Source organism: Melozone crissalis, unplaced genomic scaffold (genome assembly GCF_028551555.1).
Source record: "Melozone crissalis strain CALT ecotype California unplaced genomic scaffold, PUWL_Pcris_2 ptg000043l_1, whole genome shotgun sequence".
Taxonomy (NCBI): Eukaryota; Metazoa; Chordata; class Aves; order Passeriformes; family Passerellidae; genus Melozone; species Melozone crissalis.
The window spans coordinates 736,880-881,058 of record NW_026535821.1 but is presented as its reverse complement, the minus strand read 5'-3'; positions in this window follow the sequence as shown (position 1 = coordinate 881,058).

Here is a 144,179-nt window from a genome sequence, read left to right as displayed (position 1 = left end):
TTCCCTTTATCACATTGAAAATTATGGAGACTCGACTTGTTCAGCAAAGGCCTCCATGCTAAAGTAAGCAAATGTTGAAGTAGCTGTGATCCCATGAGAAGTTAAAACATTGAAAAAGGGAAGAGTGATGAGATCCTGTGCCTTCACAGGGAGAAGAAAAAGATCTCTGTTCTCAGAGATTAAGATGATTTCAGAAACAGATGAGGAGAACCTTTGCTCTTACACAGCTCATCTTTTAACTAATACCCCATAAGTTGGCATGGCCCATATACACAACTGTAAAAGATCTTTGAAAAACTGGGAGGGATGTCACAATTGCAGATTGTTCTGGGCAGTTGCTATTCATGGAAATTGAGCCACAAGAGAAGTGTTTCTTCTGGAGAAGTCTCCGTAGCATGAAAGAGAGATTCCTCTCCTTAAGTGAACTCAAGAAAGACTATTCTAGTTGGGTTAAACTGACTGAAAATTTTAGGTTTTTCTCTTTATATTGTCAGTAAGAAAGAAAAGGTTGCAGGGAGAGGAGAAGTGCTCTGAAAGTTTTGTTCTTATTACACTTTCTTTTAGTTGCTATTAATGAACTTTTCCTTATGCCCTCTTAAAGTTTTGAGCCTGCTTTGCCGTTCTCCTAATCTTATCACACAGGACGAAATGAGTAAGTATATTCTAGTGAGTGCACTGGTAATTAGCCAAGACTGAACCCACTACAATAATTGCTGCATTCACCAAGAAATCTCAAATTGGTGAACTAAATCCACTACAGAAATATTTCTGATGAACTGCATTAGAGCAGAGGGAAATCAAGGCAGAGCCATGGTTTGTCAGGATTTGCTTGATCCTAATGAGCCCCGTGGTGCATTTGAAGCTGAGCCCTGGAACTCCAGGGTCTGAGAGGAGATTACACAAACCTTTCCAGGAGTCAAAGTAAAAAGAAAACCCCAAAGTGTCTCGAATCATGGATGCACCCCACTGAGGTCCATCCCTTACACAGGCTCCTCATGGACTCATTGGAGGAGAGAATTGGAGGCCAGGATGGCACAAAAACTTCTCAGAGATTCACTGTGGAAAGGAAAAACCAGAGTACCTTAAAAATCTTCAGTATCTCAAAGTATTAATGACCCCCACTTAATGTCAGTACAAAGCTCTCCTGGGACTTGTTAAAGCAGATAATTAGGGCCATGATTGCAGAAACCTCTCACAGAGTCTGTATCAAAAGGGAAACACCAAGTACCTTAAAATAACTGAAGTAACTTGAAGCATTAATGAGCCCACTGAGTGTCATTTCTGATAAAGGCTCTCAAGGGACTAATTACAGCAGATAATTGTAGGCTGTGACTGCACAGTCTTTCTCACAGAGTCTGTATCAAAAGGGAAACACCAAGTACCTTAAAATAACTGAAGTACCTTGAAGCATTAAGGAGCCCCAGTGAGTGTTGTTACTGACAAAGCCTCTCCAGGGACTAATTACAGCAGGTAATTGGAGGCCATGATTGCACAAACGTCTCAGAGACTCCAAGGCAAAAGCAAAACCCAAAGTCCTTTGAAAAACTCTGAGAGCATTAAGGAGCCCCCAGGACAATTCCTGAGCAAGGCTCCCCAGCGACTCCTTCCAGCAGATCCTTAAGGCCACTGGGATGTGGGCTAGGAGGGAATGCTGAGGGCAGGACAAGGGGCTGACAGTGCCCAGCCTGGCTGGGGCTGTGCCAGGAGGCCCCAGTGCCTCAGGACAAGGTGTCTCCTCCCAGCCCTTGGTGGCACAGACCCTGCTGTGCCCCAGGGCACCAAGACTTGGATTCTCTTTGTCCCCACCTGTCATCACTGCCTGCAGTTCTCTGCTCTGCCTGGGGCCTGGGGACACTTTCTCAGTGGTGTTCCTCAGTGGGACCCATTAAAAGTCCAAGAAACTTTGGAGTTGGATTCTGCCTTGGAAGTCTGGAGAGGTTTCTTCAGCTCCCTCTCAGGGACTGATGTTCAGGGCCTGAGCACAAAGCCCCAGAGGCTCATTAATGTTCTTGTGCTGTGTCTGTGCTGCTGAGCTGGGCTTGGCTCCTTCCTAAAGAGCAAAGAAGAGCTTCAAAAGCACATTTCTCCTGATGACCGACTCTTCTGCCAGCCCAGCAGGGCTGGGGCACTGCCTGCAGCCATCCCAGGCACAGTACAGAGGCACAGAGAGCTTCAATCAGTCAGGGCTGGGAAGGTGCTGAGAAGTGCCTGGCGCAGAATCACTGCCAGCCCTTGGCACAGGAACCTCTGGCTGCAGGACAATGCAGCTGCAGCTCCTGGAGTGATCTCCTAAAGCTGGAACATTGCAATGCCTACAGACTCTGTGAGTACAACTCTTGAGTATTTGTGGTGCAGTGGAGGTGAAATGCTCATGAAGTTCTGACGTGCTGAGGTGTTCTGATCAGTTGTACAATATTACCAAGACAATGACTTTGATAAAAATGAGGAAATTTACAAAGACCAGGCATTCAGTTTCCAACTATTGGAGCATGGCAGGGAGGGAGGGATAAATATTAGTGGTTGATTTTTAATTAAGATTTTTCAAAAGTGCCTGAGAGATCTGAAACTGTTACTTTTAGTAATCAATAGGTTCACAGAAGATCCCTAATGTGCTTTCCGCCACTCTGCCCATGGACAGCACCAGCATCACCTTTGCTGGAGCCATCAGGCTCAGTCTCAGGCTGTCCTTTCTCCAAGCTGCAAACAGAACCTGCCTCCAGCCAGTGCCCTGCAAACAGGCACGATTCTGTCAGGCTAAAGGAGAGTGCACAGAGATTTGGGGTCTATGAGTGCTGGCACAGGGAGATCAGGCACAGGGAAACACCTGCAAGAGGGAAATCTCCAGGATACAGAGAGAAGATCAGGCACGGAGAGAAAACAAAACCCGGCAATGCTGTGGCAGGGAGAGTTTAGAGACATCCACAGGAGCCCCTCCAGTGCAGCCCCTCCCTCTAAACAAGCCCCCTCCCTCCTGTGCCCCAGCCCAGCCTCTGCCCTCAGGGCCGGGGCTCCAAGGCGTGCAGCCCCTCCTGTGCAGGCAGAGCTGCAGCAGAGCCATGGGGCAGCTCTGCAGCCCCGGGCCCAGTTCCCTCTGCAGTGCACAGGGCTGGGAGCAGCTGCCTGGCCCTGAGGGGCTCTGGCAGGGGGCCCAGCTGGCTCAGGGTGACACCGTCCCCAGTGCCCGGCTCTGGGCGATGCTGTCAGTGCAGCCAGGGAAGGAGCTGCATCTCCCTTCATCCAAAGCCATCATAAGGACACTTGGAAGTCTCCCTGAGATTTCAGTCCAGGCTGGGAGCTCCAATCCAGGATGCAAACCTGTCCTAGAGCACCTCTGAATTAGAAGAATGATGGGGAAAGGCAGATGTGTTCTGACACTGAAAATGCTGCTGGGTTGGTGAAATGAGCAATGTGAGTCCTTGGCTACAAATGTGGAGCTGGGCTGTTGTGGTAACATCCGCTCTCAGCAGTGCATGGGACTTTTTTAGGGGAAGCATGGGAAGGTGATCATCCTCCCCTTGAGAAAGTTTAAAACCCAGAAAAATTCTGAAGAGGTCAGAATGACAGACCACCTCCCCCCATTCTCCACTCATCACTTCACCTCAAAGAACTTGCTCTATTCTCTCTGAGGGAAGCAGAAATGTTGAGGATTTATAAACAAGAATACCAGGACAGTTGTGGGGGTGCTTATGAAGAACTCATGAAAACAAAAGACTGTCTGGTGTTACAGAAGAGGGTGTATGGGAAATGGCTGTGATTTTGGTTGCAGTTATCTCCTCTAAATCTGCACTGTCCTTAGACCATGAACAGGTCCCCATGGCCAGAGACAGGAAATGTCCAACAGCAGCACCATCAGCCACTTCCTCCTGCTGGCATTGGCAGACACGCGGCAGCTGCAGCTCCTGCACTTCTGCCTCTTGCTGGGCATCTCCCTGGCTGCCCTCCTGGGCAACGGCCTCATCATCAGCACTGTAGCCTGCAGCCACCACCTGCACACGCCCATGTTCTTCTTCCTGCTCAACCTGGCCCTAAGCGACCTGGGCTCCATCTGCACCACTGTCCCCAAAGCCATGCACAATTCCCTCTGGAGCACCAGGAACATCTCCTACAAAGGATGTGCTTCCCAAACATTTTTATTTGTTTTTCTATGCTACAACAGAGTATATCCTCCTGACCATCATGTGCTACAACCACTACGTGTCCATCTGCAAATCCCTGCACTACGGGACCCTCCTGGGCAGTAGAGCTTGTGCCCACATGGCAGCAGCTGCCTGGGCCAGTGCCTTTCTCTATTCAGTGCTGCACACAGCCAATACATTTTCCCTGCCCCTGTGCCATGGCAATGCCCCGGGTCAGTTCTTCTGTGAAATCCCACAGATCCTAAAACTCTCCTGCTCCAAATCCTACCTCAGGGAGCTTGGGCTCATTGCAGTTAGCGTCTGTTTGGTATTTTGTTGTTTTGTGTTCATTGTTTTCACCTATCTGCAGATCTTCAGGGCCGTGCTTAGGATCCCCTCTGAGCAGGGATGGCACAAAGCCTTTTCCACCTGCCTCCCTCACCTGACTGTTGTTTCCCTGTTTGTCAGCACTTCAGCATTTGCTCACCTGAAGCCCCCCTCCATGTCCTCCCCATCCCTTGATCTGGCAGTTTCAGTTTTGTACTTGGTAGTGCCTCCAGCCCTGAACCCCCTCATCTACAGCCTGAGGAACCAGGAGCTCAAGGCTGAAGAGTGGGGACTGATGACTGGATGGTTACAGAAACATTAAACTGTTGGTCAATTTCTGCAAATCACTTGTAATAAAACTCATTTTGTATACTTCTTGTTGGTTTCATTTTGGAGATCTGTTTTCTTTGTTTTAATTTTTTCATATTGTCAACAAAGTAAAACCATTCCTTGTGCCATTTTTCATTTTGTTTCTCTCCACCTTCCCTGTGGCCACAGACTGTGTCAATGAGGGGCTGCACTCTTGGTGGCTTTAAAGGAACTAAAGGATCTCCCAGCAAATTTTTCTGCAGAGATGCCCTTTTGTTGCCTTCTCTGGAGCTGCAGCAGCAATGGCTGTGTGCAGAGCTGGGGGCAGACCGGTGCTGGCCCAGCAGCTGTGCCCAGCAGCAGCAGCACTTGGTGTTCCAGTGCTGCTGCCGTGGCCCTGCCCCGGTGCCCTGGTGGCCCCGGTGTTTCTGTAGAGCCTGAGTGCTCTCGGGGCTGGGCACAGCCCTGGGGGTGGCAGTGCCGGGGCTGCAGCAGAGACAGGCCAAGTAATATAATTAATTTGTAATATAAATAATTTGTAATATAAATAATCTTTGATAGTTCTTTTGGCTTTGTTCTTTTTTTCCCCTATGTTTTAGTTTTTTAAATATGGTCCATAAAGTAAAACCATTGTTTTTCCGTTTCTTATTTAGTTTTTCTCCGCCTTCTCTGGAGCCACTTACTGTGTCAATGAGGACCTGCACTCTTGGTGGCTTTAATAGAACTAAAGGATGTCCCAGCAAAGTCTACTGCACAGATGCCCTTTTGTTGCCTTCTCTGCAGCTGCAACAGCAATGTCTGTGTGCAGAGCTGGGGGCAGATCAGTGTTGAGTACAGCAGCTCTGCTCCTGCTGGCCACACCATTCCTGATCCAGGCCAGGAGCCATTGGCCTTCTTGCTCACCTGGGCACACTGCTGCCTCATGTCCAGCCTGCTGTCCATCAGTCCCTGCAGGTCCCTTTCTGCCTGGCAGCTGTCCAGCCATTCTGTCCCCAGCCTGTAGTGCTGAAGGGGTTGTTGATGCCAAAGTGCAAGACCTGGCACTTGGACTTGTTAAATCTCACCTTGTTGGGTTTGGGCCCTGCATCCAGCCTGTCCAGGGCCCTGTGCAGAGCCCTCCTATTCTCACACAGATCAACACTCACATACAGCTTGGTGTCATCTTCAATGATGTCCTTGGTTCCATGGTTCCTCAGTGTTACAATGGCCTCTTGGTCACACCAGGCCCTGCACTGTCACACTAGTGTCCTTGGATCCATGAGACCATGCAGAGCAACAATGGTCTCCTTGGTTCCATGGGGGCCCATAATGTGATGATGGGCCACTTGTTTCCATGGAGCTTCACAGTGTCACAATGTTCTCATTGGTGCCACAGATTCACAGTGGCCCCTTGGTTCCATGGGGCCTCAGGGTGTCAGAATGGCCCCATGGTTACATGAGGTCCCACACTGTCACCATGGTGTCTGTGATTCCACAAGTCTCCTCAGCGTCACAATGGACTCCTTGTTTCCATGAGGCCACACAGTTTCACAATGTTCTTCCATATCCCTTGAGACCCCATCGTGTCACAGTGTTCCCTTGGTTACAGAGGATCCTGCAGTGTCACAATGTCCCCTTGGTTCCATGAGGCCCTGCAGTGTCAGAACGGCCCCTTGGTTCCACTGGGCCCTGGAGTCTCCCAATGGTCTCCTTGGTTTTGCAGTGTCAAAATGGTGAAACCCCTTGGCTACACAAGGCCATGCAGTGTCACAATGGCCTCTGCGGTTCCACGAGGACCCAGAGTTTCACGGTGCACTCCCTGGTTCCATTTGGCCCCACAGCACCACAGTGGATCCCTGGTTCTGTGGGGTTGCACGGCGTCACCATGGTCCTCTTAGTTCCACGAGGCCCTGCAGTGTCACAATGGCCCCAGAGTGTCCCAATCATCACAGAATTACAGAATCAAATAGGCTGGAAAAGATCTTTGGGATCATCAAGTCCAACCAATGCCCTAATACGGCCTTGTCACCCAGACCATGCCACTAAGTGCCACTGGAGAGGGACAGTGACTCTGCCTCCTCCCCCTGGCCAGCCCATTCCAATGCCCACTCACCCTTTCTGTGAAGAACCTCTTCCTATTGTCCAGCCTGAGCCTCCCCTGGTGCAGCTTAGGGCTGTGTCTTCTTGTCCTGCCCTCCAGCAGATCCACACTCACACCCAGCTTGGTGACATCTGCAATTTGTGAATGGTGGACTCGATCCCCTCAGCCAGATCATCAGTGAAGATATTAAACGGGACTGGGCCCAGCACAGATCCCTGGGGGACACCACCAGTACCTGGACACCAGCTGGATGCAGCACCATCCCCCCCACTCTCTGGGCCCAGCCTCCAGCCAGCTCTTAAATCTCCCAGCGAGGAGGGAACCTGCCCAAGCCGTGGGCTGCAGCTTTTCCAGGGAATTCTGTGGCTCATGGTTTTAAAGGCTTTGAAGTCCAGGAACACAATATCCCCAGACTGTCCTGCATCCACAGGTGAGTCACCAGGTCATAAAAGGAGACCAGGTTGGTCAGGCAGGACCTGCCACCCCTAAATCCTCATTGGCTGGCTCTGATCCATCGGCCATTCTGTGGGTGCCCTGTGATGGCACTCAAGGTGATCTGTTCCATAACCTTGCTGGGCACCCAGGTCAGGCTGACAGGCCTGGAGTTCCCCAGATCCTCCTTCCAGCCCTTCTTGGGGATGGGCTCACACTGGCACCTCCAGTCCTCTGGGACCTCCCTTGTGAGCCAGGACTGATGGCAAATGATGGAGAGCAGCTTGGGGAGCTCATCCACCAGCTCCCTCATCCCCCTGGGATGGATCCCATCTGATCCCATACACTTGTGAGCATCTGAGTGTCTCAGCAGGTCACCAGCTGCTTCCTTCTGGATTACAGGGGGGCTGTTCTGCTCCCTGTGCCCATCTACCAGCTCAGGAGAACACTTGTGCTGAGGAAAACCTGTCCTAATATTGAAAATAGAGACAAACAAGGTGTTAAGTATCTCCGCCTTTTCTTTATCTCTAGTTACTATATTCCCACTGCATCCAATAAAGAGGAGAGGTTCTCCTTATCCCATGTTTTGCTATTATCTTGTTTTATAGAAACATTTTCTATTTTTTTTGCAGAAGTGGCCAGGTTAATCTCTAAGTGATCTTTCACCTCTCTACTTTTCTTTCTGCATAACCAAACAACATCCTTAAACACTTCCTAAGTTGCTTGGCCTTCTGTCCAAAATTTATGCAGTCTTTTTTCCCCTGAGTTCCCACAAAAGCTCCATGGGCAGCCAGGCCAGTCATTCTCCTCACTAGCTCATCTTTTGCCATACTGGGACAGGCTGCTCTTTCCCCCTTAGGATTACTTTCTTGAAATGTGTCCATCCTTCCTGGACCCTTTTTTTTTAAGGCTGTTTCCCTTAAAACAATCAGGACCTGATTTGATACTCCCCAAATCTGCATCCTAAATAGGCCAAAGTCTGCCCTTCCTAATTCCAGTGCAGAAGTTTTGTTGCTGCCCCTCCTTCTTTCCCAGTACATTGAAAACTTGATTATTTCATGGTCACTGTGCCTCAGGCAGCCTCCAAGCCCCACATCTGCCACCAGCCCTTCTCTGTTTGTGAACAGCAGGAGACAGAGCTTTCCTTGGCAGTGGGAGTGTTACCAAAAATTCTGTAAAACAGAAAACTCCTTAACCCCAATGTAGCATTAAGAAGCAGCATTCTTAATTCAGCTGGATGCACAGGGGATAGCTCCTCCCAAAGCCATGCATGCTGAGTACAGGAAAGTTTCTGTTTATATTCTGTATTTTGCATACACATTCATTGATTGTCCTGGACTAAAAATACATATGATAACCATTTCCCCAAAATCATTAACATATTTCCTGTCCACTTTACTCATGTATTCTTCTGTCCTGGGGGTCTCTCTGGTGGTCCCTGGTGCTCATGGACGCCAATGTTCCAGTGGGCCTGGCTGAGCTGGCAGGACACTGAGGCTGGTGAACTTCCAGTTCCCTTCTCACACAATGGGCATTGTGTGGTTTCCATAGGCCTAGAATTTTGGAGAACAAGCTCCAGGTGTCAGCTCAGCTGGTGTAGACAATTTATCATCTGGTAACATGAGGTCACAGAGTGGGCTATGACATCATAGAGTGCCTCTGTGAAATCACAGAGCTGGCTGTGACATTGCAGGGCAGACGTCTGACATCATAGAGCAGACTATGACATCACAGAGCAGGCTGTGACATCCCAGAGGGGCTGTGTGACATCCCAGCAGGGCTGTCAGGTCTCTGGGTTGGTCACTCCACCCCAGCTCCCCCTCACAGTTTCTCCAAACAAGTCCAATGCTGTTCATGCCCAGCAGGGTCCCTGTCCCCCGGGATCCCCCTGGCCCACCTGGAGCCACAGCCTCCACCAAAGGATGTTCCACAAGATCCACCCCAGAGCCTGACAGGGGACAAGGGGCCAGGGCTGTGTGACCAGGACATCAAGGATGGGGATTATCCAGGTCACTGAGGCCTGGTTTGGGTTGCCCAGGGCAGAAAAGATGTCTGGCAGCTGGAGCAGGGTCTGGGAAGGGCCTCCAAGGTGGGGCTGGAGCCCCTGGGCTGTGAGCAGAGGCTGAGGGAGCTGGGCTGGTCCAGCCCGGAGCAGGGAAGGCGGAGGGGCTCCTCATGCCAGCCTGGCAGTGCCAGCAAGGAGAGGATGGAGAACACAGAGCCAGGCTCTTCACAGGGAGGCCTGGTGGGAGACAAGAGCCAATGGGTGGAAGGGGAAAGAGGGGAGATCAACCAGGGCATGAGGAGATGAAATGAGTCAGGCTGCTTTCAGCATTTCCTCAACACCAAAAGCAGCCTAACCTCCCTTCTCCATCTACCACTGACAGCTTTGCAAATCAGGAATTGTTGGAACTGTTTTTTCCCCACTCCAGGGCGAGCATCCTGATGCAAGAACTTAATTGTGTTTATATCTATCATAGAACCATGTTTGTCTGAAATTAATTTTAGTATGGAAATCACTTGTGGATGGTGGACTCACCAGATGCTGCTGGGACATAGCACATGGCTCAGAGAAGAGTGCGATTGTCATTAAATTGTGTCCTGTTCCACTGTGGTCTGTTGGCCACGAAGAGAAAGTTTCTGTGCCTCTGAGTCTCACCAATTCCTGACCCCCAAAGGACACAAACCTGATGAGTTGTGGTTCCCACTCCAGTGGTGGCACTTGGACCTCCCTCCACACCCAGAGCAGAGGTGCCTTATCCCAGAAAGTCCCTGGCAATGCAGGGATGAAGGAAACAGGACAGGCTGTGGGGATCAGGGGCAGGGCAAGGCCAGCGAGAAGAATGACTTATGCATTTGATGGAGCTGTGCCTTCCCTTGGCTTTGTTGGCTGACAAGAAATGAACATCCCTCTGTGTCTCGGGCAGCTCCTTCTCCAAGGAAAGCAGGTGGGAGTTGGAGCCAAGGAGCTGTAAGCTGCAGGTGCAGCCTGGGCTGGAGAGAGCTCAGATTTGCACAAGGCTGCTCTGAGTGCCAGGGCTTGGATGGGGGAAATGGTGGCGTGGGGTAGGGACAGCATCTGATTGATTGTCAGCCATTAAGGGTCTTGATTTTCATATCTATTCCAACTGCATGAGGAGGTATTTGGATTCAGTGTCAGTTGGAGACTGCATATATCAATAAATTAACAGGAAAAAAAACTAAACAGGACCTAAGAAATCTTTTCATGTTGTCTTTTTAAATATCATGTGTTCACTTTAAATACACTACTGAGATCTACGTAACTACAAATTATTTGGAAACTGAAATAAAATTATTCCATAGGCTTGGCTTGTTAGATGTTCTGAGTGTTAATGAGCCCTGGGACACTGAATTCCTGCACTGAAGAGCTGAAGGCTGAACAAGCCTCTGGAGCAGGAAAATTCAGCAGCAGCCTCCAAGGTGCTGAGGATGTCAGCAGCCTCCACTGAGGCCATCCCTGCCCGGAGACCGTGGGGGAATGGGCAGACAAGGAGAGTGTCCCTGGGGCTGGGGACACACAACTCAGAGGCACCAGCGGCTCCAGCTGGGAAATGGAGTGTGGAATGTGGCTGGGAAAGCCCTGCCTGGGCTGTGCCAAGCAGGACACACAAGCCCTGACTCCCATCCCCCAAACAACTCTCCCAAGGAGACATTTAAAAGGAGTTATAATTCTTTGTGTACTCTTGAGTTCGACTCACTGGAGAAATACCAGCAAGAGATTCTCAGGAGCTCAAAACAACAAAACGGCTTTTACTGGGAACTTTAGAAAATCAGAGAAACTTTGGCAAAAGATTTATTATGACACTGTAGTGGTTTTGGTTTGTTAATTCAAGATTTTTCTGATCTTGAGATTTCTTAATTAACATATTGATGAGTGTGGTGGGTTTTATTGTCAATTAATTATTTATGTATTTATTTTGTTGTGAGATAGGAGTGCGAGAAAGGTACAGTAGGCTTAAAATATTTAAAGGGTAGAAAGAAAATTTTATTAAAAGTAACTAAAAGGAAAAAGGTAGTAAGAATTAAAATAAACTCTTTAGAACACCTGTTTTTTACAAAGTTATTTTTACTGGCAATGTAAAGAAATGAAATCTAAAATTTCTAGTTATTTACTATTTTTAAAATAGTCTTGTTTTAGTTTACTTTGGGAGAGAAGTTTTTCTCTTTAAGGTTATGGAGATTCTTTAACAAGAGGAAAAAATAGCATTTTTGTGGTTATTAATTTTGTCACGGATAACTGGGGTCTGGGGGACTTTGTTATTGTTGTGATAAATAGGTATGATTCGTGCTGATAAAAATTGAAACAGTAATCAATATTGATACAGTAATTAATATCTGGGAATAATAAAACAGTTAAAAGTAGTAATGCCAAAGAAGAGGGGGAGAGGGGAGGCCCCACCATCCCCCCCTCCCAGCAGATGTTCACAAGGACAGGAGGAAAGAAGCTGAAGATACAATTGCTAAAAATGAACAGAAAGGAAGCAAAATCTGGTTGGGTCCCAGAAAATGCTAATTATAAGGGATTTATCGCCTTGATATGTAGATGCAGTGATATGTTAATCTTGGCTTACATTGTACTGGCTTGATGCGCATGTGTAATCCAAAGGTGAATTTTGTTTGGTTTGGTTGAAATGGAGGCTGGGGCTCTCTGCTTCTGTGTTGACTGGAAAAGAAAGAGGAGGTTCCAGGGCTTTTTCATCTTTAACATTTGTGTTTCACAGAGGCGTGTTCAGTGTCTTAGTGGTTTAACAGATTGTCAGTTACACAAAAAGTTTTGTATTACTTTTTAAAATTCTTCTCATGTCAAACAATGAAAGACATTCAGTCAACAAAAAACACTTCTAAAAGTGTTGACTTGGCCCATTCAACCTCACAAACTCTAAGTCTGTTCAATTTTAAGTTAATCAAAATTTGCAGGAGCACAGAAACAGAAGAAAAAGACATAGAAAGCAAGAAAGACAAAAAAGGTACAGAAAAGCACACACAGCTACCAACTCCTGCATTCCAGCAGTATTCAGATGGAAATTCCAAGAGGAGGTAGGATCAAGATGTGTGCTTGCCTTGTGGTAAGCCTTCAGTACCCCTTGGTCTCCCTGTGCCCTTCCCCCAGGTGGGACTTGGGCTCATTTGGTCCCTCAGGAGCTGGGCTGGGGCTGCAGAGGTGGCTGTGGAGCATTGCCTGTGCTGTGCCAGGGACTGGCAGACACTGCTGGGCTGGGATGGAGGCTCTGGGGGAATTGGGGCTACAGGGCAGGGCAAGGCTGGACCTGCCTTTTCATCCCCCACACATGAAATGTTTTGAGCCAACAGTCTCCTCCAGTCTCTCACAAAAGGCAATGTTGGAGGAGAAATCCCAATTCTGGCCATGGGTGCCTGGAGGAGAAGGACAGATCTTTTCCATAGCAAGGAAATCACATAGCCCCAGTGTTTCAGCAGCAGATGAGAAGAGACCCTCAACATGCCATGGTCAGGTGGACCAGTGAGGGGGCCGAGGAGGTCAAACCAGCCAGACCTGTTCTACGTTCCCTTAGTTTTTTGGTGCCCTATAGTGTCACAATGACACCTTGGTTCCATGAGGCCTTGCAGTGTCACAATGGTCTCTGTTGTGCCCCAGGCCCCACAATGTCATGCAGTTCCTCTGTTACATGAGGCCTGCAATGTCACAATGGACCTTTGGACTCTGGAGGTTTGCAGTGTCATAATGATCTCCTTTGGCTCCACAGTGTCACAATGGACCATTGATGACAGGAAGCCCCTCTGTGTCACAATGGACCTTTGGTTCCATGCAGTCCTGCAGTGTCACAAAGGCCTCTTGGTTTCACAAGGCCCCACAGTATCACAATGGTCCTATTGGTTCTGTGGGGATCTCCAGGGTCACAGTGGTCTCACTGGTTCCATGAGGCCTCACAGTGTCACAATGCTTTGCTTGTTCCATGGGGCCTCATAGTATCACAACAGTCTCCATGATTCAATGGTGCCCCTGTGTCACAATGGCCCCTTGGTTCCATGAGGCTGTGATGTATCTTAATAGTCTGTCCATGGTTCCATGAGGCCTTGCAATGTCACAATGGATGTTTGGCTCCATGGGGTCTCACAGTGTCACAATGGTCCCTTGGTTCCCTGACACCCCCAAATTGTCACAATGGTCTCCACAGTCCTCTGCAGCTCATCACAAACACTGTCTGCTCCAGGCACTGCTGCTGCCCAACCAGCTCCTGGCTTCTGTAGGAGCAGCTCTGGGAACTGTTTTTGTTCCCTCAGTGGCACAACATCCCTCTTCTCACACTGCCAAAGAAAGCTGTTGGTGCCAAGTGCGGCCAGGATGAACCATTGCTGGGACTGAAGCCCCTCTCTTGGGGCCCTGCACACAGCACTCCAAAAGGAGCCCTTGGAGCTCTCCTGGGCCAGCGACTCCCGCTGAGTGAGGCCTCTCCCAGCCAGGAACTCTCCCATTTGCTGCACTCGGGGATCCTGAACAACGACGGAGCCTGGGCTGATCCTCCCACTCCTCCAGGCTCAACCCTTCACCTGCTGGGGAGATGGCAAAGGATCCACAGGGAGCATTTCCTGCCCTCAGGGGAATTGCTCACAGGTGCCTTGCACTGACTCTTTGTGTCTGTGTGCACACAGGAGTGCCTGTGCTGGGGAAATGTGGCAGAAATGCTGCTCTCTGAGGGGTTGGAGTGCCTTGGATAGCTGAGTCAGTCAGGCTTTTAGGTAAGTTATATCACACGGTCTACGTGAAGATAAATGCTGCTAAGAGTTGTTCTTAGTTGCTGAGCTGTTACCTATAATATAAGTTAAGTATTGTAAAGTGTTATTTCTCTCTTAAATTGCAAAGTCATAGGTTTAAGTTAGGTTAAATGCTGTTATGCTATGCTCTTTTGCTAAATTGTCAAGTTGAAAGTATCAGTTAAGGTTAAGGTATCAGTTAAGTCCTGTTAAGTTTGAACTCTGTTAAGCTTTTAGGCTGTATTCCTTTGATCCTTGCCCTCACTGTCCTTGTGTCACACACACACACACACACACACAGGGACAGTTCTGGGTTAATTTCTGGTTTGATTGCCTGGATTCTATTTGCCTTTGTTGTTGCTTTGTTTCCCTGGTGTGCCTGAAGTGTCCAGTCAGGAGCAGAGTGACTCTTGCCAAGGAACTTTGTGCTGCTGTCCCTTAATATTCAACCTGGTTTTTGCTGCTCCCTTGCTGGGGATTTTTTCAGCGCCCTCAAGGTCTCGTTTGTAACAGGGTGAAGGAGCCCTGGCCCAGGCTCTGGCCCTGCGAGACACAGGGACGCTGCCGGGGGGTCCCTGTCCCCCTGTGCCACCCCCAGGGCCCCGGCCCCCTGTCCCCGTGTCAGGCTCTGGGGTCGATCTCGTGGAACATCCTCTGGGGGAGGCTGCGGGGCCGGGGGCAGGGGTACCTGGGGGGACAGGGGACCCCGCTGTGCACGAGCAGTGTTGGACTGCTCTGGGGGAAACTGTGAGGGGGGCTGGGGCAAAGTGACCTCCCCAGTGACCTCACACAGACCCTGTGATGTCACACAGCCCCCGTGATATCACAGAGCATCCTGTGATGTCATACAGCCTCCTGTGATTTCACACAGCCTTCCTGTGATGTCACACAGCCCCTGTGATGTCACAGAGCCAACTCTGAGATGCCACCCTCTGATGTGATACAGCTGCTCTGTGATTTCACAGAAGTCTCTGTGATGTCACAAAGTCACCTTATGATTTCGCAATCTCTACTGTGATTTCACCACCTGCTCTATGATGTTACTCAGTCACCCAGTGATGTCACAACCCAATCTCTCATGCCCCAGTTCCACACTCTATGATGGCAGAATTTGCTCTATGGCCTCATACCCTATTCTATGACATCACAGGCAGCTCTGTGCTGTCACAATCCCCTCAGTGATGTCACAAACCCTGTCTGTGATGTGATACTGCCACTCTATAATGTCACAGCACACACTCTGACCTCACAGACCCCTCTGTGATGTCATACAGGCATTCCATGATCTCACACCCTACTCTGTGCTGTCACACAGTTCCCTCTATGATGACATAGCTGCTCAATGACCTCACACAACAAACTCTGTGATGTCATAGCCCAATCTGTGACCTCACACAACAAACTCTGGCCTGTCACACAGCCCCTTGCTGACATCACAGCTGCTCTGTGCCTCTATGACACAGATCCAGAGAAGCTGCTGTGACCCGGACCCCTCTGGGACATCCCACAGCCCCTGCCAGTGCTGAGCCCCTGTGAGCTCTGTCTGTACCCTGCTGGTGTCCCTGAGGGGCCCTGGCAGTGCCCCAGTCCTGCTGGGCTGTGCACAGGAGCTGCTCCTGGCCAGAGCAGTCTCTCTGCAGCGCTGCCCTTGCCAGGAGCTGCCTCTGGGCCAGGAGCCCGGCCCAGCTCAGCAGCACAGACACAGCACAAGGACTTTAATGACCCTCTGGGGCTTTGGTGCTCTTTACATCAGACTCAGTCCCACAGAGTGTGCCAAAAAATTCTCAGGGAGTCAAAAGGGAGTGAAACTTAAGTTTCTAATACTTTAAATAGATCCATCTGAGGAACAGGCCTGGGAAAGTGTCCCCAGGTTCCAGGTACAGCAGAACACTGGTGGCAGGGATGACAGATGGGGACAAGCAAGGGAAAGGTGTCTCTGGTGCTGAGCAAAGCTGCGCCTCTGTCCCAGGCCAGCAGTGGCTGCCAGTCCCTGGCACAGCACAGGCAATGCTCCACAGCCACCTCTGCAGCCCACAGCCTAGCTCCTGAGGGACCAAATGAGCCCAAGTCCCACCTAGGGGAAGGGCCCAGGAAGACCAAGGGGAATTTGAGGCTGACCACAAGGCAAGCACACATCTTGACCCTACCTCCTCTTGGAATTTCCATTTGAACACTGCTGGAATCCAGGAGTTGGTAGCCGTGTGTGTGCTCCTCTGTATTTTCTTTTATTACTTTCTCTCTTTCTGTGTTTACTTTTCCTTCTTCTAATTCCCTCTTCTTGCCAATTTTGAGTAACTTAAAATTGAACACGCTTAGAGTTTGTGAAGGTGAAGGGGCCAAGTTAATGCTTTGAGAAGTGTTTTGTGTTGATTGAATGTCATAATTAACTTTTTGCCAAAGTTTCTCTGATTTTCCAAAGTTTCTAGTAAAAGTCTCTTTTGTTGTTTTGAGCTCCTAAGAATCTTTTGTTGGTATTTCTCCAGTGAGTCCTACTCAGAGTACACAAAGAATTGTAATTAATTTTAAATTGCGCCTTGAGAGAGTTGTTTAGTGGATGGGGGTCAGGGCCTGTCTCTCCTGCTTGGCACAGCCCAGGCAGGGCTTTCCCAGCCACATTCCACAATCCATTTCCCAGCTGGAGCTGCTGGTGCCTCTGAGTTGTGTGTCCCCAGTCCCAGGGACGCTCTCCTTGTCTGCCCATTCCCCCACGGTCTCTGGGCAGGGATGGCTTCAGTGGGGGCTGCTGACATCCTCAGCAACTTGGAGGCTGCTGCTGAATTTCACTGCTCCAGAGGCTTGTTCAGCCTTCAGCTTTTCAGTGCAGGAATTCAGTGTCCCAGGACTCATTAACATTCAGAACACCTTAACAACCAAAGCCTCTGGCAATAATTTGATTTAATTTTCCAAATCACTTGTTCAGCCTTCAGCTCTTCAGTTCAAGAATTCAGTGGCCCAGGGCTCAATGACATTCAGAACACCTTAACAAGCCAAGCCTCTGGGAATAATTTGATTTCAGTTTTCAAATCATCTGTGGTTAATTTGACCCATTTCAGTAGTGTGTTCAAACGGAATATATTCTATTTACAAAGATAATGAGAAAACTTTTTTTAGGTCCTGCTTAGGTTTTTTTTCCTGTTCATAAATCAATACTTGTGATCTCCAATTGACATTGAATCCAAGTACCTCCTCACCTCCTCATGCACTTTGAATAGAGATGAAAATCAAGTCCCTTCATGGCTGACAATCAATCAGACTCTGTCCCTACCCTCACCCCACCATTTCCCCCATCCAAGCCCTGGCACTCAGAGCAGCCTTGTGCAAATCTGAGCTCCCTCCAGCCCAGGCTGCACCTGCAGCTTACAGCTCCTTGGCTCCAACTCCCACCTGCTTTCCTTGGAGAAGGAGCTGCCTGAGCCACAGAGGGATCTTCATTTATTGTCAGCCAACAAAGCCAGGGGAAGGCACGGCTCTATCAAATGCAAAAGTCGTTCATCTGCTGGATATTAAATCCACTTTGCACAGCAGAAAGCCTCAGAACAATGGAAAGCACCTTCTGTGCCCAGCACAGATCCCAAGGTCCCCCCAAACCCTCCCTGCCCCAATTCTGCCCAGATTTGCTCTTTGCACACAAGAGTCACAGGCTGAAGTCAGGAGCTCCCTCCATGCCCAGAAGGAGGAAAAGAGAGAAAGGGGATGAAGAGCTCTCCTGTGCAGAGTCAAGGTCAAAGTGCCCCTGCAGTGGGAACCACAACTCAGCAGGTTTGTGTCCTTTGGGCTCAGGGACTGGTGCCACTCAGAGGCACAGAAAGGTTTCGTGCCAACAAACACAAATTGAATATTTGAACAGTTTAATAACCATCACAGCTCTTCTCTCAGCTCTCTGGAATGTCCCAGCAGCATCTGACATGTCCACCATCCCCAACAGATTTTTATGCAGGAACAGTTTTAGACATAGATATAAGAAAAGGTAATTCTGTGATAGATATAAAGACAATTAAGATGTCACCTTATGTGATATTTATTCAAATTTCAGAAAGTTTGGGCAACTCCCTGAAGCTCAAAGCATGAAACCAGTCAGTTATGAGGCACTTGAATGACCACAGAGCATCTGGTGAAGGAAATCTGGGACCAATGGGAAGAAGAAATATCCAGCTGGTCTGGTGAAGAGATGTCCTTAGACATGGCCATTTAACCAAGAGAGATGGAAGCACTTGATGGAAAATAGAGGGATTAAATAATAGACTGATTATTGGTGACACAAGTAGATGGGAAGATCAGTATTTCTTCTGCTGCCATCAGTACGCTTCCAGGAAACCCCCGTTTCTGGTGGGAAAAGGTTGCCATTCCTTAAGAGTACTCAAATTGCACAGATAATCAATATTTGCTTGTATATTATGGAACTAACAGATATTAAAACCTGAGCTCCTTTGCCGGCAGACATCAGTTGTGCGCCCATGAACAGGCAGTGCCACTTGTGCCCTGAGGTGCCCAGCTTCGATTGGATCACTCTGAGAGCACCTGAGGGAGAGCAGAACACCTTGCAAGCTGCAGGTCCCTGACAGCTCTGCAGGACTCCTGCAGTGTTGATGTCCCATCAACATCTGCTCTGCTCCAGTCTGAAACAGGGCCCAGCATGGTGCCGGGACCATCAGAGAGCTGAGATGTGTGCTGGAAATCAATGCCCTCCCCTCCCGCAGCAGCCCTGCATTTCCCTCCTGCAGCCTTGGTCTCCAGCAAAGCCATGGAGACTCTTTGGGCTCTGGACTGTTCCTGCAGCCCCCAGGGCAGCTGAGCTCTGCCTTTGGCACAGTCAGGCCTGGCCAGCGCAGGCCATGCTCAGCAATTGCTTGTGTGTGCCTGGCCTTGCTGTCAGCCCCGGCAGCAGCTGCGTGGCCCCTTTGTGGCCCTGTGCTGGCCCAGCCATGGTGGCCCAGCCCCTGTGCAGGCCCAGCCCAGGCCAGGAGCATTGCGGCTGGGAACGGCCCCTGTACCGTGGTGCCTACAGCAGCCTTGGGGCTCTGTGCCCCATGGCCTCCCTGCTGGGCAGCCTGGGCCGGCTCCTGCAGAGCCCGCGGCACCTGTGGGGCTGCACAGACAGCCCTGCCCCAGGCTCTGCCGGCCTCAGGGCCATCAGAGAGGCCAGCCAGGGCTGGCCATGGCCGGGAACAGGCCCTGGGCCACACAGGAGGATGGAGCTGGGCCACAGCCAAACTCAGCCGAGGCCAAAGCTGGGCTCAGCAGCCAGGGCTGCCAATGCATGGGCACAGAGGCTGGAGCTGACAAATGTCCTGGGCCCCCTCTCTGCTCTGTCCATGCCACCAAGGGCACAGAGTAGCCTCCTCTCTGGGCCACTTGCCTGTTTGCAATGCCTTGCACAGGCGCAGGCCCTGCCCCACAAGGCCTGGCCTGAGTCCTGCCCATGCACGCTCAGCCAGGCTGAGATGGACACTGATGGTTTCTGGGCCAGGCTCTCTGAGCCCAGCCCAGCTCCCTGCAAGCTCTGCCAGCTGCCCTGAGCTCTGGGCAGCACCAAGGGCCTCCCTCCAGTCCAGCCCAGCAGGCTCTGGCCCCACAGCTCTGCTCAGGCCAGGCTGCTCTGGCCACTGGCCCCATGGCCTCAGCCCCTGGCAAGGGCACAGCAGCAGCTGCAGCTGCCACAGGACTCAGCCCCAGCCATGGGGGAAGGTGCTTGGCCAAGGCCAAAGGAGGCTCCCTGGCTGCCCTGCTCCTCTCTGCCTGAGGTGCTGAGAGCTCTGTAGCCCTTGCTGCCATCCCATCTGCCCAGGGCAGCACAAGAGCCCTGGCCTTGGGACACTCAAGAGCTGCTCCTGCTCCAGGCCCAGGGCCCATGCCAAAGCTGGGGCAGCCAGAAAGCTGTGCCCATTTCTGTTCATTGCTGCTCTGATGGGGATGGATCCTCAACCCCTTGGAGTTTGTTGATGAATTTTATTACTCCACGGACCTCTTCTTTCTTGCATTCTTCAGTTCAGGAAATTCAGTGACAAATGCTCATAAATATTTGCTCAAAACACTCAAAAAAGACAAGCCCCTGGGAGTCATTCAAACTTTTAATTCTTCTGTGATTAATTAGATGAATTTCAGAATTGAATTCAAAATCAATATCCTCTATTGAAAACAATGAAGAGAGAATTGTTTGGTCCGGTTTTCTTCTCCTCATTATAGATTGATATCAGTAATGTCCAATTGCTATTGACCTTCAACACATCCTCATGCAGTTTTACTATATATTAAAATCAAGACCCTTCATGGCTGACAACCAATCAGACTTTGTCCCTTCCCCTCCCCACCATTTCCCTCATCCAACCCCTGGCACTCAGAGCAGCTGAGGAATGGATTCATATCCAGGGGTGTCTCCAGGGCTCAGGACTGGGGCCTGGTCAATTCAATCTCTTTAATGGTGATCTGGATGAGGCCATCGAGGGCACTCTCAGTCAGTTCCCAGGTGAGCCCAAGCTGGGTGGGAATGTGGCTGTGCTGGAGGGCAGGAAGCTCTGCAGAGGGATCTGGACAGGCTGGAACCGTGGGCCCAGGACAGCTGGATGAGGTTCACCAAGGTCAAGGGCTGGGACCTGCCCTGGGCTCACAACCACCCCAAATCCCTGGCTGTGCCCTGCCCCTGATCCCGTCAGCCTGTCCTGTTTCCTTCACTTCTTCATTGTCAGGGACTTTCTGGAACAAGGGAGCTCTGGGCTCGGGATGGAGGGAGGTGCAAGTGCCACCACTGGAGTGAAAACCACAACTCATCAGGTTTGTGTCCTTTGAGGGTCAGGAACTGGTGAGACAGAGGCACAGGAAGTCTCTCTTCATGGCCAACAGGCCATAGTTGAACAGGACGCAATTTAATAACAATCTCACTCTTCCCTGAGCCATGTGCTATGTCCCAGCAGCATCTGGTGAGTCCACCATCCACAAGTGATTTCCATACTAAAAGTAATTTTAGACAGGCATGGTTCTGTGATAGATATAAAAACAATTAAGTTGTTGTATCAGGATGCTCGTCCCGGAGTGGGGGCAAAACAGTCAGAACAATTCCTGATTTGCAAAGCTGTCAGTGGTGGATTGAGAAGGGAGGTCAGGCTGCTTTTGGTGTTGAGGAAATGCTGAAAGCAGCCTGACTCATTTTATCTCCTCATGTCCTGCCTGATCTCCCCTCTTTCCCCTTCCACCCATTGCCTTTTGTCTCCCATCAGGCCCCCAGTGAAGAGCCTGGCTCTGTGTTCTCCATCCCCTCCTCACTGGCACTGCCAGGCTGGGATGAGGAGCCCCTCAGCCTTCCCTGCTCCGGACTGGACAAGCCCAGCTCCCTCAGCCTCTGCTCACAGCCCAAGGGCTCCAGCCCCACCTTGGAGACCTTTCCCCAACCCTACTCCGGCTCCCAGACATCTTTCCTGCCGTGGGCAACCCAAACCAGGCCACAGTGACCTGGATAATCCCATGAACTAGGGGAGGTTCAGGCTGGACAATAGGAAGAAGTTCTTCACAGAAATGATGAGTGGGAACTGGAATGGGCTGGCCAGGGGGAAGTTGGCAGAGTCACTGTCCCTCTCCAGTGGCACTTAGTGGCATGGTCTGGGTGCTAAGGCAGTATTAAGGCATTGGTTGGACTTGATGATCCCAAAGATCTTTTCCAGCCTATTTGATTCTGTCATTCTGTGATGATTGGGACACTCTGGGGCCATTGTGAAACTGCAAGGCCTCGTGGAACCAAGGGGAGCATGATGACACCGTGCAGCCCCATAGAACCAGGGGTCCATGGTGGTGCTGTGGGGCCAAATGGAACCAGGGAGTGCCCCGTGACACTCTGGATCCTCATGGAACCACAGAGGCCATTGAGACACTGCAGGGCCTTGTGTAACCAAGGGGTTTCACCATTTTGACACTGCAAAACCAAGGAGACCATTGGGAGATTCCAGGGCCCAGTGGGACCAAGGGGCTGTTCTGACACTGTGGGGCCTCATGGAACCAAGGGGACATTGTGACACTGCAGGATCCTGTGCAACCAAGGGGCCACTGTGACACGATGACACAATGGGGACTCAAGGAATCTGGAAGAACGTTGTGACACTGCGGGGCCTCATGGAAACAAGGAGTCCATTGTGACACTGAGGTAACTTGTGGAACCACAGGGACCATGGTGACAGTGTGGGACCTCATATGACCATGGGGCCATTCTGACACTCTGAGGCCCCATGGAACCAGGGGGCCACTGTGAAACTGCAGCATCAATAAGAACATTGTGACACTGTGAAGCCCCATGGAACCAAGGAGACTAGTGTGACAGTGCAGGGCCTGGTGTAACCAAGAGGCCACTGTGACACTGAGGGGTCCCATGGAACCAAGGATATCTTTGCAGATGACACCAAGCTGGATGTGAGTGTTGATCTGTGGGAGCATAGAAGGGCTTTGCAGAGAGACCTGGACAGGCTGGACTGAGGGGCTGAATCCAGAAATTTTAGGTTTAACAAATCCAAGTACCAGGCCCTGCAATTTGGCCCCAGTGCTACAGGCTTGGGACAGAGTGGCTGGACAGCAGCCAGGCAGAAAGGGACCTGCAGGGACTGATAGACAGCAGGCTGGACATGAGGCAGCAGTGTGCCCAGGTGGCCAAGAAGGCCAATGGCTCCTGGCCTGGATCAGGAATAGTGTGGCCAGCAGGAGCAGGGCTGCTGGGCCAGCACTGATCTGCCCCAGCTCTGCACACAGACATTGCTGCTGCAGCTCCAGAGAAGGCAACAAAAGGGCGTCTCTGCAGAAAACTCTGCTGGGACATCCTTTAGTTCCTTAAAGCCACCAAGAGCACACCCCCTCCTTGACACAGTCTGTGGCCACAGGGAAGGTGGAGAGAAACAAAATTAGAAGTGCACAAACAATGACATTTATTTGTAGATATTATTAATAAAGCAAAACAAAGAAAAGGAACTTCAAAAATGAAACCAACAAGAAGTATCAAAGATGATTTTTATTACAAGTGATTTGCAGGAACTGGCCAGCAGTTTAATGTTCCTGAAAGCATCCAGTCATCAGTCTCCACACTGCAGCCTTGAGCTCCTTGTTCCTCAGGCTTTAGATGAGGGGGTTCAGGGCTGGAGTAATCACCGAGTACAGAACTGACAGGGCCAGATCCAGGGATGGGGAGGACATGGAGGGGGGCTTCTGATAGGCAACTGCTACAGTGCTGACAAACAGGGAAACAACAGCCAGGTGAGGGAGGCATGTGGAAAAGGCTTTGTGTCGTCCCTGCTCAGAGGGGATCCTCAGCACAGCCCTGAAGATCTGCACATAGGAGAAAACAATAAACACAAAACAGCCAAATAGAAAACAGACACTAACTGTAAGAAGCCCAAGTTCCCTGAGATAGGATTTGGAGCAGGAGAGCTTGAGGATCTGTGGGATTTCACAGAAGAACTGATCCAAGGCATTGCCATGGCACAGGGGCAGGGAAAATGTATTGGCTGTGTGCAGCACTGAATAGAGAAAGGCATTGGCCCAGGCAGCTGCTGCCATGTGGGCACAAGCTCTGCTGCCCAGGAGGGTCCCATAGTGCAGGGGTTTGCAGATGGACACGTAGCGGTCATAGCACATGATGGTCAGGAGATAAAACTCTGCTGAAATGAAGAACACACAAAAAAAGAGCTGTGTGGCACATCCTGTGTAGGAGATGTCCCTGGTGTCCCAGAGGGAATTGTGCATGGCTTTGGGGACAGTGGTGCAGATGGAGCCCAGGTCGCTGAGGGCCAGGTTGAGCAGGAAGAAGAACATGGGCGTGTGCAGGTGGTGGCCGCAGGCTACGGCGCTGATGATGAGGCCGTTGCCCAGGAGGGCAGCCAGGGAGATGCCCAGCAAGAGGCAGAAGTGCAGGAGCTGCAGCTGCCGCGTGTCTGCCAATGCCAGCAGGAGGAAGTGGCTGATGGTGCTGCTGTTGGACATTTCCTGTGGCTGGCCATAGGGACCTGTTCATGGATAAAAGGACAGTGAAGAATTAGAGGAGATAACTGTAATAAAAATCAATGCCATTTCCCATATACACTCCTGTGTTACACACAGACACAGGCTTCAGTGTTGAAGAGTTGTGAAGTTTTCTTTTTGAGCTCCCTCCATGTCTCTGCTGATATTTTTGCATATCAAACCCTCAGCATTTCTGCTGCCCTCAGGGAGAACAGAGTGAGTTCCCTGGGTCAAGATGATGAGTGGAGACTGAGGGGAGTTGGTCTTTCATTCTGACCTGTTCAGAGATTCATTGGGCTTTAATCTCTCCCCGGTGGAGGGTGATCACCTTCCCATGATTCCCCTAAAATGTCACCAGGTACTGCTTAGAGCAGATTGATCCAGTACAGCCAAGCTCCACATTTGTAGCCAAGGACTCGCGTGTCTAATTTCACTGATCATCTCTCTGCTTCCTGGAGATTTTCCTCCTGCAGGTGCTTCCCTGTGCCTGATCTCTCCCTGGCAGCACTGACAGACCCCAAATCTCTGTGCAGTCTCCTTAGCTGGACATAACCCTCCGTGTTTGCAGGGCACTGGCTGGGGGCAGGTTCTGTTTGCAGCTTGGAGAAAGGACAGCTCAGACTGAGCCTGATGGCTCCAGCAAAGGTGATGCTGGTGCTGTCCATGGGCGGTGTGGCTGAAAGCACATTAGGGATCTTCTGTGGACCTATTGATCAGTGAAAGGAACAGTTTGGATGTCTCAGGCATGGACAAAATAATAACTGATAATTTATACTACCTTTACTATATAACCCTCCCTTCCCGACATTCTCTACTAGTAGGAAACTGAATACAAAGTCTTAGAAAGTTTCCTTATATTTATCAAAATCCTTGATTCGGAAATATTCTATGACTGATCAGAACCCCTCAGCATGTCAGAGCTTCATGAGCATTTCAAGTCCCCTGCACCACAAATACTCAGAGTTGTACTCACAGAGTCTCTAGGCATTGGGATGTTCCAGCTTCAGGAGATCACCCCAGGAGCTGCAGCTGCATTGTCCTGCAGCCAGAGGTTCCTGTGCCAAGGGCTGGCAGTGATTCTGCGCCAGGCACTTCTCAGCACCTTCCCAGCCCTGACTGATTGAAGCTCTCTGTGCCTCTGTGCTGTGCCCGGGGTGGCTGCAGGCAGTGCCCCAGCCCTGCTGGGCTGGCAGAAGAGCTGCTCATCAGGAGAAATGTGCTTTTGAAGCTCTTCTTGGTTACCAGGAGCTGCCTCTGAGCCAGGAGCCCAGCCCAGCTCAGCAGCACAGACACAGCACAAGGACTTTAATGAGCCTCTGGGGCTTTGTGCTCAGGCCCTGAACATCAGTCCCTGAGAGGCAGCTGAAGAAACCTCTCCAGAACTGCAAGTCAGAATCCAACTCCAAAGTTTCTTGGACTTTTAATGGGTCCCAGTGAGGGACACGACTGAGAAAGTGTCCCCGGGCCCCAGGCAGAGCAGAGAACTGCAAGCAGTGATGACAGGTGGGGACAAAGAGAATCCAAGTCTTGGTGCCCTGGGGCACAGCAGGGTCTGTGCCACCAAGGGCTGGGAGGAGACACCTTGTCCTGAGGCCCTGGGGCCTCCTGGCACAGCCCCAGCCAGGCTGGGCGCTGTCAGCCCCTTGTCCTGCCCTCAGCATTCCCTCCTAGCCCACATCCCAGTGGCCTCAAGGATCTGCTGGAAGGAGTCCCTGGGGAGCCTTGCTCAGGAATGGCTCTGGGGGCTTCTTAATGCTTCCAGGAACTGAAGGTTTTTCAAAGGACTTTGGGTTTTGCTTTGGCCTTGAATTTCTGAGAGTTTTTTTCAATCATGCCCTCCAATTCTCTGCTGTAATTAGTCCCTGGAGAGGTTTTATCAGTAACAACACTCACTGGGGCTCATTACTACTTCAAGGTGATTCAGTTTTTTTAATTTTTTTTAATTTTAATTTCCATTTTGATACAGACTCTGTGAGAGGTTTCTGCAATCACAGCCCCAATTATCTGCTTTAACAAGTCCCTCGAGAGCTTTGTACTGACACTCAGTGGTGCCCATTAATGTCTTGAGATACTCAAGGTTTTTAAGGTACTTTATGGATTTAAGAATGCTTTTAGTTACTTTTAAGGTGTTTACTTCCCACACTGAGTCTCTGAGAGGTTTTTGTGCCATCCTGACCTCCAATTCTCTCCTGCAAGGAGTCCATGAGAAGCCTGTGTTGGGAATCTTCCTACTTTCTGTTTTACAACAAAGATGGAACTGAAAGAATTTTGTAAGATTTTCTAGAAGGATCCAAAAAAACATGGGACAATTAACAATACAATACAACAACAACTAAGAGAATTTATACTCCTGTTTCAGCTAGATATCATCCAACCCTTTAGTCCCTTGGATTGGAAGAGTTTATTGACTCAGTCTTTGTTTTCCACTTGAAGATTCTTCAACCCTTCAGTACCTGAATGCTGTTTTGGATTGACTCACTGTGGCTGAAGAGGTTCATACAATACATGCCCTCAGAGTGTAAACAGCCATGCTCATGTGCCCAGAGTAAAAACTCTATCGCTGTTCTGCAAGGTGGCATGTCTGATGGTCCCTATGTCTGAGAGCAGGCCACTCAATGTGAGGGACATAGCATTGGTTTGCTTACTTAACAGGCACCCAAGATGGTCTAGTTGTCCTAAAGCTTTAGCTGCAGCCACCCAAGGTCGTCCAAATTGAGGGTGCTACCATCCGATACCTGGATTAAAGCTTGCAAAGCCATCTCTTTGATATCATCCCATACTTCTCTGGGCATACCTGCTGCTTGATCATCTCCTAGGCTGTGTTGTCCTTCTCCAGCTAGATGGTTGATTGTCAATTCTGCCTTTGCCTCATTATTAGCATAGGTTGATATTAATTGATTTAGTAAACACTTCCATCCCCCTTCCCACAGGGTGTATTCTGTAGGTGACAGCAACATGGTCATAATGCATTTTAAATCATAGGAAGTTAAGATGTGCTGTAAACATGGCCCTCATTAGGCCATTAAAACAAAGTAAACCCTTCCTATGGTCTTTAGCTGCCCTACCAAAATACTTTTTTCCCGATTTCACTCCTTTTTTTCCCTTTGTTTCATAATTTTCCCATTTTCCTGTGTTTTTTCACCATTTTTCCTTGTGTTTTTATCAAATTTTCCCTGTTTTCACCCATTTCCCCCCCATTTTCCCTGGGTTTTTCCCGTTTTCCCCCCTTTTGTTTCCCGATTTCACTCATTTTCCCATTTTTTCCTCCTTTTTCCAAATTTCCTGGGACTTTGCCCCGTTCCAGGCTGCTGGACCCCGCCAGGCACGGGGACGGCCCCGGGGACTAGCGGAGTTTCCCGCTCGGCCTCATGCGCTTCTTCCTGCAGGCCGGGGAGGGGAAGTTGGGGGAAAAGCTGGGAATTTGGGCAATTTGGGGGAAATTCAGGGGATTTGGGAAATTTGGGGGGAAATCTGGGTAATTTTGGGGGTAAATTTGGTAGTTTGGGGGATTTGGGGGGGATTTAGATGTGAAATTCGGGGATTTTCAGGAGGGATTTGGGGATTTTTGGGGGCGATTTAGAGATGAAATTTGAGGATTTTGGGGCAAAATTTGGCAATGTTGGGAAGAAATTTGGGGAGGAAATTTGGAGATTTTTGGGGGAAAATCTGTGGAGTTTGGGGTAAAATTGTGGGATTTTTGGGAGGAATTTCAGGAGGGATTTGGGGGTAAAAATGTGGAAATTTTGGGGAGGGAAATTGCGGGATTTTTGGATAAAATTTGGAGATCTTGGGAGGGATTTTGGAGGGGAATCCTGGGGAGAATTTGGGCAAAAAATTGGAGATTTTGAGAGACTTAGAGAGGAAATTTGGGGATTTAGGGATCTTTTAGGGGAAAATTTCAGGGATTTTGGGGGAAAGTTTCAGGGATTTTAGGGAGAGAATTTGAGAATTCTGGGTGGAAATTTGGGGTTTTTTTGGGAGAGAATTTGGAAACTTTTAGGGGGAAATTCGGGGAGTTTGGGGTAAAATTCAGGTGGTACAATTCAGGGATTTTGGGGGGAATTTTGGGTGGAAATTTGGGGATTTGGGAGGGATTTTGGGGAGGAATTTGAGAATTTTTGAGGGTTTTTGATAGAATTTTGGCCAATTTTGGATGGAATTTTTTGGGAAATTCACTGGAATTCCAGAGATTTTTGGGAATTCAGTATTTTTGGGGCTTTTGACCCAAATTTTCCCAAATTTCCCTCTCCAGCTGGACGAACAGGCCGCATACCTGGGGGTTTTTAATGAAATTTTTTTGGTTTTTTTGATGGAATTTCGGCCAAATCTTAACAAAATTTTTGGGTGATAAGTTTGAAACTTCCTTTTTTTTTTTTAGGAAATTTGTATTTTTGGGATTTTAACCCAAATTTCCCTCTCCAGCTGGACAAACACGCCGCGTACCTGGTGGATTCACTGGTGGGGACTGCGCCGAGAGCCGCCAGTGGGACTGGAAAATGGCAACGAGGCTGTTACTGGGAACCTGTATGAGACTGGTTTATACTGGTTATACTGGTTATACTGGTTATACTGGTTATACTGGAATGGACTGGGACACGGCAACAAAGCTGTTACTGGGAACCAGTATGGGACTGGTTTCTACTGGGAATGGACTGGGTTATACCGGTTATACTGGGATGGACTGGGACACGGCAACAGGGCCAATACTGGAGACCAGTATGGGACTGGTTTCTACTGGTTATACTGGTTATACTGGGATGGACTGGGGACACAGCCACGGGGCTGTTACTGGGAACCAGTATGGGACTGGTTTCTACTGGGAAATGGACTGGGTTATACTGGGATGGACTGGGACACGGCAACAGGGCCGGTACTGGGAACCAGTATGGGACTGTTTCTACTGGTAATGGACTGAGTTATACTGGTTATACTGGTTATACTGGGATGGACTGGGACACGGCAACGGGGCTGTTACTGGGAACCAGTATGGGACTGGTTTCTACTGGTTATACTGGTTATACTGGTTATACTGGTTATAGTGGTTATACTGGATGGACTGGGGACACGGCAACGGAGCTGGTATTGGGAACCAGTATGGGACTGGTTTATACTGGGAATGGACTGGTTATACTGGTTATACTGGGATGGACTGGGACATGGCAACGGGGCCGTTACTGGGAACCAGTATGGGACTGGTTTCTACTGGGAATGGACTGGGATATACTGGTTACACTGGGATGGACTGGGACACGGCAACGGGGCCGTTACTGAGAACCAGTATGGGACTGGTTTCTACTGGGAATGGACTGGCTTGTAATGGTTATACTGGTTATACTGGGATGGACTGGGACACGGCAATGGGGCTGTTACTGGAACCAGTATGGAACTGGTTTCTTCTGGTTATACTGGTTATACTGGGATGGACTGGGACACGGCAACGGGGCTGTTACTGGGAACCAGTATGGGACTGGTCTCTACTGGGAATGGACTGGGTTATACCGGTTATACTGGGATGGATTGGGACACGGCAACGGGGCCGTTACTGGGAACCAGTAATGGGACTGGTTTCTACTGGGAATGGACTGGGATATACTGGTTACACTGGGATGGACTGGGACACGGCAACGGGGCCGTTACTGGGAACCAGTATGGGACTGGTTTCTACTGGGAATGGACTGGGTTGTAATGGTTATACTGGGTTATACTGGGATGGACAGGGACACGGCAATGGGGCTGTTACTGGGAACCAGTATGGAACTGGTTTCTTCTGGTTATACTGGTTATACTGGATGGACTGGGACACGGCAACGGGGCCGTTACTGGAGACCAGTATGGGACTGGTTTCTACTGGGAATGGACTGGGTTATACCGGTTATACTGGGATGGACTGGGACACGGCAACAGGGCCGTTACTGGAGACCAGTATGGGACTGGTTTCTACTGGGAATGGACTGGGTTATACTGCTTATACTGGTAATACTGGGATGGACTGGGCCACGGCAACAAAGCTGTAAACAGGAACCAGTATGGGACTGGTTTCTACTGGTTATACTGGTTATACTGGGATGGACTGGGACACGGCAACGGGGCTCTTACTGGGAACCAGTATGGGACTGGTTTATACTGGGAATGGACTGGGTTATACTGGTTATACTGGGATGGACTGGGACACGGCAACGGGGCTGTTACTGGGAACCAGTACGGGACAGGTTTCTACTGGGAATGGGACTGGTTTATACTGGTTATACTGGGATGGATTGGGACACGTCAACGGGGCCGTTACTGGGAACCAGTATGGGACTGGTTTCTACTGGGAATGGACTGGGTTATACCGGTTATACTGGGATGCACTGGGACACGGCAACAGGGCCGTTACTGGAGACCAGTATGGGACTGGGTTTCTACTGGGAATGGACTGGGTTATACTGCTTATACTGGTTATACTGGGATGGACTGGGACACCGGCAACAAAGCTGTTACTGGGAACCAGTATGGGACTGGTTTCTACTGGTTATACTGGTTCTACTGGTTATACTGGTTATACTGGGATGGACTGGGACACGGCAACGGGGCTGTTACTGGGAACCAGTACGGGACTGGTTTCTACTGGGAATGGACTGGGATATACTGCTTATAATGGGATGGATTGGGACACGGCAACGGGACCGTTACTGGGAACCAGTATGGGACTGGTTTCTACTGGGAATGGACTGGGTTATACTGGGATAAACTGGGACACGGCAACAGGGCCGTTACCCAGTATGGGACTGGTTTCTACTGGGAATGGACTGGGTTGTAATGGTTATACAGGTTATACTGGAATGGACTGGGACACGGCAACGGGGCTGTTACTGGGAACCAGTATGGGACTGGTTTATACTGGGAATGGACTGGGATATACTGGTTATACTGGGATGGACTGGGACATGGCAACGGGGCTGTTACTGGGAACCAGTATGGGACTGGTCTCTACTGGGAATGGACTGGGTTATACCGGTTATACTGGGATGGTTTGGGACACGGCAACGGGGCCGTTACTGGGAACCAGTATGGGACTGGTTTCTACTGGGAATGGACTGGGATATACTGGTTACACTGGGATGGACTGGGACACGGCAACGGGGCCGTTACTGGGAACCAGTATGGGACTGGTTTCTACTGGGAATGGACTGGGTTGTAATGGTTATACTGGTTATACTGGGATGGACAGGGACACGGCAATGGGGCTGTTACTGGGAACCAGTATGGAACTGGTTTCTTCTGGTTATACTGGTTATACTGGGATGGACTGGGACACGGCAACGGGGCCGTTACTGGAGACCAGTATGGGACTGGTTTCTACTGGGAATGGACTGGGTTATACCGGTTTATACTGGGATGGACTGGGACACGGCAACAGGGCCGTTACTGGAGACCAGTATGGGACTGGTTTCTACTGGGAATGGACTGGGTTATACTGCTTATACTGGTTATACTGGGATGGACTGGGCCACGGCAACAAAGCTGTAAACAGGAACCAGTATGGGACTGGTTCTACTGGTTATACTGGTTATACTGGGATGGACTGGGACACGGCAACGGGGCTCTTACTGGGAACCAGTATGGGACTGGTTTATACTGGGAATGGACTGGGTTATACTGGTTATACTGGGATGGACTGGGACACGGCAACGGGGCTGTTACTGGGAACCAGTACGGGACAGGTTTCTACTGGGAATGGACTGGTTTATACTGGTTATACTGGGATGGATTGGGACACGTCAACGGGGCCGTTACTGGGAACCAGTATGGGACTGGTTTCTACTGGGAATGGACTGGGTTATACCGGTTATACTGGGATGCACTGGGACACGGCAACAGGGCCGTTACTGGAGACCAGTATGGGACTGGTTTCTACTGGGAATGGACTGGGTTATACTGCTTATACTGGTTATACTGGGATGGACTGGGACACGGCAACAAAGCTGTTACTGGGAACCAGTATGGGACTGGTTTCTACTGGTTATACTGGTTCTACTGGTTATACTGGTTATACTGGGATGGACTGGGACACGGCAACGGGGCTGTTACTGGGAACCAGTACGGGACTGGTTTCTACTGGGAATGGACTGGGATATACTGCTTATAATGGGATGGATTGGGACACGGCAACGGGACCGTTACTGGGAACCAGTATGGGACTGGTTTCTACTGGGAATGGACTGGGTTATACTGGGATAAACTGGGACACGGCAACAGGGCCGTTACTGGGAACCAGTATGGGACTGGTTTCTACTGGGAATGGACTGGGTTGTAATGGTTATACAGGTTATACTGGAATGGACTGGGACACGGCAACGGGGCTGTTACTGGGAACCAGTATGGGACTGGTTTATACTGGGAATGGACTGGGATATACTGGTTATACTGGGATGGACTGGGACATGGCAACGGGGCTGTTACTGGAGACCAGTACGGGACTGGTTTCTACTGGGAATGGACTGGGATATACTGGTTATACTGGGATGGACTGGGACACGGCAACGGGGGCCGTTACTGGAGACCAGTATGGGACTGGTTTCTACTGGGAATGGACTGGGTTATACTGGTTATACTGGGATGGATTGGGACACGGCAACGGGGGCCGTTACTGGGAACCAGTATGGGACTGGTTTCTACTGGGAATGGACTGGGTTATACTGGTTATACTGGGATGGACTGGGACACGGCAACAGGGCCGTTACTGGAGACCAGTATGGGACTGGTTTCTACTGGGAATGGACTGGGTTATACTGCTTATACTGGTTATACTGGGATGGACTGGGACACGGCAACAAAGCTGTTACTGGGAACCAGTATGGGACTGGTTTCTACTGGTTATACTGGTTATACTGGGATGGACAGGGACACGGCAACGGGGCTGTTACTGGGAACCAGTACGGGACTGGTTTCTACTAGGAATGGACTGGGATATACTGGTTAAACTGGGATGGACTGGGACACGTCAACGGGGGCCGTTACTGGGAACCAGTATGGGACTGGTTTATAATGGGAATGGACTGGGTTATACTGGTTATACTGGGATGGACTGGGACATGGCAAGGGGGCCGTTACTGGGAACCAGTACAAGACTGGTTTCTACTGGGAATGGACTGGATATACTGGTTACACTGGGATGGACTGGGACACGGCAACGGGGCCGTTACTGGGAACCAGTATGGGACTGGTTTCTACTGGGAATGGACTGGCTTGTAATGGTTATACTGGTTATACTGGGATAGACTGGGACACGGCAATGGGGCTGTTACTGGGAACCAGTATGGAACTGGTTTCTTCTGGTTATACTGGTTATACTGGATGGACTGGGACACGGCAACGGGGCTGTTACTGGGAACCAGTATGGGACTGGTTTCTACTGGGAATGGACTGGGTTATACCGGTTATACTGGGATGGATTGGGACACGGCAACGGGGCCGTTACTGGGAAACAGTATGGGACTGGTTTCTACTGGGAATGGACTGGGATATACTGGTTACACTGGGATGGACTGGGACACGGCAACGGGGCCGTTACTGGGAACCAGTATGGGACTGGTTTCTACTGGGAATGGACTGGGTTGTAATGGTTATACTGGTTATACTGGGATGGACAGGGATACGGCAATGGGGCTGTTACTGGGAACCAGTATGGAACTGGTTTCTTCTGGTTATACTGGTTATACTGGGATGGACTGGGACATGGCAACGGGGGCCGTTACTGGAGACCAGTATGGGACTGGTTTCTACTGGGAATGGACTGGGTTATACCGGTTATACTGGGATGGATTGGGACACGGCAACGGGGCCGTTACTGGGAACCAGTATGGGACTGGTTTCTACTGGGAATGGACTGGGTTATACCGGTTATACTGGGATGGACTGGGACACGGCAACAGTGCCGTTACTGGAGACCAGTATGGACTGGTTTCTACTGGGAATGGACTGGGTTATACTGCTTATACTGGTTATACTGGGATAGACTGGGACACGGTAACAGGGCCGTTACTGGAGACCAGTATGGGACTGGTTTCTACTGGGAATGGACTGGGTTATACTGCTTATACTGGTTATACTGGGATGGACTGGGACACGGCAACAAAGCTGCTACTGGGAACCAGTATGGGACTGGTTTCTACTGGTTATACTGGTTATACTGGTATGGACTGGGACACGGCAACGGGGCTGTTACTGGGAACCAGTATGGGACTGGTTTATACTGGGAATGGACTGGGTTATACTGGTTATACTGGGATGGACTGGGACATGGCAACGGGGCTGTTACTGGGAACCAGTACGGGACTGGTTTCTACTGGGAATGGACTTGTTTATCCTGGTTATACTGGGATGGATTGGGACACGTCAACGGGGGCCGTTACTGGGAACCAGTATGGGACTGGTTTCTACTGGGAATGGACTGGGTTATACCGGTTATACTGGGATGGACTGGGACACGGCAACAGGGCCGTTACTGGAGACCAGTATGGGACTGGTTTCTACTGGGAATGGACTGGGTTATACTGCTTATACTGGTTATACTGGGATGGACTGGGACACGGCAACGAGGCTTTTACTGGGAACCAGTATGGGACTGGTTTCTACTGGTTATACTGGTTATACTGGTTATACTGGTTATACTGGGATGGACTGGGATATACTGCTTATAATGGGATTGATTGGGACACGGCAACGGGGCCGTTACTGGGAACCAGTATGGGACTGGTTTCTACTGGGAATGGACTGGGTTATACTGGGATGGACTGGGACACGGCAACAGGGCCGTTACTGGGAACCAGTATGGGACTGGTTTCTACTGGGAATGGACTGGGTTGTAATGGTTATACTGGTTATACTGGATGACTGGGACACGGCAATGGGGCTGTTACTGGGAACCAGTATGGAACTGGTTTCTACTGGTTATACTGGTTATACTGGGATGGACTAGGACACGGCAACGGGGCTGTTACTGGGAACCAGTATGGGACTGGTTTATACTGGGAATGGACTGGGTTATACTGGTTATACTGGGATGGACTGGGACATGGCAACGGGGCTGTTACTAGGAACCAGTACGGGACTGGTTTCTACTGGGAATGGACTGGGATATACTGGTTATACTGGGATGGACTGGGACACGGCAACGGGGGGCCGTTACTGGAGGCCAGTATGGGACTGGTTTCTACTGGGAATGGACTGGGTTATACTGGTTATACTGGGATGGATTGGGACACGGCAACGGGGCCGTTACTGGGAACCAGTATGGGACTGGTTTCTACAGGAATGGACTGGGTTATACCGGTTATACTGGGATGGACTGGGACACGGCAACAGGGCCGTTACTGGAGACCAGTATGGGACTGGTTTCTACTGGGAATGGACTGGGTTATACTGCTTATACTGGTTATACTGGGATGGACTGGGACACGGCAACAAAGCTGTTACTGGGAACCAGTATGGGACTGGTTTCTACTGGTTATACTGGTTATACTGGGATGGACAGGGACACGGCAACGGGGCTGTTACTGGGACCCAGTACGGGACTGGTTTCTACTGGGAATGGACTGGGATATACTGGTTATACTGGGATGGACTGGGACACGGCAACGGGGGCCGTTACTGGGAACCAGTATGGGACTGGTTTCTACTGGGAGTGGACTGGGATATACTGGGTTGGACTGGGACATGGCAACGGGGGCCGTTACTGGGAACCAGTATGGGACTGGTTTCTACTGGGAATGGACTGGGTTGTAATGGTTATACTGGTTATACTGGGATGGACTGGGACACGGCAATGGGGCTGTTACTGGGAACCAGTATGGAACTGGTGTCTACTGGTTATACTGGTTATACTGGGATGGACTGGGACACGGCAACAGGGCTTTTACTGGGAACCAGTATGGGACTGGTTTATACTGGGAATGGACTGGGTTATACTGGTTATACTGGGATGGACTGGGACACGGCAACGGGGCTGTTACTGGGAACCAGTACGGGACTGGTTTCTACTGGGAATGGACTGGGTTATACTGGTTACACTGGGATGGATTGGTACACGGCAACGGGGGCGTTACTGGGAACCAGTATGGGACTGGTTTCTACTGGGAATGGACTGGGTTATACCGGTTATACTGGGATGGACTGGGACACGGCAACAGGGCAGTTACTTGAGACCAGTATGGGACTGGTTTCTACTGGGAATGGACTGGGTTATACTGCTTATACTGGTTATACTGGGATGGACTTGGACACGGCAACAAAGCTGTTACTGGGATCCAGTATGGGACTGGTTTCTACTGGTTATACTGGTTATACTGGTTATAGTGGTTATACTGGTATGGACTGGGACACGGCAACGGGGCTGTTACTGGGAACCAGTACGGGACTGGTTTCTACTGGGAATGGACTGGGATATACTGCTTATACTGGGATGGATTGGGATACGGCAACGGGGCCGTTACTGGGAACCAGTATGGACTGGTTTCTACTGGGAATGGACTGGGTTATACCGGTTATACTGGGATGGACTGGGACACGGCCAACAGGGCCGTTACTGGAGACCAGTATGGGACTGGTTTCTACTGGGAATGGACTGGGTTATACTGCTTATACTGGTTATACTGGGATGGACTGGGACACGGCAACAAAGCTGTTACTGGGAACCAGTATGGGACTGTTTTCTACTGGTTATACTGGTTCTACTGGTTATACTGGTTATACTGACTGGGATGGACTGGGACACGGCAACGGGGCTGTTACTGGGAACCCAGGACGGGACTAGTTTCTACTGGGAATTGACTGGGATATACTGGTTATACTAGGATTGATTGGGACACGGCAACGGGGCCGTTACTGGAGACCAGTATGGGACTGGTTTCTACTGGGAATGGACTGGGTTATACTGCTTTATACTGGTTATACTGGTATGGACTGGGACACGGCAACGGGGCTGTTACTGGGAACCAGTATGGGACTGGTTTCTACTGGTTATACTGGTTATACTGGTTATACTGGTTATACTGGGATGGACAGGGACACGGCAACGGGGCTGTTACTGGGACCCAGTACGGGACTGGTTTCTACTGGGAATGGACGGGGATATACTGGTTATATTGGGATGGACTGGGACACGGCAACGGGGGCCGTTACTGGGAACCAGTATGGGACTGGTTTCTACTGGGAGTGGACTGGGTTATACTGGGATGGACTGGGACATGGCAACGGGGCCGTTACTGGGAACCAGTATGGGACTGGTTTCTACTGGGAATGGGACTGGGTTGTAATGGTTATACTGGTTATACTGGATGGACTGGGACACGGCAATGGGGGCTGTTACTGGGAACCAGTATGGAACTGGTGTCTACTGGTTATACTGGTTATACTGGGATGGACTGGGACACGGCAACAGGGCTTTTACTGGGAACCAGTATGGGACTGGTTTATACTGGGAATGGACTGGGTTATACTGGTTATACGGGGATGGACTGGGACACGGCAACGGGGCTGTTACTGGGAACCAGTACGGGACTGGTTTCTACTGGGAATGGACTGGGTTATACTGGTTATACTGGGATGGATTGGGGACACGGCAACGGGGCCGTTACTGGGAACCAGTATGGGACTGGTTTCTACTGGGAATGGACTGGGTTATACCGGTTATACTGGGATGGACTGGGACACGGCAACAGGGCCGTTACTGGAGACCAGTATGGGAGTGGTTTCTACTGGGAATGGACTGGGTTATACTGCTTATACTGGTTATACTGGGATGGACTGGGACACGGCAACAAAGCTGTTACTGTGAACCAGTATGGGACTGGTTTCTACTGGTTATACTGGTTATGCTGGTTATAGTGGTTATACTGGGATGGACTAGGACACGGCAACGGGGCTGTTACTGGGAACCAGTACGGGACTGGTTTCTACTTGGAATGGACTGGGATATTCTGCTTATACTGGGATGGATTGGGACACGGCAACGGGGCCGTTACTGGGAACCAGTATGGGACTGGTTTCTACTGGGAATGGACTAGGTTATACCGGTTATACTGGGATGGACTGGGACACGGCAACAGGGCCGTTACTGGAGACCAGTATGGGACTGGTTTCTACTGGGAATGGACTGGGTTATACTGCTTATACTGGTTATACTGGGATGGACTGGGACACAGCAACAAAGGTGTTACTGGGGAACCAGTATGGGACTGTTTTCTACTGGTTATACTGGTTCTACCGGTTATACTGGTTATACTGGGATGGACTGGGACACGGCAATGGTGCTGTTACTGGGAACCAGTATGGAACTGGTTTCTACTGGTTATACTGGTTATACTGGGATGGACTGGGACACGGCAACGGGGCTCTTACTGGGAACCAGTATGGGACTGGTTTATACTGGGAATGGACTGGGTTATACTGGTTATACTGGGATGGACTGGGACACCGGCAACGGGGCTGTTACTGGGAACCAGTACGGGACAGGTTTCTACTGGGAATGGACTGGTTTATACTGGTTATACTGGGATGGATTGGGACACGTCAACGGGGCCGTTACTGGGAACCAGTATGGGACTGGTTTCTACTGGGAATGGACTGGGTTATACCGGTTATACTGGGATGCACTGGGACACGGCAACAGGGCCGTTACTGGAGACCAGTATGGGACTGGTTTTCTACTGGGAATGGACTGGGTTATACTGCTTATACTGGTTATACTGGGATGGACTGGGACACGGCAACAAAGCTGTTACTGGGAACCAGTATGGGACTGGTTTCTACTGGTTATACTGGTTCTACTGGTTATACTGGTTATACTGGGATGGACTGGGACACGGCAACGGGGCTGTTACTGGGAACCAGTACGGGACTGGTTTCTACTGGGAATGGACTGGGATATACTGCTTATAATGGGATGGATTGGGACACGGCAACGGGACCGTTACTGGGAACCAGTATGGGACTGGTTTCTACTGGGAATGGACTGGGTTATACTGGGATAAACTGGGACACGGCAACAGGGCCGTTACTGGGAACCAGTATGGGACTGGTTTCTACTGGGAATGGACTGGGTTGTAATGGTTATACTGGTTATACTGGAATGGACTGGGACACGGCAACGGGGCTGTTACTGGGAACCAGTATGGGACTGGTTTATACTGGGAATGGACTGGGATATACTGGTTATACTGGGATGGACTGGGACATGGCAACGGGGCTGTTACTGGAGACCAGTACGGGACTGGTTTCTACTGGGAATGGACTGGGATATACTGGTTATACTGGGATGGACTGGGACACGGCAACGGGGCCGTTACTGGAGACCAGTATGGGACTGGTTTCTACTGGGAATGGACTGGGTTATACTGGTTATACTGGGATGGATTGGGACACGGCAACGGGGCCGTTACTGGGGAACCAGTATGGGACTGGTTTCTACTGGGAATGGACTGGGTTATACTGGTTATACTGGGATGGACTGGGACACGGCAACAGGGCCGTTACTGGAGACCAGTATGGGACTGGTTTCTACTGGGAATGGACTGGGTTATACTGCTTATACTGGTTATACTGGGATGGACTGGGACACGGCAACAAAGCTGTTACTGGGAACCAGTATGGGACTGGTTTCTACTGGTTATACTGGTTATACTGGGATGGACAGGGACACGGCAACGGGGCTGTTACTGGGAACCAGTACGGGACTGGTTTCTACTAGGAATGGACTGGGATATACTGGTTAAACTGGGATGGACTGGGACACGTCAACGGGGCCGTTACTGGGAACCAGTATGGGACTGGTTTATAATGGGAATGGACTGGGTTATACTGGTTATACTGGGATGGACTGGGACATGGCAAGGGGGCCGTTACTGGGAACCAGTACAAGACTGGTTTCTACTGGGAATGGACTGGGATATACTGGTTACACTGGGATGGACTGGGACACGGCAACGGGGCCGTTACTGGGAACCAGTATGGGACTGGTTTCTACTGGGAATGGACTGGCTTGTAATGGTTATACTGGTTATACTGGGATAGACTGGGACACGGCAATGGGGCTGTTACTGGGAACCAGTATGGAACTGGTTTCTTCTGGTTATACTGGTTATACTGGGATGGACTGGGACACGGCAACGGGGCTGTTACTGGGAACCAGTATGGGACTGGTTTCTACTGGGAATGGACTGGGTTATACCGGTTATACTGGGATGGATTGGGACACGGCAACGGGGCCGTTACTGGGAAACAGTATGGGACTGGTTTCTACTGGGAATGGACTGGGATATACTGGTTACACTGGGATGGACTGGGACACGGCAACGGGGCCGTTACTGGGAACCAGTATGGGACTGGTTTCTACTGGGAATGGACTGGGTTGTAATGGTTATACTGGTTATACTGGGATGGACAGGGATACGGCAATGGGGCTGTTACTGGGAACCAGTATGGAACTGGTTTCTTCTGGTTATACTGGTTATACTGGGATGGACTGGGACATGGCAACGGGGCCGTTACTGGAGACCAGTATGGGACTGGTTTCTACTGGGAATGGACTGGGTTATACCGGTTATACTGGGATGGATTGGGACACGGCAACGGGGCCGTTACTGGGAACCAGTATGGGACTGGTTTCTACTGGGAATGGACTGGGTTATACCGGTTATACTGGGATGGACTGGGACACGGCAACAGTGCCGTTACTGGAGACCAGTATGGGACTGGTTTCTACTGGGAATGGACTGGGTTATACTGCTTATACTGGTTATACTGGGATAGACTGGGACACGGCAACAGGGCCGTTACTGGAGACCAGTATGGGACTGGTTTCTACTGGGAATGGACTGGGTTATACTGCTTATACTGGTTATACTGGGATGGACTGGGACACGGCAACAAAGCTGCTACTGGGAACCAGTATGGGACTGGTTTCTACTGGTTATACTGGTTATACTGGTATGGACTGGGACACGGCAACGGGGCTGTTACTGGGAACCAGTATGGGACTGGTTTATACTGGGAATGGACTGGGTTATACTGGTTATACTGGGATGGACTGGGACATGGCAACGGGGCTGTTACTGGGAACCAGTACGGGACTGGTTTCTACTGGGAATGGACTTGTTTATCCTGGTTATACTGGGATGGATTGGGACACGTCAACGGGGCCGTTACTGGGAACCAGTATGGGACTGGTTTCTACTGGGAATGGACTGGGTTATACCGGTTATACTGGGATGGACTGGGACACGGCAACAGGGCCGTTACTGGAGACCAGTATGGGACTGGTTTCTACTGGGAATGGACTGGGTTATACTGCTTATACTGGTTATACTGGGATGGACTGGGACACGGCAACGGGGCTTTTACTGGGAACCAGTATGGGACTGGTTTCTACTGGTTATACTGGTTATACTGGTTATACTGGTTATACTGGGATGGACTGGGATATACTGCTTATAATGGGATTGATTGGGACACGGCAACGGGGCCGTTACTGGGAACCAGTATGGGACTGGTTTCTACTGGGAATGGACTGGGTTATACTGGGATGGACTGGGACACGGCAACAGGGCCGTTACTGGGAACCAGTATGGGACTGGTTTCTACTGGGAATGGACTGGGTTGTAATGGTTATACTGGTTATACTGGGATGGACTGGGACACGGCAATGGGGCTGTTACTGGGAACCAGTATGGAACTGGTTTCTACTGGTTATACTGGTTATACTGGGATGGACTAGGACACGGCAACGGGGCTGTTACTGGGAACCAGTATGGGACTGGTTTATACTGGGAATGGACTGGGTTATACTGGTTATACTGGGATGGACTGGGACATGGCAACGGGGCTGTTACTAGGAACCAGTACGGGACTGGTTTCTACTGGGAATGGACTGGGATATACTGGTTATACTGGGATGGACTGGGACACGGCAACGGGGCCGTTACTGGAGGCCAGTATGGGACTGGTTTCTACTGGGAATGGACTGGGTTATACTGGTTATACTGGGATGGATTGGGACACGGCAACGGGGCCGTTACTGGGAACCAGTATGGGACTGGTTTCTACAGGGAATGGACTGGGTTATACCGGTTATACTGGGATGGACTGGGACACGGCAACAGGGCCGTTACTGGAGACCAGTATGGGACTGGTTTCTACTGGGAATGGACTGGGTTATACTGCTTATACTGGTTATACTGGGATGGACTGGGACACGGCAACAAAGCTGTTACTGGGAACCAGTATGGGACTGGTTTCTACTGGTTATACTGGTTATACTGGGATGGACAGGGACACGGCAACGGGGCTGTTACTGGGACCCAGTACGGGACTGGTTTCTACTGGGAATGGACTGGGATATACTGGTTATACTGGGATGGACTGGGACACGGCAACGGGGCCGTTACTGGGAACCAGTATGGGACTGGTTTCTACTGGGAGTGGACTGGGATATACTGGGTTGGACTGGGACATGGCAACGGGGCCGTTACTGGGAACCAGTATGGGACTGGTTTCTACTGGGAATGGACTGGGTTGTAATGGTTATACTGGTTATACTGGGATGGACTGGGACACGGCAATGGGGCTGTTACTGGGAACCAGTATGGAACTGGTGTCTACTGGTTATACTGGTTATACTGGGATGGACTGGGACACGGCAACAGGGCTTTTACTGGGAACCAGTATGGGACTGGTTTATACTGGGAATGGACTGGGTTATACTGGTTATACTGGGATGGACTGGGACACGGCAACGGGGCTGTTACTGGGAACCAGTACGGGACTGGTTTCTACTGGGAATGGACTGGGTTATACTGGTTACACTGGGATGGATTGGTACACGGCAACGGGGGCGTTACTGGGAACCAGTATGGGACTGGTTTCTACTGGGAATGGACTGGGTTATACCGGTTATACTGGGATGGACTGGGACACGGCAACAGGGCAGTTACTTGAGACCAGTATGGGACTGGTTTCTACTGGGAATGGACTGGGTTATACTGCTTATACTGGTTATACTGGGATGGACTTGGACACGGCAACAAAGCTGTTACTGGGAACCAGTATGGGACTGGTTTCTACTGGTTATACTGGTTATACTGGTTATAGTGGTTATACTGGTATGGACTGGGACACGGCAACGGGGCTGTTACTGGGAACCAGTACGGGACTGGTTTCTACTGGGAATGGACTGGGATATACTGCTTATACTGGGATGGATTGGGATACGGCAACGGGGCCGTTACTGGGAACCAGTATGGGACTGGTTTCTACTGGGAATGGACTGGGTTATACCGGTTATACTGGGATGGACTGGGACACGGACACGGGGCCGTTACTGGAGACCAGTATGGGACTGGTTTCTACTGGGAATGGACTGGGTTATACTGCTTATACTGGTTATACTGGGATGGACTGGGACACGGCAACAAAGCTGTTACTGGGAACCAGTATGGGACTGTTTTCTACTGGTTATACTGGTTCTACTGGTTATACTGGTTATACTGGGATGGACTGGGACACGGCAACGGGGCTGTTACTGGGAACCAGGACGGGACTAGTTTCTACTGGGAATTGACTGGGATATACTGGTTATACTAGGATTGATTGGGACACGGCAACGGGGCCGTTACTGGAGACCAGTATGGGACTGGTTTCTACTGGGAATGGACTGGGTTATACTGCTTATACTGGTTATACTGGTATGGACTGGGACACGGCAACGGGGCTGTTACTGGGAACCAGTATGGGACTGGTTTCTACTGGTTATACTGGTTATACTGGTTATACTGGTTATACTGGGATGGACAGGGACACGGCAACGGGGCTGTTACTGGGACCCAGTACGGGACTGGTTTCTACTGGGAATGGACGGGGATATACTGGTTATATTGGGATGGACTGGGACACGGCAACGGGGCCGTTACTGGGAACCAGTATGGGACTGGTTTCTACTGGGAGTGGACTGGGTTATACTGGGATGGACTGGGACATGGCAACGGGGCCGTTACTGGGAACCAGTATGGGACTGGTTTCTACTGGGAATGGACTGGGTTGTAATGGTTATACTGGTTATACTGGGATGGACTGGGACACGGCAATGGGGCTGTTACTGGGAACCAGTATGGAACTGGTGTCTACTGGTTATACTGGTTATACTGGGATGGACTGGGACACGGCAACAGGGCTTTTACTGGGAACCAGTATGGGACTGGTTTATACTGGGAATGGACTGGGTTATACTGGTTATACGGGGATGGACTGGGACACGGCAACGGGGCTGTTACTGGGAACCAGTACGGGACTGGTTTCTACTGGGAATGGACTGGGTTATACTGGTTATACTGGGATGGATTGGGACACGGCAACGGGGCCGTTACTGGGAACCAGTATGGGACTGGTTTCTACTGGGAATGGACTGGGTTATACCGGTTATACTGGGATGGACTGGGACACGGCAACAGGGCCGTTACTGGAGACCAGTATGGGAGTGGTTTCTACTGGGAATGGACTGGGTTATACTGCTTATACTGGTTATACTGGGATGGACTGGGACACGGCAACAAAGCTGTTACTGTGAACCAGTATGGGACTGGTTTCTACTGGTTATACTGGTTATGCTGGTTATAGTGGTTATACTGGGATGGACTAGGACACGGCAACGGGGCTGTTACTGGGAACCAGTACGGGACTGGTTTCTACTTGGAATGGACTGGGATATTCTGCTTATACTGGGATGGATTGGGACACGGCAACGGGGCCGTTACTGGGAACCAGTATGGGACTGGTTTCTACTGGGAATGGACTAGGTTATACCGGTTATACTGGGATGGACTGGGACACGGCAACAGGGCCGTTACTGGAGACCAGTATGGGACTGGTTTCTACTGGGAATGGACTGGGTTATACTGCTTATACTGGTTATACTGGGATGGACTGGGACACAGCAACAAAGGTGTTACTGGGAACCAGTATGGGACTCTTTTCTACTGGTTATACTGGTTCTACCGGTTATACTGGTTATACTGGGATGGACTGGGACACGGCAATGGTGCTGTTACTGGGAACCAGTATGGAACTGGTTTCTACTGGTTATACTGGTTATACTGGGATGGACTGGGACACGGCAACGGGGCTGTTACTGGGAACCAGTATGGGACTGGTTTATACTGGGAATGGACTGGGTTATACTGGTTATACTGGGATGGACTGGGACATGGCAACCGGGCTGTTACTGGGAACCAGTATGGGACTGGTTTCTACTGGGAATGGACTGGGTTATACCGGTTATACTGGGATGGACTGGGACACGGCAGCAGGGCCGTTACTGGAGACCAGTATGGGACTGGTTTCTACTGGGAATGGACTGGGTTATACTGGTTATACTGGGATGGATTGGGACACGGCAACGGGGCCGTTACTGGGAACCAGTATGGGACTGGTTTCTACTGGGAATGGACTGGGTTATACCGGTTATACTGGGATGGACTGGGACACGGCAACAGGGCCGTTACTGGAGACCAGTATGGGACTGGTTTCTACTGGGAATGGACTGGGTTATACTGCTTATACTGGTTATACTGGGATGGACTGGGACACGGCAACAAAGCTGTTACTGGGAACCAGTATGGGACTGGTTTCTACTGGTTATACTGGTTATACTGGTTATAGTGGTTATACTGGGATGGACAGGGACACGGCAACGGGGCTGTTACTGGGAACCAGTACGGGACTGGTTTCTACTGGGAATGGACTGGGATATACTGGTTATACTGGGATGGACTGGGACACGGCAACGGGGCCGTTATTGGGAACCAGTATGGGACTGGTTTCTACTGGGAATGGACTGGGTTATACTGGGATGGATTGGGACACGGCAACGGGGCCGCTACGGGAAACCAGTATGGGACTGGTTTCTACTGGGAATGGACTGGGTTGTAATGGTTATACTGGTTATACTGGGATGGACTGGGACACGGCAATGGGGCTGTTACTGGGAACCAGTATGGAACTTGTTTCTACTGGTTATAGTGGTTATACTGGGATGGACTGGGACACGGCAACGGGGCTGTTACTGGGAACCAGTATGGGACTGGTTTATACTGGGAATGGACTGGGATATACTGGTTATACTGGGATGGACTGGGACACTGCAACGGGGCGGTTACTGGAGACCAGTAGGGGACTGGTTTCTACTGGGAATGGACTGGGTTATACCGGTTATACTGGGATGGATTGGGACACGGCAACGGGGCCGTTACTGGGAACCAGTATGGGACTGGTTTCTACTGGGAATGGACTGGGTTATACCGGTTATACTGGGATGGACTGGGACACGGCAAAAGGGCCGTTACTGGAGACCAGTATGGGACTGGTGTCTACTGGGAATGGACTAGGTTATACTGCTTATACTGGTTATACTGGGATGGACTGGGACACGGCAACAAAGCTGTTACTGGAGACCAGTATGGGACTGGTTTCTACTGTTTATACTGGTTGTACTGGTTATAGTGGTTATACTGGGATGGACAGGGACACGGCCACGGGGCTGTTACTGGGAACCAGTACGAGACGGGTTTCTACAGGGAATGGACTGGGATATACTGGTTATACTGGGATGGACTGGGACACGGCAACGGGGCCGTTACTGGGAACCAGTATGGGACTGGCTTCTACTGGGAACGGACTGGGTTATACTGGGATGGTTTGGGACACGGCAACGGGGCCGTTACTGGGAACCAGTATGGGACTGGTTTCTACTGGGAATGGACTGGGTTGTAATGGTTATACTGGTTATACTGGGATGGACTGGGACACGGCAATGGGGCTGTTACTGGGAACCAGTATGGAACTTGTTTCTACTGGTTATAGTGGTTATACTGGGATGGACTGGGACACGGCAACGGGGCTGTTACTGGGAACCAGTATGGGACTGGTTTCTACTGGGAATGGACTGGGTTATACTGGTTATACTGGGATGGACTGGGACATGGCAACGGGGCTGTTACTGGGAACCAGTACGGGACTGGTTTCTACTGGGAATGGACTGGGATATACTGGTTATACTGGGATGGACTGGGACACGGACACGGGGCCGTTACTGGAGACCAGTATGGGACTGGTTTCTACTGGGAATGGACTGGGTTATACTGGTTATACTGGGATGGATTGGGACACGGCAAAAGGGCCGTTACTGGGAATCAGTATGGGACTGGTTTCTACTGGGAATGGACTGGCTTGTAATGGTTATACTGGTTATACTGGGATGGACTGGGACACGGCAATGGGGCTGTTACTGGGAACCAGTATGGAACTGGTTTCTTCTGGTTATAGTGGTTATACTGGGATGGAATGGGACACGGCAACGGGGGTGTTACTGGGAACCAGTATGGGACTGGTTTCTACTGGGAATGGACTGGGTTATACCGGTTATACTGGGATAGTTTGGGACACGGCAACGGGGCCGTTACTGGGAACCAGTATGGGACTGGTTTCTACTGGGAATGGACTGGGATATACTGGTTACACTGGGATGGACTGGGACACGGCAACGGGGCCGTTACTGGGAACCAGTATGGGACTGGTTTCTACTGGGAATGGACTGGGTTGTAATGGTTATACTGGTTATACTGGGATGGACAGGGACACGGCAATGGGGCTGTTACTGGGAACCAGTATGGAACTGGTTTCTTCTGGTTATACTGGTTATACTGGGATGGACTGGGACACGGCAACGGGGCCGTTACTGGAGACCAGTATGGGACTGGTTTCTACTGGGAATGGACTGGGTTTTACCGGTTATACTGGGATGGATTGGGACACGGCAACGGGGCCGTTACTGGGAACCAGTATGGGACTGGTTTCTACTGGGAATGGACTGGGTTATACCGGTTATACTGGGATGGACTGGGACACGGCAACAGGGCCGTTACTGGAGACCAGTATGGGACTGGTTTCTACTGGGAATGGACTGGGTTATACTGGTTATACTGGGATGGATTGGGACACGGCAACGGGGCCGTTACTGGGAACCAGTATGGGACTGGTTTCTACTGGGAATGGACTGGGTTATACCGGTTATACTGGGATGGACTGGGACACGGCAACAGGGCCGTTACTGGAGACCAGTATGGGACTGGTTTCTACTGGGAATGGACTAGGTTATACTGCTTTTACTGGTTATACTGGGATGGACTGGGACACGGCAACAAAGCTGTTACTGGGAACCAGTATGGGACTGGTTTCTACTGGTTATACTGGTTATACTGGTTATAGTGGTTATACTGGGATGGACTGGGACACGGCAACGGGGCTGTTACTGGGAACCAGTACGGGACTGGTTTCTACTGGGAATGGACTGGGATATTCTGCTTATACTGGGATGGATTGGGACACGACAACGGGGCCGTTACTGGGAACCAGTATGGGACTGGTTTCTACTGGGAATGGACTGGGTTATACCGGTTATACTGGGATGGACTGGGACACGGCAACAGGGCCGTTACTGGAGACCAGTATGGGACTGGTTTCTACTGGGAATGGACTGGGTTATACTGGTTATACTGGGATGGATTGGGACACGGCAACGGGGCCGTTACTGGGAACCAGTATGGGACTCGTTTCTACTGGGAATGGACTGGGTTATACCGGTTCTACTGGGATGGACTGGGACACGGCAACAGGGCCGTTACTGGAGACCAGTATGGGACTGGTTTCTACTGGGAATGGACTGGGTTATACTGCTTATACTGGTTATACTGGGATGGACTGGGACACGGCAACAAAGCTGTTACTGGGAACCAGTATGGGACTGTTTTCTACTGGTTATACTGGTTCTACTGGTTATACTGGTTATACTGGGATGGACTGGGACACGGCAACGCGGCCGTTACTGGGAACCAGTATGGGACTGGTTTCTACTGGGAATGGACTGGGTTGTAATGGTTATACTGGTTATACTGGGATGGACTGGGACACCGCAATGGTGCTGTTACTGGAAACCAGTATGGAACTGGTTTCTACTGGTTATACTGGTTATACTGGGATGGACTGGGACACGGCAACGGGGCTGTTACTGGGAACCAGTACGGGACTGGTTTCTACTGGGAATGGACTGGGATATACTGCTTATACTGGGATGGATTGGGAAACGGCAACAGGGCCGTTACTGGGAACCAGTATGGGACTGGTTTCTACTGGGAATGGACTGGGTTATACCGGTTATACTGGGATGGTTTGGGACACGGCAACGGGGCCGTTACTGGGAACCAGTATGGGACTGGTTTCTACTGGGAATGGACTGGGATATACTGGTTACACTGGGATGGACTGGGACACGGCAACGGGGCCGTTACTGGGAACCAGTATGGGACTGGTTTCTACTGGGAATGGACTGGGTTGTAATGGTTATACTGGTTATACTGGGATGGACAGGGACACGGCAATGGGGCTGTTACTGGGAACCAGTATGGAACTGGTTTCTTCTGGTTATACTGGTTATACCGGGATGGACTGGGACACGGCAACGGGGCCGTTACTGGAGACCAGTATGGGACTGGTTTCTTCTGGGAATGGACTGGGCTATACCGGTTATACTGGGATGGATTGGGACACGGCAACGGGGCCGTTACTGGGAACCAGTATGGGACTCGTTTCTACTGGGAATGGACTGGGTTATACCGGTTATACTGGGATGGACTGGGACACGGCAACAGGGCCGTTACTGGAGACCAGTATGGGACTGGTTTCTACTGGGAATGGACTGGGTTATACTGCTTATACTGGTTATACTGGGATGGACTGGGACACGGCAACAAAGCTGTTACTGGGAACCAGTATGGGACTGGTTTATACTGGTTATACTGGTTATACTGGGATGGACTGGGACACGGCAACGGGGCTGTTACTGGGAACCAGTATGGGACTGGTTTATACTGGGAATGGACTGGGTTATACTGGTTATACTGGGATGGACTGGGACACGGCAACGGGGCTGTTACTGGGAACCAGAACGGGACAGGTTTCTACTGGGAATGGACTGGTTTATACTGGTTATACTGGGATGGATTGGGACACGTCAACGGGGCCGTTACTGGGAACCAGTATGGGACTGGTTTCTACTGGGAATGGACTGGGTTATACCGGTTATACTGGGATGGACTGGGACACGGCAACAGGGCCGTTACTGGAGACCAGTATGGGACTGGTTTCTACTGGGAATGGACTGGGTTATACTGCTTATACTGGTTATACTGGGATGGACTGGGACACGGCAACAAAGCTGTTACTGGGAACCAGTATGGGACTGGTTTCTACTGGTTATACTGGTTATACTGGTTATACTGGTTATACTGGGATGGACTGGGACACGGCAACGGGGCTGTTACTGGGAACCAGTACGGGACTGGTTTCTACTGGGAATGGACTGGGATATACTGCTTATAATGGGATGGATTGGGACACGGCAACGGGGCCGTTACTTGGAACCAGTATGGGACTGGTTTCTACTGGGAATGGACTGGGATATACTGGGATGGACTGGGACACGGCAACAGGGCCGTTACTGGGAACCAGTATGGGACTGGTTTCTACTGGGAATGGACTGGGTTATACTGGTTATACTGGGATGGACTGGGACATGGCAACGGGGCTGTTACTGGAGACCAGTACGGGACTGGTTTCTACTGGGAATGGACTGGGATATACTGGTTATACTGGGATGGACTGGGACACGGCAACGGGGCCGTTACTGGAGACCAGTATGGGACTGGTTTCTACTGGGAATGGACTGGGTTATACTGGTTATACTGGGATGGATTGGGACACGGCAACGGGGCCGTTACTGGGAACCAGTATGGGACTGGTTTCTACTGGGAATGGACTGGGTTATACCGGTTATACTGGGATGGACTGGGACACGGCAACAGGGCCGTTACTGGAGACCAGTATGGGACTGGTTTCTACTGGGAATGGACTGGGTTATACTGCTTATACTGGTTATACTGGGATGGACTGGGACACGGCAACAAAGCTGTTACTGGGAACCACTATGGGACTGGTTTCTACTGGTTATACTGGTTATACTGGGATGGACTGGGACACGGCAACGGGGCCGTTACTGGGAACCAGTATGGGACTGGTTTCTACTGGGAACGGACTGGGTTATACTGGGATGGACTGGGACACGGCAACGGGGCCGTTACTGGGAACCAGTATGGGACTGGTTTCTACTGGGAATGGACTGGGTTGTAATGGTTATACTGGTTATACTGGGATGGACTGGGACACGGCAATGGGGCTGTTACTGGGAACCAGTATGGAACTTGTTTCTACTGGTTATAGTGGTTATACTGGGATGGACTGGGACACGGCAACGGGGCTGTTACTGGGAACCAGTATGGGACTGGTTTCTACTGGGAATGGACTGGGTTATACTGGTTATACTGGGATGGATTGGGACACGGCAACGGGGCCGTTACTGGGAACCAGTATGGGACTGGTTTCTACTGGGAATGGACTGGGTTATACCGGTTATACTGGGATGGACTGGGACACGGCAACAGGGCCGTTACTGGAGACCAGTATGGGACTGGTTTCTACTGGGAATGGACTGGGTTATACTGCTTATACTGGTTATACTGGGATGGACTGGGACACGGCAACAAAGCTGTTACTGGGAACCAGTATGGGACTGGTTTCTACTGGTTATACTGGTTATACTGGTTATAGTGGTTATACTGGGATGGACTGGGACACGGCAACGGGGCTGTTACTGGGAACCAGTATGGGACTGGTTTATACTGGGAATGGACTGGGATATACTGGTTATACTGGGATGGACTGGGACACTGCAACGGGGCGGTTACTGGAGACCAGTAGGGGACTGGTTTCTACTGGGAATGGACTGGGTTATACCGGTTATACTGGGATGGATTGGGACACGGCAACGGGGCCGTTACTGGGAACCAGTATGGGACTGGTTTCTACTGGGAATGGACTGGGTTATACCGGTTATACTGGGATGGACTGGGACACGGCAAAAGGGCCGTTACTGGAGACCAGTATGGGACTGGTGTCTACTGGGAATGGACTGGGTTATACTGCTTATACTGGTTATACTGGGATGGACTGGGACACGGCAACAAAGCTGTTACTGGGAACCAGTATGGGACTGGTTTCTACTGTTTATACTGGTTGTACTGGTTATAGTGGTTATACTGGGATGGACAGGGACACGGCCACGGGGCTGTTACTGGGAACCAGTACGAGACGGGTTTCTACAGGGAATGGACTGGGATATACTGGTTATACTGGGATGGACTGGGACACGGCAACGGGGCCGTTACTGGGAACCAGTATGGGACTGGCTTCTACTGGGAACGGACTGGGTTATACTGGGATGGACTGGGACACGGCAACGGGGCCGTTACTGGGAACCAGTATGGGACTGGTTTCTACTGGGAATGGACTGGGTTGTAATGGTTATACTGGTTATACTGGGATGGACTGGGACACGGCAATGGGGCTGTTACTGGGAACCAGTATGGAACTTGTTTCTACTGGTTATAGTGGTTATACTGGGATGGACTGGGACACGGCAACGGGGCTGTTACTGGGAACCAGTATGGGACTGGTTTCTACTGGGAATGGACTGGGTTATACTGGTTATACTGGGATGGACTGGGACATGGCAACGGGGCTGTTACTGGGAACCAGTACGGGACTGGTTTCTACTGGGAATGGACTGGGATATACTGGTTATACTGGGATGGACTGGGACACGGACACGGGGCCGTTACTGGAGACCAGTATGGGACTGGTTTCTACTGGGAATGGACTGGGTTATACTGGTTATACTGGGATGGATTGGGACACGGCAAAAGGGCCGTTACTGGGAATCAGTATGGGACTGGTTTCTACTGGGAATGGACTGGCTTGTAATGGTTATACTGGTTATACTGGGATGGACTGGGACACGGCAATGGGGCTGTTACTGGGAACCAGTATGGAACTGGTTTCTTCTGGTTATAGTGGTTATACTGGGATGGAATGGGACACGGCAACGGGGCTGTTACTGGGAACCAGTATGGGACTGGTTTCTACTGGGAATGGACTGGGTTATACCGGTTATACTGGGATAGTTTGGGACACGGCAACGGGGCCGTTACTGGGAACCAGTATGGGACTGGTTTCTACTGGGAATGGACTGGGATATACTGGTTACACTGGGATGGACTGGGACACGGCAACGGGGCCGTTACTGGGAACCAGTATGGGACTGGTTTCTACTGGGAATGGACTGGGTTGTAATGGTTATACTGGTTATACTGGGATGGACAGGGACACGGCAATGGGGCTGTTACTGGGAACCAGTATGGAACTGGTTTCTTCTGGTTATACTGGTTATACTGGGATGGACTGGGACACGGCAACGGGGCCGTTACTGGAGACCAGTATGGGACTGGTTTCTACTGGGAATGGACTGGGTTTTACCGGTTATACTGGGATGGATTGGGACACGGCAACGGGGCCGTTACTGGGAACCAGTATGGGACTGGTTTCTACTGGGAATGGACTGGGTTATACCGGTTATACTGGGATGGACTGGGACACGGCAACAGGGCCGTTACTGGAGACCAGTATGGGACTGGTTTCTACTGGGAATGGACTGGGTTATACTGGTTATACTGGGATGGATTGGGACACGGCAACGGGGCCGTTACTGGGAACCAGTATGGGACTGGTTTCTACTGGGAATGGACTGGGTTATACCGGTTATACTGGGATGGACTGGGACACGGCAACAGGGCCGTTACTGGAGACCAGTATGGGACTGGTTTCTACTGGGAATGGACTGGGTTATACTGCTTATACTGGTTATACTGGGATGGACTGGGACACGGCAACAAAGCTGTTACTGGGAACCAGTATGGGACTGGTTTCTACTGGTTATACTGGTTATACTGGGATGGACTGGGACACGGCAACGGGGCTGTTACTGGGAACCAGTATGGGACTGGTTTATACTGGGAATGGACTGGGTTATACTGGTTATACTGGGATGGACTGGGACACGGCAACGGGGCTGTTACTGGGAACCAGAACGGGACAGGTTTCTACTGGGAATGGACTGGTTTATACTGGTTATACTGGGATGGATTGGGACACGTCAACGGGGCCGTTACTGGGAACCAGTATGGGACTGGTTTCTACTGGGAATGGACTGGGTTATACCGGTTATACTGGGATGGACTGGGACACGGCAACAGGGCCGTTACTGGAGACCAGTATGGGACTGGTTTCTACTGGGAATGGACTGGGTTATACTGCTTATACTGGTTATACTGGGATGGACTGGGACACGGCAACAAAGCTGTTACTGGGAACCAGTATGGGACTGGTTTCTACTGGTTATACTGGTTATACTGGTTATACTGGTTATACTGGGATGGACTGGGACACGGCAACGGGGCTGTTACTGGGAACCAGTACGGGACTGGTTTCTACTGGGAATGGACTGGGATATACTGCTTATAATGGGATGGATTGGGACACGGCAACGGGGCCGTTACTTGGAACCAGTATGGGACTGGTTTCTACTGGGAATGGACTGGGATATACTGGGATGGACTGGGACACGGCAACAGGGCCGTTACTGGGAACCAGTATGGGACTGGTTTCTACTGGGAATGGACTGGGTTATACTGGTTATACTGGGATGGACTGGGACATGGCAACGGGGCTGTTACTGGAGACCAGTACGGGACTGGTTTCTACTGGGAATGGACTGGGATATACTGGTTATACTGGGATGGACTGGGACACGGCAACGGGGCCGTTACTGGAGACCAGTATGGGACTGGTTTCTACTGGGAATGGACTGGGTTATACTGGTTATACTGGGATGGATTGGGACACGGCAACGGGGCCGTTACTGGGAACCAGTATGGGACTGGTTTCTACTGGGAATGGACTGGGTTATACCGGTTATACTGGGATGGACTGGGACACGGCAACAGGGCCGTTACTGGAGACCAGTATGGGACTGGTTTCTACTGGGAATGGACTGGGTTATACTGCTTATACTGGTTATACTGGGATGGACTGGGACACGGCAACAAAGCTGTTACTGGGAACCACTATGGGACTGGTTTCTACTGGTTATACTGGTTATACTGGGATGGACTGGGACACGGCAACGGGGCCGTTACTGGGAACCAGTATGGGACTGGTTTCTACTGGGAACGGACTGGGTTATACTGGGATGGACTGGGACACGGCAACGGGGCCGTTACTGGGAACCAGTATGGGACTGGTTTCTACTGGGAATGGACTGGGTTGTAATGGTTATACTGGTTATACTGGGATGGACTGGGACACGGCAATGGGGCTGTTACTGGGAACCAGTATGGAACTTGTTTCTACTGGTTATAGTGGTTATACTGGGATGGACTGGGACACGGCAACGGGGCTGTTACTGGGAACCAGTATGGGACTGGTTTCTACTGGGAATGGACTGGGTTATACTGGTTATACTGGGATGGATTGGGACACGGCAACGGGGCCGTTACTGGGAACCAGTATGGGACTGGTTTCTACTGGGAATGGACTGGGTTATACCGGTTATACTGGGATGGACTGGGACACGGCAACAGGGCCGTTACTGGAGACCAGTATGGGACTGGTTTCTACTGGGAATGGACTGGGTTATACTGCTTATACTGGTTATACTGGGATGGACTGGGACACGGCAACAAAGCTGTTACTGGGAACCAGTATGGGACTGGTTTCTACTGGTTATACTGGTTATACTGGTTATAGTGGTTATACTGGGATGGACTGGGACACGGCAACGGGGCTGTTACTGGGAACCAGTATGGGACTGGTTTATACTGGGAATGGACTGGGATATACTGGTTATACTGGGATGGACTGGGACACTGCAACGGGGCGGTTACTGGAGACCAGTAGGGGACTGGTTTCTACTGGGAATGGACTGGGTTATACCGGTTATACTGGGATGGATTGGGACACGGCAACGGGGCCGTTACTGGGAACCAGTATGGGACTGGTTTCTACTGGGAATGGACTGGGTTATACCGGTTATACTGGGATGGACTGGGACACGGCAAAAGGGCCGTTACTGGAGACCAGTATGGGACAGGTGTCTACTGGGAATGGACTAGGTTATACTGCTTATACTGGTTATACTGGGATGGACTGGGACACGGCAACAAAGCTGTTACTGGGAACCAGTATGGGACTGGTTTCTACTGTTTATACTGGTTGTACTGGTTATAGTGGTTATACTGGGATGGACAGGGACACGGCCACGGGGCTGTTACTGGGAACCAGTACGAGACGGGTTTCTACAGGGAATGGACTGGGATATACTGGTTATACTGGGATGGACTGGGACACGGCAACGGGGCCGTTACTGGGAACCAGTATGGGACTGGCTTCTACTGGGAACGGACTGGGTTATACTGGGATGGACTGGGACACGGCAACGGGGCCGTTACTGGGAACCAGTATGGGACTGGTTTCTACTGGGAATGGACTGGGTTGTAATGGTTATACTGGTTATACTGGGATGGACTGGGACACGGCAATGGGGCTGTTACTGGGAACCAGTATGGAACTTGTTTCTACTGGTTATAGTGGTTATACTGGGATGGACTGGGACACGGCAACGGGGCTGTTACTGGGAACCAGTATGGGACTGGTTTCTACTGGGAATGGACTGGGTTATACTGGTTATACTGGGATGGACTGGGACATGGCAACGGGGCTGTTACTGGGAACCAGTACGGGACTGGTTTCTACTGGGAATGGACTGGGATATACTGGTTATACTGGGATGGACTGGGACACGGACACGGGGCCGTTACTGGAGACCAGTATGGGACTGGTTTCTACTGGGAATGGACTGGGTTATACTGGTTATACTGGGATGGATTGGGACACGGCAAAAGGGCCGTTACTGGGAATCAGTATGGGACTGGTTTCTACTGGGAATGGACTGGCTTGTAATGGTTATACTGGTTATACTGGGATGGACTGGGACACGGCAATGGGGCTGTTACTGGGAACCAGTATGGAACTGGTTTCTTCTGGTTATAGTGGTTATACTGGGATGGAATGGGACACGGCAACGGGGCTGTTACTGGGAACCAGTATGGGACTGGTTTCTACTGGGAATGGACTGGGTTATACCGGTTATACTGGGATAGTTTGGGACACGGCAACGGGGCCGTTACTGGGAACCAGTATGGGACTGGTTTCTACTGGGAATGGACTGGGATATACTGGTTACACTGGGATGGACTGGGACACGGCAACGGGGCCGTTACTGGGAACCAGTATGGGACTGGTTTCTACTGGGAATGGACTGGGTTGTAATGGTTATACTGGTTATACTGGGATGGACAGGGACACGGCAATGGGGCTGTTACTGGGAACCAGTATGGAACTGGTTTCTTCTGGTTATACTGGTTATACTGGGATGGACTGGGACACGGCAACGGGGCCGTTACTGGAGACCAGTATGGGACTGGTTTCTACTGGAATGGACTGGGTTTTACCGGTTATACTGGGATGGATTGGGACACGGCACGGGGCCGTTACTGGGAACCAGTATGGGACTGGTTTCTACTGGGAATGGACTGGGTTATACCGGTTATACTGGGATGGACTGGGACACGGCAACAGGGCCGTTACTGGAGACCAGTATGGGACTGGTTTCTACTGGGAATGGACTGGGTTATACTGGTTATACTGGGATGGATTGGGACACGGCAACGGGGCCGTTACTGGGAACCAGTATGGGACTGGTTTCTACTGGGAATGGACTGGGTTATACCGGTTCTACTGGGATGGACTGGGACACGGCAACAGGGCCGTTACTGGAGACCAGTATGGGACTGGTTTCTACTGGGAATGGACTAGGTTATACTGCTTTTACTGGTTATACTGGGATGGACTGGGACACGGCAACAAAGCTGTTACTGGGAACCAGTATGGGACTGGTTTCTACTGGTTATACTGGTTATACTGGTTATAGTGGTTATACTGGGATGGACTGGGACACGGCAACGGGGCTGTTACTGGGAACCAGTACGGGACTGGTTTCTACTGGGAATGGACTGGGATATTCTGCTTATACTGGGATGGATTGGGACACGACAACGGGGCCGTTACTGGGAACCAGTATGGGACTGGTTTCTACTGGGAATGGACTGGGTTATACCGGTTATACTGGGATGGACTGGGACACGGCAACAGGGTCGTTACTGGAGACCAGTATGGGACTGGTTTCTACTGGGAATGGACTGGGTTATACTGGTTATACTGGGATGGATTGGGACACGGCAACGGGGCCGTTACTGGGAACCAGTATGGGACTCGTTTCTACTGGGAATGGACTGGGTTATACCGGTTCTACTGGGATGGACTGGGACACGGCAACAGGGCCGTTACTGGAGACCAGTATGGGACTGGTTTCTACTGGAATGGACTGGGTTATACTGCTTATACTGGTTATACTGGGATGGACTGGGACACGGCAACAAAGCTGTTACTGGGAACCAGTATGGGACTGTTTTCTACTGGTTATACTGGTTCTACTGGTTATACTGGTTATACTGGGATGGACTGGGACACGGCAACGCGGCCGTTACTGGGAACCAGTATGGGACTGGTTTCTACTGGGAATGGACTGGGTTGTAATGGTTATACTGGTTATACTGGGATGGACTGGGACACCGCAATGGTGCTGTTACTGGAAACCAGTATGGAACTGGTTTCTACTGGTTATACTGGTTATACTGGGATGGACTGGGACACGGCAACGGGGCTGTTACTGGGAACCAGTACGGGACTGGTTTCTACTGGGAATGGACTGGGATATACTGCTTATACTGGGATGGATTGGGAAACGGCAACAGGGCCGTTACTGGGAACCAGTATGGGACTGGTTTCTACTGGGAATGGACTGGGTTATACCGGTTATACTGGGATGGTTTGGGACACGGCAACGGGGCCGTTACTGGGAACCAGTATGGGACTGGTTTCTACTGGGAATGGACTGGGATATACTGGTTACACTGGGATGGACTGGGACACGGCAACGGGGCCGTTACTGGGAACCAGTATGGGACTGGTTTCTACTGGGAATGGACTGGGTTGTAATGGTTATACTGGTTATACGGGGATGGACAGGGACACGGCAATGGGGCTGTTACTGGGAACCAGTATGGAACTGGTTTCTTCTGGTTATACTGGTTATACCGGGATGGACTGGGACACGGCAACGGGGCCGTTACTGGAGACCAGTATGGGACTGGTTTCTTCTGGGAATGGACTGGGCTATACCGGTTATACTGGGATGGATTGGGACACGGCAACGGGGCCGTTACTGGGAACCAGTATGGGACTCGTTTCTACTGGGAATGGACTGGGTTATACCGGTTATACTGGGATGGACTGGGACACGGCAACAGGGCCGTTACTGGAGACCAGTATGGGACTGGTTTCTACTGGGAATGGACTGGGTTATACTGCTTATACTGGTTATACTGGGATGGACTGGGACACGGCAACAAAGCTGTTACTGGGAACCAGTATGGGACTGGTTTCTACTGGTTATACTGGTTATACTGGGATGGACTGGGACACGGCAACGGGGCTGTTACTGGGAACCAGTATGGGACTGGTTTATACTGGGAATGGACTGGGTTATACTGGTTATACTGGGATGGACTGGGACACGGCAACGGGGCTGTTACTGGGAACCAGAACGGGACAGGTTTCTACTGGGAATGGACTGGTTTATACTGGTTATACTGGGATGGATTGGGACACGTCAACGGGGCCGTTACTGGGAACCAGTATGGGACTGGTTTCTACTGGGAATGGACTGGGTTATACCGGTTATACTGGGATGGACTGGGACACGGCAACAGGGCCGTTACTGGAGACCAGTATGGGACTGGTTTCTACTGGGATGGACTGGGTTATACTGCTTATACTGGTTATACTGGGATGGACTGGGACACGGCAACAAAGCTGTTACTGGGAACCAGTATGGGACTGGTTTCTACTGGTTATACTGGTTATACTGGTTATACTGGTTATACTGGGATGGACTGGGACACGGCAACGGGGCTGTTACTGGGAACCAGTACGGGACTGGTTTCTACTGGGAATGGACTGGGATATACTGCTTATAATGGGATGGATTGGGACACGGCAACGGGGCCGTTACTTGGAACCAGTATGGGACTGGTTTCTACTGGGAATGGACTGGGATATACTGGGATGGACTGGGACACGGCAACAGGGCCGTTACTGGGAACCAGTATGGGACTGGTTTCTACTGGGAATGGACTGGGTTATACTGGTTATACTGGGATGGACTGGGACATGGCAACGGGGCTGTTACTGGAGACCAGTACGGGACTGGTTTCTACTGGGAATGGACTGGGATATACTGGTTATACTGGGATGGACTGGGACACGGCAACGGGGCCGTTACTGGAGACCAGTATGGGACTGGTTTCTACTGGGAATGGACTGGGTTATACTGGTTATACTGGGATGGATTGGGACACGGCAACGGGGCCGTTACTGGGAACCAGTATGGGACTGGTTTCTACTGGGAATGGACTGGGTTATACCGGTTATACTGGGATGGACTGGGACACGGCAACAGGGCCGTTACTGGAGACCAGTATGGGACTGGTTTCTACTGGGAATGGACTGGGTTATACTGCTTATACTGGTTATACTGGGATGGACTGGGACACGGCAACAAAGCTGTTACTGGGAACCACTATGGGACTGGTTTCTACTGGTTATACTGGTTATACTGGGATGGACTGGGACACGGCAACGGGGCCGTTACTGGGAACCAGTATGGGACTGGTTTCTACTGGGAACGGACTGGGTTATACTGGGATGGACTGGGACACGGCAACGGGGCCGTTACTGGGAACCAGTATGGGACTGGTTTCTACTGGGAATGGACTGGGTTGTAATGGTTATACTGGTTATACTGGGATGGACTGGGACACGGCAATGGGGCTGTTACTGGGAACCAGTATGGAACTTGTTTCTACTGGTTATAGTGGTTATACTGGGATGGACTGGGACACGGCAACGGGGCTGTTACTGGGAACCAGTATGGGACTGGTTTCTACTGGGAATGGACTGGGTTATACTGGTTATACTGGGATGGACTGGGACATGGCAACGGGGCTGTTACTGGGAACCAGTACGGGACTGGTTTCTACTGGGAATGGACTGGGATATACTGGTTATACTGGGATGGACTGGGACACGGACACGGGGCCGTTACTGGAGACCAGTATGGGACTGGTTTCTACTGGGAATGGACTGGGTTATACTGGTTATACTGGGATGGATTGGGACACGGCAAAAGGGCCGTTACTGGGAACCAGTATGGGACTGGTTTCTACTGGGAATGGACTGGCTTGTAATGGTTATACTGGTTATACTGGGATGGACTGGGACACGGCAATGGGGCTGTTACTGGGAACCAGTATGGAACTGGTTTCTTCTGGTTATAGTGGTTATACTGGGATGGACTGGGACACGGCAACGGGGCCGTTACTGGGAACCAGTATGGGACTGGTTTCTACTGGGAATGGACTGGGTTATACCGGTTATACTGGGATAGTTTGGGACACGGCAACGGGGCCGTTACTGGGAACCAGTATGGGACTGGTTTCTACTGGGAATGGACTGGGATATACTGGTTACACTGGGATGGACTGGGACACGGCAACGGGGCCGTTACTGGGAACCAGTATGGGACTGGTTTCTACTGGGAATGGACTGGGTTGTAATGGTTATACTGGTTATACTGGGATGGACAGGGACACGGCAATGGGGCTGTTACTGGGAACCAGTATGGAACTGGTTTCTTCTGGTTATACTGGTTATACTGGGATGGACTGGGACACGGCAACGGGGCCGTTACTGGACACCAGTATGGGACTGGTTTCTACTGGGAATGGACTGGGTTTTACCGGTTATACTGGGATGGATTGGGACACGGCAACGGGGCCGTTACTGGGAACCAGTATGGGACTGGTTTCTACTGGGAATGGACTGGGTTATACCGGTTATACCGGGATGTACTGGGACACGGCAACAGGGCCGTTACTGGAGACCAGTATGGGACTGGTTTCTACTGGGAATGGACTGGGTTATACTGGTTATACTGGGATGGATTGGGACACGGCAACGGGGCCGTTACTGGGAACCAGTATGGGACTGGTTTCTACTGGGAATGGACTGGGTTATACCGGTTATACTGGGATGGACTGGGACACGGCAACAGGGCCGTTACTGGAGACCAGTATGGGACTGGTTTCTACTGGGAATGGACTAGGTTATACTGCTTATACTGGTTATACTGGGATGGACTGGGACACGGCAACAAAGCTGTTACTGGGAACCAGTATGGGACTGGTTTCTACTGGTTATACTGGTTATACTGGTTATAGTGGTTATACTGGGATGGACTGGGACACGGCAACGGGGCTGTTACTGGGAACCAGTACGGGACTGGTTTCTACTGGGAATGGACTGGGATATTCTGCTTATACTGGGATGGATTGGGACACGGCAACGGGGCCGTTACTGGGAACCAGTATGGGACTGGTTTCTACTGGGAATGGACTGGGTTATACCGGTTATACTGGGATGGACTGGGACACGGCAACAGGGCCGTTACTGGAGACCAGTATGGGACTGGTTTCTACTGGGAATGGACTGGGTTATACTGGTTATACTGGGATGGATTGGGACACGGCAACGGGGCCGTTACTGGGAACCAGTATGGGACTCGTTTCTACTGGGAATGGACTGGGTTATACCGGTTCTACTGGGATGGACTGGGACACGGCAACAGGGCCGTTACTGGAGACCAGTATGGGACTGGTTTCTACTGGGAATGGACTGGGTTATACTGCTTATACTGGTTATACTGGGATGGACTGGGACACGGCAACAAAGCTGTTACTGGGAACCAGTATGGGACTGTTTTCTACTGGTTATACTGGTTCTACTGGTTATACTGGTTATACTGGGATGGACTGGGACACGGCAACGGGGCCGTTACTGGGAACCAGTATGGGACTGGTTTCTACTGGGAATGGACTGGGTTGTAATGGTTATACTGGTTATACTGGGATGGACTGGGACACCGCAATGGTGCTGTTACTGGGAACCAGTATGGAACTGGTTTCTACTGGTTATACTGGTTATACTGGGATGGACTGGGACACGGCAACGGGGCTGTTACTGGGAACCAGTACGGGACTGGTTTCTACTGGGAATGGACTGGGATATACTGCTTATACTGGGATGGATTGGGACACGGCAACAGGGCCGTTACTGGGAACCAGTATGGGACTGGTTTCTACTGGGAATGGACTGGGTTATACCGGTTATACTGGGATGGTTTGGGACACGGCAACGGGGCCGTTACTGGGAACCAGTATGGGACTGGTTTCTACTGGGAATGGACTGGGATATACTGGTTACACTGGGATGGACTGGGACACGGCAACGGGGCCGTTACTGGGAACCAGTATGGGACTGGTTTCTACTGGGAATGGACTGGGTTGTAATGGTTATACTGGTTATACTGGGATGGACAGGGACACGGCAATGGGGCTGTTACTGGGAACCAGTATGGAACTGGTTTCTTCTGGTTATACTGGTTATACCGGGATGGACTGGGACACGGCAACGGGGCCGTTACTGGAGACCAGTATGGGACTGGTTTCTACTGGGAATGGACTGGGCTATACCGGTTATACTGGGATGGATTGGGACACGGCAACGGGGCCGTTACTGGGAACCAGTATGGGACTCGTTTCTACTGGGAATGGACTGGGTTATACCGGTTATACTGGGATGGACTGGGACACGGCAACGGGGCTGTTACTGGGAACCAGTATGGGACTGGTTTCTACTGGGAATGGACTGGGTTATACTGCTTATACTGGTTATACTGGGATGGACTGGGACACGGCAACAAAGCTGTTACTGGGAACCAGTATGGGACTGGTTTCTACTGGTTATACTGGTTATACTGGGATGGACTGGGACACGGCAACGGGGCTGTTACTGGGAACCAGTATGGGACTGGTTTATACTGGGAATGGACTGGGTTATACTGGTTATACTGGGATGGACTGGGACACGGCAACGGGGCTGTTACTGGGAACCAGAACGGGACAGGTTTCTACTGGGAATGGACTGGTTTATACTGGTTATACTGGGATGGATTGGGACACGTCAACGGGGCCGTTACTGGGAACCAGTATGGGACTGGTTTCTACTGGGAATGGACTGGGTTATACCGGTTATACTGGGATGGACTGGGACACGGCAACAGGGCCGTTACTGGAGACCAGTATGGGACTGGTTTCTACTGTGAATGGACTGGGTTATACTGCTTATACTGGTTATACTGGGATGGACTGGGACACGGCAACAAAGCTGTTACTGGGAACCAGTATGGGACTGGTTTCTACTGGTTATACTGGTTATACTGGTTATACTGGTTATACTGGGATGGACTGGGACACGGCAACGGGGCTGTTACTGGGAACCAGTACGGGACTGGTTTCTACTGGGAATGGACTGGGATATACTGCTTATAATGGGATGGATTGGGACACGGCAACGGGGCCGTTACTGGGAACCAGTATGGGACTGGTTTCTACTGGGAATGGACTGGGATATACTGGGATGGACTGGGACACGGCAACAGGGCCGTTACTGGGAACCAGTATGGGACTGGTTTCTACTGGGAATGGACTGGGTTATACTGGTTATACTGGGATGGACTGGGACATGGCAACGGGGCTGTTACTGGAGACCAGTACGGGACTGGTTTCTACTGGGAATGGACTGGGATATACTGGTTATACTGGGATGGACTGGGACACGGCAACGGGGCCGTTACTGGAGACCAGTATGGGACTGGTTTCTACTGGGAATGGACTGGGTTATACCGGTTATACTGGGATGGATTGGGACACGGCAACGGGGCCGTTACTGGGAACCAGTATGGGACTGGTTTCTACTGGGAATGGACTGGGTTATACCGGTTATACTGGGATGGACTGGGACACGGCAACAGGGCCGTTACTGGAGACCAGTATGGGACTGGTTTCTACTGGGAATGGACTGGGTTATACTGCTTATACTGGTTATACTGGGATGGACTGGGACACGGCAACAAAGCTGTTACTGGGAACCAGTATGGGACTGGTTTCTACTGGTTATACTGGTTATACTGGGATGGACAGGGACACTGCAACGAGGCTGTTACTGGGAACCAGTACGGGACTGGTTTCCACTGGGAATGGACTGGGATATACTGGTTATACTGGGATGGACTGGGACACGGCAACGGGGCCGTTACTGGGAACCAGTACGGGACTGGTTTATACTGGGAATGGACTGGGTTATACTGGTTATACTGGGATGGACTGGGAAATGGCAACGGGGCCGTTACTGGGAACCAGTACAGGACTGGTTTCTACTGGGAATGGACTGGGATATACTGGTTACACTGGGATGGACTGGGACACGGCAACGGGGCCGTTACTGGGAACCAGTATGGGACTGGTTTCTACTGGGAATGGACTGGCTTGTAATGGTTATACTGGTTATACTGGGATGGACTGGGACACGGCAATGGGGCTGTTACTGGGAACCAGTATGGAACTGGTTTCTTCTGGTTATACTGGTTATACTGGGATGGACTGGGACACGGCAACGGGGCTGTTACTGGGAACCAGTATGGGACTGGTTTATACTGGGAATGGACTGGGTTATACCGGTTATACTGGGATGGATTGGGACACGGCAACGGGGCCGTTACTGGGAACCAGTATGGGACTGGTTTCTACTGGGAATGGACTGGGATATACTGGTTACACTGGGATGGACTGGGACACGGCAACGGGGCCGTTACTGGGAACCAGTATGGGACTGGTTTCTACTGGGAATGGACTGGGTTGTAATGGTTATACTGGTTATACTGGGATGGACAGGGACACGGCAATGGGGCTGTTACTGGGAACCAGTATGGAACTGGTTTCTTCTGGTTATACTGGTTATACTGGGATGGACTGGGACACGGCAACGGGGCCGTTACTGGAGACCAGTATGGGACTGGTTTCTACTGGGAATGGACTGGGTTATACCGGTTATACTGGGATGGATTTGGACACGGCAACGGGGCCGTTACTGGGAACCAGTATGGGACTGGTTTCTACTGGGAATGGACTGGGTTATACCGGTTATACTGGGATGGACTGGGACACGGCAACAGGGCCGTTACTGGAGACCAGTATGGGACTGGTTTCTACTGGGAATGGACTGGGTTATACTGCTTATACTGGTTATACTGGGATGGACTGGGACACGGCAACAAAGCTGTTACTGGGAACCAGTATGGGACTGGTTTCTACTGGTTATACTGGTTCTACTGGTATGGACTGGAACACGGCAACGGGGCTGTTACTGGGAACCAGTATGGGACTGGTTTCTACTGGGAATGGACTGGGTTATACTGGTTATACTGGGATGGACTGGGACATGGCAACGGGGCTGTTACTGGGAACCAGTACGGGACTGGTTTCTACTGGGAATGGAATGGGTTATACTGGTTATACTACGATGGATTGGGACACGTCAACGGGGCAGTTACTGGGAACCAGTATGGGACTGGTTTCTACTGGGAATGGACTGGGTTATACCGGTTACACTGGGATGGACTGGGACACGGCAACGGGGCCGTTACTGGGAACCAGTATGGGACTGGTTTCTACTGGGAATGGACTGGCTTGTAATGGTTATACTGGTTATACTGGGATGGACTGGGACACGGCAATGGGGCTGTTACTGGGAACCAGTATGGAACTGGTTTCTTCTGGTTATACTGGTTATACTGGGATGGACTGGGACACGGCAACAGGGCTGTTACTGGGAACCAGTATGGGACTGGTTTCTTTTGGGAATGGACTGGGTTATACTGGGATGGACTGGGACACGGCAACAGGGCCGTTACTGGGAACCAGTATGGGACTGGTTTCTACTGGGAATGGACTGGGTTGTAATGGTTATACTGGTTATACTGGGATGGACTGGGACACGGCAATGGGGCTGTTACTGGGAACCAGTATGGGACTGGTTTCTACTGGGAATGGACTGGGTTGTAATGGTTATACTGGTTACACTGGGATGGACTGGGACACGGCAACGGGGCCGTTACTGGAGACCAGTATGGGACTGGTTTCTACTGGGAATGGACTGGGTTATACTGGTTATACTGGGATGGATTGGGACATGGCAACGGGGCCGTTACTGGGAACCAGTATGGAACTGGTTTCTACTGGGAATGGACTGGGTTATACTGGTTATACTGGGATGGACTGGGAGACGGCAACAGGGCCGTTACTGGAGACCAGTATGGGACTGGTTTCTACTGGGAATGGACTGGGTTATACTGCTTATACTGGTTATACTGGGATGGACTGGGACACGGCAACAAAGCTGTTACTGGGAACCAGTATGGGACTGGTTTCTACTGGTTATACTGGTTATACTGGGATGGACAGGGACACGGCAACGGGGCTGTTACTGGGAACCAGTACGGGACTGGTTTCTACTGGGAATGGACTGGGATATACTGGTTATACTGGGATGGACTGGGACACGGCAACGGGGCCGTTACTGGGAACCAGTATGGGACTGGTTTATACTGGGAATGGACTGGGTTATACTGGTTATACTGGGATGGACTGGGACATGGCAACGGGGCCGTTACTGGGAACCAGTACGGGACTGGTTTCTACTGGGAATGGACTGGGATATACTGGTTACACTGGGATGGACTGGGACACGGCAACGGGGCCGTTACTGGGAACCAGTATGGGACTGGTTTCTACTGGGAATGGACTGGGTTGTAATGGTTATACTGGTTATACTGGGATGGACAGGGACACGGCAATGGGGCTGTTACTGGGAACCAGTATGGAACTGGTTTCTACTGGTTATACTGGTTATACTGGGATGGACTAGGACACGGCAACGGGGCTGTTACTGGGAACCAGTATGGGACTGGTTTATACTGGGAATGGACTGGGTTATACTGGTTATACTGGGATGGACTGGGACATGGCAACGGGGCTGTTACTAGGAACCAGTACGGGACTGGTTTCTACTTGGAATGGACTGGGATATACTGGTTATACTGGGATGGACTGGGACACTGCAACGGGGCCGTTACTGGAGGCCAGTATGGGACTGGTTTCTACTGGGCATGGACTGGGTTATACTGGTTATACTGGGATGGATTGGGACACGGCAACGGGGCCGTTACTGGGAACCAGTATGGGACTGGTTTCTACAGGGAATGGACTGGGTTATACAGGTTATACTGGGATGGACTGGGACACGGCAACAGGGCCGTTACTGGAGACCAGTATGGGACTGGTTTCTACTGGGAATGGACTGGGTTATACTGCTTATACTGGTTATACTGGGATGGACTGGGACACGGCAACAAAGCTGTTACTGGGAACCAGTATGGGACTGGTTTCTACTGGTTATACTGGTTATACTAGGATGGACAGGGACACGGCAACGGGGCTGTTACTGGGACCCAGTACGGGACTGGTTTCTACTGGGAATGGACTGGGATATACTGGTTATACTGGGATGGACTGGGACACGGCAACGGGGCCGTTACTGGGAACCAGTATGGGACTGGTTTCTACTGGGAGTGGACTGGGTTATACTGGGATGGACTGGGACATGGCAACGGGGCCGTTACTGGGAACCAGTATGGGACTGGTTTCTACTGGGAATGGACTGGGTTGTAATGGTTATACTGGTTATACTGGGATGGACTGGGACACGGCAATGGGGCTGTTACTGGGAACCAGTATGGAACTGGTGTCTACTGGTTATACTGGTTATACTGGGATGGACTGGGACACGGCAACAGGGCTTCTACTGGGAACCAGTACGGGACTGGTTTATACTGGGAATGGACTGGGTTATACTGGTTATACGGGGATGGACTGGGACACGGCAACGGGGCTGTTACTGGGAACCAGTATGGGACTGGTTTCTACTGGGAATGGACTGGGTTATACTGCTTATACTGGTTATACTGGGATGGACTGGGACACGGCAACAAAGCTGTTACTGGGAACCAGTATGGGACTGGTTTCTACTGGTTATACTGGTTATACTGGTTATAGTGGTTATACTGGGATGGACTGGGACACGGCAACGGGGCTGTTACTGGGAACCAGTACGGGACTGGTTTCTACTGGGAATGGACTGGGATATACTGCTTATACTGGGATGGATTGGGACACGGCAACGGGGCCGTTACTGGGAACCAGTATGGGACTGGTTTCTACTGGGAATGGACTGGGTTATACCGGTTATACTGGGATGGACTGGGACACGGCAACAGGGCCGTTACTGGAGACCAGTATGGGACTGGTTTCTACTGGGAATGGACTGGGTTATACTGGTTATACTGGGATGGAATGGGACACGGCAACGGGGCCGTTACTGGGAACCAGTATGGGACTCGTTTCTACTGGGAATGGACTGGGTTATACCGGTTATACTGGGATGGACTGGGACACGGCAACAGGGCCGTTACTGGAGACCAGTATGGGACTGGTTTCTACTGGGAATGGACTGGGTTATACTGCTTATACTGGTTATACTGGGATGGACTGGGACACGGCAACAAAGCTGTTACTGGGAACCAGTATGGGACTCTTTTCTACTGGTTATACTGGTTCTACTGGTTATACTGGTTATACTGGGATGGACTGGGACACGGCAACGGGGCTGTTACTGGGAACCAGGACGGGACTAGTTTCTACTGGGAATGGACTGGGATATACTGGTTATACTTGGAGTGATTGGGACACGGCAACGGGGCCGTTACTGGAGACCAGTATGGGACTGGTTTCTACTGGGAATGGACTGGGTTATACTGCTTATACTGGTTATACTGGTATGGACTGGGACACGGCAACGGGGCTGTTACTGGGAACCAGTATGGGACTGGTTTCTGCTGGTTATACTGGTTATACTGGTTATACTGGTTATACTGGGATGGACTGGGACACGGAAACGGGGCTGTTACTGGGAACCAGTATGGGACTGGTTTCTACTGGGAATGGACTGGGATATATTGCTTATACTGGGATGGATTGGGACACGGCAACGGGGCCGTTACTGGGAACCAGTATGGGACTGGTTTCTACTGGGAATGGAATGGGTTATACTGGGATGGACTGGGACACGGCAACGGGGCCGTTACTGGGAACCAGTATGGGACTGGTTTCTACTGGGAATGGACTGGGTTGTAATGGTTATACTGGTTATACTGGGATGGACTGGGACACGGCAATGGGGCTGTTACTGGGAACCAGTATGGAACTGGTTTCTACTGGTTATACTGGTTATACTGGGATGGACTGGGGCACGGCAACGGGGCTGTTACTGGGAACCAGTATGGGACTGGTTTATACTGGGAATGGACTGGGTTATACTGGTTATACTGGGATGGACTGGGACACGGCAACCGGGCCGTTACTGGGAACCAGTATGGGACTGGTTTCTACTGGGAATGGACTGGGTTATACTGCTTATACTGGTTATACTGGGATGGACTGGGACACGGCAACAAAGCTGTTACTGGGAACCAGTATGGGACTGGTTTCTACTGGGAATGGACTGGGTTATACCGGTTATACTGGGATGGCCTGGGACACGGCAACAGGGCCGTTACTGGAGACCAGTATGGGACTGGTTTCTACTGGGAATGGACTGGGTTATACTGGTTATACTGGGATGGATTGGGACACGGCAACGGGGCCGTTACTGGGAACCAGTATGGGACTGGTTTCTACTGGGAATGGACTGGGTTATACCGGTTCTACTGGGATGGACTGGGACACGGCAACAGGGCCGTTACTGGAGACCAGTATGGGACTGGTTTCTACTGGGAATGGACTGGGTTATACTGCTTATACTGGTTATACTGGGATGGACTGGGACACGGCAACAAAGCTGTTACTGGGAACCACTATGGGACTGGTTTCTACTGGTTATACTGGTTCTACTGGTTATACTGGTTATACTGGGATGGACTGGGACACGGGAACGGGGCTGTTACTGGGAACCAGGACGGGACTAGTTTCTACTGGGAATGGACTGGGATATACTGGTTATACTAGGATTGATTGGGACACGGCAACGGGGCCGTTACTGGAGACCAGTATGGGACTGGTTTCTACTGGGAATGGACTGGGTTATACTGCTTATACTGGTTATACTGGGATGGACTGGGACACGGCAACAAAGCTGTTACTGGGAACCAGTATGGGACTGGTTTCTACTGGTTATACTGGTTATACTGGTTATACTGGTTATACTGGGATGGACTGGGACACGGCAACGGGGCTGTTACTGGGAACCAGTACGGGACTGGTTTATACTGGGAATGGACTGGGATATATTGCTTATACTGGGATGGATTGGGACACGGCAACGGGGCCGTTACTGGGAATCAGTATGGGACTGGTTTCTACTGGGAATGGAATGGGTTATACTGGGATGGACTGGGACACGGCAACGGGGCCGTTACTGGGAACCAGTATGGGACTGGTTTCTACTGGGAATGGATTGGGTTGTAATGGTTATACTGGTTATACTGGGATGGACTGGGACACGGCAATGGTGCTGTTACTGGGAACCAGTATGGAACTGGTTTCTACTGGTTATACTGGTTATACTGGGATGGACTGGGACACGGCAACGGGGCTGTTACTGGGAACCAGTATGGGACTGGTTTCTACTGGGAATGGACTGGGTTATACTGGTTATACTGGGATGGACTGGGACACGGCAACCGGGCTGTTACTGGGAACCAGTATGGGACTGGTTTCTACTGGGAATGGACTGGGTTATACCGGTTATACTGGGATGGACTGGGACACGGCAACAGGGCCGTTACTGGAGACCAGTATGGGACTGGTTTCTACTGGGAATGGACTGGGTTATACTGCATATACTGGTTATACTGGGATGGACTGGGACACGGCAACAAAGCTGTTACTGGGAACCAGTATGGGACTGGTTTCTACTGCTTATACTGGTTATACTGGTTATAGTGGTTATACTGGGATGGTTTGGGACACGGCAACGGGGCTGTTACTGGGAACCAGTACGGGACTGGTTTCTACTGGGAATGGACTGGGATATACTGCTTATACTGGGATGGATTGGGATACGGCAACAGGGCCGTTACTGGGAACCAGTATGGGACTGGTTTCTACTGGGAATGGACTGGGTTATACTGGTTATACTGGGATGGATTGGGACACGGCAACGGGGCCGTTACGGGGAACCAGTATGGGACTGGTTTCTACTGGGAATGGACTGGGTTGTAATGGTGTTGCTGGTTATACTGGGATGGACTGGGACACGGCAATGGGGCTGTTACTGGGAACCAGTATGGAACTTGTTTCTACTGGTTATAGTGGTTATACTGGGATGGACTGGGACACGGCAACAAAGCTGTTACTGGGAACCAGTATGGGACTGGTTTCTACTGGGAATGGACTGGGATATACTGGTTATACTGGGATGGACTGGGACACTGCAACGGGGCCGTTACTGGAGACCAGTATGGGACTGGTTTCTACTGGGAATGGACTGGGTTATACCGGTTATACTGGGATGGATTGGGACACGGCAACGGGGCCGTTACTGGGAACCAGTATGGGACTCGTTTCTACTGGGAATGGACTGGGTTATACCGGTTATACTGGGATGGACTGGGACACGGCAACAGGGCCGTTACTGGAGACCAGAATGGGACTGGTGTCTACTGGGAATGGAGTAGGTTATACTGCTTATACTGGTTATACTGGGATGGACTGGGACACGGCAACGGGGCTGTTACTGGGAACCAGTATGGGACTGGTTTCTACTGTTTATACTGGTTATACTGGTTATAGTGGTTATACTGGGATGGACAGGGACACGGCAACGGGGCTGTTACTGGGAACCAGTACGAGACTGGTTTCTACTGGGAATGGACTGGGATATACTGGTTATACTGGGATGGACTGGGACACGGCAACGGGGCCGTTACTGGGAACCAGTATGGGACTGGTTTCTACTGGGAACGGACTGGGTTATTCTGGGATGGACTGGGACACGGCAATGGGGCCGTTACTGGGAACCAGTATGGGACTGGTTTCTACTGGGAATGGACTGGGTTGTAATGGTTGTACTGGTTATACTGGGATGGACTGGGACCCGGAATGGGGCTGTTACTGGGAACCAGTATGGAACTTGTTTCTACTGGTTATAGTGGTTATACTGGGATGGACTGGGACACGGCAACGGGGCTGTTACTGGGAACCAGTATGGGACTGGTTTCTACTGGGAATGGACTGGGTTATACTGGTTATACTGGGATGGACTGGGACATGGCAACGGGGCTGTTACTGGGAACCAGTACGGGACTGGTTTCTACTGGGAATGGACTGGGATATACTGGTTATACTGGGATGGACTGGGACACGGCAATGGGGCCGTTACTGGAGACCAGTATGGGACTGGTTTCTACTGGGAATGGACTGGGTTATACTGGTTATACTGGGATGGATTGGGACACGGCAACGGGGCCGTTACTGGGAACCAGTATGGGACTGGTTTATACTGGGAATGGACTGGGTTATACCGGTTATACTGGGATGGACTGGGACACGGCAACAGGGCCGTTACTGGAGACCAGTATGGGACTGGTTTCTACTGGGAATGGACTGGGTTATACTGCTTATACTGGTTATACTGGGATGGACTGGGACACGGCAACAAAGCTGTTACTGGGAACCACTATGGGACTGGTTTCTACTGGTTATACTGGTTCTACTGGTTATACTGGTTATACTGGGATGGACTGGGACACGGCAACGGGGCTGTTACTGGGAACCAGTACGGGACTGGTTTCTACTGGGAATGGACTGGCATATACTGGTTATACTGGGATGGACTGGGACACGGCAACGGGGCTCTTACTGGGAACCAGTATGGAACTGGTTTCTACTGGGAACGGACTGGGTTATGCTGCTTATACTGGGATGGATTGGGACACGAGAATGGGGCCGTTACTGGGAACCAGTATGGGACTGGTTTCTACTGGGAATGGACTGGGTTATACCGGTTATACTGGGATGGACTGGGACACGGCAACAGGGCCGTTACTGGAGACCAGTATGGGACTGGTTTCTGCTGGGAATGTGCTGGGTTATACTGCTTATACTGGTTATACTGGGATGGACTGGGACATGGCAACAAAGCTGTTACTGGGAACCAGTATGGGACTTGTTTCTACTGGTTATACTGGTTATAGTGGTTATACTGGGATGGACTGGGACACGGCAACGGGGCTGTTACTGGGAACCAGTATGGGACTGGTTTCTACTGGGAATGGACTGGGTTATACTGGTTATACTGGGATGGACTGTGACACGGCAATGAGGCCATTACTGGGAACCAGTATGGGACTGGTTTCTACTGGGAATGGACTGGGTTATACTGGTTATACTGGGTTATACTGGGACACGACAACGAGGCTGCTGCTGGGAACTAGTATGGGCATACTGGTTATACTGGCTTTGAAAGGATGATGTGTAAGCTCCTGTTACTGGTGTTCTGGACTGTTTCATGAGGACAAGTAAAAGGAGAAGACAAGGATAATTTTGCTTTGCTGGTTAGGAATCCAAATAATCTGCAAGGCGTCTCCTCTGAGATTATCATTTTTGTTCTGCCAAGAAGGACTGAATCTTTCACTATTGCACATTTACAACTGTAAGAAACATGCAAAGTATGAATTTGGGGGAAATTACCCCTGCCTCTTAACAGTGTAAGAGGGTTGGTTTCCAGTAGTCACTGAGTAAAGAGATCTGCTGGCACAGCTGACACTTTTGTATGACGTACTGACTAGCTGAAATTATTTACTCTGATTTTTTAGCCAGAGGGAATTATGAGAGGAATAAAAGCCAGTGGTGTGTAAAAGCATCTGCACAAGTGGATGGGTGTAGCTAAGCTGCTAGGGAATGTGGCCACCTGTGGAGCATTCCTTCAGAAGCAGACAAGAATCCGTGCTGAGTGGCAGGGTTCGCAGCTGTGTCTCCAGGTGAAGGCATTTCTGCGCTTTGGGGAAGTGCACTTTGGTCTGTAAGTTCCTTACGGTCTTTGGCTCGCTCCCTGCTGACGATATGCTACTGTTAGGGGTGTAAACAGGTGAGATTTATCTTTCTGAATCTAGCCTGTTTCTCCCTCTACTTTGTACGTGTGGCATCTTAAAATATATCACAGTTTTTCCTAATACTGAATTATTATCTCCTGTCTGGAGGGGGGAATGCTTCATATCCTTTTGCTCCTTTGCTTTTTCTGTATGTTGGCTTGCTGAATTGATTTTCATCTCCAAGTCTATCATTGCTGGTAATACAAAACTCCCCGACAAATCCCCCTAGGCAGTGCTGTCATAAGACATTTTTGCATTTTTAAGACCCTCCCTGCTAACTACAGAGTGGATGAATGTATCAAGAAATTTTAATTTGATGATAAATTCTTGTGGCTGCTTTCCTTTTCTTCTTGCTAAACACTTGGTAGACCTCCCTGCAACTTCTAGAACACGATGGAAAATGTGTTCTGTGCTGGCACAGTTTCTCCTAGCCGGATATAGTGGAAAAGCTTTTGGCTAAGATGTACACAACAAGAGATGCTAAAGTACAGAGCTCCCCGGAGGTAAGTGCTGCTCCCAGGCGTCTTTCGGCAGAAGCCGCACTCCGGAGAACACTGTGACCGGCACAATCGTCTTTGCCTTTTCTTCGCCTCCGGGAGCCGAAGTGAGCGGCAGCTTCGGAAAGGTGAAGAAGGAAGCTGTACAACACTGGGATTTTGTGCGCAGCTTGCCAACTGATAGAAAACAGTACCTTACTACTCTCCTGCATTTTCCAATCACATGAACATTTGATTGGTAGCTGTTTTAGACAACTTTCTTTCCCTTCTTTCAAAACACTTGGCACATCTCCCTGGAAATTCTAGAACATGATGGGAGATGTTTTCTGTGCTGGCACAGTTTCTCCCTGCCAGACATAGTGGAAGAGCTTTTTGCTAAGATGTAGATGACAAGAGATGCTAAAGACGAAGGTACGGAGCTCCCCGGAGGTAAGCGCCGCTCCCGGACATCTTCCGGCAGAAGCCGGGCTAAGGAGAGCACTGTGAGCGGCACAATCGTCTTTGCGCAAAGAAGCCACTTCTTCGCCTCTGGGAGCCGGAAAGAGCGGCAGCTTCGGAAAGGTGAAGAAGGAAGCTGTACAACAGTGGGATTTTGTGTGCCACTTGCCAACTTATAGGAAAACAACACCTTACTACTCTCCTGACTTTTCCAATCACATGAACATTTGATTGGAATCTGTTTTGGACAACTTTCCTTTTCTTCTTGCTTAACACTCGGCAGACCTCCATGCATTTTGTAGAACACGATGGGAGATGTTTTCTGTGCTGGCACAGTTTCTCCTTTCCAGACATAGTGGAAAAGCTTTTTGCTAAAATGTAGATGATAAGAGAGGCTAAAGACTGGATGAAAGCAAATGACACCCATCTTCAAAAAAGGCAATTAGGAGGAGTCGGAAAAGTACAAACCAGCCAGCGTCTTTTTATCCCCAGGAAGTTGATGAAGCAGCTCTTCCTGGAAAACCTTTCCAGGCACATGAAAGACGACACAATAATGTAGTTAGCATGATTTTCCAGGGGAATTTCATGCTGAACATCTCTTTAAACTCCTCTGATTAATCAACTTGACTGGTAGATGAAGGGAATATTGCCTGCCTGGGCTTCAGGGAGGTTTTTGACATTTCTCTACATGGCAGCACACATACATACTGGAAGCAATAGTGCAAAGCGGAGGGAACCAGTGTCTTTTCAGTGATGCTGAGTGAAAAGACAAGAGGCAGTGGGCACACACTGAAATACAGGAGATTGCCTTTGAACATCACCAAATGATTTTCTACTGTGAGGGTGACTGAACCACAGCACAGACTGCCCAGAAAGACTGTGGAGCCTGGATCTTTGAAGACATTAAAAGTACACCCAGATAGAATCCTGGGCAAGAGGCTCTAGGTATCCTGGTTTAAGCAGGGGGGTTGGGCCTGGTTAGCCCCACCACCCCCTTCCACTCTCATTCATTCTGTGCTAGTGAATTCTCTTCAAGATGCATTTCAAGCACTGGCATGACAAAGTTCTGTGCAGACAGAGATCCAAATGGACATGGGATCTAAGTTTCTTAAGCAGTGTTCAAGAAGAATGTAAAACTCTGGGACAAGTGTCTCTTCCCTAACTGAATCCCTTTCATGGGAAAATTCCCAGCTATAGAAAGATCTTCTGATACGCATGCTTAAGACTGACACTGGCTGAGCAAATTTCTCCCTATGTGTATCTAAGACCAGTTAGGATCTTCACCCAAAGTGCTGTCAACATAATCACAGAATGTCTATTGTTAAGAAGTGACAACTTACATCAGAATGGCAAATATTGGTCCACAAAATGGATTAATGGATGGGAATTATCTACTCGGGTTAAAAACAAAAAGAAAGAGTTGGTCTTTATTTACCAATTTCATTGCAATATTGATAAGGGAAGAAAAAGACCTAAGTCCTTGACTTTCTTAACTCGAGGAAAGATTTTAAAAATTCCTTGTAAAAATGTATTATCACTATCAGACTTTTGAAACTATTTTAGTTGGGAAAAAAGTTCTAAATTTGTCTAGATAGTGGCAAAGAATCCAAGAAAACAGGAAAGAAACAAAAAGAGAGCAAAAGAGTCAGCTTCAGTGTACAAGCTCGTTCTAGAAGTAGTCTGCTGGGAAAAGGAAACCCCAGTTGAATTTCCAGTGTATTCCTGCGCTTGATTCACTAACTGGTCAATGTAAAAACCAATCCTTTTGTACAACTTCTCCCAGCAACAAAAACTCCAACAGGTTGACACTACCATCATGCCTGTTCCAGACATATTTAAAAGAGAAATGATGATTTTCTTGAAAATCTACTTGCATAAAAGTCGCAAGACGGTGGAGGGATTCCCACATTCTCCTTCCTCCATCTGGCTTGAAAGTATATTTGATAAAATATGCAACAAAGCACATGATTTATAAGGTAGAGTCAAATGGATGATTTGGGAATTGATCTCTTGTTGATAGTAAACTTCATATCCACTCTGTGTGACCTTTCTAAAACAAAATGTGGAGCTGAGGCATGAATCTGCCACAACAAGTGTTAAGCAAACATACACACTCCCCTTCACATGCCCCAACCTTCCACACACACCTAGGCACACACAGAGATCAGCATAGCAGATCATGAACACCTTGGAAAAGACTGAAATGCTAAATGCCTCTCTTTATGGGCAAAAGAGCTGGTGCAATAATTCAAATGCCTGGTACAAAAATTCTGTTTAATATTTAGCTCCTATTTAAAACACAGCTTTTCATTTAATTCTATTTACAAAATATTTTCATTTCATTTGTTTCTTTAAAATTACTTAGTTCTCACGTGTTGTATGTCTAGGAATATTTTCTTTGAAAAATAGAAAAAAACAGATGATATCTTTTCAGCACAAAACATTGGTTGATAGAATTTTAAACCATCATGATATGGAAGAATTGTTTTGTCCCTCTCTAAGGTGGAAGAAGTATTTGGATCACAGATCATCTACAATGAAATACTTGACATGTTTGAAATGCTTTCAATCCATTTTGATCCTCAATTGCTTATTTGTTGTAAACAGTAATTTTTCAGTGAAGGGAAAGTGTGTGTGGTATATCTACATGATGTTCAAACCCAATTCCTACTGATGGCCAGGCTGAACTCCAGTAAATAATGTCCCAAATGATATTTTGCCGCCTTCTTTGGCACTTCATGAAATCTTACCGTGATGAAGTGCTGAAACACAGAGATTTTCTCTTAGACAGTGTCTCATGCTGTAACCCATCCCATGGATTTTATGCTGTAATTCTTATCTCTTTTAAAATTTGCTATCTTCTGTACAGTTTTCATGAACCTTTCTGCTACAGTAGTGAAAATCACAGATAAATGTCATTTTGTACAACTTTGAATTTACCCCAAGAGCTGAGAGAAAATTTGCTCCTATCCTTCAATCCGAGTTTCTTCTATAGTCCAACTTTGTTTCTCTACCATCAAGATTCTCCTTTGTTGCTGCTCCAAGCCCCGTCCAAGCTGACCTTCAGTACTTTCAGGGATGGGACACCCACAACTTCTCTGGGCAACCTGTTCCAGTGTTCCAGCACTCCCACAGTAAAAAAGGCCTTCCTTTCATCTAATATGTGTAGGAAATCATAAATCTAGGCATAGAAACTTGGAGTGCAAATTTGAAATTCTTTTGATTTGAAGCACATTTTATATGAATACTGACTTACAGATGACTAAAAGATGTTGATGGGCATTTGAGCTGACAAGTTTTGAAAAAGTGCACGGAATTTAAAATTGAAACCAGTAAAATTAAAAACTTCTTGCCATTTTCTTTTTCCTCTCCTATTCAAAATTGCATATGTCAGATATCAGTGCTTCATGCAAACCTCCCAGATGCTCTCAGAGAAAAAGCTTTTCTTTCAGACTAAGTTGCGGTTGATGTAGAACACTAGTAGTAGTGAAAGTTTTTCTGGGCATCGGGGCAACACCTTCTCCTTGGATTTGCGTGCAGAATGCATTTTATCCAAACTGGAAAACTGATCCCAGCTCTGTTCTATTCGTCATTCTTACTGCATCAGGCCTGAAGATTCTGTGAAAAGTAGCCTGTGGACCTTGACCATAGCTCATGTGAAAGAGATGAGAGGTGATGGAGAAGTTGAGGGAGAGAATAAAGAGCATACGGCCCAGTATGGACACCAGAAAATATTTCTTCATGTGATCCATAGCCTGAACAATTGTTTAGCACCCTTTAAAGGTGGTGTTTGACAAAGAGGGCTGAAGCAGATCTTCAAAATATCCAGGAGATCAAAATCCATTGAAGCAAATTCTCCTGGCCAGTCACCTTGCTGCTGCTGCTAATTCACCCTCCATATCAGCTGATCAGGCCTAACAATGCTGCTGCAAAAATATTGTGAAAAAGGTAGGCACATTTTCACAGATGCAGGGAAAATCCCCTTGGATGATGATTCCAAGGCATAACTTGATGGAGCAAGTGATGCAACCTTGTCTACTGGCAATATCTAAGTTGGTGAGTTCACCATCTGTCAGCATCACTTTAGAAAATAAATGTTTGATCCACAAAAAAAATATTTCATATGTCCTGTCTACCTGCTTCATTTCAACCAATGAATAGGCTACATTCCCTCAGCAAAGGGTTTATGATCCTATCTTTCTTTAAACTGTGATCATTCTTTATTTTTTTCTAAATCAGACACTGTCTATTCATAAGATTCAGATGGTAGGGGTGTAATTAAATTCACATGTTAAAAATATCCTTCTTGCTATCTTTTCTTTTAATTACCCACACGTAACATCAGTCTGAGAGCTGAAGAAAACCCCTTCATTTGCTGTTTGCCAAGTATCATCTATGTGATACAAATTCTACTTGAGAAATCACATCCATTCATTGCCATGTAAACAACCTTTTCTTCATCATTAGGTATTTTGGTGAAGTGAATGATTAGAACATAAGCAAGGGCATTTGTTCGAGATGCTCCAGAAAGAGCTGTGGTCTGTTCTCTTCTTTGCTGCCTATGTTAGCACTGAGCTGCAAAAAATGAAAGACTACTAGGAAAAGCGTTACTTTCAGTCTAAATTCGTAAATGATGTTTGAAATACCCTGTTAAATGAAAAGGTGCTCTTTTAAATGATGGCATCTTAAGGGAAAAGTCAGCTTTAAAGAGGTTTTGAGACAGTTGCTTCTGGAAAAAAAAAAAAAAAAATTGGAGGCATCTAAGGTCTTTAGCCATCCCATCTTGAAGATTGATTCAAAACACAGTTCCTTCATCTAGGAAGAACAGAGGACCACAGATGGCAACCCATTTGAAAATGGAGTTCTATTTCTTTCTGGTTGGGATTACTGGACACCATTTCTTGTGAAGTCGAGGGACTGCAGTTAGCTCTCCACTAATTTCCTTCCCTGAAATTCATCTGCATTTGCTCCTTTGTCTGGAGTCCCCATTTAATAGTATGCATAGATGGTATACTCCATGGATGCATGAATAACAGAGGGGATAATGTGCCTTTTGCTGCTATCTTCTTTTGCTGTTCCATTTTGCTTGCTTTGTTCTTGCTTTCTGTCAAAGAAATGCTAGCAAAAGCCCTCCTCAAGTCTTGCTGTGAAGACAGACTGCCAGAAAGGTAGAGAAACTTCAGACATTTCCAAGACCCATGTAGCACGTGTCTTGGTCAATTTCTATGCGGATCCTTTCCTCCAACAGGACTTTTTTGCACCGTTAGCAAACACTGAACTGAATCCAATACAAAAGCAGTGACTAGAGGAACCGTTCTCTTTTCATTTGAATGGTGATAAAAATGCGTATTAAATAAAAGCATTTTAGAGCAGCAGGAAGATTTTCTATGGAGCTAGCAAATCTTAACAAGATGCCTATTGACCAGTTGGGTTCCTTTTGGAATTTACAAGAATTCCCAACAGAAAACACAGCTTAGTAAACTACCAATCTCAATCACAATGTCTAGAAAGGTGACATGAAAAAGAGCAAGAGGAAGAAAACCAAAAAGAAAACCAGAAATAAGGCACAACCTCTCCTCCTTTTCTGCTTACTACAGTACCTTAGAAGTACCTTCAAATTTCCTAACAGTCACATCAGTAGAAAACTGTGCCAGGAACAATTGTGGAAAACTGTGGAAAACCGTTCTATCACAAGAGAAACATAGGGTTTGCTTTCACAACCATTAAATCTGCATGCAATGCGTATGGTAAGGGTATGTTTTGTATATTCAAGAACAATTGAAAACTATTTCTGAATTGAAGGGACTGCTTTTTGTTTGTTATGAATGACTTGGCTAAATATGGCGCATGTTAAAATACTGCAGACATGTGGTTCATTTTAGAGATGCCAACTGCAAAGGAGGGAAGAATTTTGTGTGCTTAAGAAAGTCAAGTATTGGAGAGTGCTTTTGTTACTTCTTTAGAAGGTTAGAATATGCCGAAAAGATGCTAGCTGGGGGCTTGCAATTAATGAATTATTTGCTGTAAGTAGGACAAATGACATCAGCTTTCAAAAAGGAAAAGTAGTCTTATTCCACGTGCCATTTCTAAAGTAGATTAATAAGCCTTAAACAGAAGATGGATATGAAGAGGGATATGACATGAAAGGTTAAGCAACACAGCTGACAGCAAAAGGCTTACCTGCTTCAGATACAGGAGACAAAATACTATTTTGACACAAACATTGCTATTCAGACGACAGTAAAATTCTGAGTGACAGCAAAATTTACTCAGTCATGACAGTAAAATTTGCTCACGTCAAAATGTGCTAATCAATTCTTAGTGTAAGCTAAGCACCTTAAGCTAAGGGTAGTTCAAGCATAACTGGTATTTGATGGCAAAAAAGGCAACTTGGCCTGCGTTTCTCACTTCTACTCCATTAAAAAGCTTACTCTGTCTCAGATTCCTTTGGAGGAATACCAACGCAAGCCTCGAAACTGCACGAAAATGATGATTTAAAGAAAGATAGATTATAAAAATGGAATAATGGTTCATGTTCTTTTCCTTCCAACTGCTTTGTTTGCCCTTTTAAATTTTTGAAGTCCTTTCTGGTGTCACCATGGTTGCACTGCAGCAAGTGTTCGGCTGTAAGCTGTCCATATTGCCAGCTTCTGGACTGCCTTCAGAAAACTTCCCACTGGTTTTGTATAGAAATCACAAGCAGTAGAGATGACAAAGATTGCAGAAACCTTCTCATCTCCTTCTAGAGCAAGACCATGTCTTTGACCCACTCTTAACTAGACAACTTTCATCAGTCATGAGGGAGTCTCATGTTCAAGAGCTAAGCAGTGACAGCTGTAAATGACAAAAAGCACACTGAAATTCTCTTGAGACTCCAGCAGAGAGCAATGAAGGAGATTGAATTCACCTTCTTGGCAAGTTCTAAAATGCACGTTAACTTGAGCACAGGAGCTAAGCCATCGTAACCTTTGTTGAGTACGTCTGCGTAGACAGAGTTTCCATCACTGCAGAAGGAATGTTACTTAACCCACGTTATCATCTCTAGCTGCTAAGCTGCACTTATTCCAAAGTATCTGCAACGTATTTTACAGGGTGGGCTTTTATGTGTAATCCCTGAGTAATATTGCAAAGAGAAGTACTTGGGGTGGGGTTGGGGGGGGGGGGAACCGCAACTCTTAGGTTTTTCAAATAATGGTTCCATTTGAAAGTCAAAAAAGATGTCAAACCTTTCTTTCCTAGACGTATTAGCAGCACAAACTGTACCAGAATTTATGACCCGTAACTGTACCGTGGATGCTCTGTGACCGGTTTGGCACAGACTGGTGCCAGCCCACAAAACACATTTGAGACTTTGTCCTCCTCAGGTGCCAGAAGGAAGGCACGGAGGGCAGTGGTTCCTTTCAGAGAAGGATGCGCTCACTCACTCTCCATTGCTAAAACACAGATGTTTCCTTCAAGCACCTCACTGCTCTTTGGGGCTACCGCTTCAGAGTCCTGAATTATCATTTCTGGCTGCCAGCAAATCCATCTGAAAGTTACTGGTAGTTCCTTAGCCACCTGCAGTGCTACACTTGGCAACTGCACATAGGGAAAGATCTGCAAGGTGTCCCTAAAAGCCCTAAGCCATGCCCATAGCCCAAGATGTATCCACAGAATATTAATGCATGGATTACTTCTTCTGAGTCCTAAACGACGCAGCAGAGAGTGTGGTCAGAGGTTTGTGGGTGATAACTGAGACACCGCTGTTACCAAGTGGTCAAGGCAAAATGTCAGTGCCCCCACGTGTCCTGTAACTGGCTCCCTAGGGAGCAGAGAAATGGGCTGTTGGAATGTCAGTTCCTAATTACTGCAGTCCCTAATCACAAAGCAGTTTGGCACAGCTCAGCTGTGTCATTGCAAAATCACTCGCTCCATGTGCCTTGTGGTCTCGCACCACCAACCTCTCAAGTTACTGATTTTCAATGTCATTTTAGGTGGCCATAAAGAAAATAAAGCTTCAAGGACTGAGGAAGAAGGAACTAAAAGTCAACGAACTCATGGTCATGAAGGTGAATAGGAATCCCAACCTGGTCAACTGTTTAGACAGTTAAGTTGTGCTTTTGTCCCGTGAATATTTGTTCACATATTGCGAACATGCAAGGTAAAATCCCACTTTGGTCACTGGCAGAAAACAGAGCTGTAATTATTGGCTAATTATTATTGCTCTTTTCATCTCCAGTGGATGGGAAGAGATTGCATTTTGTCTGCATGAGTCTTTGCTGGCACATGGTATTTGAAAATTGTTCACAAACCCAGATGAGTCGTGTCTTACTAAATCAATGATCTCTATTTTCACAGCCACCACTTTGTTTTGGAGCTTGATTTTTTTCAAGTGTCTTCTTACATCCAGGTAAACAAACAATGATTTCCCTTGGATTGTTGCCACTGTTTTCCATTGCTATGCATGCCAGGGAGACTAGGTGCTTTTTTCCTGAAACACCATGCGTGACAGGTTTTTTATCTGGGCTGTTACTAAACTGCACATTTTGCTTGCTGCCCATCTAAGACATCTCCTTTTTCACAGCTGTGCCTTTCTCCTTGAGACTGCACAGATTGCAAACAATGCACAGCCAAGAGGGAATGTCTATTCCTTTATTTTGTCTTTGTCTCAAAGGAACCTGAAAAGAAGAATCAACCCATCTTTTCCAAACAGCAACCTAGCCATGTACATTCATCTCCATGCCCTTGTTTCCTTCTTTCAGCTACCTTGTGGGTGAGGAACTGTCCCTGGTTATGGAGTACATGGATGGGGGCACTCTGAGCACTGTCATCAGCAAGACCTACCTGTTGGAAGATGAGATGGCAGCCATCAGTTGGGAGGTCAGCAATCCCATCTGTGCTTCCAAGGGCTTGGGCAGGATTGTCTGGGAAACAGGGGCTCAGAACAGAAGAGGTTTCATGTGTCAAGCTTTGTTTCTGTGTTGCTGGTATGCTATGGGCAAGTAAAAGCATCTCAAGTGAAAGGCCTGCCAGTGCCCCTGCACTCCCTGTACTCAGTGCCAGTTATCTCCTGCTGTTGTATTCTCGCTCTGTCTCTTGTATTTGTATTTGCTGTTCTCCACCTTGCCTCTCCAAATGTTTGCCTGGAGTCTGTCTTCTCTGTATTCCTTGCCTGTAAAAGCAAAAGTGCTGGTGGCAGGATTTGAAATGATGAGCAAAGAAAAAAGACTCATTTCTCACAGTCCTCAGCTGAAAAGGATAGTAGTGCAGCCAGAATGCTCTTTGCTTCCAGAAAGTGACTGGTGTGATACTTCCAAGCCTGTGCTGAGGCCAGCAAGAAAATCTTTGTCATGCAGCCTCCCACCCAAAATTGATCCACTTCACACCAAAGGGAGGGACTTCTCCTTTCCAAACTCCTCGTTTGTCCTCTGCATGGAAAAAGCATGTCCACTGCAGCAGGAGTCATCCTGGCTGGTTTGCAGGGGACAGCCTACAACAGCAGGTGCTGTTGGTATTTCAAAAGCTGACATGCCTTTCCTCAGAAAAGGTGTTGGAGCAGCAAGCTCTTCCTCTCAGTGGCCATTACTGTTCTGCCATTACTCCCCATTCTCCTGGAGAGGGAAGCTTTTAGATTCTTTATTTCCTTTCTTGTGTGATGAAATCACATCACTCATTTTTGCCCTTCTGTTTCTGTTTTTTCACTCAGTGCCTGCAAGGACTGGATTTTCTTCATTCAAACGATGTGATCCATCGAGACATGAAGAGCGACAACATCCTTCTCAGAACCGACGGCTCTGTCAAGCTGGGTCAGTATATTCTTGGTCAGGTGCAGCGTTCCAGGGATGTGGGTGTGGGGCTGCTTGGAGTGACTGCCAGCTCCCCCAAAAATGGTGCTGGTGGCAGTGCAGGGACCCCTGCTGCGAGCTGAGGGCACAGTTGCAACGTGCACAGAGGTGTAAGGAACCACAAGCAGCCAAGAGTGGCCTTGCTCTGTGTGTGTCCCTTCCAGACAGAGGGAGCTACAGCCTAAAGCTTCAGGGGAATAAAGTCCACTGCTGTGAGCAGTGTTAAGAAACCTGGGATTTTTTGGAAGTGGCCAATTCCATACTTCCTTGGCTAAATCCCCAAGGAAATCGAGCATGAACAGTTTTCCAGGAGATTCAACAGCACATCCTTAGCCTAAGAGTGGGGAATTCTGTTGCTTGGTTCCCTAATTGGAGCTGGCTTTCACGGTTTGTTGTTTTCTCCACAGCTGACTTTGGCCTCTTCGCTCAGCTCAGCCCTGAGCAGGGCAGATGGATCTCCGTGGCCAGCGCTGCTGGGTGGCTGGCGCCTGAAGTGGTGACAGGTTGACCATGTGGCCCCAAAGTGGACATATGGTCTTTGGGAATTGTGGGCATCAAAATGGTGGAACGAGAAGTTCCTTCCTGGAATGCAACTCCTGTCTTGGTAAGGTGCAAATACTCACTGATCCCACTGTCTTTCTCACCTGTCCCATGTTCTGTGTGCCATTGGACAAAATCCCATTGCCATCTGCTGGCACCACTTCCACCAAGGTCCCCTTCTAAAAATGCCCCTGCAACACATCAGCATCTGCTGTACCTTTGGTTGTATCAGAAAGCGAAGTGGCAGTTCAGAACCCTAGCCAGTTCAGAAACCTGCCATTTTGGCCTCCAGCCATGCCTGACATTTCTCACTTGTTTTTTGAACAATGTTGGAACTCTGTTTCTGAAGGACAAGAATTTTTCAGTGGAGAGGGCAGACATGTGATAAATATCCTGAGAAATGGAGGTTAGACCTTCCCAGTTTCAATTTTATAGAAAACGTAAGAAAAAAAGGAAAAAGGAAAGTAAACAAAAAAGTAAAAGAGAAAAAACCCTACTACCAAAGCAATGCCCAAGCAGTTCTGCTTGCTTTTTCATTTTTTAAACACAGCTCTTCTCTTCCATTCTGTAGCATCTTTTCCAAATCCTGTGGGACTTCGAAACTTTCAGGCTTTCAAGTCATCTGTACATTGTTCAGTCTTGTGTGTGGGTGGCCTGGATAAGTCTAGGATGTGTTTTTCTCCGACTGCAGTTAGAATTGTTTGCCAAAGCCTTGACTGTTTCTTGGTACTTTAACAAGTTGACGAGCTTGCAGGCAGGTACCTGGGCTGGGATCCAGCGTGGGCAGTTGACACCGGTGCTGTGTTTCTTTACCACAGGAGCAGGGCCATCCCTGGCCTGCACAGTTCTAATGACAGGGAGGACTCCAGCTCCCCACCATGGCCAGTGGCTGAGCTCAGCTGAGAGTCAGGATAAAACCCTCTCTTTGTCACCTCTGGTGATGTGGGAAAAGGACAGAAAGCCACATAAATTATTTGTACACAAGGGGAGTGCATTGCCATTTCTGGCTTTGAAATTCTCCTTTGGGTTAAAAAGGATAATAGCAAAGTCTCTTTGGTCACCATCTATTTCAGTGCCACAAGCACAGAGTTATCATGACAGTGGTGGGCATTTTTATGGAGGCTCCGAGGCCTCTAGCCATTGTTATTTTTGTCTATTTGAGATGGATTCTGCAAGTTTGAATAGTTCCAAGTCGGTGTCTTATGTTTCTAAATACCATCTTGCAAAAGCAGAATGAGCTCTCTCCCTCTGGCTTGTCAGCGTGTTAGAGCTTGGTTCCACATGAACCACACTGGATAATGATCAGCCGATGTCTTGCCAATCTACACTGTAATTCCTTGGCCTGAGGAGTATCAGAAAGACCTGCTGAGCTCCATGGACACTGTCAGCTGCATGGAAGTGAGCATCCTTGGCCTTGCTGAAGAAACCAGAGCTCAGCTTAGGTTAGATGCTCTTGAGCAGGAGAAAGGCTGGAATCATCTGGTGTTTCCAGAGGCCTGCATGCCCAGAGGGACTGAGTTCTGGGGAGCAGCTGGATGTTTCTGCACATCATGGAAAGGGATTGCCAGACAGCTCAAGCCTCACCACAGGCAAACACTCCCCAGCTCTTCTCAGGCAACATTTGCTTTGGGTTTCAAGTTGTTCCCACTTGTCTGTCTGTGAAGATGCCCCTAAAACCACAAGGCAAGCCTCTCAGAACTGGTGTTACATTTGCAGAAATGAAGAAAGGAAGCCCAAACACAAGAAAGTTGCTAAGGCACTGGTTTTTAGAGAGGAACTTAACCCCCTGTGCAGTTTCTTCTCCCTGGGAAACATGCCTGAAACCTGGGCATGAGGGTGTAAAGGCCACAGAGTCTCTTCTGCTTCTTGTGCAGTGCTGCTGAAACACTCAGTGACCGTGTTTCTCTCCTAGCCCAAGGCACATTCTGCCCGTCACCAAGCCAGAGCCTGGTGATGTGGAGAGCCTGCCAAAACCTCGCATCTATTCCTGGCACTTTTTGGGATGGGCCTACTATTCATGCATTGACTTGAGTAGCCAAATGAGTAGAGGGTGACCGTAGGGATGGAACCTCTCCTTCTGATTTGACCATGAAAAGTTTTTCTTTTCCATGTAAGGAAAGCAGAAATTTTCAGGCTGCTGAGAGACAGAGCTGCAGGTGGCTCCTGTGTGTCCAAGCAGGTGTTTTCATCCCAGTACATTTGTGCATGCATCTTAATGTGTCTTTGTTGAAGATGAGATTCCAAATGTTTGTTTCCTTACATGAGGAATATTTGGTGGATTTCCTTTCTTTTCTTCCAATTCCCATTGTTTTCAAGAACAAAGCAAAAAGCTTGATTCATTTTGTTTTATGGCAGCTGTGCTTAAGGGATGAGAAGCACTGCAGAGATACTTTCCATGTACTAACCCTTGGATACAGAATGGAGTCAGTATAGCAAAGTCCTTCTTCCAAAAACCCTCTCAAGCTGGTATGAATCCTCAGGGAAGGAAATGTGCTTGTGCTGATTTAGTTCCCACTAACTAGGTCAGTCAATGAAATCAGCTGCCAAGGCAAGATCTGCAGGATGGTGGGAAAGCTGTGGCTGCATCGGGGTTTGGGTGTTTGTTTGGTAAAGCAAAATCATCTCTGGGTCTCTGCCACGGCAGAAACTGCCACTGCAGAGTGGAGCTTAATCAATGGGATCTGGGAAACCAGTGACAGATGGAAAGAAGCAGGTGGAGCCTGGTGTCTCCTTTTTCCCCAGCCCCAACTCCTGATAGCCACAGGAGGAAGACAAAAGCTGCCCAACCTATTTTCATCTTGCCTGCATGACTTCCTGAGCTGCTGCCTGCAGAGAGACGAGGAGCAGCACTGGTCTGCCAAGGAGCTCCTGCAAGTAAAATGTGAAGGGGCTGCAGGTGAAACAGGCTCTGAGGGATGGGCTCCTCCTCCACTCAAGTCCAAGGCATCAGATGAGCCCCCTTCCTCCTCACCTCCACTCTTGGTGCTCTTCAAATGAAAACAGTGAGGAATCCTAGACTGGGCTGGGCTGGCAGGGCCCTGCAAATGTCCTCTGGTGCAAGTGTCCTGCAATGAGCAGGGACATCTTTAAAGAGATTAGGTTGCTCAGAGCCCTTTGCCACTAGAGCCGGAATGGTTGCAGGGATGGGGCACCTTCAAGCTCTCGGGACAAGCTGTGACAGGATTGCACCATGGTTCGAGTAAACAAGTTCTTCCTTAGACCTACTCTGATTAGATGCCCTTTGTGTTTAAAAATATTTGTCCACATCCTATTGTAACTGGCCCTGTTATAAAAGATGTCCATCACTTTCTTCAAAGCCACTGTGAAGTCTTGGAAGTGGCAATAAAGGCTCCCCGGTGCTTGTTCTTCACAAAACTGAATAACTCCACCTCTCTCTGAATTTCCTGAGAGGAGAGGTGCTCTGTCCTCTGACTGTTTCTGTTGCCTTCTTTTGTGATTAGATGGAGTGTTCAGTTTTATCTAATGGCAAAAGAATTGAAGTAGAGCAATGCAGGGTACAGAGACATGAAATGGTGGTGGAGGAACCCAAGGAAGCCAGTCCCAGCCTAGGGGTCAGAGATTTGGCTGTGGGCAGGAGGGGCTGTGGGGGGCTCACTGTGAGCCTCTGAGGGGCCCTGGTTTGTGCCCCCCAGCCCACCCTTAGACGTTTCTGACACACAAACAGGGACAGCTGGGAAGGACTTGTCCCAGCCCCATCTGCTGCCTGGCACGCTCAAGCAGACGGGAACTGCGCCAGGGTTACTGCCAGGCTGTGTGGCTGAGAGGGAACTGCAGGGCCCAGTGCCTCTGGGCTGGCCCTGCTGGGAAGGAAGGTGCCATCCAGCACATGAGGGGCAGGGCATGGAAAGGTAGACACTGCTTTCTGTCCCTGTGGGAATTAGCACAGTGCCTGTCTTTCAAAGGCAGGGGCCTATGTGAGTCATTGGAGTTTCCTGAAAGGAAGAAGACCCAGGGACAGAAAGCACCATTTCTAGATCATTGGCAGGGCAAAAATCCCAGCATCATGAAGAAATCACAATAAATAGATGAGTGGGATTCTGGGCCAGGTTTGCCTGTGATGGCAAGGTCTTGCACACTGGGGATGACTGGGGAGCAGATGGTCCCACTGCTCCTCTTTCTGGGTCTTTCCAGGAACTTGATGTATCCTGATTGAGTCCCTGAAGCAATGAGCTTGGAAAGTAATGGTTCACTGTCCTTTGTTGTATTTTTTTTTTCCGGTGGACAGCATCCATTTGTAACTTCAGCCAAGCCACCATTCATCCTGGTACAACTCATCAACTCAGTGAAGAAGATGAATAACCCTAACCCTAAACCCTAACCTTAAACCCTAACCCTACCCTTAAATGCTAACCCAAACCCTAACCCTATCCCTATCTCTAACCCTTACCCTATCCCTAACCCTTACCCTAACCCCAACCCTAAGCCTAAGCCTAGGCCTAAACCTAAGTCTAAGCCTAAACCTAGGCCTAAGCCTAGGCCTAAATACAAACCTAAACCTAAGCCTAAGCCTAACCCTAACCTTAGGAGACTAGAACATAGCAATCATGTCAAGATGTTATCTCTGTTACCAATTTACAGTAGGACTGTAGAGTAGGGTTGCTGAAGAGATTTGTAGCATAGAATTATAGATTAGAGTTGTAATTAATAAAGTTTCTGAAACATCAACTCACTTGGAAGATTCTCCTCCTTCTGACCCCTTCAGAAAATTTAACATTTCCTTCTGAATTACCAATTGTTTTTTATTGGTGCTACATCATACATATGGCTTCTTTTGTATGGTTTCATAAGTGAGGAGGGCTCTTCTTCATTCATCCTCTCCAGACCGCACTGCCTTTGGAATATGACCCACTGGCTGGTTATGGCACAGCTGTGGTATTTCTAGTTGAGGCAGAAAGGGCAATGGCATTTGAAGGCAAAACCAAAGGAAGAATGAGGCAGCCCAAACATCTTGTGCAGATGCAGGCCTTCAGCTGTGACTGGAGAGCATTGGGGTTCCTGCCACTTGGATTTGGATCCCTAAATGCAATAATCTCTTTGGCTGGAGGAAAGCCTTGCTCAAGTGAGAAAGAAGAAAGATCAGAGAGGGTGCTCGGGAAGGTCTCCTGTGGTGCAGAGCTGTCAGCGCCTGTGAGGTGAGAGCGGGCCCGGCCTTGCCCGGGCTGGAGCCCCAGCAGAGCCCCGGCAGAGGCCGGAGCAGCCTGAGCCCCGGCAGAGGCAGGCTGGAAGGAGGCCCTTGGAGCTGCAAGAGGCAGCAGCCGGGCCCTGGGTGCCTCTTCCTGGGAGCAGGCAAATCCTCCGCTCTCAGAGCCCAGGTGGCAGCTGACTGCTGCCGAGGGGAAGCGCAGCCGTGCTGGGCACAGCCCGGCCTGGAGGCATTGGCCATCTGGAGTGTGCCCAGGAGCAGAGAAAGGCCAAGGGCAGCCGTGGGCCGCTGGGCTGGCGGAGGATTCCTCCTCTTCTGCCGGCTGCCCTGCAACTCCTGGCAAAGGCCAGCAGTGTGTGCAGCACTCTGGGCACCGGGGCAGGGAGCCAGGCTGCTCGGCAGGCTGGAGCACAGGGCAGCCTCCTTCATGCCTGGCACTTGTGCCAGGGGAAGCGAGGCCAGCGTGAGGCAGGGACAGCTTGGCAGGGCACATCTGCAGCAGCCAGCGCCTCACGCAGCTCTGGGAGGAAGCGCCTGCAATCCTTCAGTTCTGCACTGAGCCAGAGCAAAGGTGTGAGATGCAGAGTGTTTGGCAGAAATATTCAGGCCCACCAGGCCAGCCTGCTTTGTGCTTTGTGGCGCACAGCAAGCGCTGCACAATGCAGCTCTTAGCTGCTGGGAGAGAGGCAGTCAGGGATGTGCCTGAGGCTTGTGTTTGAAGAGTGAACTGATTTGGAAGGGGGCAGAAGGGTTTGAGCAGGCAATTTGTGTTTTCTTCATTAATTTCTGAAAGAAAGTCATAATTTGTTGCACACAGGTAGGGTTATTAGAAAAGAAAGGCCTTATAAAAACAGGCCTTGCTATAGTAAATTCCCAGATAGCCTGTTATGTCTTCTACGTGCAGCCAGCTAACTTCCCATGGGAACAGTCATGAGTGCAGTTAGCACAACAAGCTATTGTGCTAAGAAAACTGTTTGCATCTGTAATAAACAAGAAATCTCTCCCATGAGCATCCACGAAAAAAAAATGTAATCACCTGAGTAAGAGTGAGTCTTAAAAAGAGAGAGTCTTAGCATGTACACACTAATACACCTTCTAAGCAATAAATTGTGTGGCAAGGAAACTACCAGCCAGCTGGATTGAACACGAGATCTGTGAAAACCGTATAAAAATGAGTTATGTGAATAAAGAATTAGCTCTCCCTGCATGAAGAAACTGAGTCCCAGCTGCTTTATTGACACAGTAATGTGGCTTCACTCAGCAAGAGCACCTGCAGGGTGTATTGATGAAACGCTTGTGTTTGATTCCCGGAATAGGAAGGAGAGGCGTGTAACAAACAGGACTTAGTCTTGTGAATTCTTTTAGCTTTAACAGGAGTGCTGAAGCCTGTATTCCCCCACTGCAGTGCTTACTGTGTGCAAGTGGCGATCTTGGCGTTGAGAATAAGGAGAGTGCTCCTGCTAAGAAGGTAGCTGGAATGCACTCAAAGGGAAGAAAGTAGTTTTAGGAGGCTCTTGACCACCAAAGGAGAATTTGAGGAATGGGAATACTTCCCAAATGACTGTGTCAGGAACCAGAGTCGTGCCCGAAGCCCTGCCCTATTTGATCCATGTTTGAGCAGGTTGACAAGACAGTGAAAGAAAGTGTCTTGTTTAATATGGGGGACCTTGACCCTTGAAAGAAAAACAATCTATTGGTCAATCGGTGGGCAGTCAAGCTGTGAAAGGGGAACAATGGAGCCCTTGGTGGCAGAGAGTCATGGAGTCATCCTGAGCCATCATCTCACAGCCAGCCATGTGTGAGCCGATGCTGTAACTGGGAAAATTCCACATCCTTAGCAGGAGATACAAGGCCTGGTTCTGAGCTGGAAGGGTGAGAAGGATGAGATGCACAGCGTTTTGATCCAGGGGATGTCCTGAAAGTGCACTGCCTACCTGCCCCTGCTGCCGAGCACCACGCTCCATCTCCTTCTCCTGCTCAGCGGATTTTTAGGAATCCAGGGCTTGGTATGTATTGTTTGCTACTGCAACTAATGGAATAAATTTGTTTTGCAAGCTCAGTTGTGTCTTAGGTTCTTTTGTGCATGGATCTCCTCCTGAACCTGTGTCAATGACCAGCAGGGACCTACAGGACACTCCAATTCTATGTCAGTAAATTCTGAGAAGTGACTGAAATGTCAATAAATTGGAGGCAATGTTTAGCCTATGAGTTTCAGCAAAGTATTGAATATGTCTTAGTTCCATGGATACAAAACGGGTAGGTGAGATTGCTGGGTGTGTAGGGCTTAGGGAAGTGATTCCCTATGCACCCACCACTGAAACAAAGTAATGCCTCCTTTCTAGCCCAGAGCTGGCAGCAGGGATCAGGCCCTGCTTGGAAACTTTGATTTTGGCAACTTCTGTTAGCAGGTAAGAAAGGTCAAAATGAAACCTTTTCCAGCTGGTTTATCCTTTTAGGCACCAAAGCTCTGTGCCACGGGTGGCCTGGGTGTGTGCAGAGCAATGCAGCCCCGACAAAGCCCTTGGGTTTCCCCTCAAGTTGCCAGTTTGACTGCTGCCAAAGGGAAAGAAAGGCAGAGATGTACATCCACAGGAGCCCTGGGCATGTCTAATAAATGTGCAAATATGTGGGGAGATTTGTTAGGAATGATTTCAGCTGTTATGCCAACAGTGCCTTCTCTCCTGGTTCTGTGCATTATAGGTGAGTAATGTAATAGTTGGTTGTCACAATTAAGAGATAGCTATTATGTGGAGAGATATTATATTCAAATGTAAAGTGCTGTTATTGTAACATATCCTCCCATAGTCTTCTTTCCCGTTCCCCTTGTAATAGCCTTGGTAGTCAGGGCATTTGGCGAGGGCTGGCTTGTGACCAGCAGGCAGGGTGTAACAACACCTGACCTCCAGTCCGGATGCAAGAAAGTAATCTCCATCAATGGACAGCAGAGAAAGAGTTGAATGACAAATTTTTAGAGGGGCTAAGGGTATAAAAGGCAGAGCATCCTTTCTGTAGATGAGCACATGGCTGCTAGTCATGGAGACTCCCAGTGCCGCAATCTTTCCTTATTCAGTCCTTTCTAAGGGTTTAATAAACCTTTGAAATGTTAAAGGGTGGGTAATTTCTCAGGTGGGCAATGCTGTGGGCCATTTTCTTGGTCTGGTTTACTTTGCTTGTGTCTCATCTGAGTGCTCAGCTGGGTTACAGGCTGTAGGTGCTTGGGGCACCCTTGGAGTTCCTCTTGGATCCCTGAACAACAGGGTTTGGCCCATGAGGGGAATTTGTGCTGCTTTGTGACAGAGAAGAACTTCCCAGGCTCTTTTGTGTTTGCTGTAGGGAAGGTTGGTTATTGCTTTGCATAAACTCACAGACCAACATGGAGCGTTTGCTTTGTGATGTCAGGGCATGGTTGCCACGTTGTCGTAGTGGCATCAGAAGGTTGCCTTGGTGCATGGAAGGCCTGAGTGTCAGAGCAGCCCTAGGACTGCTGAGAGCAGGAGTCCCCTCCTGGTCCGAGTGTTTGTCAGTGGGAAGCTGCTAACTGACAAGAGGCTCGTTCTTTTAGTGTTGCGGCAAACTTGCACAACACTAATAGCATGATTCACCAGCTTGCCAAAGCAGCTTTTGCTGCTTATGGCGTTTCCTTTTCTATTTATTATATGATGCACTTTGCACGTAAGTAGAGGTTTCCCTTCTGCTTAGGTTAGGGTGTAAACTAACCTGGCTTTTGTATGTCTTCCTGCTCTTTCTTAGTGGCTGAGTTTCTGATTTTGAAACAGAAAGAGCATTAGGATGCCACTGCTTTGGTACAGCTCCTGTCAAGGCATTCAGCTAAAAAGGGGGTGTCTGTAGCCACAGGGGCAGCATTTGCAGGGGAACCTGCAGGGCTTCCGCTCCCTCCATGGGAGAGTCTGTGGCAGCAGAGTCTGTCGTTTCCTCAGTTTGCTGGGACAAGCAAGACACCTTTGAAAATGTAGACCGGCAGATCTTCTTGGAATGCCTTTTAAAATCTCTGCAGTGGTTCCCAGAATTCAGGGAAAGCTTCTTTCTTCCTCAGTTTTGCCATGAAAAGATTTAACTGTCTAACTTGACCCTTTACCAAGTGCTTAACTAGTGATTCTCTTTGCAAGGAAATGCAAACTCCAAAGCAGTGAGTGTCTGCCACAGCTCAGGGGGATTTTGGGCAAGCATTTCTGGGCAAGCATTTCCAGCAAATTAAAGAGAATTAGTGCATGCAACTGATTTAAAAAAAAAAAAAAAAAAAAAAAAAAAAACCACAAAAAAAAGACCTGAAGGAGCGGATTTAAAAAGCCGTTTTATGTGTTTTCTAGAACAGGAGCATTGAGTGTTAAAGAACAATTTGCACTTTCTTGGTCATGTTTGTATTCATTTACTGGCTAAACAGGTCGAAGTGTAGGCACAACCAAGAAGATTGTCCTGATCTCTTGCTGGCTGTGTGAATGAGATGTATCTCCTGGAGGGATGTTGTGAACCAGGAAATCATCTCTGTTTGGGCTGACTTGTTCTGTGGGATTCAGCAGCCCAGGCAGTTTTCTGACAGCATCTGCTTCATTTTCCCTGCCCACTATAGGTCACCTGAAGTGTATACTCAGTGGTGCTGATCCTGAGCTGAGTGAGGAAGGGACATTTCATGTTCCTGGTGTTTAAGAATTGTAGAGCAAGCTGTCAGCTTGGCCAGTAGCAGTAGAGGGCCGGCTAGGGAGACCAAAAGAAAATCCATTTTCATGCCTTCAACAAAGGTAAAAAAGGCATAAGTGGATAGTTCCTAGTTTCCATCTCAGAGCCCTGAAGAACTACAAACTCAGTTTTGCAGAGAAAATGTCGCTTGCTGACAGCAGCCAGAGGGGAACACTGAACTAAGAGAAACTTCCTAGAGAGTAGAATTACCCCAGTTCCATTTAGTCAGAGAGACTGAGAATTCTATTCTGTAAAATCAATGCCATCTCCTTAGAAGATGCAATTGTGGAACAGGAAGGCCATCTTGCAATGGTGCCTGCTGGATCTGAAGTGAAATGGGCACCTTTGTGGCTGGGGAGCTGCGTGGGCCGAAAGGACGCAGGGCTGGCGGCCGTGAGCAGCTGAAGATGAGGCAGTGTGGGGCCAGGGGGCCAAGAAGGCCAAGGGCACGGTGGCTGTGCCAGCAGCAGTGGGGCAGCAGGAACAGGGCAGTGAGCGTGGCCCTGTGCTGGGCAGCGCTGCGGCCGCAGCTGGAGTGCTGTGTGCAGCTGTGGGCCCTGGGAAGCAGAAAGTCATGGAGGGGCTGCAGCGTGTGCACAGAAGGACAGGGGAGCTGGGCAAGGGGGTGCAGCACAAGGCCAGGGAGGAGGTGCTGAGGGAGCTTTAGCCTGGACAATGGGAGCCTCGTGAGGGACCTTCAGCATCTCCTCAGTGCATCCAAATATTTGAACCACTTTTGGAAGTGACTTTACCCCCTTTTTTACCTTGAGTTTTTTTTGTTTGCTTGGAGGAAGAGGCTTATTAATTTTCTTTTTCTCCCAACTAAGGCTTTTTTCATCATTATTTTCTGCCCTTGTATAGCACTGGGACTGGGTCTGCTAGAATTTTAATTTCCAAGGTTTCACTTCTGGAGAATACAGTATTTTTGCATGAGAACACATCATTCTGTGCAGGGACCTTGGTGCAGAAGGAGCTATTGTAGTTCCAGGCCAGCCAGTATGGCCTTAGAGATCACTTTGAGCTTAGTAGTGCTCGTGCCTTTTTGCAGCCCAGGGAATCAGTGGGTGTTGTGTTTGGGAATTGAGCAGGAAATCAATGCCCTTGCATTCCAGCTGCTCCTCAGAGATCACAGGAGCTGGAAGGGGCTGGGCTGCTTTCTGACTCCAGCCACCTCAGCACCATCAGTGTGGTCGAGTCCAAGAGAAGAACTTGCCCGAGCACAGATGCACAAAGAGTGCAGTTCCCAGTGCAATGCTCTGGGTGTCTGGTTGCATTCCATAGGGACCCACATGCTCCAGATTCCCCATGAGTGTGCTTTTTGAGGCAACAGGAGAGCAATCTCAGGACTGTAGTTAAAAAGAGCACTGGCTACCAAGTTCTGATGTGTGTAGCAACAGAGAGGACAGTAAAGAGAGATTTCAGTAATGAGATCTGTCTATCTATCTAACTATCTATCTATCTATCTATCTATCTATGTATGTAACATTTACATAATTGCATCTTCCGGGCTCTGGTCCAAGGCAGTTGGAGGTGCAAATCTCACCTAAAGCATCCCTTTCAGGGGAGGATTAGAGACATGTTCCCTCGACCAATTCTGAGCAGGCAGAGATGTTTTCCCCTCCAGATACGGTGTTTTTTTCCCCTCAGAGTTGTTTTCCTCCTCTGGCCTCTTCTGCCCTCAAGTCCCCAGTTATTTCTTTAAATTTCTGCCTGTTCCAGAAAGGTGCAACAATTCCATGTTTAGGTGGTGTTTGATGACTCTGGTTACACATGCATTATGTGACACATGATTTCCTTCACTGGCATCCCCAGGGTTGTGTAAGTGCATTCATTCATGGGGCCTTAGGAGAGTCTTCTCTTTCCCTCAGCAGCAGCAGCAGCAGCAGCAGCAGCAACAGCAGCAAGGAGCGGTGGCAGGGTCAGGACGAGGAGCAGGTGGCTGCCCTGGCCCTTTGCGCCCGGGCCCCAGGCCAGGAGGGCTCTGGCTGCAGCAGGGCGCTCTTCGGGCAGCCCCTGGCAGCCTCTGCACGGAGCACGGCACGGAGCTGCCCTGTGCTGCTGGTGCCACTTTTCTTCAGCAATACCCTAGCTCCTCTTCACAAGGAAAAAACTCCAGCAATCTAAAAAGAGATCATTCAAGTACAGTTCTACCTGCCTTTGCATTGTAGTTCAGGGGATGTATTTTTTGGTCTATAATTTCATGATTTTTATGAAAACATGCATTCATATCTGCACATTTTTGTGGTTTTAATTATTCATATACCTAAACACTCCATTTTAAACTCTTGATTTATTGCAGTTGGTAATTATGAGGTAGTATATTTTAAAATGTCACAAAACAACACCTTTTGGGTAGTTTTTCTCACTCTTAAAAAAACCCCATAAGCCATTTTAGTCTCTGTCTCTCCAAGTTGGTTCATATCGGCCTATTTTAAATCAGGGCTACAATACTTTTATAGGATTGAGAGAGCTCTAATGAAATGCACACCAGTGATTCCTCTTGTGGAATATCATGACTCTACCATAAAGCCTCTATTTACTTGGGGTTTTTTTCTCTCTCATTAGCACAACTGCAAACACATGTTTAGTTGCAAACTTACACAAGATGAGCAAAATCAAAATGATGTGATGGGCCTTTGGGATCTCCTTGCTGATCCTTCTGCTTCTTCAGCTGAGCAAGGCTCTGATCCAGGCAAAGAGATTGCACTTAGTGCTACACAACCATTTAGCTGGAACTCTGCTCATTTTTAGGAACAGCTGGAGGCCTCTGTCTCCCCAGGATGTTTTGGCTGAGCCAAGCTTTGCTGGGTTTTGGCTGCAAATACCATTGCCCTTGCTTTCCTATATCCACAAGTACCATGGCTGGGCAAAAACTGCCACGTGAGCCATCTTCCAAAGGCACTTTGGTCTGGAGTTTGTGAATGAACGAGAGCCTCATCCACTTCCAAACCACATGAAAAAATCATGAAAGAAAACTTCCCATCCTTAACAAACAACTGACAATTCACAAGTGGATCTAGAGCTTCTTTACACAATGAAAAGGAAGGCAGTCTTCCAATGGAGTTGTGCTTTTGGGAGTTTTTCTTCGGACTCCCACTCCCAGCTGGCGCTGCAAAAAGTCACGTCTCTGCAAGTGTCAGTGTCTTCTGTCTGCCATCAGTTGTTTTGCTGCAACAATCAGAACAGGCATCAGGCTGGAGAGAGGCTCAGCTGATGCTAGCAACAGGAGCTGCCCCAAGGAGAAAAAAGACATGAACTTTTACCTCCCAAACCCATCTCCCCAGAGGCTCAAGCAGGATTCCTCTGGTTCCCAGAAATACAAAGAAATGGGGCTGAGAAGACCCTTTGCAGCTATGTGTTCATGCCCAAGACTTTGCTGATGCCATTTGGGTTTTGCCTTTGTTTCTTTTCTATCTTTTCTGTATTCCTTGCACATCAATTTAGAGCTCTGTAGGCTACTCAATTTGTGACTACTTTTCCCAGTCCTTTTCCATGGCTTTTGCCTAAGCAGAAAGACAAACTTCCAGAGCTCCAAGCGCCAGGGGGTAGAAGGCCCCAGTGTTATCTTGGTTCTTCTGGGGACAGACCCCTCCAGGGAGCTGGTGGACTCACCATCCCTGCAAGCCTTTAAAAGAAGACTGGATGTGGCACTCGGTGCTGTGCTTTAGTTGAGGTATTAGGCCATAGGTTGGACTCGATCATCTTGCAAGTGTCTGTCTTCCAAGCCAGGGATTCTGTGATTCTGTGACTGAGGCAGCTTTTCCTGCAGCCCTGGAAAGGGCGGCAGGGGCCCTTGGCCAAGGACGGGGATCAGGGCTCATGGAAAAGAAGCAAAAGGCTCAAGGCAAAGGCTGACAGGGCAGAGCTGCCCCAGCGCGACGCAGAGCGAGCCTCATGTCCTCCTCCTCAACCTGGCTCTCTGCGCTGCCCTCTGCGGCGCCGGCGGCTCCTCTCGATGCGGGGCTCCAGGGCGTGCTGGGGGCCGGGCCCCTCGTCTTCGGGAAGCGCCGGAGCCTCGGAGGCGAACGGCTGCTGCTGTGGCCGGCAGGGGAGAGCTGCGGCTGCGGCCCCGGGCACGGCGAGCTGATGCGATGGCCGGCTCCTGCCGCGGCTCCTGCCTCGTCTGCGGGCTCTGCTCCTGCCCTGTGCGCACAGACACGGCCGAGGGCTGCCCGGCAGCTCCGTGCCGCTCCGCAGCGGGCCCGGACGGGCTGCTGCTCTCTGCGGCCTCTGCCCGCCGCTGCCGGCCCCCCCGCCTGCCTCTGCCGCAGCCGGGCCCACACGGGAGGCAGCACATTACGGCTGGCTCGGAAAAGCCGTGCCCGCAAATCGCCCACCACGGCCTCGGCCTCAGGGCACAGGCTGCCGGCGTCCTCGCAGCTGCGAGCCGGCCCGGGCTGCCTGCCGGCCTCGGCCACAGCTCCCGCCTGTGTCTCCATGGCCGCGGCTGCTCGGCACAGCGGGCTGAGCACAGCCAGTGCCAGCAGCAGCTCCTCACGGGCCCAGGCTCCGGGTGCTCCGAGCCCGCCCAACCCCGAATTCCAGCCCTGAGGGGCTTGCGTCCTAGTGCATCCCCTGGGGACAGCAGAGTCGGCCGCTGAGCTCAGCCCATGGTGACACCACCAAGTGACCAATGGAAAATTCACCAAATCCTCATCAGAGACAAGAGAAAACTCCCATGGTGCCTGACAGCCTGAAGCAACGGCCAATTCCGGATCATTCCATCCATGTAGGAAAAGAGGCTTCTGCATTAAAGCAGAAAAGACTTATCGAAAAGGATAGCAGGAACAAACAACAAAGGTTTTTGGACTCATGCTTCTTGTGTCTGTTAAAAAGGCCAAGAAAATGCACTCCTTGCTCTTTTGACACAGCTCTCTCTGTTCTGTGGGGCAGCAAGTGCTGATGATGTGCAGCAGCTGATGCAAGGGACAGGGACAAGGATGTAGCAGGCACAGTGCCAAGCTGACAGAGGCATGATCTCTGGTAATGGCACTGAAGGAGGAGAGTTTGCAGGCAGGACAGAAAATGGCTCTTTGTTCCACCTCTTCTTTCAGTGCTGCTAAGAATGTAGCCTGGAGCAAGCTGGGAACACCAGAGCCTGGAGCCCTTTCCAGGCAGGGCTGCATCAGACACAAACCAGCAGGGGACTGAGGAGCCCCTGGGGTGGCAGTGAGCAACCTCGGACTCTGCTCACTGCTGGTGGCATTTTCTATTGAACCATCTCCAAGGACTTCTGTTGTGCTCTGTATTTCTAAGGGTTTCCACCCTTGGGTTTTTTTGTTGTCTTCTGCACCTTTTTTTCTCCATCTTTTCCTATCCTGTCAACAGCAGCCCCTGTCCAGAACTGGCTCTAAAATATCAGCAAAGTAGCTGGGAACAACAGTGGATAGAATCCTGTGGCTCAGGCATTCATATGCCAGAGCCCTGTCTGTGCCTTATGCTTTGTCAGGACCTCCTTCTCTGTGCAAAAACTAGGGATTAGTGGAGTTTTTCTGCCGAAGAGCTCCTGAGAAGCAAATGTTGTGCTAGGCTTCTCAGGAGTGTATCCGTTAAGTTCATTGCTGGCAAACAGAAAGTAAGGCCAGGGTAGCAGAGCAGCTGGGAGCTGGTCACTCCATGCAAAGCGCTGGTGTAGGATGTGGGAACACCAGGTTCCAGGAGGGGCGAGCAGGGTCAATGTGCTCAAGGTGCTGCCAATGAGGTTTGGGTTCACTTAGAGAGTAGTCAGGAGCAGTGAGCACTGCAAGATCCAGCTGCAGTCCCCATCCATGTCCCTTTCAGTGCTGGCTTTAGGGTGTCTGCAGCCTGGATCCAGAGTGCCCTGGGGGGCTCCTGAGGCTGCCTTTGCACAAAGGGTGAGGGTGCCCAGGAGCCCCTGAGGCCGCAGTGGGGACCAGGGCTGGGGCTTGTGGCCTGGCAGGTGTGCCTCTGGGGGCTGTGACATGCCAGGGCATGGGTCACTGTCACTGCCCTCCGCAGCCCTGGCTAGCTCTGTGATGCTCCAGGGACAATGGCAAGAGTGGGAAACTGGCTAGGTTGGGGTTTTGCCTGAGCCAGAACCTCTAGGCCAAATGCCAAGCAGTAGAGACCCCTGGAGGGCAGAGTGAAGGAAGCAGAGGAGGCTCTTCTGCGGTGTAAAGTGCAGCAAATTCATCAGGAGAGGCAGGGGGAAGGTTCTGCAGATGACAATTCCCAAAGGAAACAGATGTTGAAAGAACCCCCACCACTCCTGTGCACGGGTTTTTAAAATCTTTCAAATCAGGGGGTGGACACCATATAGTAACCAATAAGCGACTCTTGGGTGGTTTTGAGGGCTACAACAAATCAGAACAAGGGGAAGAGAGAGCGTTGGGATAGGGATTGGATCTTAGGGTGAGGGACAGGGAACTTTCTGGAGCAAAGGGTAGGGTTTGGGCTGATGGATGGGGCAAAGGGGGCGGGTTGTCTTGAAAGACAGGGAAAAATCCGGTGAAGAGGGAGGGGATTCCTTGAGGGACACTTGGGTAGGAGGGCATAACATAGGGGAGAAGCTAACTGTAATAACTCGGGGAACACTTTAACATACCACTATAAGCAGAACATTTGACTCAATAAACTAACACACTGCAACACAGAAATTCAGGCTTTCGGCAGCTGAGAGGTGGCACTGTTAGAACCCGCAGCAGCTGGTGAAAGCCATTTCTCTCCTTCAGGTTCTTGCTGTGTGGGAAGGTGCTGCGAGTTGTGGTGGCTGCACTCCCCCTTTGCTGGGAGGATGATCTGTACCAGGGCAGAGCAGAAAGCTGCCATGGTGAGCAGAACATGCTCAGAGCATTACAGTTCAGAGAATGGCGCTGCCCCTGAAGGGCAAACAGCTTGAAAGCATAGAATTCTGTGCGGAACCATTGCACAAATTTTCTCTTCTAGAACATGCCCATTTTTGTATGCTGTAGATGAATACTCTGGGTTTTATAGAATACATGGGGTTTTTTCTTAAGGTTTTTGGGAGAACTCTCAAGTTTATTTCTGTTTGTATTTTACATCCAGCATGCATACAGGTTTTTTTATTATTATTATTTTTCTTTAGTAAATACTTAGGGAAAAAATACCTAAGCATTTTTTAATCCTTTGGGATATTGTGATTAATATTCTTAGAAAGAAAACCTTGTTGAACAAGTGTGAAAACACAGAGAGAGGGAAAACAGTATAAAAGTCTTTTAGAACAAGGCATGTAATAAGGACTGCAGAACTGAGTAATTCCTCCAAGGGCAGAATTAGCAAGATATATCCCCAAGAGTAACTGCCAAGATACTTCCTTAAACCAAGGGAAATGGGACCTGCAGCCATACGAAGTACAGCCAAAGCAAATGAAAACCTTTGGAAAAGAGGGAATTTTGCCAGTGACATCAGTCTGTCCGGATAACTGAGGGATGCCCATCAATATTGCACTACATTCCTCAATATTTGAAATGTCTTTTCTCCCAATTTCTGTGAAATGAATAAGCTGCAGTTGTTTACCATTAACTTAAGCTCTTAGGGGAATTACCAAGCACCATGTATGTTTTTCTGTAGCTGAGCAGGACTTGAGTTTCCCAAATCTTCTACAAAGTGGAAGGGAATCACACAGTTACTTGTGCTAATGTTAATGAAGGGTTTCATGAAAGCAGGTGAAGGAGAGCATTGCATTGTAAAACTTCCACATGCAAGAAAACAGGAGTCCACTTAGAATAAAACATAGAAAGCTAGCATAACATCAGAACAGGATAAAATGAAATTGCTAGACAAGAACTGATGCGTCAGAAATTAGGTGTATCATTTCTGATACATCTGTATGCATTTGCAAGCTAAAAAAGAAAAGGAAGGGCAGAGATAATAAGGAACGAAGATTTTAAAATTGCACTGTGCAGAAGAGACACACGAATCCTAGTGTGAACACAGCTGGGAGATTCAGCTTGGAGATGGATTAGAGTGGAATCCATTCACTGAAGGTCTCTGGTGCACATGAGTGCAAAGACTGAGGAAAAAAGGAAAAAAGTTTAATTTCTGAAAGCTATTTAGATTCCTGGAAGCATTGTGTAGAGATCTAAAAATCTAAAGCCTCAGAGAATCTGAACCTAAAACATCCCCAAATGGATTGATCAGGTATGATGTGCACATCTCTGCTGTTTTCAGAGTCAGTGAAATTGACAATGAGTGTCTGGAAATTAGGAATGCCCACCCAGATTTTATCTCCATTACTTTAAGAACACCTTAATAAGGCACTTCAGGAACTGAACACTGGCATTCTCACCCTGCTCTATTTACTTTACATTTGAATACAGGCTGGTAGAAGCAGAAATCGGGCTTTAATTTCTCCCCAAATTACCTGTTGCACTTTCAGGTTAGGAGTAGATGTAAAATTCAGCTAATCACTCTCTCTATCCATGGATATTCCACTAGTGAACTGACCTACAGAGCATCCTTTCTCTCTTTTGCACCTTCCTAAATGGTGCCCAATGAACAGGACACTTGCATAAATCTCACAGAAAATCACCAAAATTGCTGAAATTAACACTCAATTCCATGATAAAAGCTTCTGAGTAAAGGCTTGACAGGATCACTGAACAATCTGAAACTTGGAAGAGAAACACGCATTTCAACACTGATCAAGGGGAAAGAAAAAGAAATGCTGTAAAAATTCCAAGTGGAAGGTAAGGAGAAACACAGGAAGCACAGGAAGAACAAGGCCCTGTCAGATGACCTGTGAAAGGTAACTTTGTGCCCCAGCACCGTTAGAGGTCATTCCCTGTCATTGGTGCAAGCAGCTGGAGACATAAATGCTGATTGATTTGGGGGCCACAGTCTTGATAAGTGCAGAGGTGGTTCAATAACGTGACATGAGGGAGTTCCCTCAGAGCAACTGGGATGCCAGAAAGAAGTGAACAGCTCACCACAGCCCGGCCCGCTCGGCTGCTTTTCCTTCTGACCCCCCTGGGGAGGCTCTGACATTTCCTCTTCCCTGATGGAAGCGCAGCTGCTGCCAAGGGAAACGTCCCCACACTCACTCAGTGTTCCCTTTGCTTGCCAGATGTCCCATCTGCTGTCCCTGTCCAGGAGAGCTGCTCTGCTCGGGAGGAGGAGCCTGAGCGAGAGCCTGGGAACATCAGCGGCTGCAATCCCTCCTGATCTGGTGCTGTTTATGGATGTGTAGTTAGATTTGGATAGCTACAAGTATAGGGATATTTACATACACTGACTGATATTTGTATAGGGATATTATGTGTGTATATTGTTATATTGATGCGTGTATATTCATCTGTTTACATACTTGTACAGCTCTGTAGCTGTGCATTTCTATTGCTGGGGATGTATAGAATATTCTATTGGTCCATTGTTATTTGTGTACTTATAGACAGGTTTGTTATGTTTGTATTATATTGTCATGTTATATGTCATGAAATATGCAATGCATGTTTGCATCTCTATATTGTTATGCCTATATATGTATTTACTTCTATTTATTATGTATGGAGTTGTATAGTTCTAAAATTCTATTTATTTAGTTCTGGATCTGAGATTCTTTAGAGAGGGATATTGATGTTTCTGTATTTGTATATGGGCTCTACAGTTGTAGTAATATGTAATAAATTTAATTGTTAAACTTCAATTCAGTAACTTCAATATTTGTGTACAGTGAGTTGTTGCAGAAGGTTGCAATAAAGTAATTTTTTTTTCATTGAAGTTGATATCTCTATATATTTACATAGCACAATTCTCATAATAAATTAGATTTTAATCATAAATTGATATTTCTATGTTTCTATATTGGTAACACAGGTGTTGCAATTTAAAATAAATTTCATTTTTAAACATAATTTAATGTTTGTGTATTTGTACATTAGTAGTGCGGGTGTAACTATCTGAAATAAATGCAATGTTTCAACTGAAGTAAGCGTAGATTTGTGCTACCCAAAGCCATGGGCAGATGTAAATGCTGGAGGATTTTGGCCATGCCAATCTCCGGCCATGCCCAGCACATGCCCCACCTGCACTCAGGCTGGGCAGGGGAAGCGCAGATTTGGGCTGGCAGCAGAGCCCCACGTTGGCTCAGAACTCGCTGCAGAGGCTGCTGAGACAACTCCGGGGCTCCATGAGCACAGACTCCAGGAGCCACCCGGGGAGGACAAATCCCTCATCCCAAAGGCAGCTCTTTAGGAAAGTGCTCCAAGTGTCCCCCTGAAGCTCATCCCAGAGACCAGAAGCCAGCAGGGATCCTGAGCCAGCTCTGCTGCCTTTGGCAGCACTTTGGCAAATGAGCTGCAGCAAGGGGGAGGCAGCAACAACTGTGACTGCTGCAGGCTGGGGATGAAGGAAGGGCCATGGACACAAGTGCTGAGATGCCCCAAAATCCAGAGGGAGGCTGGAGAGCTGGGAATCAACTTGGCATTTCAGTGCCAAGTTCTCAGAGGAACTGAAATGATGGAATCCCTTTGTGTGAAGTGACCTGGAAGAACTCACAGGGAGTTGCTGCTAGGATCAGCAGTAGCAGAAAGCAAAAATGTACAAACACTAGAAGATCATCTAATATTCCCCACAAGCAATGGCTTCAAAAATGATCTCATATATTTTTTTTATTATATTATATTATATTATATTATATTATATTATATGCATAAAAATTTAATGCACATGTATTTTTGGACAATTTTATTTTTTGATATATACTTTCATTGAAGATATTTATTTGAAATAGCCTTTCAGCTTGGGAGAGTGAAGATTTACAACAGTGCAAAACCATCTGCCCACAGAGCAGTCAGCCCCCGGGTGCGTGCATGCACACCCACCCACTGTGCCTGCTCTTCTCAGCATCTTGGGGCTGCTGTTTGCACAGAATTGGGATGAATTTAACTCGACAGAGCCACGAGTGGGGTGTCCAGCTTGTCATGAACACTCATGTCGCAACGAACAACACAGAGCTCTCAAATCCCATTATCACAGGTCATTTCATTCCTGCTGAACACTGTGGAACTCTTAAAAAGACACAGAAAAGGGGTGGAAAACATTGGCATCATGCTACTGCTGGTATCCTCCTGGAGGAAAATCTGTTGGGTTTCTTAAGGTGGTAGCTTTCCAAAACCTAGGAAAACTGCTGAGCACTGGTAGCCCAATTGTGAATGGTTTTCTTGACTTGGCAAAGCTGGGGCGTTAACAATGGACTCCGTCCTTGGTTCAAATCACCTGCCCTCACCTGCAGACAAAAGTACTATCACCACCACCAGCACCAGCTACATCAGTCAATTTTCTCAAAAAGCTGTGTTAAACTTGGGAGAGGAAAGGAAAACACATCAGACACTGTGGATTAATGACAAGACTCTGAGGAGCAGTTCCAAAGCAAAGGGCAGCAGCTTCTCTCTGGGCCACTCCTTGTGCCCCAAGGCAGCCGGGCTGCCCTGGCTGCCCAGGACCCTGCGCCCCGCGGGCTCTGCAGAGCTGCACAGCGGGGAGGCAGCTTCGGGCACCTCAGCCCCTGGGCAGGAGGGGCTGCTTGCTCTGCAGGGCTGCCTGTGGGCAAAAGCAGGGTGCTGGCCTTCTGCTCTTGGCCCCTGGCCTTGCAGGGCTAACCCTGTCTCAAATGTGCTAAGGACAGGCTTGTTTGTTTGCAGCTCTGCACAGGTGTGATTTGCACCACAAAATACTGAAGGACTAAGGCCTGAACAACAGACCCTGACTGAAGCCTCAACAACAGGACCTGAGCCAAAGCTGCCGTCTAGATGACTTTCCCAACCCAATGTTCTATGTACCTGCTCCTTAACCAAGTGTTATTATCAAAAGGATTGTTGCATCCATTCACTGGTGAAACACGTCTTCACCTTTCTGCGTGAGGAAAATGGACAAGGCCACATCTGGCCTTGGTTCCTCCTTGAGCCCTGGCCAGGCTCGGGGAGAAAACCAAGAGGAGAATGACACCAGCTGTGCCCCCAGCAGAAGCTCTGGCACATTGCTCGTCCAGCACGATCAGAGCCGGGCTACTCTCACAGCGCACTCGGGAGCCTCGTGGCTGCCAAAGGTGGAGACACCGCAGGATTTCCCGGTTCCCGGGCATGGCTCTGCAGGGCTGGGCTGGGACAGCTTCCCCCAGCTGATGTGCAGCTCTGGATGAAGGGGAAACCATTGGGGTACCCGGTGATGGATCTTCCTGAATCACCAGAGGCACCCTTTTGTAATAATGCTGAGGTGCATTGCTTAGCTTATCCTTTCCTGACTCTTTTTTGCTCTTTTGCATTAGAGTAAATCACACTGTTCCTTCAGCTGGTGTGTCTGCATCTCTGACCCTCCCCACCATCAAAACAAACACACAGCCAGTTTAGCACGAGACCTGCCTCTCTGCCAGCCCATCTCATGGCAAACACCCCTGGTGGCCATCTCCACAAATGAAATTCCCACTTTGCAACTTCCTTTTCTGCAGGCAGGTGAGAAAAGGAGCCACTCCCAGCTCTGGACACCTCCAGAAACCAGCTGTTTTCAGCAGTCACAACCCTGAAATATCAACCTCCTTCCTTAACCTGCCATTGGGAGCTCCCACCAAAAGGCCTTTTATCCAAGGATACCCACAGAAGAGCTGGAGAAGGGAGCAGTTTGAAACACAACTGCTTCAGAGTTTAAACCTGCCTTTATCAAATGAGCACACACCAATCTGTCCCAAAGGGAAAGCAGGCAGCAAAGAGAAGCTCCTCTCCCACAACCGCAAAACTCCGTGCTTCCTTCTGTTCCAGCTGGAGAGTGGAGGGCATGGGCTGCACCTCACTTTGGGAAGGAGCCCTGGGAATTGGCCTGATCTGGGAGGGCAGCAAAAGGAATTCCCCAAAAAGTAGGAAAAGATTTTCTGGGAGCATTAGATTATGACAGTATTTCTGGGGGAAAGTAAAAAAAAAAAAAAAAAAGAACTGGGAACTTCAAAAAGTTCCCAGACTGAAATTTGTTTGCCAATACAACAACCCCAAAGTCTCTGTGGTGTGTCAGGAAGCTCAGGAATGTAGAGAGCATTTTGAGCAGACACTGGATAGAAGCAAGCTGCACAACCCTGCATGCGTGCCTTAGAGCAGAAACATGCTGCCCTTTGGCAAACAATATAAAGAAGTTTGCCAAGATGTACCCATGGAAAAGAAATGTGAAGCAAGATGTTCTAGGGATGTGAAGAGAAGATATGGGGCAGAACGTTCTGCTGACACTTTTGCCAGTCTATGTACCTGACCAAAGATATGTTTGCTCTTTGTCCTACACATAACACTTTGTAACCACGTATATGTATTCTCCCATTGCTGAACCCTGCATTAGCATATAAATGTACCCTGAGATTTGCAATAAACTGAGCATCGATCATTACTTCCATGAAGATTGATTCCTGCCTCCGGAGGGCTCCTTTCTCTATAACCCCTCTCCTTTTCCCCGTCTCTCTCCCATACACCTTGTTTGTCTACCTGGCGTCCGTATACTTTCTTTCTTTACAGGAATGAACTTGCAAGGCTTGGATAAACACCACTGGTGTCCGTCCCCCAGAGCACGAGCAGCTCCCCAACAAGACTTCAAGACTAAGGGACAAAGCTTCCCCCTTCAACTCTCCACAGCAGCTCTAGGGAGTCTCTCCATTGCAAGATCTCCTTTATCAGTCTACAGTGACAAGAGTTGGCTGCAGGAAGCATTTGCATTGGAGCTCTCCCCAAATGGGGGGGAAAAAATGGTGATTCCTGTGGAAATACAAAGGCAACGCTGCTTGGGAAGACACCAGTGTGAGTTTGCTACAGCTCTAGGCAAAAAATCCCTTGAAGAAAGCAACATCCATCCGTGGGGAAGCACTTTGGCTTTGATATTAATGCTGACAAAATTGCTTCCCATTCCTGCTGCTGTAGCTGACTCCGAATCACGAGAAATGTGCCAACTCTGCCAAAGACAGGCAGACATAGTGAGATAAAACCAGCTAGTCTGTGGAAAAGGAGACCAAATGAATGTTTTCTAATCACCCCTTTTCATCCTTTTTCCAGCCAAAACAGAGCAATGTCTTTCCTCTCTGTCACCGATGGTGACCCAGGCACGGGATGCAGAGTGGGGATAACCTGCTGTGCTGTGCCGTGCCATGCCGTGCTGTGCAGAGCCGAGCCGAGCCGAGCCGAGCCCGGCCAGCCCCGGAGCCGCCCCCCCGGCGCTGTGCCTGCAGCCCCGGCTCTGCCGCGTGCGGCCCCGCGGGCCCAAGCGCAGGGCCCCCCTCAGGTCGCGCGCCGCCAGCGCAGCCGCGGCCGTTGCGCTGCAGGCGTTGTGGCCACAGTCGGCGATGGACGCCATGGCGGAGCTGCCGCTGCCCGCCAGGCTCAGCGCCCGCACCTTCCCCGCCAAGCTCTGGCGCCTGGTGAACAGCCCCCGCATCCGCTCCGTGCGCTGGGACAGCCGCGCCCAGGGGCTGCTCATCGACCACTCCCTCTTGGAGCGGGAGCTGCTCAGCTCGGGCCGCGCCCACAGGGATCGTGGCCATGGGCCGGCCCCGATCCCGCACACCTTCAGGGCCACGCAGTTCCGCAGCTTCGTGCGGCAGCTCTATCGCTACGGCTTCCACAAGGTGCCGGGCTGGCTCGGCTCGGCTGCGCCGGGCGATGCCGGGGCCTGGCTCCACTACAGCAACCCCTGCTTTCGCTGCGACCGCCCCGACCTCCTGCTCCGCATCAAGCGGCGGAGCGCGGCCAACAGGCAGTGGCCGGCGGCGGGCCGGGATGGCCGCAGGCGCCCGCCCCGCCGCTCCCAGCAGCTCCCCGGGGTGCGGCCGCTGCCGGGCGGGCGGCACAGGCGCGCTCGCTTCACGCCGCTGCCCAGGGAGCGGCCGCCGCTGCCGGCCGGGCGCCCGCCCAGCGGCTTCCTCCTGCTGCACAGGGAGCGGCCGCTGCCGGACGGGCGGGAGCTGCGCAGCCCCCGGCCCAGCCGCCTCCAGCAGCACCCCGGGGAGCGGCCACTGCTTGCCCGGCGCCCGCCCTGCAGCTTCCACCTGCTGCACAGGGAGCGGCCGCTGCCAGCCCAGCGGGAGGGGCCGAGCCGCTTCCAGGAGCTCTACGGGGAGCGGCCGCTGCCCGCCAAGCGGGAGGTGCTAGGCATCCCGCCCTGCCACTTGCTCGGGCTCCACGGGGAGCGGCCGCTGCCGCTCGGGCTGGAGGGGCCCCGCGGCCGCTCGCAGGAGCTCTGCGGGGAGCAGCTGCCTCCGGCCGAACGGGAGGTGCTCGCCATCCAGCCCAGCAGCTTCCAGCAGCTCCACAGGGAGCAGCAGCCCCCAGCTGACGACGCACGAGGTAGGAAAAGAGTTGGAGCCTTGTTTTTCCAAAAGGTCCTGAAAAGTGACTGTTTGAAGTATTTTGCCTCAAGGCTCTGTCATTCTCGGCCAGAAGTTGTCAAGCCTGCTAGGAAGGGGCACCTAGGAGGCCAAAAGATTCTCTGCCTGGTTTTGCTGTGTGCTTCCCGTGATGTTTGATCCACAGCAGCACTAGAGCTCTGTGTCCCACAGACACATTTTGGAGCCTGACCAAGGTGTTTGGATTCTTGCAGCCACCCCGGGCACTTCAGGGTCCAGCGCTCCTGCTGGCAGTGCAGCTTGTGCAGCATGGATGGCCTCCAGCTCAGCACAGAACGCACCTGGGGAGGAGGAATGGCCACCAGCAGATCTTGGCCTTGCCGTAGAGAAAATGATTCGGGAGATCAGGAGGTCCCTGTCTGAAAGATCTCCCTCTGTGCAGGTAATTCCATTGGATGGGGATAAAAGGGCTGGACTGAGAGCTTTTGAACGTTGTTACACGGTTGAGAAGCAAAGGCTTCTTTAATTGAGCTTATTTCATTATTATTTAGTTATTGAATTATTCTTGGTAAAGAAAGATTTCTAAAAGAGGAGATGAAGAAGAAATGAAGAAGAGGTTTTACTTGCTGGGAAAGAGGACAAGAGTGTTTGGAGAAGTGGCACTGAAGGCCAAGTGTCCCGTGCAGGGAGGGGCATGCCAGAGGTGCCTCTATTGCAGCTGCAGCAGATGTGGGCTGTGCCTCTTTTGGGTGGGAAGGCCAAGGCAAAGCAAGGGCTGGGCTGCAGCTGCTGCTGCTGTGTGAGCCCTGCCGTGCGTGTAGGTGCTCCCAGAGCCGTGGCTGGGACTGGGCTGCAGCTGCAGCTCTCTGTCCTTTGCAGATTATTACACTGTTGGCCAAAGAATGTCTCTCTTTCTGTTGATGTGCTGACCCATTGCCTGCAGTACATTTGTGATGATGACTCAAGGGGGGAGTGGGATTTTTTGTATTTACCAATACCTTATTCTCAAGTGATGACTTTTGTCTTCTGTAAAGTCACACATAGCAGTTTAGAGAAGCATTTTATTCCATAATAAAAGGAAACATTGCAGGCTCGGAACCGTCTTTAGAATTTTTAGGGTTCTGATGGATGGGCTATGGCAGAAGAGATGAATATTCTGAAACTGGTCATAGGGAGAATATCTTTGTGTCCAAAGGTAATTTGGTTCATTGTGGCCATTTGCTTCCTCAGTGGAACAGAAACACTACTTGGTTGTCTGGCTTTTCCTGTCTTTTGGGTTGGTTTTTTTCCCTACCCTGACGATTTACAGCTTTTTGCCACTGATCACAAATGTGATCCTGGCAATAGCCTGGGTGCATCAATGTTTGCCTGGATGACACACGCGGGGCAGCAGCAGAGGGCTCAGAGAAGCAGCACCTTGTGATGGGTTGTGTGAGTGGTTGGCTGGGAGTGCTGAAACTGCCAGGGTTTGTGTGCTTTGCCTGTGGGTTTGCAGCACACAGCCCTGGGCAGGGCTGGCAGCTGTGCTGGCAGCAAGGAGAGCCCCTGGCTTTGTGCTGGCTGATTTCTCACAGCTCTGGGATAAGGCAGGGTCAGAGCGTGGGGGCACGTCCCCTCACTTGGTGTCTTCTGGTTCTCTGTGTTCATGTTTTATCTCAAAGGTGATTTTTTTAAGAGTTTCAGTTTCACCTTGGCCCGCTGAATCCTGAGTTTAAAAGGCTTGTCATGTGAACTGTGTGGGCAGTGTTTCCTCCTCTGTGCTCCATGTCCTTTGGGAGTGGAGAAGGAGAGTTATTTTATCCCTGATATGATTCCAGCAAAATAGTGAGTGACCCTTGGGTTCCTTTCTTTCTGTTTTTCTGCTCAGGACAATGTTGGTGTTGCCCCTGATTCTTCAGGAGGGGAGCCTGTGAAGAGAACTGCAGCAGAGGAAGCTACATCTGACACCAAGAGCTGCAGGAACAGTTCCCAGGAGCCCAAGGAGCCTGGTAAGGACAGAGCCCACACTGGCTTAGAGAGCTGTGAGATGGCTGCTCTGAGCAGGGTTGGTGCTTCCTGGTGCCTTTAGTTCAAATCCTGCACGGGCACAACCTGCCTGAGCCCTGCCCTCCACGCTTCTCCGGAGGCTCTGACAGGGAGTCCTCTGCTGGGGCAAGAGAGCAGGGAATAAACCTGACCTTGTGTGAGTTGTGTCACCAAGCCAGGTGTCCCAGTTTTGTGCTGAAGTTGGTGGATAAATTTGCTGCAGGGTGGCAGGGGAAGCCAGGCTGAGTGACTCTTGAAGGAGCAGGGGAAAAAAAGAGCAAAAAGTCAGGGTAGAAGTCCAAACCACTGACTGAATGTAATACCAGTGGTCCTGACCCACAAGAAAAACAAGGAGCACAGCATCAGAGGCCAACCAATTGAAAAATCACAGTAACTCCAGTATCAGAAGGAAAAGCTTGAATGACCCCTGATTAGGGAGGCCTAAGAGGAGAGAAGGACCACTTTGCATCCATCCCTTAGCCAAGCTGGTACAGCCTGCAGACCTGTTAGGGAGCTCTGTCCCTCCCAGCCCTTGCTGCCAGAGCTGATGGTCGAGTTGGAGCAGCTGCTGCTCACTGTAGAGGGCAGTTTGTAGATGCCAGGTAATGGAGCTGGTTCATGACTCAGCTCCCAGCACCTTCAGCTTCAGCCATTTCAGTGAGGACTGAGGTCTCTCTGTCAGCTCAGAGAAAGAACAAGGCCGGGCTTCCTTGTGGCAGCAGGGACTGTCTGTGTTTCAAGCTCTCCTGGGTGCCCTTTGCACTGCGGGGGCTGGGACTTTATCGAGATACTTCAGTGTTTTGAAGCACACTTTTGAACACTTGGAATGGTCCCATTCTTTTAAGGGCACATTGCTTCAAATTGCCAAGTGAGAGTCTGCCTTTCAGGCCATCTTTGAGAGCCCCTGGTAGAAGGACAATTGCTGCCCAAGGGAAAGGTGCAGAAGGGCCAATATTGACTGAGCGTTCCCTTTGCTTCCCAGATGCCATCTGACCAACATCTCCAGGAGGGCTGCCCTGCAGGGCAGGAAGAGACAGGGGAGAGCCTGTGACCATCGGGCAGGTAGAACTCCTCTGTTTGTAGATATGTTTATAGATTTCTGTGGTTCTATTTATTAGTGGTTATAATTCCATTTATAGATTACAGTGTTCTATTTATATGGACATATATTGATAGATCTGTATAGTTAAATGTGGATATGTATATAGTTATAGATGTGATATAATTATATTTTATTATATATTTACATTTTTAGATTTTCAGAGTTAGATTTTTATATGTGTAGAGTAAATTTTTATATATATATATGAAGTTAGATTTATAAATGTATATAGTCATATGGTAAGAGGAATAGGAATGTTTAGATGGAGAGATTGATGGAGACATTGATTGCTGTTTGTGTAGGCCTAGGCTGCATTTGTACCTCTTTTTCCCCTTGGCTGCCTTTTTCACCTCTTGCTTTTCCCCCAGTGCCCCCTGTGTCCCCTGTCCCTGTGCTGGGTCCGAGCTGGCGGCCGGGCCGGGCGGAGCAGCACTTCCAGCCCCGGCTGTCCCTGGAGCGGTGGGAGCTGCCACTGGCCCCAGGCACTGTCCCTGAGGAGCTGCTGAAGGACGGTGAGACAGAGGGGGCTGAGGGGGCTGAGGGGGCCGTGGCGCCGAAGGGACGGTGACCCTGAGCTGCTGCTGGGGCTGAGGGCTGTGGGGCAGCCGAGGGCCTTGGTGGCACTGAGGTGACAGGGAAGTGGCACAGGCTGAGGGCTGGTGGGTCTCAGGGGACGGGATGGCTCAGAAGGGACTGAGGGGGGTGAGAGAACTGTGAGGGGCTGAAGAAACTGGAGGGGGCTGGGGCTTCACCAAGAGCATGGCGGGGCTGAGGGGATGCAGGGGGCCAGCAGGGAGCACAGAGGGCTCCGGGGCTGCAGCTCTGCCAGGCCTTGGAAGCAATTCCAGAGGCTCTGCTTTTGCCACAGCTGCTATGAATACCTCGAAGACAGCCGGAGACTGACAGGAGCCAGCAGGGAGGAGCTGAAGGCCAGCAGCAAGAGCAGTGAACGGGGGCCTGCTGCTGCCAGCCTGGAGAGGGCCCGGCTGAGGCCACAGGCCCGGGGAGACAGGTGGGGCTGAGGGTGCTGTGGGCTGTGGCCATGGGCACTACCCGGCGGGGCAGGAGCGGGCCCTGCCCATGCTGGGGCTGCTTAGCACAGCTGCCCCGCCTGGCACAGGGGCTGTCCTTGGGCAAGGCAGCTGTGCTGGCAGGGCCCGGGAGCTGTGCCGGCTCTGCCGGGCTGCGGGACAGTCCCGCCGCGGCTGCGCTCACCACAGCCTGGCCCGCTCGGCTGCTTTCTCTTTCTGACCCCCTGGGGAGGCTCTGACATTTCCTCTTCCCTGATGGAAGTGCAGCTGCTGCCAAGGGAAACGTCCCCATACTCACTGAGTGTTCCCTTTTCTTCCCAGGTGTTCCATCTGCTGTCCCTGTCCAGGAGAGCTGCTCTGCACGGGAGGAGGAGACCAAGCAAGAGGCTTTGAAGATGGGGCAGCTCGGATCCCTCTGCTTTGTGTTCCGTGTAGACGTGTCTAGAATTGCATTATCCATTTGAATAGGCATGGATAGACATGTCTGTCCATCTCTAGACATGTCTGTTATGTAGAAATATCTAGGGATGGATTATCATTTGGATATGCACATTTCTGGCTTGCTATTTGTATAGGACTATTTCTGTATGTTTGATGTTTAGGGATGTATGCTCTGTATATATGTACGTGTATATATACATATTTGTTTGTAGTTACATCTATGTGTATATTTCTATCTAAGTATACACGGATGTTGTTATATCTGTGTTTAGTTCTTTTTCCTATATATACAGTTTTGTTGCTATTTGTTCGTTTGTAGTTATATGTAATAAATTAAGTTGTTAAATGCCTAATTGATCTTTGTGTATAGTGAGTTGTGGTGGAGGTTGGCAATAAATTTAATTTTGTTAACTGAAGTTAGTATTTGTATATTTTTACACAGACTGGTTGTAATAATCTAATAAATTCCTGGTTTTAACCTAAATTAAGATTTATATAGTTCTATATTGTCAGTGTGGGTGTAGCAATTTGTAATAAATGACATTTTTCAGCTGAAATTGATTCTTGTGTATTTGTGGATCAGCAGTGCTGGTGTAGCAATCTGCAAGAAATGCCATTTGTCAGCTGCAATGGGTGTTCTGTGATTTGTGCTAAATTGGTGTATTTTATTGAATAGTAAAAGAGGCAAAGAGAAATAAAGAGAAAAGAAAGGAGGAGAAGGAAGTGTGCATGGGTGGTGGGGGTACAGGGAGAGGGTGGCAGGGGTTATGTGTGACAGCTTTATCACCCATCCAAGGGTCCCACCATGTCTCGCTGCTCTCCTCCATCTGGTCTCCTTGGTGGTGAGGGTCCCACACCACACTGCCACACATCCTGACGAGTGAGGGATTCCCTGGATTAACGCACGCTTTGAGAGGTGGAATGCCCAGGTGCCTCCCTTGTGGGGGGCCAGCTGGACACTGTCCCTTGCTGCCCTGAGGGTCTGTGGCATCGTGCTGCAGTGCTCTGGTGCAGGGTCTGGGCACCCCTTTGGGGGCCCTTTGATGGGGCACATCACCCCCTCTCTTGTGGACAAGCTTTCCCCCGGTGAAGGGCCCCACACCTGGGCTGCTCTGCCCAGCAGAGGATGGGCGGCCACTGCCTCTCACCAGAGGCTTTCCAGCACTCACCCAAAGCCTCTGTGCCCCCAGCTTTGGTGCCAGGGTCTGTGTGAGCCTGGCAGCTGATAGCCCTGGGGCTGTCATCTCCACCCTGAAGGCATTGACTTGTGCTTCCTGAATGCCCCTGAGCTGTTACTTTATCTCCTCTTCATCAGAGAACCCTGGAGGGCCTCTCAGAACCCCATTCAGGGTGGGGTGGTCATCTCTGCAGCTTTTGTAACACAGCTCTTCTATAGTAGGCAAAAGTCTTTCATGAGAATGTTTAAAGCATAAACTATTGTATTTCAGTGTCTGACACCGGGGAGGACAAATCCACCTCCCATCCCATAGGCAGCTCTTTAGGAAAGTGCTCCCTGGAGCTCATCCCTGAGACCAGAAGCCAACAGGGATCCTGAGCCAGCTCTGCTGCCTTTGGCAGCACTTTGGCAAATGAGCTGCAGCAAGGGGGAGGCAGCAGTGACTGTGACTGCTGCAGGCTGGGGATGAAGGCAGGGCCATGGACACAAGTGCTGAGATGCTCCAAAATCCAGGACAACTGGGAAGCAAGAAGGTCTCACAAGCACTAATATGATGGAAGCCCTTTGTGTGAAGTTCCCTGAAGGAACTGCCAGGGGACTTGCTGCTAGGATCAGCAGTAGCACAAGGCAGCAGGATCTGCTCCTTTTCCTGGCTCTGTTTCAGGACACAGGCTCTGATGGCCCCTGCTCCCACAAAGCCCTTGCCCATGGAGGCTGTAGAGCAAAAGCAGTCCCACTGCAAAGAGAGGCTTTGCAGCTGAAGTCCACTTGTGTTTAGGGAATGGAGTTTAGGGAAGGAATGACTCCCGTGCCAAAGCACTGGCAGGTAACCGGGACTCTGAGAGGCAGAGCCTTTAGAGGGAAAGAGAGATCAGGCACTCACATGCCTGAAACTCCTTCAGCTCTCTTTAAATAAGAAAGCTGAGGAGAGACTGTGAGATGCAAAGCTGTGTTTTGTGTCAGGTACAAACAGGCGATGTGTGTATTTGTGAATGCGAAATGTGTGGACCCCAACAATGGGAGAGCTGTGAATTCTAATAATAACTGAGGAAAATAAAGCATGGAAAAAAACCTTTGAACCCATCTTTTGTTTGCAATTAACCCTGGTTGATTTAGGAGCATTGAAATTAAGGTGTTAAAGATGTTGTTGTTTGCTTGCATTTAATCCATAAAAAGCTCTGCAATAATAATTTTTGAAGTATAATTTTAGAATATTACTTGTATCCTTGAAACTGTAGCTTTGGAATATATATAAAGGAAATATGCTTATCTCACACCTTATTGAAGCAGAGAAAAACAGCTTGAGAAAGGAAGATGAACGTCACCTCAAGGATTTATGGTTTTGACCACAGGGAAGCTGGACATCACTGTTATGAGATTTAGAGTCTCTGCAATTAAAAGGTGGACACACATCTGGGGAGTGGACCCCACCAGATGGGATTCGTCTTTCTTCTTTTGGAAACTGGACCGTCACCAAATGGGAATACTCCTTTGAGATACATCCTAAAAAATTAAAATCACAATAGTGTATAGAATTGTGATGTAGTAATTTGGAATGAAAATTGCTGATGAGTAAAAAATTGGACATAGAAACTGCTGAAAAAAACTGATGAGTGCCCCTATAAATACCTGTAACCATCAATTATCGGTGTGCAGTTGGAGGGAAAACTTCCGCCACTCTACCCAGCGCTGTATTGCTCATACTTTACCATATTAAATAATAAATTGATCGCTGCTAGAATATTGGCCTAGTCAAGCTTCTTAATCATAACAGAATGTGTTATAATATACAGACTCTAAGGAGATGTCTTTGGTGCCTAGGGTCCACAGGGCATAGGGGAGGAGGGGAACAGGTGCTTGTGCTCAGGCAGCTGCCCAGGCGTGCAGTGCTGCAGGGGAAATGGCCAGAAGCCCCTTGGCTTTGCTGGTGCTGCTGAAGCCTTTGTGCTGCCCACAGAGCAGCTGGGCAGGGGCCGGGGCTGCGGGGATCCCTGCCAGAGCGGTGCCTGGAGATGGCCACAAGCCCTGTGCCAGGCAGGAAGCACCATCCATGTCCTCCTGCCCGTGTGCACTTGGCTGGATTACTGAGGGCTCCCAGGTGCCTCTGGATGGGGCTGCTCTGGAGCTGCTGTGGGGCTGCGGCGCTGCTGCCGGACAGCTTGGCTGGGCTGGGGCAGCCCCTGAGGGGCTGGGGCGCTGGCAAGCCCTGAGCAATGGGCTGTCAGAGGCCACAAGCAGCCCCCTGGCAGCTGCCTTGATCCTGCTAGAGTTGACTTGCAAGAGGGACCCTGGGCACTCTGCAACTGACAGCATCAGTGTTGTTGGAAACCCAAATGCAGGGAAATCTCAGACCTTTGGTCTTGTCAGCAAAGCTTAGAATTAAACACAGGATTTGATCGGAGACCTTGGAAAGGGCTTCCAAACTTAGGTGCTAGAAGTGAGAATGCACATTTCTTGTTTATAGCAGAGACACGGGGAGGAAAGTTGAAGTGGAGGAAAGTTTAGCGTTTTAGAGTTCAGGATCCAGAAAAAATCAAATCAGTTACAATGGTAAACAAGAGGTTTAGGATGCAGTGCTGTAGGTTTGTGTGTCACAGCATGATTGGCTAAGGAGGCTTACACTGTAGCAGGATGTGGGAACCCAGGAAATTCCTCTGGCTGCCCTGCAGGACTGGAGACCCTGTCAGAGGGCTCAGAGGCCTTGGCACAGAGCCCAAGATCCCTGTGCCTTTGATTTAGCCCTTGGAAAAAACAATTACCAACCTTGTAGGAAGAATGACAAGCCACAAAAGTTTAAGCAGAATGATAGTGAATTTATCACAGAGTGGAAAAATACATTTTGAGGAATTTTAGAATGGGGCTTCAGGGGGGAAGATGGAGGAGTCTGGGCATGTCCAGCCTTTCTCCATCTTCTTCTTGGCCTCCATCTTCTGATGTTGGCACTTTTAGGCTGGTTTAGAGTAGAAGCTGACTGTCTAACGTAGATGATAGGTATTGGAAAGTAATTGTAAATATTGTACACGAAGTTGTTTTTAATATAAAAAGATAACACCGCCCCGGGGCAGGCAGAGTGCCTTAGACTGTCTTGCTGAGCAGACTTTGGCAGGACAGGAGAAAGAATTTTATAGATAAGATACAATAAACAACCTGGAGACCGAGAAATTAAGAGCTCTGACTCCTTCTTCGACTGCTGGGCTGGGAAAAGAGACTCTCTAACTTATCTTGAAGTCACTCTGACCAGCTAGAGACCCCCAGAGCATGAGTCCATAAGATGAAATATTGGAGATTGGGTCCAAAACACAAATATCCTTGTTGGCTGTGTCTTCTTGCCAAAGAAATCCTTCAAAGCTCTTGTAACTACAAGTCTTGCGGCCCTGTGAGCCATGCAGGGGAGAAATGGGCCAAACTCACCCTTTCTGTCTATGTAGAAGAGAAGAAAAAGCAATGGCATCATCTAAAAAATTCAGAGGTCCACTCTCTAGCTTGTTCCAAACTCCTTCAAATCCCCCAAAGTGTGATTTAGCTCCAAATAGATGACAAGGACTCTTAGTGCTGCCTCTTTGACTCCACAGCAGCTGCTTTAGAATCTTTCACTTAACCCTGTATAGTTATGTGCCAGAAATGGATCATTTGAAGAAACTTTCCCAACTGACTCGCATGGAGGCTTGTTTGAAGGGTATTTGAGGAGAAAGGCTCCCAGCAGAGGTCTGGGCTTTGGCCTAGCTGTGTCCCCTGGTGATTGTGAAGTGTGCCATCAGCTGCAGGGATTTCTGGGCTGAAAATATCATCAGGACACTTGGACTTGCTGTTTTTGGCCCATAAAAGCTGGATTTACTTTCGGGGCAAATTTGGAGACCTCATCTCTGAGGGGATGGATGACCTCGGATTTTCCCAGTGTCTGGGAATTGTTCCCCAGGTCCTTGGTGTAAAATCAGGCTCCCCAGGAAGTGCAGAAGTGCAAGATGATAACAATTTAGGCAATTGATGATGCATCTTTCTAAATTGCTCTCCTTTCTCTCCTTTTGTTAAATACAAAGCTGTGTTTTGTGTCAGGTACATACAGGGAACGCGTGTATTTGTGATTGTGATATGTGTGGAAACTGACCATGGGACACTTATAAAGATGAATTCTAATAATAACTGAGGAAAGTAAAGCTTGGAAAAAGGCCTTTAAACCTATCCTTTGTTCGCAATTAACTTTTATAAGTCTTAAATTGATTTAGGAGCATTTGAATTAAAGCTTTGAGGATGTTGCTTTTTGACAGGAACTTTCTGTTTGTAGCTAAGCCTTAAAGAGTTTTGCAATAATAACCGTTTGAAGTATAATTTTAGAATATTGCTTGTAGTACAGATCTTTGAAACTACAGCTTTAGAATGTATAAAGAGGAAACATGCTTATCTCACACCTGGACCAGACAGTGAAAAGCAGCTTGAGAAAGGAATATGAACATCAACTCAAGGACTAATAATTTCGACCAAGGGAAGCTGCACATCACTGTTATGAGATTTATAGCCCTTGCAATTGTGGTAAATAGGTATGATTCGTGCTCATAAAAATTGAAACAGTAATCAATATTGATACAGTAACTAATATCTGGAAATAATAAAATAAGTTAAAAATAGTAATGCCAAAGAGGAGAGGGAGAGGAGGGGCCCCACTCCCCTTTTTCCAGCAGATGTTCTCAAGGACCACAGGAAAGAAGTTGAAGATACAGTTGCTAAAAATGACCAAGAACCTGGTTGGGTCCAAGAAAATGCTAATTATAAGGGACTTATTGCTTTGATATGTAGATGCAGTGATACTTTAGTCTTGGCTTACATTGTACTGGCTTGGTGCGCAAGTGTAACCCAAAGGTGAATTAAAGGACAACAAAGAAGACTACAGGGCCTTCATCAGTGACGACCCCCAAAGACTTGTGCGACCACCAAACCGAGTGGTGGCGCATGCATGGTAAAGGTGGTAATAAAGGCGGAGACAGAAAAGTGACGAACCGAAAATGGGAGGAGATGGCATTGACACATGGCATATAAGGGGTGATTTTCACTTGGCAAGCTTGTACGTGAAGTGGCAAGGGTCATTGAACCCTGCACTCCGTACCCCGCGGCATCTCTTGCTTATGCACTATTATTGGAACCAAATTATCCCTTATTTTAATCGAATTATATTGTATCCAATTTTATATTTTTCATTTTAATTACTCAATTAAAATTGTTACTACTTTTAATATTGTTTGGGTTTTTTTTAATGATGGGATAATTGGGCAAACATAACAATCAAAAGGTAAAGCCATGTCTGGAATCTGGACCCCACCAGCTGGGAGACCTCTTTCTTTGGTCAGAAGTTGGACCCTCCACCACCTGGGATACTCCTTTTGTAGGATACATCCAAAGAAAAACTAAATCACAATGGAGTATAGAATTGTGATGTAAAAATTGGGAAGAGAAAATGCTGATGAGCAAAAATTTGGAATAGAAACTGCTGAGAAAGCTTATGAGTACCCGTATAAATACCTGTAAGCCACAACTGTCGGTGTGCAGCTGGAGGGAAAACTTCCCCCACTGTACACAGTGCTGTATTGTGCATACTTTACCAAAATAATTAATATTTGATTGCTGCTTGAATATTGGCCTAGTCAAGCTTCTTATTTATAACAGTGGAAAGTCAGAGAACCTGAGATTTTACCCCTAGAATGACAGAACATTTTCTGTCTTTCCCCTAACATTTACCTCAGGTTTTGTCACAACATTATCTCTATGTGACCTCTAGAAATTACTCATACCTTGCCTCAAAAGTAATTTTTTCCCCTAGAGATCACCTCAAATCTTCCTGCTCAAATATCCACTACTCAACTGATCACCTCTGATTTCATAATTCTCAAAAACCAGTGATTGTCTGAACTTTAAAGCCCAAATGTTCACTCTGTGCCCTACAGGTGACACAAGGAAATTCCAGCAGTCCTGTGCTAGGAAGTTCTGTCCCTCTAAGCTACTGCAGCTTCACCCCTGGCAAAGTGAAACACTCCCTGGCGCGGAGCCAAGGCTGCTCCATGCTCCTCGGTGTGTCTGAGCGCAGGGCAGCCCCGGGGCGGCTCCCCCAGGGCTTCTGGAAGGCCGCGCGGCGCCCGGCCCTGTGGGGCGGGCCACAGCGGGTTCGAGTTACCCCCCGCAGCTGACGGGAGCGGCAGCGGGGCGGGGACCGGCCCAGCCCTGCCGTGTCCCTCAGGGCGAGCCCACGGCCCCTCAGCGGCCCTGGCGTCCCTTCAGCCAGCGGCATGTGCGCTCAGCCACACGCGGCATGCCGTGTCCCCCTCAAGTGACGCTCTCGTTCCCTCAGTGACACCGCCGTACCCTGAGGGACACGACAGACACTCGCCTCCTCTCAGGGACTCTCGCTGGCCTCAGTGCCATGCTGGGCATCTGCCTTCTCTTCAGTGACACAGAAGGCACCTGCAACTTGCTGGGGAAGCCTCAAGTCTGCTCATTGATCCCCTGTGCCCTCAGCATTGGGACACCCACCTTTCCCTCAGTGACCCTCACGTCCCATCAGCAAATCAAGAGGCACCAGCTGTCCTGTAGATGACTCAGAGCGGGTGCAGTGGGTCATGGTTGCCAGGGGCAGTCACAGGCAGAAATCCATGAGAGCTGGGGAAAAGGCTCTGCTCTGCTTACAGGATGGGCTGAGGGCCAGGAGAGCTCCATTTCCGCCTTGTGATGTTGGAGACAGGGACTTTCACCCTCCTTATAGGGCTGCCCCTCGCTGCAGGCAGCCAAAGGAGCATGACAGAAACAGGCCAAAGACAGGAAAGCAAAGAGCCAGCCCTGCACATAGGGAGGTGGCCCAGTGCAAAGGCAGTGTGGCACCCTGAAGGTACCTGCCACACTCTCATGTGTCCCTGCCCTGGGAGGGCCTTTCTGTGGCCCCCGTGGGCTCAAAGCCGCTGCTCTTCTGGCTCAACAGGGCCTAAAGCCACAGAGCTCGGCCTCCCCCATGGCAACACGAACAAGACTCAGCAAGCAGGCAGCGGCGCTCAATGCCTAAGGCTGAGGGGCGGGGGCTCCAGTCTGGTGCACAGGGAGGGCACACGCCAAGCCCCACAACTCCAGGCCTCACAGGCCTGAAAGGCTGGCACCAGGGTTCCACGCCTGATTCCAGGGGGTCCCTCCAACTGCCCATTGAGGAAGCGCCAGAGCAGCCGGCTGTCAGGATCAAGACAGCTGCCAGGGGGCTGCTTGTGGCCTCTGACAGCCCATTGCTCAGGGCTTGCCAGCACCCCAGCCCCTCAGGGGCTGCCCCAGCCCGGCCAAGCTGCCCGGCAGCAGCGCCGCAGCCCCACAGCAGCTCCAGAGCAGCCCCATCCAGAGGCACCTGGGAGCCCTCAGTAATCCAGCCAAGTGCACACGGGCAGGAGGACACAGATGGTGCTTCCTGCCTGGCACAGGGCTTGTGGCCATCTCCAGGCACCGCTCTGGCAGGGATCCCCGCAGCCCCGGCCCCTGCCCAGCTGCTCTGTGGGCAGCACAAAGGCTTCAGCAGCACCAGCAAAGCCAAGGGGCTTCTGGCCATTTCCCCTGCAGCACTGCACGCCTGTGCAGCTGGCTGTGTGCAAGCACCCTTTTCCCCCTCTTTACCTTTGCTGTATAGACTCTGGGATGCAAAGAAAACCTCCTGAGAGTCTGTGTATTGTAACAAACTCTATATTTACATACGATATGTAATTGAAGGGAAGGGAAGAAAAATCTTTAAGGAAATTAAAAATTCCCAATTGGCCCAGGTTGCCCCAGAAAAAAGAGCCTCCCGGATCAGCTATCTACAGCCCTCATGCAGTGCAGCCAGCTGAGCCCTGACAGACGACGCCAAGTCTTCCATGCCTTGTGCAGCTGATCGTGCAGAGTCTGGAAGATGGAATATCGCCCATGGTGCATTGCTCGGAGGATATGCAGTGTTTGAAATGCCAGCTCGGAAACGGTACCGCTCATGTCCTCCGTCAGGCATTCAAGGGCTGCAAGAGAGAAGAATAGAGAGAAGAAGAGAGCCATCCTGGATCTTCGGGAAGCCGAGGAGAGCCCCCTGCAAGGGCCATCGCAGCCGGCTCTTGCCATGGCCAGGAGGGAGCAGGGAGCAAAGGGATCAGCCCAAAGCTGCTGGCCACAAATCCCCCATGTGGCCCTGAAATCTCAGTGTGCTCAGCCAACACGAGCAGAGCCCTCCGCAGCCGGGGCAGGGCTTGCAGCTCCCCCCTGGCAGCCCCCGCTGTCAGCCCACTTCCCTCACTCACCAGTGCAGATCAGCTGCAGCTCTTGCTGCTGCCCCCTCAGGTGCCGCCCAGTCATGCCTGTGAACAAAGAGCCTGTCACGGCCCCAGCGGCACAGCTCCCTGCCAGCGGCGCTGCCAGCGCTCTGGCCACACAGGCTGCTGGCCCGGCAGGGCTCAGCCCGGCCCTTGCCGCACGCTGCCGCCCAAGGGCGCGGCTGCCAGTGGGCGGCAGCAGCAATGCCCAGGCCAGGCGGGGCTCCACGGCACCGAGCCCGGCTGGCACTGCCGGGGCTGAGGCCAAGCTGCGGCGGGCCGGGCCGGGGAGGGAGCCCGAACTCAGGACTCACCCATGAACCTGAGGGCCGCCTCTCGCAGGGGCTCCTGTGGGCTCTCCAGGTAGGGCAGGGCCTGGTGCAGGTGCGCGGCCGCTCGGCGCTTTTCGTCTGCCAGCTGCAGAGAGTGGCAGGAGGGAAGGGTTGGCACGGGATCAGCCCCTGGGCCGGGCGCTGCCTGCGCCCAGCCCCGGCCTCCCCTGCCTGCACAGCCCTGAGGCGCGGCCAGCAGCCGCTGGCCAAGGGCTCCCGAGGGGAGGGGGCAGAGGGCCGGCTGCTGCCCGAGGAGCCGCGGTGCCGCCCCGCAGCCCCGCTGGGCCAGGGCTCCATGGGCACCCAGCTTGGGCCCACGGGAGCCTGAAAAAGAGCCCGCGCGGCCTCTGGGTGCAGCAGCGGGCAGGGGTACAGCTGCCCAGCCCCGCACACTGAGCACTGCCCTCAGGGGCCTTCTCCAGGCTGAGCCTGGGGCTTCCAGGCCCTCCTTACCAGGCTGTCTGTGAACATGCACAGCTTCTTCTTCTTCAACAGTTTGTCAAGGTCCCTCCTCTTTAGGAATTTGGCCACACAATGCAGCGTTTCCGCAGAATCCTGGAGAAAAGCAAACACGTGGAAATGCCCACATAACCCAGGGCAAAGGACCTGCATGCCAGTTCTAAAGCCTGGAGGAGGCTGCAGCCTGCAAGGCACCTGGGCAGGAGGCAGCCCAGCCCCCTCCCAGGGGGACTGCAGCTGGCCACAAGTCCTCACCTCAGCAACAATCTGATTCTCATCATGGCAGTGGAAGGACAGTGGGACCAGGCTCTGGCGCACCTGGGACTTGAGGGCCTTTCTTCCATCTTTGGTTAACAAGTCCAGCATCTCTTGGAAGACACACATGCAGCTCAGCTGCACCTGGATATCATCCTGGATGAAAGGAAAGGCCAAAGACCTCAGCATCAGCTGCTTCAGGCCTCCCAGGGCACAGGCCTGCATTTGCACAGGGCACCAAGTGTCAGGGCAGCAGCCAGTGGCCGTGGCTGTGGGCACAGAGCCTTACATGGTCAAAGAGTGGCAGGAGCGCCTCAGCCAGCTGCAGGGCAATGCGGGTGGGTATTGGGGCACCATTATCCAGCAGCAAATATCTCAGTAGAAGGATGCTCATCCTGATCACATTGCTTTCATTTTCCTGCAGGAGCTCCACGAGACTTTCAGTCAGGCTCCACATTTTTTCAGCCTGCGTGGAACACAAGTTTGTGAAAGGCCACTCTGCTGCCGCAGGGCCCAGAGGCCAAAGGCCTGTCCCGAAGCACTGGGGCAGCAGAAGCGGGAGGCAGGAGAGCTGGGAGCAGCTGCCCCAGCGCCCGAAGCCCAGGCAAGGCCAAGCGACTGCGTTGCCCAGCCCCACGCTGCCTGCACGGCTTCAGCCACTGCCCCCTTCTCACCATGGAGGAATTCTTGCCCAGCACTACGAGGCCTCTGAGTGCCAAGTAACGCCTGGCCATGTGCTCGCTCTGCAGGTTCTGGGCCAGGATCTCCAGAACGCTGTCACTGGATTCCCTCAAGTCCAGGCACTCGAGGACCTGAAAGGCACAGGGCAGTGACAGGGGACCCGGCCGGCAGGAGCCCAGCAGCGCACAGGGCCGGGCCCAGGCAGCAGCACAGGGCACGGGCACCGGTCTGGCAGCTGTGGCTGTGAGAGGGCAGAGAGCTGGGAGGCAGCTCAGCCAGGCAGCGTTGGCCTTGAGGCTCATCTCCACAAGGAATGCCAGGGCAGGGTAATCCCTTATGGCATCTCTTCACCGAGCATGGCGAGCAGGTAAAATGCAATCCCGGAACAAAAGTGAATGGATGAATGGCAAATTAATCTGACAAAAGGAAAAAGGCAATAAGACGCTGAGCCAGTCGGGCAAATCTCTGCCAGGATTGACTCACAGAGTTCTCATCTTTCCCCACCACCCTTCCAGCAAGGGGACCTGGGCCATTTGGGAGTTGGTTGCTCATGGGCACCCTCCTTTCCCAGCCTTTTCCAGTTTTCTTGGCTGTCCCTCAGTGACAAGGCCCTCTGGCCTATGACCACGGGGACTGTGTGGGTCACTCTGGGCACAGGGCACAATTGTCAGAGGCAGTGGGGAGAAGGGGGTCTCACCTGGCCAGCAGAGCCACAGCATAGTGGCGGGTGTCAACAGAGAGCAGCGTGTCCCAGCCACACCTGCGTTCCAATGCCACCACCACAACGTTGTACTGCTTTCGGCAAAGCAGGGACTTCAGGGTCTGCACTGCAAATCTGTGGGCACAGCAAAGCCCAGGTCACACTGGCAGGACTGGCTCCTTCGCAGGCCGCGTGGCAGGGACAGGAGGAGTGGGATGGAGCACCTGTTGGGGCTGGTGGCAAGACTGTGCTCTTCCTGGCATCCTTTCCAGAATGTATCGACCTCCTCTGTCATCTCTTCTGTGCTGAGAAACACTTGGAATAGCAGATGCACAAATAGGCGGGGGAAATACACCTTCAATATACATGGGACAGGGGGCTCCTGGAGGATCTTCCACATCACCACAGTTGCCTGCAAAGGACAAAGCCCCTGAGACAACGTTCAGTGCTGAGGTGTCCGTGTGGCAGGGCCCGAGTGTGGCTGGGAGAGGCCCGGAGAGACCATGGCAGGGGGAGCATGGGGCCTGGTGGGCCTGAAGCTGCCACTGGGCAGGGTTTCAGGCCAGCGCCTGAGGCAGGGAGATGCAGTGGGGGAAGGAGAATGGAGAGCTGCTGGAGAGGGAGCCTTGGGGCCAGCAAAGGCCAGTGTCAGAAACTCACAGCCAGGGCAAAGACACCCGTTTCGTCCCCATCGGAGGTGCACGTGCTGTGCTCTGGCCAGCTCCCCAGCACATCCAGGAGGATCAGCTGCGCCAGCTCCGCAGTCCTGGCTGAGCCCATGATGGTCTTCCACATGGCCATGGCAGCTCTGTGGGGTCAGAGCAATGTCTCAGGGGGGTCTCAGACACAGCAACGAGGGGAGCTGAGCTGGTTGCCAGTTCTGCCTCTGCCCACTGGCCCTGGCCAGCAACACCCAGGCAGCCCAGCCCTGTGGGGACAGAGCCCTGAGGGGCAGGGAGGGAGCATGGCAGCAGGCTCAGGGGCTGACATGGCAGGGCTGGGAAAGGCAGCAGTCAGAGGGCCCTGGAAGTCTCTGTTGGTCAGACAACTGGGCCAGGCTGTACAGGGTGATGGGCTGGGGAGGCCTGAGCCCTCTTGGCAGGTGGGCCCCATACCTGTCACAGGACGGGGCTACACGCAGGAGCGTGATGACTGCGTCATCTGCCTCTGCTTTGGTGAGATCCAGCAGGGCCTTGTCCAGCCTGTGCTCATCACAATCATTGGCCATGATCCTCTGGTGGATGAACCTCACCATGGCGGGCACCTGGAAAAGGCACAGGGAGACTTTGAAAGCTGCCAGAGGGAGCAATGTTCCCAGCTTCCCCAGAGAAGTGCTTCCCTTCCCAGCGCACTGCCATGCGGCCCCAAAGGCTCACAGCAACCAGCATGTGTGGCTTGGGAGGCCAAGCAATTCCTGGGAGGATCAAACCCTGCCCACAGGCTGCTTACTTGGTTTGGATAGTAAAAATCTTCTTCTACAAGCATACACAGGAGGGCCGCGCTGGGAGCGTGTCTTGGTTTGGAAGATGGGCGAGTAGGGTCTGAGGCCAGTGCCCATGGCGATGGTCTCTTCTTCCTGCATTCTCCTCATGAATTTGCAGACGAGCTGTAGGAGAAGCGCAGGAAGCCGGGGATGTTGAATGGAGTGCTGCACACATGGTGCTCGGCTGAGCAGGGACAGCAGGCCCAGCCCAGGTGGGGGTGGCTGCAGGTACCTGCGCTGTCCTGCGGAAGCGGCCATGGCTGGACCCAGGTGTCCAAGGTAGCCCCACAGGATCTTTAGGAAGGGCTCAGACCATCAGCGAACGCTGCCCTGCTCTGTGGGCTCAGGGCAGCAGAAGGAGCCCCCAGGGCTGCTGACGCAGCCGCGCTGGGAAGGGCACGGGCCTTCCAGGGAAGCTGACACGGCCTCCTTGGGACACATCCCGGCTGGTGGCCATCCTAAACCCACGGGTGTGACTCGCACAAGGAACATATGAGCCCGGGCACCAATGCTGCTCTGAGCCCTGGGGCCCGGGCAGCGCTGACATCAGCAGCTGTGGCAGAGTCCCCGGCCAATCAGAGCTGCCACCCCCCGAGCCCTGGCAGCGCTGGTGCCCGTCTCCTGCCCCAGAGACCTGTGCCACCTGGGGCTTCTGTGCCACAGGGAGCCAAAGCCCACATGCACTGGGGGCTGTGCTCCTTCCTGCAGGGGCTGATGGTCGGAGCACCTGGAGTAACTGCTGGAAATACTTGGTCTGTGTCACATGATGCTGCTCCTTCCTGAAAGGATTTTTTCTCATGGAAGGCATTGGCAGTAGCACCACAACACCATCCATTTCTGAGTTTCTCAGGATAATCAGATTTCAATGGAACACTGTGCTTTTCTGACTCTGTTTCCTGCATTCTGAAAAAAAAAAAATCATCCCAGCCTCTGATATTCTAGGCTCCTGTCACTGCCTCTCTGGTGGTGGCCGCTCATGTCCAAACAAAACTGCGTCCCTGTTGAGCATGGCAATGGATGGCCACCAATAGGGAGGTTCCCCAGGGAACATCAAGGCAGACACCTGGGGATATGCAGTGGATAGGCATAACTGTGGTAGGAGAAGCTGTTCTGTGTCTCTGATTATGGTGCTGAAGCCCAAAACCTAGGCAAGAAAACAGCCCTCCATGGTACAAGGCCTATGCAGCTGGTATTTGTTTATTCAGTGCCAGGAGTGAGGGGCATTGCTGCACCACAAACTCACTCATCCATTCTTTGAACAGTTCAAGCTTTTATACGTGTTTTACTTCATGTGCACATTATACTTTCCTCACTACACATTGCAACATATTTTCTAATCCCACCATGATGCAAGCCCTTGTAGCACATGCACGGTTTCTGCACAAGCTGGTCATCAGCCTCTGGTGGTCGTTTGGGATGAAGGCTCGTAAGACTTCCTTGGGCTTGAGCACTCCACGCCTGCTTCTTGTGCATGCTCTATAGGATTGTCTGCTCAAATAGCCAGTGGTCAGCTTTTGCAGATAGCTTGTTCTGCTAAATTTGCTGATTTCCAAAAGGTGCTTCATTCACATACCCTGTTACAAAGTAGCTACTTCCTTCTGCACAGCTGCAGCTTTTTGTGTAGCTCAAGCATTCTCTCCTTGCCTAGGCATCAAGTCCACCATTTCTTTTATCCTTTGCAAATTCTCTGGCAACTATAGTCTTGTTGTGGTCTCAAAATATTTACCTGTTTTGATCCTGTATCTCATTTTATTTTGCTTCCATTTGTGATATGTGGTGGCAGTTTGTTTACAATACCATATAAAACACTGGCTCATCATGCAGGTTCCTAAGAGTGGTATTCCAGTTCCTAAAATTCCTACAAAAAGTTGTGTAGGCCAGTTCAGATTAGGTAGCCAAGATATCAGAGTTTCCCTCAAATGTTTGCTCCAAGATGTAATGCCTTGGCTTACTGCAGGGAGTACTTTTGCCTGTTGCCCAATGGCATGGATATCCTTTGCTGTTTGCCCTGATTGATCTATATCAGTGCAACAACTGGCATTAATTAGAATACAAACTCCTCCCATTTGGCTGTTACCATTTCTAACACCCTGAGGCTTTGAAAGTCTACTTCTTTTAGTGAGTCTGTTTCTGTTTGTAGTCTTTCTAAGGCGTCTGCTGTTGAATTAGCAATCAGTTCTGTTTTGGCTGAGATGTTTGAAATTGCGTTTTCCAGTTGTGCAATTCCTAAACATGGGAGCTACGCCCTCAAAAAACTGTGAAAACTGTTGCTGTATCACACTACTAGGTTACTGGGTGTTCTCTTAGTGAGCCTGTTCTTCCACAGTCCTTGAATAATACCTGCCATTTTATGAGTGTCTGATTTATACCTGTAACCAAGGGATAAGGGATCCCATGTACATTGGCCAGTCCAGTTACCTGCTAATGCCTTTAATGCTATTCCATTCCCTCAAATGCACCCAGATGCATCAGGAAGAAGGCAGTTGGTGTTAATTCTCACTGACTTGTTTCCCGTATGTCTATCAAAAAGACAGTTTTTCCATGGTCACTCACTGGCTGAGTGCCTCTGACCCACCCAGCTGTGTTACTGGAAAGGCTGCTGAGATTTGTTCCAGACTTGTTCAGCCCTGTGTATCTGTGACTGACTCGTTGAGAGGCAGTAACTGGAAAAGGGGCTTTCCCAAGAAGATCCTGCCTGTCTACACTGAGCACTAGCATTGTGGAAGCTGTGGGGGTTCAAATCTGACCAATTGCTGGATGGTAGCCCCGTTAAGGGAAGCTTCCATTGTTGCACCTCTCCGCAAAGCCTGCAATCCCTGAGTCCTGTAAAATTAGCTATGTTTCCTGTTAGTGTTACACAGGTGTTAACATCAAAGGCACTGACAGTGTAACCAATGAAAAAGACAGTGAAATACATGGTGAATTAAATGGTTTAGGAGTGAATTTCCGTTTTAGTCCATGATCCCCAACAGGTTTGGTCGCCCAGGGTTTAGTTGGTGATTTCTTGAATCAAGAAGATTGAAGGGGTGTAGTGATTCCAGGCAGGTCTTTCCTTTACTCAAACGCATAAAGGTAGACAGGAGTAGTTGAAACAGTCCATCCCACTTTTCCTGCAGAGGATCACCTGTAAAATTCTTAACACACACCCAGCCACCCGGATCAACTGCATGCAATTTATGATCTGGCTGCTTAGATTGATTCTCAAACACAGTACTAAACTTCTGGTGCAATTGTTTGTTTGTAGCCATTAAATAGTCATAGATATATTGACTACCATCTTGAGCCAAATTTTCATCATGAGTGACATTTAATCCATAAGGTCTGCCATAAAGCATTTCAAATGGGCTTTTACTTTGGAGCTGGGTTTTATTGAGTCTAATAAAGGCAATAGGTAGAGATTGATACCAAAATAAATGCACTTCTTGCCAAATTTTAGCTATCTGTTGTTTGATCATATGATACAGCCTTTCTACTTGACCACTAGCTTGTGTTCTGTAGGGCATGTGAAGCTGCCATTGGATTCCTAATGCATTGCTGACAGCTTGCACCATTTGAGATGGCACAGGAATGAGATCCTCTGTCAGAGGATATTTCTCTAGGTGCACCAAACCTAGGTATGACCTCATTCAACAATACTTTTATTAATTCTCTAGCTTTCTTTGTCCTACAAGGGAATGCTTCTGGCCACCCAGAGAAAGTATCAGGAAGTACCAACAAATATTGGAAACCTCCCTTTCTTGGGAGTTCAGCAAAATCTATTTGCCACAAGTCTCCAGGAAAAGCTCCTCTGCTCAAAACACCTTGTTCTAGCCTGACTGTTGGATTTGGATTATTCTTCAAACAAGTCACACATTGTGATCCTTCTTTAACAGTGTTCTGCAAGCTTGGGCCTGCAATTCTTACCTTTAGGTATTGGTTTCTGCTCCCCAGCCAGTCTTATCATGTTCAGATTTCACATACTGTCTCGTTTACTTCTCTGGTATTATTAGTTGACCTGTTTCTAATTGTCCCCAACCATTTTCTGAACGTTTTCCTTTGCTTTCATTAATCCATTTATAATGAGAACGTTGGTATTTTTATGGCTGCTTAGTTGATACTGCAGTAGGTATAAGAGCTGCAACAAGAGGTTCATTTCTTTCAGCAGTGATTTGAACTTCATAATCTGCAAATCTGTCACCTGCTTCCAGGAGGGTGTTACCTTTAGAGTGCCCTCAGCAATGCACAGTTGCCACTTGCAATGGGAGCTCCACCGCCTCGGGGAGCCTGAGGATTTCAGCTGCATATTTGATCATCTTCTCTTGTGCAGTCAGGAGTTCTCTTTCTCTACATATGGCTCGGTGGGCATGAACAATTCCATAGGCATGTTTGGAATCAGTCCAAACATTAACTTCCCTTCCTTTTGCCACTTCTAATGCCAGAGGGAGGGCTATCAGCTCAGCCTCTTGAGGTTCCTGCTTGAAATGGCTTTGACTCGATTACCTCTGAGACTGTGCTCACAGTGTAGCCCGCCATTTGCACTCCCTGTCTCCCAAAACTGCTGCCATCACAGCAGCAGTTCATGGCTGAACCAGTTCATGACATCTGGGAGCGGCTGTGCCTCTGGATTTTGGCGGCTGGAGCGCACAGCTTCCACAGCCTCTAGGCAGTCGAGTACTACAGGTTCAGCTTTGGACTTTCCTTGCAGAGAAGTGGCGGGGTTAACAATATTGGTCACTTGATTCCAGTATCATCAGATTTGGCCAGGACTGCTTGGTAGTTCAGGAACCTCGAGGAAGACAGCCAATGGTTCCCTTTCTGATCTAAAACAGCCAACACTGTGTGTGACACTGAGACACTCATCTTTTGTCCTGTGTAAACTTCCTTGCTTCTTCAATGTTCATGATCACTGCTGCTACTGCCCTGAGGCAGGCAGGCCAGCCCTTTCTCACAGTATTGAGTTGTTTAGAAATCAGGCCACTGCCCATTTGTAAGGACCCAGGTGTTGTGCCAGAACCCCTAAAGTTATTCTCTCTCTCACTGGGAATAACCAAAACGGCTTGCTCTCATCAGGCAGCCCCACAGCAGGGGCCCTCATGAGTTCACGCTTCAGTTCTTCAAAGGCCCTGTTCAATTCAGGCGTCCATATCATGGTATTTTTAGAGATTTTCACCAATTTGTATAAAGGTTTCATGATCAATCTGTAGCTGTATATGCGCAGTTGGCACCCAGCTGTCATTCCAAGGAAAGCAGGGAGTTATCCTAAGGTTTGTGGTCGAGGTGTCTGCAAATTGCTTCCTTCCAGGCAGTTCCCAAAGACTGTTATCCTCCCGAGACCCCATCTCCACTTGTTGCTTGTTGTATTGTGTTTTGATCTGTTGTAGTTGCATTAAGCTGTACTTTGGTTTGCTGCAGTTCCTCCCTGTTACAGTGCTTCTGCCCCCGTTGCCTCCTCCCTCCTTTTTAATGTCAATCTCGCTGCCTCCTCCCCTGGTTCCCTGAAAACTGCCTTGCCATCCCCTCAACCCCTCCCCTGTGTCCTGTCTGTCACTCCACAGCCCATCCCTTCCCTCCAGAAACTTCCTCCAAGGGCGTCAAGTGATAGGTTCAGGCACTGGGGCCCCTCCCCCGGTTTACCCAAATTGGTTCCCCTATATGTCTGTTTTCCTGCTGCCCACGCCCTCCTGTAATTCCATTGGCAGATGGGCGATCCCCTCCCCTGTTCACTCACCCCTTTATAACACCTTGCACAGCCCAGTTCTCTGTCTGCAGTTGGCTGGATCCCAAGGATTGCAGATCTCCTTGGAGCTCTCTAATAAAGCTGGACTTTGGCCCCAGCTGGAGTCCCCTCTCCTTCTCCTTGATTTGGCCCCAGCTTGGTCTGTGGCTGCTTTGAACCTCCTCTGCCTCTGCTATTTTGGCCCCTGCCTCTGCTTCATCCACGCCCACGTCCTCTCCCTGGGGCTGATCCAGAGCTGCCACCGTGGCTGCAGGGAGCTCTTTTCCTTTTTTTCTGTCTTTAATATCATACACCTTCTGTGCTTTTTTCATTAATGCCTTTAACTCTCTCTTTACAGGCTCTTTCTGCTTCTGAAGTTTCTGCCTGACGTCTGGGCTAGATTGCCCTGACATCAGGGAAATGAACTGCTGCTTTCCCATATCCAACCAGGGATCCAGGGCTGTGTGTTTACGTGCAGCTGCTCAGAGCCTGTCCACAAAGTCAGTGGGTGACTCGTGCTGTCCCTGTGTAACATTATCTTTTACTAACCAATTTATTGCTTTTGGAATGGCATTTTTTAATTCAAATTTGACTAGTTCTTGGTATCTGGTTTACATTGCACAGCTGCCTGTATCGTTCGTGTCCCACAAAGGATTTACAATAGGAAACAACTGGTGCACTGTACCTTTTAAGGCTCCACTAGCAATTTGTCCCTGCACATGGGCTCTGGCTGTCTTTATCACCAATTCTTTTGCTGGTTTTCTTAGCTCTGTCAGCATGAAATCACTATCACCTCAGTCTGGGTCTTGATTTTTGACTATGAACTCAAATCATTTTGCTACTTTGCTGGGGTTTTCAATATCCATTTTAACTTTTTCCTGCCAATGATTCAGGTCATTAGTAGAAAAGTAGAAGTTCACCCACATGGCTTCACCTGGGGGACCCACTAATTGCCTTAAGGGGGAGACAAAAGGCACAGCTTTGTTGGTTTGATTCCTTGTGTTGGTTGTCCCTGGGGTCTCTGAAATTGTCCCCTCACCAGGATTATTCATCTCATCCTCACTGCCATTTGGGTTTAATTCAGGGGGCGGAGTGGTTGGGTGAGGGGAAATGTACCCGAGCTGGCCTGGGGTAACTCGGCTGTAAGTCTTGGACACCTAGAAATCAATTTCCTCGTGCTTTTTAGCCAATTTCAAACATCTCTGCCCTATGTTACATGCAGACCAACATCGCTTCATTTCCTGCCTGTTATCTCTTTCCAAAGTTAGGACTAAAGGGTCCTGTGGGGCCAAATAAAAGCCACATTCTTTCTGCCATTCAGGTTTATTCTTCAGGGAAAAAAACATGTCTGCATATATCACTTGATCTCATTTTTCCTCTTTTCTTAAAAATAACATCAACTGTCAGAATGTATGATAATTTAAAGTTCCATTAGGGGATCACTTTTCACCACTTTCTAACTGATACCAAGGCTACCATTAGGTAGAGTATTTAATCAGATTAGCTTTCTTTGAAAAATTACCCTCTGGGATTCCTTCCAAATCTTTCTCATGTGCTAAAATACATTCTAGTGGACTCTTTTCAATAACATTTTTACTTCTTGTGTTACTCATTCTTAATGCTATCTAAATCTTGAAACATATCAGTATGTGTTAGTACTTCTCTTTTCCTTCTCCTTATGCCCTGTATACTGCACCTAACACACACTGGGTGTCTCCGAATCACCCAGCACCAATATTCTTTTTTATAGTCCTAACAAGCAATGGACACAAAAGGATTACACGTTCCACACAATCTACAAGGAACTGGGGTATGATCGGAGATAAAACAAGTTTCTTACAACACTGCCTAAAATAATACTCAGGAATAGATCTCATGTAAACCTAGAGTTCACAACCCTTGCTTTTTATGTAGTGTCTAAAAGCTTGGGTGACTGCTCGATGTTGTTCAAACACTTCTCAACCTCAGATGGGCTTGGTGCTGTGCCCGTTTCCCTGGGGTGTTGCAGTTTGTGTTTATTTATCAGTTATGGTATAATAGTTTTTTTTAATGTACCTCATGTTTTCCCCAAGTTGATTTACCCCTAGGTTTTTCCCTCCCTCAAAGCTGTCCCTCATGCCATGCCCCACTCTTTGTTCCAGCTCCTTCCCTGCCTGTCAAGATGACCCAGCTCTTTATTCCTGAACCTTCCCTGTCAGTTTTGTCTTGGACCAATCCCTGGCTGCACCACGCCTTTGGAATTCCCCTATTGCAGGAAACCCCACTGGCCCATGGGACCTACCCTCTCCTCTCATCTGTCCTAACTAGTCCCAAGCAACTGATGTAATCCCCTCGCTCCTCCCCTGCAGATTCCTTCTTGCTCAATCCTTTGTATCCACCCCCTGAGCTGTACCCCTATAAAATCCCATGCACAGAAGTGCTCATGGCTCTTTGCTTCTGAATCCTTCCCTTAGAATAAACCTTTGCCTGTGGAACCTCACATTCGAGGAGCCTCCTCCTTCTGTTTTGCCTGGTTCATGCTGCAGTTATCAGATCCTGAACCACTGAGCAGTGGCTCACCAGGTTCAGCCGCGGGCAGAACCCACGCCTTGGCCGTTCCCCACTCCTGGCACAGTGCCGGAGTTTTCCCAAGAGCCAGCCTGGGCTCCGCTGGGCTGCATCAATGGGGAACCTGTGCCAGTGCCCGACCGTGCTCTGGGTGAAAAACCTTTTCCTGATATGGGAATGAAACTTGCCCTGTCCCAGCTCCCTGCCCTTTTCTCGAGTCCTGTCACTGGTCCCAACAGTGACGAGAGCTGCAGCAGCCCCTCTGATTCCCCTCAGGAGGAGGTTGAAAACCACAACAATGCCCTTTACTCTCCTCCAGGCTGAACAGACTAGAGTGGCCTCAGCTCCACCTAGGGCTTCCCCTCCAGACCACGCTTCATCCTTGCAGTCCTCCTCTGCATTCTGGCTAATGGCTTAATATATTTGTATATTGTGGTGGCAAAAACTGCACCTGTCTGCTTACAGCACTTCTCTTGGCTGCTGCTTCAGGGTGTGGGCACCATAATCAGAGACACAGAACAGCTTTTCCTCTCAGAGTTATCCTTATCCTCTGCACTTCCATGTGTCTGCCTTCATACTCACTGTGGAACCTCTCTATTTGTGGCTGTCCATTGCTGTGCTCAGCAGGGACACAGTTTTGTTTGGACATGAGCTGCCTCCGCCAGACAGACAGCAACTGAAGCCAAGAATATCAGAGGCTACGCAGATTCTATTTTTTCCAGAATGCGGAAAAGAGAGCGAGGAAAGCACAGCGTTCCACTGAAATCTGATTGTCCTGGGAAGCTCAGAAGCTGATGGTGTTGTGCTGCTATTGCCAATCCCTTCCATGAGAAAATCCTTTCAGGACTGACTAACAGCTTCTGCCTTCTGACAGACAGCAAGTGTAGACAGCAGTTGCTCCAGGTGCTTCTGCCATCAGCCTCCAGCAGGAAGGAGCACAGCCACCAATGCACGTGGGCTTTGGCTCCCTGTGGCACAGAAGCCCCAGGTGGCACAGGTCTCTGGGGCAGGAGACAGGCACCAGCGCTGCCAGGGCTGGGGGGCAGCAGCTCTGCTTGGGCAGGGACTCTGCCACAGCTGCTGATGTCAGCGCTGCCCGGGCCCCAGGGCTCAGAGCAGCATTGGTGCCTGGGCCCACACATTCCTTGTGCAAGTCACACCCGTGGGTTTAGGATGGCCACCAGCCGGGATGTGTCCCAAGGAGGCCCTGCCAGCTTCCCTGGAAGGCCCCATGCCCTTCCCAGCGCGGCTGCGTTGGCAGCCCTGGGGGCTCCTTCTGCTGCCCTGAGCCCGCAGAGCAGGGCAGCGTTCGCTGATGCTCTGAGCCCTTCCTAAAGATCCTGTCAGGCTGCCTTAGACACCTGGGGCCAGGCATTTCTTCCAGCTTGGGCCACTTTGGCTGGGCTGGGGGCGGCCCCAGGGCAGGCGGCAGTGTGTGCAAGGGCCCTTGGTGACACGCTGCAGCACGGTCACTGTGACATGGAGCCGGTGTCCAAGGTCCCTTTGTGACACGTGGTGACAAAGGAGCTGGCGGTGACAGGAGCAGGCCACAGTGCCCAGAGCACGCGACGGGACAGGACGGGACAGAGCGGTGCCGTGAGGAGCCCCTGCACAGCGCGCTCGTTCGTGTCCTACCCGGAGCTTTTCCGATGCGTTACTTCCACAGGTGACCTCGTGGAAAGACTGCAGGCCTTGCTGATCTGTGGCCTTCCCGAGGTTCTGTTTTGCAGGAGCCTGTGAGGCCAGACTGTGGGACTTGGTGACTCAGAACTTCTCTGAAGCATCTCCCATCCCTGTCGCGCCCTCGAGGACAGACCACAATCCTTGACAGGAGTCTCCTGTCCTTGTGGCAGGAGCCCTTTAGACCGAGTGCAGGACTTGCTGTCCTGCAGCCTTCCTGAGGCTTCTCTCTTGAAGGTGGCTCCCAAGCACAACTGCAGAACTTGGTGACTTGGAGCTTTTCCAAGGCATCTCTCCTGCAAGTTGCCACAAATCCAATCAGAGATATGGAGCAGAGACTCCTGAGAGTGCCAAACTTGGCCTGGGTGGAGGAGGAGGAGGAGGAGGAAGAAGGCCCTGGAGCTGCTCCAGCACTGGAGACCAAGGAGGTGGTGCCATTCCAGCCACCACAGGAGGGTGAGTGGCAGAGCTGGGCCACAGGAATGGTGCCTGTAGCCGGCTTGACCCCATGCCATGCCATGCCATGCCATGCCATGCCATGCCATTCCATGCCATTACATGCCATGCCATGCCATGCCATGCCATCCCCTGGGGACATGCCCACGGACAGGACGGAAGAGGGGCAGGGCAGACACCCCGCAGTGGCCGTGCTCCATCCCCTGGGGCATCCTGGGGCTCTCCCTGCCTGGGCAGAGCAGGGCTAGGCTGTGTTCTCCGGCCTCTCCCACAGCCCCTCAGCTCTGGCTGCGCTCGCTCTTTGCCAGATGCAGCCCTGGAGGGCACACAGGAGCAGGAGTCCAGCCGTGGCCGCTTCCGCAGCACAGCGCAGGTACCTGCAGCCACCCCCACCTGGGCTGGGCCTGCTGTCCCTGCTCAGCCCAGCACCCTGTGTGCAGTGTTCCATGCAACATCCCCGGTTTCCTGCCCTTCTCTTACAGCTTGTTTGCAAATTCACCAAGAGCATTCAGCAGGAAGACACCCGCACTATGGGCACTGGGCACAGAGCGCACTCTGAGCTCCTCAAACTTAAGACCAGCGTCACCCTGATGCATTTGCTTGTAGAGAAAGGTGTTTTCAGGCCAGAACAAGTAAGCAGCCTGTGGCCAGGCTTCAATTCCCCCATGAATCACATGGCTTCCCGAGCCACGCCTGCTGGTCACTGGGTGCTTTGAGGCCATGGCAGTGCAGTGGGAAGGGAAGCATTTCTCTGGGGAAGCTGGAAACTTTGCTCCATCTGGCAGCTTTCCAAGTCTCCTCATGCCTTCTCCAGGTGCACTACCTCCCTGAGCTGTCTCCCAGCTCTCTGCCCTCTCACAGCCACAGCTGCCAGACCAGTGCCCGTGCCCTGTGCTGCTGCCTGGGCCCGGCCTTGTGCGCTGCTGGGCTCCTGCCGGCCGGGTCCCTGTCACTGCCCTGTGCCTTTCAGGTCCTCGAGTGCCTGGACTTGAGGGAATCCAGTGACAGCGTTCTGGAGATCCTGGCCCAGAACCTGCAGAGCGAGCACATGGCCAGGCGTTACTTGGCACTCAGAGGCCTCGTAGTGCTGGGCAAGAATCCCTCCATGGTGAGAAGGGGGCAGTGGCTGAAGCCGTGCAGGCAGCGTGGGGCTGGGCAACGCAGTCGCTTGGCCTTGCCTGGGCTTCGGGCGCTGGGGCAAATGCTCCCAGCTCTCCTGCCTCCCGCTTCTGCTGCCCCAGTGCTTCGGGACAGGCCTTTGGCCTCTGGGCCCTGTGGCAGCAGAGTGGCCTTTCACAAACTTGTGTTCCACACAGGCTGAAAAAATGTGGAGCCTGACTGAAAGTCTCGTGGAGCTCCTGCAGGAAAATGAAAGCAATGTGATCAGGATGAGCATCCTTCTACTGAGATATTTGCTGCTGGATAATGGTGCCCCAATACCCACCCGCATTGCCCTGCAGCTGGCTGAGGCGCTCCTGCCACTCTTTGACCATGTAAGGCTCTGTGCCCACAGCCACGGCCACTGGCTGCTGCCCTGACACTTGGTGCCCTGTGCAAATGCAGGCCTGTGCCCTGGGAGGCCTGAAGCAGCTGATGCTGAGGTCTTTGGCCTTTCCTTTCATCCAGGATGATATCCAGGTGCAGCTGAGCTGCATGTGTGTCTTCCAAGAGATGCTGGACTTGTTAACCAAAGATGGAAGAAAGGCCCTCAAGTCCCAGGTGCGCCAGAGCCTGGTCCCACTGTCCTTCCACTGCCATGATGAGAATCAGATTGTTGCTGAGGTGAGGACCTGTGGCCGGCTGTGGTCCCCCTGGGAGGGGGCTGGGCTGCCTCCTGCCCTGGCACCTTGCGGGCTGCAGCCTCCTCCTGGCTGTGGCACTGGGATGCTCCTGTGCCCTGGCCTGTGGGGCCAACTGTGCCTCTCTGGTGCTCTCCAGGCCTCTCGGGAAACGCTGCATTCTGCAGCCAGATTCCTGAAAAGGAGGGATATTGAACAAATGCTCCAGGTGGATCAGACATGGAGGTTCGGCGAGGGTCTGGTAAGAGCTGCCGCAAATCCCCAGCCTCAGCCTGGAGAAGGCCCCTGAGGGCGGTGCTCAGTGTGCGGGCTGGGCAGCTGTGCTCCCGTCCGCTGCTGCAGCCAAAGGCTTTGCGGGCTCTTCTCCAGGCTCCCGTGGGCCTGAGCCGGGTGCCCATGGAGCCCCGGCCCAGCGGGGCTGCAGGCCGGCACCGCGGCTCCCCGGGCAGCAGCCGGCCCTCTTCCCCCTGCCCTCGGGAGCCCTTGGCCGGCAGCTGCTGGCCGCGCCTCAGGGCTGTGCAGGCAGGGGAGGCCGGGGCTGGTCGCCGGCAGCGCCCTGTCCAGGGGCTGAGCCTGCGCCAACCCTTCCCTCCTGCCGCTCTCTGCAGCTGGCAGAGGACAGGACCAGAGCGGCCAAGCACCTGCGCTGGGCCCTGCGCTACCTGGAGAGCCCACAGGAGCCCCTGCGAGAGGCAGCCATCAGGTTCATGGGTGAGTCCCGAGCCCAGGCTGCCCCTCCCCTCCTCGGCCAGCCGCAGCTTGGCCTCAGCACCGCCGGCTGCCCCGGCAGCGCCAGCCGGGCCCGGCACCGTGGAGCCCCGCCTGGCCTGGGCATTGCTGCTGCTGCCCTCTGGCAGCCGTGGCCTGGGGCGGCAGCGTGCGGCAAGGGCCTGGATGAGCCCTGCCGGGCCAGCAGCCCATGTGGCCACAGTGCCAGCAGCGCCGCTGGCAGGGAGCTGTGCCTCTGGGGCCGTGACAGGCTCTGTGTTCACAGGCATGGCCGGGCGGCACCTGAGGGGGCAGCAGCAAGAGCTGCAGCTTATCTGCACTGGTGAGTGAGGGCAGCGCGCTGACAGCCATGGCTGCCGAGGAGAGCTGCAAGCCCTGCCCCGGCTGTGGAGGGCTGTTCTCCCGTGGGCAGAGCACACTGAAATTTCAGGGCCACATGGGGGACTTGTTGGTTGCAACTTCGGGCTGATCCCCTTGCTCCCTGCTCCCTCCTGGCCATGGAAAGAGCCGGCTGGGATGACCCTTGCAGGGGCCTCTCCTCAGCTCCTGGCAGATTTGGCACCTGACCTTGACTCTGTTCCTCTCTCTTGAAGCCCTGGAAGAAATGGCATATGACAGCAGTCCTGCCATCAGAAATCTGTCAGCTGAAGCTGGGTTCATTCTCCAGACTGTACAGAGGGCTCCCTACTCCACGTGGCATAAGTTGCGAGATGAGTTCCGCAGCGCATGGAAGAAACAGCCTCGCCTGTGCCACAGAGCCTTGCTATTCTGCTGGAACTCTGTGTAAAGTTGATCTGGAAGACTCTTGTCTGCTGGGGCCACTTGAGCCAGCAAGGATTTTCTTTTTATTCAAGATTTTTGTTTTCATATTTTTATTTTTCTTTTGTATGTAAATAAAAATATGTATAATAGACAGACTCCCAGGATCTTTTCCTTGCGAGGATCGGCAGGGCTTAGGGGAGGAGGATGAAAAAGGTGCTTGTGCTCAGCCAGCTGCCCAGGCGTGCAGTGCTGCAGGGGAAATGGCCAGAAGCCCCTTGGCCTTTGCTGGTGCTGCTGAATTCTTTGTGCTGCCCACAGAGTGGATGGACAGGGGCCAGAGCTGCGGGGATCCCTGCCAGAGCCGTGCCTGGAGATGACCACAAGCCCTGTGCCAGGCAGGAAGCGCCATCTGTGTCCTCCTGCCTGTGTGCTGCTGGCTGCCTTGCTGAGGGCTCCCAGGTGCCTCTGGATGGGGCTGCTCTGGAGCTGCTGTGGGGCTGCGGTGTTGCTGCCGGGCAGCTTGGCTGGGCTGGGGCAGCCCCTGAGGGGCTGGGGTGCTGGCAAGCCCTGAGCAATGGGCTGTCAGAGGCCACAAGCAGCCCCCTGGCAGCTGCCTTGTTCCTGCCAGAGTGACTTGCAAGACGGATCCTGGGCACTCTGGAACTGACAGCATCAGTGTTGTTGGAA